This window comes from Hyperolius riggenbachi, chromosome 2, assembly GCF_040937935.1.
Source record: "Hyperolius riggenbachi isolate aHypRig1 chromosome 2, aHypRig1.pri, whole genome shotgun sequence".
Lineage (NCBI taxonomy): Eukaryota > Metazoa > Chordata > Amphibia > Anura > Hyperoliidae > Hyperolius > Hyperolius riggenbachi.
Genome location: NC_090647.1, coordinates 80,178,954 through 80,323,132, shown reverse-complemented (window position 1 = coordinate 80,323,132; position 144,179 = coordinate 80,178,954). Strand labels below are relative to the sequence as shown.

Sequence of the window (144,179 nt, the reverse complement as noted above, 5' to 3'; positions counted from 1 at the left end):
AACGGGGGCGCGCCCGCAATCGCGGGCGGGAGCGCGCCCAAGGACGGGAGCGCTGCAGAGCTGCCGTCCGGACGTGAGCTTCACGTCTGGGCGGCGGAAATGGTTAATGACAGTATGTTTGTTTAGGCTGAAGTTCCCCTTTAAAAGGCTTTATATGACAAGTTGTGAAAATATCACCCAGGAGACTCTGAAGTGAATTGCATATGAGCCCTGGTGCCTGTATGCTGCAGTTCTATCTGACTGAGATAAAATCATGGAAGTTCTCTTGAATTCCAGTAATGTTCATATCACAGGAACGTTGCTGCTGACCATGATTCTGTGCATTTTGTGCTATTCCTGAACACATGCAGATCCCGCATTACATTTCATGACTTGTTCAATCACTGTAACCTTCAGCTGTGAAAGAGATAAAGTGTCTGTTTAACATTCATAGCATTCTTCCTGACCTCGCCACGTTCTGTACATAACCACTTTATAACAATGTTAACTGCACCAAAATGGGATTTTCACACACTGGTTTTGGGTGGCAGGTGAATCATTGTCGTACATTGGCAGGTGACAAAAGTGTTGATTAACCACTTGCCGACCGCCCACAGCCGATGGGGACCGCAAAGTGGACGCCGAAAGGACCGCAATACGCCATCCGGCGGCAGCTCCTTTGGGCGTGTCAGGGCAGCGATCGCGTCACTGGTGACGCGCGCTGCCCCTGGCAACAGGCTCCGACCACCCGCGACATCATCCCGCCGGCCGTTCGTAAGCGCCGGCGGGATGTTAACCGCTCGATCGCTACATACAAAGTGTATAATACACTTTGTAATGTATACAAAGTGTATTATACAGGCTGCCTCCTGCCCTGGTGGTCCCAGTGATCGAGGGACCACCAGGGCAGGCTGCAGCCCTCAATGTCTGCACCCAAACACACTGATCTGCCCCCCCCCTGCCCCCTGATCGCCCACAGCACTCCTCAGACACCCCCCAGACCCCTGTTTGCATCCAATCACCCCCTAATCACCCATCAATCACTCCCTGTCACTATCTGTCAACGCTATTTTTTTAATTAGGTCCTAATCTGCCCCCTGTGGGGCTCCTGATCACCCCCCCCCACACACACACTCTCAGATCCTCCCCAGCCCCCACCCCCCACCCGTGTACTGTACACATCTATCCTCCCCTGTAATCACCTATCAATCACCTGTCAATCACCCGTCAATCACCACCTGTCACTGCCACCTATCAGATCAAACCCTAAACGGCCCCCTGCGGGCACCCAAACACCCGCCCACACCTTCAGATCGCCTGCAGACCCACTGTCATATCACCACCAAAGTGCATTGTTTACATCTGTTCTTCCCTCTAATCACCTACTAATTACCCATCAATCACTCCCTGTCAATATCTGGCAGCGCTATTTTATAGATTAGGTCCCTACCTGCCCTCTGGGGGCTCCTGATCACCCCCCCCCTACCCTCAGATCCACCCCAGACCCCCCCCCCCCCATGTACTGTATACATCTATTCTCCCCTGTCAATCACCTGTCAATCACCCATCAATCATCCCATCACCACCTTTCACTGCTACCCATCTGACCCTAACCTGCCTCTTGCGGGCATCTGATCACCCCCACACCATCAGATCGCTCACAGACCCACCGTCATATCACCACCAAAGTGCATTGTTTACATCTGTTCTTCCCTCTAATCACCCCCTAATTACCCATCAATCACTCCCTGTCAATATCTGTCAGCGCTATTTTATAGATTAGGTCCCTAACTGCCCTCTGGGGGCTCCTGATCACCCCCCTACCCTCAGATCCACTCCAGACCCCCCCCCCCGTGTACTGTATACATCTATTCCCCCCTGTCAATCACCTGTCAATCACCCATCAATTATCCCGTCACCACTTTTCACTGCCACCCATCAGATCAGACCCTAACCTGCCTCTTGTGGGCATCTGATCACCCCCACACCATCAGATCGCCCGCAGACCCACCGTCATATCACCACCAAAGTGCATTGTTTACATCTGTTCTCCCCTCTAATCACCCACTTATCACCCATCAATCACCCCCTGTCACCACCTGTCACTGCTGACCGTCAGATCAGACCCCAATCTGCCCCTTGCGGGCACCCAATCACCCGCCCACACCCTCAGATAGCCCCCCAGACCCCCTCTGATCAACTCGCCAGTGCATTGCTTGCATATATTCCCCCCTCTAATCACACCTTGAGACACCCATCAATCACCTCCTGTCACCCCCTAGGACTCCTATCCATCAGATCAGGCCCTAATCTACCCCATTTTAAATAGACGACACCCCAAGGTATTCTGTTAGGTGTATGATGAGTTCATAGAAGATTTTATTTTTTGTCACAAGTTAGTGTAAAATTACACTTTGTAAAAAAAAAATAATAATAATAAAAATCAATTTCCGCTAACTTGTGACAAAAAGAAATATCTTCTATGAACTCATCATACTTCTAACAGAATACCTTGGGGTGTCTTCTCTCTAAAATGGGGTCACTTGTGGTGTTCCTATACTGCCCTAGCATTTTAGGGGCCCTAAACCGTTAGTAGTCTAGAAACCAAATGCCTCAAAATGACTTGTGAATAGGACGTTGGGCCCCTTAGCGCACCTAAGCTGCAAAAAAGTGTCACACAGGTGGTATCGCCGTACTCAGGAGAAGTAGTAAAATGTGTTTTGGAGTGTATTTTTACACATACCCATGCTGGGTGGGAGAAATATCTCTGTAAATGACAATTTTTTTATTTTTTTACACACAATTGTCGATTTACAGAGATATTTCTCCCACCCAGCATGGGTATGTGTAAAAATACACCCCAAAACACATTATACTACTTCTCCTGAGTATGGCGATACCACATGTGTAACACTTTTTTGCAGCTTAGGTGCGCTAAGGGGCCCAACGTCCTATTCACAGGTCATTTTGAGGCATTTGGTTTCTAGACTACTCCTCACGCTTTAGGGCCCCTAAAATGCCAGGGCAGTATAGGAACCCCACAAGTGACCCCATTTTAGAAAGAAGACACCCCAAGGTATTCCGTTAGTTGTATGATGGGTTTATAGAAGATTTTATTTTTTGTCACAAGTTAGTGGAAAATGACACTTTGTGAAAAAAAACAATAAAAATCAATTTCTGCTAACTTGTGACAAAAAATAAAATCTTCTATGAACTCACCATACTCCTAATGGAATACCTTGGGGTATCTTCTTTCTAAAATGCGGTCACTTGTGGGGTTCCTAAACTGCCCTAGCATTTTAGGGGCCCTAAAGCGTGAGAAGTAGTCTAGAAACCAAATGCTTCAAAATGATCTGTTAAATCCTAAAGGTACTCATTGGACTTTGGGCCCCTTAGCGCACCTAGGCTGCAAAAAAGTGTCACACATGTGGTATCGCCATACTCAGGAGAAGTAGTATAATGTGTTTTGGGGTGTATTTTTACACATACCCATGCTGGGTGGGAGAAATATCTCTGTAAATGGACAATTGTGTGTAAAAAAAAAAATCAAAAAATTGTAATTTACAGAGATATTTCTCCCACCCAGCATGGGTATATGTAAAAATACACCACAAAACACATTATTCTACTTCTCCGGAGTATGGCGATACCACATGTGTGACACTTTTTTGCAGCCTAGGTGCGCTAAGGGGCCCAAAGTCCAATGAGTACCTTTAGGATTTCACAGGTCATTTTGAAGCATTTAGTTTCTAGACTACTCCTCACGTTTTAGGGCCCCTAAAATGCCAGGGCAGTATAGGAACCCCACAAATGACCCCATTTTAGAAAGAAGACACCCCAAGGTATTCCGTTAGGAGTATGGTGAGTTCATAGAAGATTTTATTTTTTGTCAGCGGAAAATGACTTGTCACAAAAAATAAAATCTTTTATGAACTCACCATACTCCTAACAGAATATCTTGGGGTGTCTTCTTTCTAAAATGGGGTCATTTGAGGGGTTCCTATACTGCCCTGTCATTTTAGGGGCCCTAGGGCGTGAGGAGTAGTCTAGAAAACAAATGCTTCAAAATGCCCTGTAAAATCCTGAAGGTACTCATAGGACGTTGGGCCCCTTAGCGCACCTAGGCTACAAAAAAGTGTTACACATGTGGTATCGCCGTACTCAGGAGAAGTAGTATAATGTGTTTTGAGGTGTATTGTTACACATGCCCATGCTGGGTGGGAGAAATCTCTCTGTAAATGGACAATTGTGTCTAAAAAAAATAAAAAAAATCTCATTTACAGAGATATTTCTCCCACCCAGCATGGGTATGTGTAAAAATACACCCCAAAACACATTATACGTCTTCTCCTGAGTACGGCAATACCACATGTGTAATCCCTTTTTGCAGCCTAGGTGCGCTAAGGGGCCCAAAGTCCTATGAGCACCTTTAGGCTTTACAGGGGTGCTTACAATTTAGCACCCCCCAAAATGACAGGACAGTAAACACACCCCACAAATGACCCCATATTGGAAAGTAGACGCCCCAAGGTATTCAGAGATTTTTTTGTCACAAGTTAGCAGAAATGGAACCTTTTCTTTTTGTTTTCTTTTTGTTTCGGCCCGGGTCGGGCTCTCTCGCCTCTCCTAAGATGGCCGCTTGCTCTGGCCGCGGCTGCGCAGTCCGCATAGCCGCGAGTGCGGCTGCGCAGCTCTAGGGCCAACCCCCCGATCCACGCTACGTGGGGGCTAATGAGCGGGGGGACCCGGCGGATCGGCACGGAGGGCGCAGGCGGCGTCCTCCGTGCCTTAAAAGATGAGGCAAGTGATTAACTTTTTTTGCGCATTTCGCCTCGTAAGTCCTTTAAGGGGTAGAAACACTGTGGTCCTCAAGTGGTTAAAAGCATCCGTTGAAAAGGGCGCAGGAAATAGCCGATAGTAAAACATCAGTAGGGCCTCGTTCACATTGTGTACCGATCGCAGTTGCGTTGGGCTCCCCCCCCCCCCTTCCCCTTCTTGCCGATTTCTGTGAGTTGGGCGGTTTTGGTAAGTGTTTTTGTAAATGCTTTTACAGAGCGATTCCGTTTTTTCAGTGAACTCTTTGATCCGGAAAATAATAAATGCAATGTATTTATACTTAAAAACGCTCATGCAATCGCTGCACAAAGCGATTTTGTAAGCGTTTTTTCTATGCATTCAAAAAGGTCTCTCCTTCAAAAAGGCAAATTGCGTCAAAAATGGTCCATGCACCGCTTCTCTGAGCGGATCAGAAGCAAACCGCTCAGATGTGATTTCTCTCATAGGGAATCATTGCACAAGTGCTTTCAGGCGATTTGGAAAAATCGCTAGCGCTTAAAAAACGTCAAAAGCACCTCCAGTGTGAACGAGCCCTAAAATTATAGATATTCTACTACTTAAAGTGGCACTGAAGCAAAAAAAAACCTTATGATATAAGGAATTGTATGTGTAGTACGGCTAACAAATAGAGCATTAGTAGCAGAAAAAAAAGTCTCATATTTTTATTTTAAGTTATATAGATTTTTTTTAGAATATTGCATCATTCATAATTCTGTCATATTTGCAGTATACAAACCACACTCTGAACTTCCCTGCAGTAAAACCTTATCTAAAGCTGTCTTTCACTGTTTCCTCAATGCGTAAGTGCTTCAGAAAACAGCACAGCACCCAGTTGGGTCAGAGAGCTCAGAGAAGCTCTTTTGTATAGATAACAAGTGAAGTTTCTTAACCTCCTTGCCGGTTATCCCGAGCTCAGCTCAGGGTAACCTGCGCAGGAGGATTTCTCAGGCCCCGCTGGGCCGATTTGCATAAATTTTTTTTCCTACTCGCAGCTAGCACTTTGCTAGCTGCGTGTGGTACGCGATCGCCGCTGCTACCCGGCGATTCGCCGCTACCCGCCGCGCCGAGGCCCCCCCCCCCCCCCCCCCAGACCCCTGCGCAGCCTGGCCAATCAGTGCCAGGCAGCGCTGAGGGGTGGATCGGGATTCCCTCTGACGTCCCAACGTCCATGACGTCGGTGACGTCATCCCGCCTCGTCGGCATGGCGACCGGGGAAGCCCTGCAGGAAATCCCGTTCTGAATGGGATTTCCTGCTTACTCTGATCGCCGGAGGCGATCAGAGTGGGTGGGGGGATGCCGTCGCTCAGTGGCTATCATGTAGCGAGCCCTGGGCTCACTACACGAATTGAAAAAAAAAAATTGCTGCGCTGAATCCTTGCCGGCCGGAATTGGACTGGCAAGGAAGTTAACTCTTCCTGTCCTGGAAACAATATGAGACTCTTTTCTTTAATACTAATGTTCTATTTCTTAGCTGTACTATGCATACAATTCTTTACCCCATAAGGTTGTTTTCACTTTAGATTCCCTTTAATCACTTCACCTCCAAGGGTTTTACCCCTTAAAAAAAAAAGAAAGACGAAATCATTATTTCTCAGTTTTCGGCCATTATAGTTTTAAAATCATACATGCTACTGGAATTAAAACCCACACATTTTATTTGTCCTGGTTATGCAACGGTTAAAATATTTCCCTAGTACAATGTATGGCGCCAATATTTTATGTGGAAATAAAGGTGCATTTTTCCAGTTTTGCGTCCGTCACTATTTACAAGCCCATAGTTTCAAAATTAACAGTAATATACCCTCTTGACATACATATTAAAAAAAAGTTCAGTCCCTAAGGTAACTATTTATGCAATTTTTTTTATGTAATTTTTTTTTTTGAAATACAAAAAAAAAATTGGGTAATTATTTGATAGTGTGGGAGGTAATGTGTTAATTTTAAATGTATTTGTGGGTCGTTTTTAAAATTATATGTGTGTAGGTGTAATTTTACTATTTGGCCACAAGATGTCCTTGCGCATTACTACCTATTGCGTCTCTTTAGTACGCTAAATAGGAAGTAATGCGTACATGGGTTCCTTCGTAAGTAAACAAATGAACGTGGCATCTCTTTGATGTTCATTCATACGGGGACAGGGATTAATGAATGGGAGATGCATCCTTATTTATTCATCACCCGTCTAATGATCGGCAGCAATAATGAGCATGGGAGTGCACGGTAGGGTCGAGCGGGAGTGTGTGGCAGAAAGGGACGTAGTAGCCACATCCCTGCAAGGAGAAGAGGGGATTTGTAGGGATGTAGTTACTCATCCTGGGGGAGGGGAAGTGGTTAAAGTGGATCCGAGGTGAACTTTTACTAATTGCATAATTGTGTTCCTTTCCTATTGTTTATAGGGCTTTCCTCAAGCCAAATACTTTTTTGTTTTTGTTTTAATACTCTAATTCCCTATAAACTAAATAAACCACGCCCACAGGTTTTCAGAGAGCCTTGGCAGTAGCAAGGGCTCATGGGAGCTCAGTCTGGGCAGGAGGAGGAGAAGGTGTTACTAGCCATTGATTTCAGAGGCAGAGGGGAAGAGGGAGGAGGGGGGATTATGTTTTTTTGCTCAAGATACAGATAAGCCTGCCTCTGTGTAATGTTTACAAACAACATGGCTGCTGTCATTGTATCACAGGAATAAATAATCATTTTCTATTAAAGCTGTTTGCAGCTAGATTTGCTGTGTAAACTATCCAAAGTTTAGATAAGATATATAGACAAGTTACTTGTTATAGTTAGTTTTTCATCTCGGATCTGTTTTAATTCATATAGTAAAATATAATTACTATTTATAGATATTTTACTATTACCCAACCTAACCCTACTCTCACACAGAACCCTCCCTCTACCGATGAATCCTAAGACCCCCTGGTAGTGCCTAACACTAAGACCCCCCTAGTGGTATCTAGCCTTAACCCCCCATGGTGGAGTTGAGCATTAATTTAAGCACCTATCCTCCTTCAATAAACAGTAAGGCAGCATCTGAGCAGCCTTGCTGACATTTGCCCCGACATCTCCCCACTTCCTGCAGAACAGCATTGGCCTTCTGAGCCAGAGGAATAAAAGGGAGGAGCCATGCAGGAAAACCACTTTTATTAGGTAAGTATGAGTTTCTTTGCCCCTAAGGCCTCTTTCACATGGGAAGCTGAACTGCGAGTATGTCAGGCCGTTCAGACTGCTGGCCATGAGTGCAAATCGGGTGCAATCAAAATACAGCCAAATGTCAGCGTTTGTAACACCACAAGTGTCGTCACTTGATATGCAGTGGTGCTATCCAGAGGCAGAAAATGGCAACTTGTTGCATCTGAGCACTATCGCGGCCATGCCCAGATATTACTCCATGGGGGAGTGCTGCCTCCTCGCCACCAGTACCGAGTGCTGGCAACCATTGGGCTGGTTCATTGGAGCTACTGACAGGCAGTGAATTTACCGCCATCAGCCTCACGTCTGAAAGATGTCTGTCATGTCCGATATTATTTTCAATCGTTTTTCTGGTCGATTTCTCATAGAAGTGAATGGAAATAGATAAGAAAAGATAAGAGAATCGAGAGGGAAATCGACCGGGAAATCGAATCAAAAATCGATTGGACTTAAAATAGGCTGAAAAAACGCATTGTGTGTACCTAGCATAAGTGTTATGTGTTTTATCTATAATTACTTTGCTTACATGCCAACAAAAGCAAGAAGCAAGATAACAGTAAAATGTACTTTCCTGGTCCAGCTCCATGGCAGCATACTAATTGGTTTAGCTCTGCCCCCTAACCCTATAGGACATATTAACTATATTGTTGCTCAGTGCAGACTTGGAAGAAAAAGGTTTTCTCATCTTTTTAGAAAGGGGTCATCCACAGTGAAAGTGGTTAAAAATCTGGAATATCTTACCTTAGGAAATAGTTATTGAAAACTCTCTAATCTCCATTTAAAGAGACTCCGTAACAAAAATTTCATCCGGTTTTCTTCCATCCTACAAGTTCCAAAATCTATTCTAATGTGCCCTGGCTTACTGGAGCACGTTCTACTATCACCATCTCTGTAATAAATCAACTTATCTCTCTCCTGTCAGACTTGTCAGCCTGTGTCTGGAAGGCTGCCAAGTTCCTCAGTGTTGTGGTTCTGTGATGCATCTCCCCCCTCCAGGCCCCTCTCTGCACACTGCATGTGTGTTATTTAGATTAGTGCAGCTTCTCTCTGCTCTATTATCTTTTACAAGCTAAATAAATCCTCCTCTGAGCTGGCTGGGCTCTCACATACTGAGGAATTACATACAGTCAGAGCTGTCTGCACTCTGCAGGAAGAAACAGCCTTACACTTCAGTGGAAGATAGCTGCAGGGGGAAAGAAACACACAAATGATCTCTTGAGATTAAAAAGGAGGGGTGTATACAGCCTGCTTGTGTATGGATGTATTTTCTATGTGTGGACATACTGTACATCAACCTACTTCCTGTTTTGGTGGCCATTTTGTTTGTTTATAAACAAACTTTTTAAAACTGTTTTTAACCACTTTTAATGCGGCGGGGAGCAGCGAAATTGTGACAGAGGGTAATAGGAGATGTCCCCTAACGCACTGGTATGTTTACTTTTGTGCAATTTTAACAATACAGATTCTCTTTAAAGAGGACTTGGATGCTTTCCTTGCATTGAAGGGCATCCACTACTATAATTACTAGGTAATTCCCGGAAGAGTTGATCCAGGGATTTATCTGACTGCAATCTGGAGTCAGGAAGGAATTTTCCCTTTTAAGGCTAATAGGCCCAGGTATTGAAAGGTTTTTGCCTTCCTCTGGATCAACTGGGATATGTACGGGTTCAGGATGTTTTTTTGTTTGTTTGTTTTGTTTGGTTTTCTGGTTGAACTTGATGGACAGATGTCTTTTTTTTCAATCAAGCTGACTGTGTAACTATAAGTATGTAAGACAAGGCCTTAATCTCTTGTGGAGGCCCTGAGGCCAAGGCTGTACCAATGCATCTGTCCCTATGGAGTTCTTGCATGGGACTTTAAAGGGAAGGTTCAGGGTGGCTCTTAAAAAAATAAAAATGCCCATCCACTTACCTGGGGCTTCCTCCAGCTCCGCAGGCTCCCGGTCCCCTTCGGTGGCCGACCCGACCTGGCCAGGCCGGCTGCCAGGTCGGGCTCTTCTGCGTTTCAAAATGCGCCTCACGGGGGCGTGCTGACGTCATCGGACGTCCTCCGGGCTGTACTGCGCAGAACTACTGCGCCTGTGCAGTACAGCCCGGAGGACGTCCGATGACGTCAGCGCGCCACCGTGAGGCGCATTTTGAAACGCAGAAGAGCCCGACCTGGCAGCCGGCCTGGCCAGGTCGGGTCGGCCACCGGAGGGGAGCGGGAGCCTGCGGAGCGGCGCCGAGGGCACGTCCTGGCTGCCCACGGCTGGAGGAAGCCCCAGGTAAGTGGATGGGCATTTTTATTTTTTTTAAGAGCCACCCTGAACCTTCCCTTTAAGAGAAGAATCTGGGTAACTTGTTGTTCTTGTCTGAAGCAAAGAGGTCTAGATGAGGAGATAGCCACCTATTTGTCAATTGCTGAAAGACACTCTGATTTAGTGACCATTCCTTGTTCTCCAGATCATTTCTGGACAATAAATCTGCCTTCTGATTCCGGACTGCTGGAATGTAAGATGCCTGTAAGTTGAGTAGGTTCTTCTCTGCTCACTTCATCAGGGGTGACAATTCATTCAGAGCCATGCTGTGCGTTCCCCCCTGCTTCTAGATATATGCACCACAGTCTTGTTGTCTGAGCAAACCCACACTGCCTTCTTCTGTAAGATGTGAGCAAAAGCCAGAAGGTCTAACTTGATAGCTCAAAGTTCTAATATGTTTGAAGCTGATATTCATTGTCAGGGAGACCAGGCTGCTTGAACTGTCATACTCCCTAAATGACCTCCCCAACCTACATTGCTGGCATCTGTATTTATTACTGTCCACTGCTGGGGAAGGAGAGAATGGTATCGCAACAAATTCTTCTCATCTGCCCACCAAAGGAGAGAGCGTTTCACTGAGAAAGGAATGTGTAATGGAACGCGGAAAAGCCGCCGCGTGTATTGACAGCAAGGCGGCTGATTCTGCGTCCAGCACGGCGCTTTGCACGCAGCAGCGTGCGTCTGGTGTGGCTGGGTCTGTTAGTTCACACAGATTGAGAGATACGCGCGTGCGTGCTGAGAGGCAGAACCTTTATGACAGCCGAGGAGGGATCAGCTGACCAGGTTGGTCAGCTGACCTCAGAGCAAGTGACTATTGGTCTATCACTGATGGGTGGTGCCGGAGAGCGCTGCTCTATATATAGTCACTGCTGGTCAGTCTCAGGTTGTCTGCCGTTGCGAACACTTACGTGGAAGCACTCAGACCTTAGTCAGATCCTACAGTGTGTTAGAACCAGGAGGACCTGGGAATTCACACTGAGCCAGATCACTTCTGTTTATCATTCTGTTATACTTCAGACTAGTTCCAGGGTGTCGAGACCACGGACCTCATACCCAAGATTAGGGACTTTGTGTTATCATTCTGTTATACTTCAGACTAGTTCCAGGGTGTTGAGACCACGGACCTCACACCCAAGACTAGACATTATTTGATATCTGTTATGACCTATTGCTTTTCTGACTATCCCTCTGCTTTCTGATTCGGTACCTACGCATCTCTGATTATCTGTTGCCAACCCTGCCTGCCTTTGGATACCGAATCAGACTTCTGTCTCTGTACCTTGTCTGTCCGTGTGTTGCCGACCAGGCTTGCCCGACCTTGAGAGCTATCTCTCTCCTTAAGAGATAGTCTCCAGACCTGCTAGTGACATCCACCTTCAGGTGTCACTCACTCACAGGTCCTTCCTACTTTCAGCCTGGGACTCCATCCCTTTGGAGGTCTCAGGCTGCTGGAAGTTTTTGGCACTTATCAGAAGGCAGTATCGCCCATACTGCTAAAGACCACCTGCTCCTCGGGTGGTCTTACTCAAAGTCATTACTGTTGCACCAAACACTCACACTATAGAGGTGTCCAGAGGTTAGTTATACTTGGATTATCAGTGATTCTGCAGATCATCAATAATCAGGTATATATCTGTATTCTTGGTGATACTGCAGATCACCAATAATCAGATTCTCTCTGTGTGCTGACACTGATCGTTACAGAATGTAAATCCATTGATGGTAAGTATTCTTGTTCTATTGTTTTAGAACATTTAGATGAAACAGTCTTAAATGCCATTGCCAATGACTCCACTTTACCATGGGGATGGTTGAAGACAGTAAGCCTATGACCCTCAGGCAACCCCTGACTGAGACATAATTTGCCTTCTGATTTACTAAGATTTTGGATTTTACTTTCTGGACTTTCTCCTGGGTTAATGATACTGTATTCCTGATGGTGTTGAACTGTGCCCCCAGGTAAACCATAGAGTTTGAGGGTATTAACTGACTTTTCTTCCATTTTTTTAACCACACCATTTTCTACAGCAACTGTAAGGCAAGATCCCTGTGTTGGATTAAACAATTTTGAGATTGAGCCAGAATCAGGATATTGTCCAGGTAATGGTTAATTCTTACTTCTTTTTGCCAGAGAATGAAGACCGACACTTGTAGAATTTTTGAGAATGTCCAGCATGAAGTGGATAGGCCGAATGGAAGAGCTGTAAAATCTTTCAGTTGAATGAACAATATTATGGACTGTAACAACTCCATGTTGAATTTTTCCAAGTAAATATGCTGGTTTAAATACATCAAATCTATAACCAGTTTCCATTCTCTGGTTTTCTTCCAAACCAGAAAAATAGGTAAGTATTGTGATAAACAGCGGAAAAGCCGCCACATGTTCTGGCAGCAAGGCGGCTGATTCCGCGTCTGATTCAGCGGTTTGTCCACGTCGGCATGCGTCTGGTTTGTCTGGAGCTGATGGTGCCCATGGGCAGAGTGGCGTGGGGGCCGCCGCATGTTCTGACGGCAAAGCGGCGGATTCCGCGTCCAGTGCGGCGGGTTCCCCGCAACAACATGCGTCTGGGTTAGCTGGACCTAGTAGTGCACACAGATGGAGAGCTACGCCCGCGCGCTGCTAGACAGGCTCTTTATACCAATAGGAGGAAGATCAGCTGATCGGGACGGTCAGCTGATTCCTGCTCGGCTATTGATTGGTTGATGGGAGCTGGGCGGCGCTGTGGGGTGCTTTACTATATATATCGCTTGCTGTTCAGTTGCTGGTTGTCTGGCGTTGCGAATGCCTATGTGTTAGCACTCAGAACTTAGTCAGATCCTTTAGTGTGGTGAAACCAGGTGGACCTGGGAATCCACACTTAGCCAGTGACTGTATATCATCTGTGTTATTCTCTAGCATAGTTCCTGGGTGTTGAGATCACGGCCCTCACACCCCAGACTAGGGATACTGTATATCATCTGTGTTATTCTCTAGCGTAGTTCCTGGGTGTTGAGATCACGGCCCTCACACCCCAGACTAGGGATACTGTATATCATCTGTGTTATTCTCTAGCATAGTTCCTGGGTGTTGAGATCACGGCCCTGAGGGCCCTCACACCCCAGACTAGGAATACTGTATATCATCTGCGTTATTCTCTAGCATAGTTCCAGGGTGTTGAGATCACGGCCCTCACACCTCAGACTAGACCTTATTCTGATATCTGTTATGACCTAATGCCTTCCTGACTACTCTTTTGATCTCTGATTTGGTACGTTGCATATCTGATACTCTGTTACCGACCTGGCCTGTCTGACCTTCTGTCTGTCACCCTCCATAGGGGTTCCAGCCTTCTTGCAGGGTCCCCCTGCTCCGCAGAGGGGACACTGCTCCTTAGCAGTCGGGGATTCTCTCTCCGGGTGTCCTTGACTGCAGTAGAGTCTTCTCTACTCATTGGACCACCTGCTACCCCGGTGGTCCAAAGATACTGTTGCACCAAAACATTTACACACTTAGGTGTCTAGAGGTTAGACATATCTGATTATTGGCGATTCTGCAGATCCTCAATAATCAGGTATATCTGTATTCTTGGGGATACTGCAGATCGCCAAGAATCAGATTCTCTCTCTGGTTGCTGACACCGATCATTACAGAACGCCAGACCAAAACAATATGGACGCACTTAGCACTCGTCTGGACACACTCACCACCTCGGTGGAAAATCTCATCAGAGTGATGGACGGTCAACAGGCCCAGATCTCTGCCTTATCTGGGTCACTACAAGTCCTTCAGACGACTGTAAATTCAGTGCGATCCCCTCCAGTCACAGACTTGAGAATTTGACATTTGAGCCAAAAGTTAGGAGAAGAGTTGTTTCAACCATTTCCTAAAAAACCCGTGATTTATTTTTTGCCAAAGGTGCATAAATCCCTGGTAGATCCCCCTGGCCGACCCATTGTCTCAGGGAGGGGCTCGGTGACCGAGCCCAGAGCCGGATTAAGGCTAAATGGGGCCCTAAGCAAAGTAACTGATTTGGGCCCCCCCATCGTGTCGTAATAGAATCAGAAGATGCAGCTGCACAGCAATATGCCGCACACACCGGGCAGCCGAGCTACTGGTTGCTATGGGCAACAGCACGCTTTCTTCTGTGGGTGCACAATGCAGGGAATAGCAGCGGCAAAATGCAGAGTGAGAGATGAATGGCTGGGACATTTGCACTCAGAGGCTGGGGCACCCCTGTGAAGAGGGCGCCAGATATCACAGCAGCAGCACTTCCCCCCTGCATCTCCAGCCTGGCAATAGCAGAAAGCTCTGGACACCGCCAAACCGGAAGCCGTTCCCCAGACAGAATTACATAACCACTCCCACCACCGAACAACCAATTTCCTCCCAAACTAGACAGCCACCATGCAGCCTCCATTCCAGTGAATACGATAGTCCAGTAGAGAAGGCAGCCGCAGTGGGGGAGAATGACAGCACCAGATGAATCACATTCACCTACTGCGATCCAAGCAATAGAGGTCCCGTCATCCGGAGCCCATCTGTCTCCTCTAGAGTGCTGCCGCTCTGTTACTACTACTATTACTACTTCCTACTTCCTGTCTGATCTGAGAATCAGGAGGTTCAGAGCGAGCGGCTGCACTGTAGAAGAGACAGATGGGTTTCAGATGACGGGATCTCTATCACTTGGATCATGGATAGGTGAGTGAGCGTTTGCCATCTGCTGCTATCATTCTTGCTGCAGCTGTGGTTCTCTGTGGGAAGGGAGGGTGGAGTGGGCAGCGGCAGAGCACACAGTAACAGGAGGGGGACCTAGGAGGAGAGCCTGGCTCTGAAGACAATCAGCAGCGCATGGCATCAAGACAAGACAAATAACATTTATATCGCGCTTTTCTCCTGGTGGACTCAAAGCGCCAGAGCTGCAGCCACTAGGACGCGCCCTATAGGCAGTAGAAGTGTTAGAGAGACTTGCCTACGGTCTCCTACTGAATAGGTGCTGGCTTACTGAACAGGCAGAGCCGAGATTCGAACCCTGGTCTCCTGTGTCAGCGGCAGAGCCCTTAAAGGGACTCCAAGCAGTGCCTGTGGATATGCCTTTAAGCATACCCACAACTAATTCATTACATCCTCACACCTACCAGCATGATGTTTGTAATTATATCCCCCTGGGTTCCTTATATTTCATTGCATTGTGCTGAATCGAGCTGCCAACTTTGGAGAAAAGTCGTCCTGTGGCCGTGATTTCGATCGCGAAAATATCGAAAACTAAAAGGCATAGAGCAGCCGTTTATATATCATTGGAAAGAAGAGAAAGAGAGCTTTAAAATGATATACATCTTTCCATAGTTACTGCACTGCTCAGAGTCCCTTTAACCATTATACCATCCAGCCACCGCTGACTTTGGAGAAAAGTCGTCCTGTGGCCGCGATTTCGATCACGAAAATATCGAAAACTAAAAGGCATAGAGCAGCCGTTTATATATCATTGGAAAGAGGAGAAAGAGAGCTTTAAAATGATATGCATCTTTCCATAGTTACTGCACTGCTCAGAGTCCCTTTAACCATTATACCATCCAGCCACCGCTGACAGGATGGCAAGGGCTGGTTTATGTGCTGATGGGGCCCCTTTGACTCTGAATGGGGCCCCAAGCACCTGCTTTTGTTGCCTGGTCGGTAATCCGGCCCTGACCGAGCCACTCTCAAAATACCTTGACCATGCCCTCAGACCATTGTTGGAATTTATTCCATCATACTTGAAGGACACAACACATGTCCTTCACATTGTGGAACAAACAGAATGGCGTGCGGGGTGTAGCCTGGCAACCATTGATGTGGTGAACCTGTACAACAGGATCCCACAGAAAATGGGGGTCGAGGCGACACTGAATATGCTCCATTCAACCAAGCTGGTTGACGATTTAAGCGCCGAGTTTTTATGGCAATGCCTGGATTTTGTACTCTCCCATAACGCATTCCGTTTTGGCAACGTTTGGTACAAACAAATCGCAGGAACGGCGATGGGGACATCCGCCGCACCAACTTTCGCTAATGTGTTTTTGGCCCAATGGGAGACTAAGTACATCTATGGGGAAGAAAATCCCTATAGGTGCTATCTGGGGGCATGGCACAGGTATGTGGACGATGTGTTGGTCATATGGGGATCCACCAGGGAACATTTCAACCAATTCCTCGAATATTTAAAGAGAGACTGAAGCGAGAATAAATCTCGCTTCAGACCTCAGAGTTAGCAGGGGCATGTGTGCCCCTGCTAAAACGCCGCTATAGCGCGGCTTAACGGGGGTCCCTTCACCCCCAAATCCCCCTTCGTAATGCGGGGGAGCGCTTCCTGGTTGGGGCAGGGCTAACCGCCGCAGCCCTGCCCCACGCGCGTCTGTCAGCGCGTATCTCCGCCTCTCCCCCGCCCCTCTCAGTCTCCCTTCACTGAGAGGGGCGGGGGAGAGGCGGCGATGCGCCGCTGACAGACGCGACTGGAGGCAGAGCGGCAGCCGTTAGCCCTGCCTCCAGGAGCGACCAAATGAAAAACCAAGTCGTGCTGGGGTGGGTTTGGGGGTGAAGGGACCCCCTTTGTGCGGCGCGATGCGGCGGTTTAGCAGGGGCACACGTGCCCCTGCTAACTTTGAGCTCTGAAGCGAGATTTATTCTCGCTTCAGAGTCTCTTTAAATAGGAACAAAATGAATATGTCATTCACAGGAGAATGGGGGGGGGCACACAGGTCCCCTTCCTTGATCTGTCGATCGAGGTGGTGGATGGAGTGTTGGTCACCAGGGGCTACAGGAAGAGCACGGCCACAAACTCGGTCATACATGCAGGCAGCTACCATCCACCACATGTAAAATCTGCGATTCCATATAGCCAATTTCTTAGGTTGCAAAAAAACAACTGCAGGAACGAAGATTTTGAGACACAGTCAATGGAGATATACAACCGCTTTCAGGTCAGGGGGTATGAGAAGAGCAATTTAGATCAGGCCCTAGAGAAAGTGAAAAACGTTGACCGAATCGAACTATTGAAACCGACAGAAAAACAAGCAAAAAATAACTTTGTGATGGTTTTTGATTATACCCCGATGTCCGATGAATTACGAAGTATTATCAAACGTAACTGGCAGATCTTGGAGCAGGATAAAAGTCTTGACCCTAGAGTAACACAAGCCCCCACAGTAGCATTTAGAAGAGACCAAACATTGGGCTCTATGCTAACTGAAAGTGAATACTTACCTTCTGTTGGTACAGGTTGGTTAGGTGGAAAGAAAGTATCAGGTACCTTCCCTTGTGGACATTGTCCCACATGTCCACATATAATTAAAACTAGAGAAGTTAGATTAGGTTCCGTCCAATTCCGAATTAGGGATTTTATTACTTGTAGAACCGAGTTTGTGGTGTATGCTCTCCTGTGCCCTTGTTCCTTCTTTTACATTGGAAAGACAACTCGTCCAATGAGAGAGAGACTTGTGGAACATGTAAGATTCATTCGTAAAGGAAGAGGGGGTGTACCCAGACTAGTACAGCATTTTGCTGAGAAACATGATGAAAGTGATCCTTCACACCTAAAAATGGTAGGATTACTGGCTGTCGTAACCCCAAGGAGAGGGGGAGACCACGATCGACTTCTGTCCCAGAAGGAGTCCTATTGGATCTCCAAGACAGAGGCAATGGGGCCCCTTGGCTTTAATGACAAAAATGAATTGAATGTTTTTCTAGAGAGGTAAACATAATAATGATCTGGTTAGATAATTATCATTAGGTCCTTTGTTAATAAGCCCAATGTGAGTGGCTACTATCATAATTTTCCTATCTGGGTCGAGTTGTTACTATATGTACAGTATATTATTATTATATGCAATGTGTTATGTAAGTCACAATGGCCTCAATTCACTAAGATCATGCTGGAGATAATAAGGCAAGAAAAAACTTACCTCCACACAGTGATAGAGTTATCTTATCTCTTCATTACTTAAGTTACCTCCTCTGTAGTTAATTTACCTCCTCTGTATTTAATTTACCTCCTCTGTAGTTAATTTCACACGCAATTTCACACGCAGAGTCTTTAACTCTGGAGTTATTTTAAGGATTGGAGAGTTAACTTAAAGACAGAAGAGTTAACTTTAGGTTTGCCTGAGGTAAAATGTTTCCTGAATACTACATGCCTTATCACCATGGTAACAACTCTAGAAATGTTATTAAAGACAGGAGATAAGCTTAGTGAATTGAGGCCAATGGCCTCAATTCACTAAGATCATGCTGGAGATAATAAGGCAAGAGAAAACTTACCTCCACTAGTAAGAGAGTTATCTTATCTCTTCATTCTTTACGTTACCTCTTCTGTAGTTAATTTACCTCTTCTGCAGTTAAGTTACCTCCTCTGTAGTTAAGTTACCTCCTCTGTAGTTATTTTCACACGCAGTTAATGAACAGCCTGTCTTTAACTCTGGAGTTATTTTAAGGATTAAAGAGTTAACTTAAAGACAGAAGAGTTAACTTTAGGTTTGCCTGAGGTAAAATGTTTCCTGAATACTACATGCCTTATCACCATGGTAACACCTCTACAAGCGTTATTAAAGACAGGAGATAAGCTTAGTGAATTGAGGCCAATGTCTCTTAGGTGATCACTTTTTCTGGAACAGTAATGGGATTTTAGAATCTTTTTGTATTTTCTTGTCTTCTTTTGATACTTGGTGATAATATTTGTACTTTGTATATGGAGGGATGTATTTCCAAAGGTGAGCTTAAATTATGAGCTGCAGTTCCAGGCGCCTGATTGCCTGGCCGATGTGAGTAAGTGCTTCAATTTGTTCGCACTGCGGCTGGCTGGTGACTGTCGTTCCTCTGTTTTGGGGGGTGACGTCATCAGCCAGACCATCGGGTATGTTACCCGTATCCATGGAAACGCTGACGTCTGCAGAGTGCGACGTCCTAGGCGGCCGGGATGTGCGTGACAGAAAGGGCGGAAGCGGAAGTGCGCACATATGTGACGCACCCGCGACCAACCTTAGGAGCCGGCAGATCATTGGCCAGACATACGGAGGGGCGTGTGGTACAACTGCTATTTGTTTCCGCCCTCCGCTGCGGCGCTGTATTTGACTCCTTGCAGCGCCATAGCGACAGGCTTCCCGTGATCAAGCACCGGTCCGGTGCGAAACAATTGTTGAGGACCAGGTTCTGTGTGTGTGGTGACATCCGGAGGGTGACGTACAATGGTTTTTCTACCTTGTGACATTGCTGCTTGTTTTTACACTCATTTGCAATAAATGCTGCTTGGAATATATTGGTGCCCACGCTATCTTCTATTAAGGACTGCAACAAGCTTTAAATCTGTGGAGGCACAATATTTGTAAGGCGTTTTGCACTGTACATGCACCAGTCTTTTCGTTGGAGTGCGAGGAAGTTTCTCTTCTCTTGTTCTTTCGAGCTAAATTAACAGACTTGAGAATGTCTGTACCTGAAAAGTTTTCTGGCCATAGATCTGACTTTCAGAATTTTAAGAATCGTGTAATGTCATATTTTGAATTGAGGCCTAATTTGTCAGGGACAGAGGCACAGAGAATTACTTTTATTAAGACTTTACTCTCAGGGGATGCTCAAACCTGGGCGTATAATTTACCAATAGGGCATGAAGCACTTAGGTCAGTTGAAGAGTTCTTCAAGTCCATGGCCATAATTTATGATGACCCAGACATTGCTTCTACCTCTGAGCGGAAACTAAAAACCTTGCATCAAGGCAAGGATCCAGTGGAGGTTTATGCGGCTGAGTTCAGGAAGTGGTCAGTGTCGGCTAGGTGGGGGGCTTTTGCACTACTGGGTTGTTTCTTATCGGGGTTATCAGACGCAGTTTCTGGACTGATGTTGGGATACCCTGAACCTAAAACACTTGAGGAAGCAATCTCTCTAGCAGTACGTGTTGATCGGCGGTTACGATACCAAAAGCAAACCCGTGGTAGGGACAGAGTTAGATATGTCTCTTATGCCACTTCTCCACCTGCCTTACCGCCACCTGAGCCAATGCAGATTGGTCACTCCAAATTAACTCGTTCAGAGAGGAATCGTAGGAAAACTGAGCAGCTTTGTCTATACTGTGCAGAGGAGGGTCATATAGTGCGGAATTGTCCCAAGAAGTCGGGAAACGCTGCCGCCTAGGTGTAGTTAGAGGTAATACCCTGGGCGCGCAGTCTTTACCTCTAAATAACGATCGTCTGTTACTCCCTTGTTCGGTTACATGGGAGGGTCAGACTGCTTCCACGGAAGCCTTTATTGATTCTGGTTCAGCAGCTAATTTTATCGATTACGAGTTTGCAAAGAAATTGGGTATACCCATGCTTCCCTTGAATCAACCTATCTTGGTCACTGGGGTAGATGACTCTCCTCTGCAGAGTAAACGCCCCTTGTCCCGCACTCCTAATGTGCATCTCAAGATTGGGGTATTACATGGGGAGAGTCTGCAATTTCTGGTCTTGCATATGGCAACCTCTACCGTCATTCTTGGCATGCCCTGGTTACAAATTCACTCACCTCAGATAGACTGGGTTTCAGGCCAGCTAACGAGCTGGTCGTCCCATTGTGATCATCATTGTTTAGCGAAAGTAACCATGGGTAATACCAACATTCAGGTTGAAGGTGTACCGAGACAATACGCAGAATTTGCAGATGTCTTTTGCCCAAAGTCTGCAGACAAACTTCCCCCTCATCGTGCCTTTGATTGTCCTTTCGATCTGAGATCTGGTTGTATGCCGCTCAGGGGTCATCTTTATAACCTATCTGGGCCGGAGAAACTAGCTATGCAGGAATACATCAGGGAGAACTTGGTGAAAGGGTTTATACGTCCCTTTCGGTCACCAGCAGGGGCAGGGTTTTTTTTTGTCAAGAAGAAGGACGGAGGTCTCCGCCCTTGTATTGATTACAGAGGGCTGAATAAGATCACTGTAAAAAACAGCTACCCTTTACCATTGATTGACGATTTGTTCACACAGGTGACCAACGCCAAGATTTTTTCCAAGCTAGATCTCATGGGTGCATACAATCTGGTTCGCATCAGAGATGGTGACGAATGGAAGACGGCCTCTAACACACCCGATGGGCATTACGAATACTTGGTGATGCCCTTCGGGTTGTGTAATGCGCCGGCCGTCTACCAGGAGTTAATTAATGAGGTGTTCAGGGAAGTGTTGGGGAAGTTTGTTCTGGTATACTTGGACGATATACTGATCTTTTCGTCCAATCTTGCTGAACATCGCAAGCATGTCAGATGGGTATTAGAGAGGTTACAACAGAATCAGCTGTATGCCAAACTAGAGAAATGCCTCTTTGAGGTAGAGTCAGTAGTCTTCCTGGGTTACATCATCTCCACTTCTGGTCCGACCCAGGGAAGGTTTCTGCTGTCCTGGAGTGGCCTCAGCCCGTGGGGCTGAAGGCACTCCAGAGGTTCCTAGGGTTTGCCAATTACTACAGAAGGTTTATTAAGGGCTACTCTACCATCATCTCTCCTTTCACCAGTCTCACCAAAAAAGGGGCTGATACTTATCATTGGTCACCTGAGGCTCATACGGCCTTCACGACTTTAAAGAAACTGTTTTGTTCTGCCCCAATACTTAGACATGTTGATGTCACCTTTCCTTTCATCGTGGAGGTTGATGCCTCGGAGGTGGGGGTAGGAGCAGTGTTGTCACAGAGGTCAGGATTGCAGGGCAAGCTGCACCCATGTGCTTACTTTTCTCACAGATTTTCACCTGCCGAGAAAAATTATGTCATCGGCAACCGGGAGCTCCTGGCCATCAAGTTAGCTTTTGAGGAATGGCGACACTGGCTGGAGGGTGCAGAACATGTTATCACGGTTTACACAGACCACAAGAATTTGGAGTATATCGAGGGGGCTAAGAGACTCAGCCCTCACCAGGCCCGGTGGTTCCTGTTTTTTGCAAGATTTAGATTTATAATCACATATACTCCCGGAAGCAAGAATGTCAAGGCCGATGCGCTCTCTAGGTGTTTTGAACCCGAGTCAGTGCAGTCCGCTGCTCCTGAGACTATCCTGCCTCCAAAGGTAGTCCTAGCAGCCACTGAGACTTGGAGAGATTGGTCAACCACTTTGAGTCCTTACCAACAGCATGTTCCAGAGGGGAAACCAGAGGGGGTAATGTTTGTGCCACTGTCCTTTCGCTTACAAATTCTTCCGTTTTTTCATTCTCACAAGAATGCCAGTCATCCTGGAGCCACCAGAACTCAGGATCTACTGGCTAGATGTGCCTGGTGGCCTAGTTTAGCTTCTGATTGTAAGGAATCTGTAAGGGAGTGCTCGATCTGTGCGAGGAGTAAGCCCTCTCGCCAGGCGCCCGTGGGCACGTTACAGTCCTTACCAGTCCCCAATGAACCCTGGACTCATATTTCCATGGATTTTGTGGGTGAACTCCCTCGGTCTGAAGGCAAGTCGGTAATTTGGGTGGTAGTTGATCGTTTCAGTAAGATGGCACACTTTGTCCCTCTGAAAGGACTCCCCTCAGCCCAGGAATTGGCTGATCTCTTCATCCAGCACATCTTCCGGCTGCATGGCATTTTGGAAAATGTAGTGTCAGATCAGGGAGTCCAATTTGTTTCAAAATTTTGGAGGGCCTTTTGCCATCAATTAGACATGGAACTCGCATTTTCATCAGGCTACCACCCTCAGACCAGCGGCCAGACCGAGAGAGTTAACCAATCTCTGGAACAATTTCTCAGGTGCTATGTTGCTGATGCACAGACTGATTGGGTGAAGTTTTTGCCATTCGCAGAGTTTGTGTACAATAATCTGAAGAGCTCTTCTTCTGGGTATTCCCCTTTCCAAGTGGTGTCTGGTAGATCACCTAAATTTGCTCCCCTGCCAGTCGCATCTACTCCTTTTCCAGCTCTGGAGGACTGGCAGAGGGCCCTGAAAGAGATTTGGGGAATGGTTAAGAGGAACCTAGGGAAAGCCTTCCAAACCCAAAAGAAGCAGGCAGATAAACATCAGTCTGTAGAGTGGAGATTCTCCCCAGGAGATCTGGTGTGGGTACCTACTCGTCATCTGGCCTTGAAACAATTGTCACCCAAGCTAGGTCCTAAGTTTATAGGACCATTTCCAGTGGCCAAGAAGATTAAAAGTGTCACATATGCTGTTGATCTCCCAGCCAGTATGAAAGGTGTGAGATCATTCCATGTGTCCCTGTTGAAACCAGCTGTACAGGTGGACTCCTCTCCCCCCCCCCCCCCCCCCCCGTGTTGGTGGATGACCAACCAGAGTATGAGATTGAAAGGATTCCAACATTGCATATCTGATACTCTGTTACCGACCCGGCCTGTCCGACCTCCTGTCTGTCACCCTCCATAGGAGTTCCAGCCTTCTTGCAGGGTCCCCCTGCTCCGCAGAGGGGACACTGCTCCTTAGCAGTCGGGGACTCTCTCTCCGGGTGTCCTTGACTGCAGTAGAGTCTTCTTTACTTATTGGACCACCTGCTACCCCGGTGGTCCAAAGATACTGTTGCACCAAAACATTTACACACTTAGGTGTCTAGAGGTTAGACATATCTGATTATTGGCGATTCTGCAGATCCTCAATAATCAGGTATATCTGTATTCTTGGGGATACTGCAGATCGCCAAGAATCAGATTCTCTCTCTGGTTGCTGACACCAATCGTTACAAGTATACTTCTACATTTTTCAGAGGAAAATACCAACGTTACCGCAGATTGCTTGATTAAAGTTTGAATGTGTAAAAGAAAATAATTCTTCTGATCTGATTTCGGCATTGTTGGAATAAACACTGCTAATCTATGCTAATCTTGCTCCCACCAGGCCGATATGAGTGTGCAATATACCAAAAGGACTTTCCCTGTTCTTGAGTTGTAGTAGAGACTGCCTTCACAGATTTTGCCAAAGCCAACCGTGAACTCTTCCAACCTCTTCTGAACTGACGACCTGGCGTATACAGTAGCAATAAAAAGTATGTGAACCCTTTGGAATTATATGGATTTCTGCACATTATTTCTTTCACCTCATTGAGCCTTCTGCGCTGTGCTCTTGCAGTCATCTTTACAGGGTGGCCACTCTTAGGGAGAGTAGCAGCAGTGCTGAACTTTCTCCATTCATAGACAATTTGTCTTACCGTGGACTGATAAACAGCAAGGCTTTTGGAGATACTTTAATAATCCTTTCCAACTTTATGCAAGTCAATAATTCTTTATCGTAGGTCTTCTGAGAGCTCTTTTGTGCAAGACATCATTCACATCAGGCAATGCTTCTTGGGAAAAGCAAACCCAAAAGTGGTATGTGTTTTTTATAGGACAGGGCAGCTGTAACCAACACCTCCAGTGTCATCAACTCCAGCTGGCTAACACCTTACTCCAATTAGCCCTTGGGGATGTCAGTAGTCTAGGTGTTCACATACCTTTTTCACCTGCACTGTGAATGTTTACATGGTGTGTTCAATAAAAACACGGAAACATTTAATTATATGTGTGGTATTAGTTTAAGCAGACTGTGTTTGTCTATTTTGACTTATATGAAGATCAGATAACATTTTATGACCAGTTTGTGCAGAAATCCATATAATTCCAAATGGTTCACATACTTTTTATTGCTACTGTATGTTCTTTCTTCTTACAAAGTAACCAAGCAGCTCGGGGTGACCCAAACCACTAGGAAAGGATAGGGGGTTAATAGAGACCGGAAAGCCCTCCTACTAAAAAGCAATGCTTGGTGTGATTTGCCTTCTTAAAAGAGAAGGAAACTTGCAATAATTCAGATTAAAGTGAACATACTGAATATGCAAATGATCTCTTTATGCCCCTGTAAGCCAGGCTAGCATCCAGAACCGCTGGTGCATAGCAAGCCTATAGCTTTAAATTTTAAACAGCCACAACAACCCCACATGTAGACAGCCTGTTTCGGACTTTTGGTCCTCAGCAGTGCATGGCAGGGATGGCAGGGATTGATATGGCTGTATGGGATGTTGCAAATTGAGTAACATATTTGCTTCCTTACTTTCCTATCTAGTGGTATCATTCTAGACTTTCCTCCAGTGTTCTTATGTATCGCTCAATCCATTTTTGAACAAAACAACAAGGTACGATCATAAGGTATCATGACCCACATCTGTTTAGAGTCTATGTCCGCTGATTAATGTCTGAGCTACAAAGCCCACCTAGCTGTTACCGCTGTTAACATAGATCTTGCAGCAACTCTGACAGAATCAATAGCAGACACTGATAAAGACAGCTGTCAGTCTAAGATCTTCAAGAGCTGAAATAATCTAGTCAGGATCCAAGTCAGCTTTCACTGCGTCTTCTATATTAGATTCCAAGTGGGAATGGCCTTTGCTACTGAAGGGCTATGGCTGGTTTACAACCTCCACCAGTCAACAAGTAAATCTTTAAATCTGCATCCCTTTTGCAATCCAGAACATCCTTAAAGGATACTTCTGTTGGTGACGTCATATGCTTTATTATTTCAGATAAAGACACAACCACTGCACTGTATTAAGAGATTTTGAATCTTCCTCCAACAAAGACTACAGTTTTGACAACTTATTGTTGAAGGCTGGCTTTTTATCAGTCATCTCCCATTCTTCTAAAATTGATTCCTTAATCTCAGGCATCAAAGGAAACGAGGAATAGTATTTTGCTGGTTTCTTAGGATTGGAGTCCTCCACCTCCCAATCCATTGCTTCCTTAAGAGCATTGATATAAGGGGCAACAAGTGAGAAATCAAAATTTATACTTGAAGCTTTTGCCTCCAGACCTTCTATTGAAGTTGAATTTGAAGGTTGTTGAGCTACAGTAGCTCTAACCAATTCTTCTCTTACTACCGTACATACAGTGGGTTGCAAAAGTATTCGGCCCCCTTGAAGTTTTCCACATTTTGTCACATTACTGCCACAAACATTAATCAATTTTATTGGAATTCCACATGAAAGAACAACACAAAGTGGTGTACACGTGAGAAGTGGAACGAAAATCATACATGATTCCAAACATTTTTTTTACAAATCAATAACTGCAAAGTGGTGTGTGCATAATTATTCGGCCCCTTTGATCTGAGTGCAGTCAGTTGCCCATAGACATTGCCTGATGAGTGCTAATGACTAAATAGAGTGCACCTGTGTGTAATCTAATGTCAGTACAAATACAGCTGCTCTGTGAGGGCCTCAGAGGTTGTCTAAGAGAATATTGGGAGCAACAACACCGTGAAGTCCAAAGAACACACAAGACAGGTCGGGGATCAAGTTATTGAGAAATTTAAAACAGGCTTAGGCTACAAAAAGATTTCCAACGCCTTGAACATCCCCCAGAGCACTGTTCAAGCGATCATTCAGAAATGGAAGGAGTATGGCACAACTGTAAACCTACCAAGACAAGGCCATCCACCTAAACTCAAATGCTGAACAAGGAGAGCGCTGATCAGAAATGCAGTCAAGAGGCTCATGGTGACTTTGAACAAGCTGCAGAGATCAACAGCTCAGGTGGGAGACTCTGTCCATAGGACAACTATTAGTCATGCACTGTACAAAGTTGGCCTTTATGGAAGAGTGGCAAGAAGAAAGGCATTGTTAACAGACAGCATAAGAAGTCCCGTTTGCAGTTTGCCACAAGCCATGTGGGGGACACAGCAAACATGTGGAAGAAGGTGCTCTGGTCAGATGAGACCAAAATGGAACTTTTTGGCCAAAATGCAAAACACGATGTGCTTGATTCACAAAGCGGTGCTAACTGTTAGCACGCCTGTGAAAACCCCCTTAGCACGTCTAAACGAGCTTTTCGCGCGTAAAACTTTATGCGCGTAAAACTTTATGCCCATTAAAGCCCATGGGACTTAGCACGCGCATAGGACTTTGCGCGTGCAAAACTTTGCGCACAAAACTTTGTGCGCGATCTGATTGAGAAATCTGGTGCTAACCTACTTAGCACCCTGGTTAGCACGTCTAAAGACTTTAGACGTGCTAAGTAGTTTAGCACCGCTTTGTGAATCAAGCCCTATGTGTGGCAGAAAACTAACACTGCACATCACTCTGAACACACCATCCCCACTGTCAAATATGGTGGTGGCAGCATCATGCTCGGGGGGTGCATCTCTTCAGCAGGGACAGGGAAGCTGGTCAGAGTTGATGGGAAGATGGATGGAGGCAAATACAGGGCAGACTTGGAAGAAAACCTCTTGGAGACTGCAAAAGACTTGAGACTGGGGCGGAGGTTCACCTTCCAGCAGGACAATGACCCTAAACATAAAGCCAGGGCAACAATGGAATGGTTTAAAACAAAACATATCTATGTGTTAGAATGGCCCAGTCAAAGTCCAGATCTAAATCCAATTGAGAATCTGTGGCAAGATCTGAAAACTGCTGTTCACAAACGCTGTCCATCTAATCTGACTGAGCTGGAGCTGTTTTGCAAAGAAAAATGGGCAAGAATGTCAGTCTCTAGATGTACAAAGCTGGTAGAGACATACCCTAAAAGACTGGCAGCTGTAATTGCAGCAAAAGGTGGTTCTACAAAGTATTGACTCAGGGGGGCCGAATAATTACGCACACCACACTTTGCAGTTATTGATTTGTAAAAAATTTTTGGAATAATGTATGATTTTCGTCCACTTCTCACGTGTACACCACTTTGTATTGGTCTTTCACGTGCAATTCCAATAAAATTGATGCATGTTTGTGGCAATAATGTGACAAAATGTGGAAAACTTCAAGGGGGCCGAATACTTTTGCAACCCACTGTATAAGATCCAAGGCTTCCAAAGACTCTTCTTCCCTCCTATCAGCCACATTCATCAACCAAGCACTGCATACATTTTTGCCCAAAAGGGCAGGGCAAACATATGTCCAGCAAACTGGAGCTTTACATCTAAGAGATCTACACCTTCCTTTGGTTCTACACCTGGATCTTCGACCGTGATGTCTATTCTCTTGACAGGGAAACTCATCACACCTGTGTGAAGACCTACTGGATATTCTGTTCCGTGAAGTACTGCAAAACGAGATGATAAATGTCTTAAAGAATCTTTATGATGATGTGTATTAGACACCTCTTCTTCATAATTCTTAATTCTTTATAATAATATTGTCAGAAACACCTGATCTACCTCATGCTTGTTCAGGGTCTATGGCTAAAAGTATTGGAGGCAGAGGATCAGCACGATGGTCAGGCAATTGGTATTGCATAAAAGGGAATAAATATGGCAGCATCCATATACCTTTCACTTCAGTTGTCCTATAAATAGCCAGACAGAGCACGTCTACCCAACGTGCCGAAGTCACAGCGTGCCCAAAACAATAATGGCCGCTGCCAAAAAGAAGGAAGTGACAGCATTGACCCAGAAGTAAATAAAAAAAACCTTGCACGCGGGCGCATGTGACACACCACGCTAATGCCACCTGCCCCTTCATCTCTAAAATCCTCAGACAGTTGCTTAGTTCTAGTTACGGCTCAGGAGTGCATGCTCTGCCCATTCTGAATGCCCTGTTTGTGCTTGCCCCCCACACAGGTGTATATAGCAGCCACTGCCAGGTGCACGTATTCCCAGGACGCTACAGCTGCGGCTGCTATGTATCTGCTTAGGAGCGCAATACACAAAGGTGCGCAGACTGCACAGCGCATTCATCGAGTTCTGACTGAAACCATTTGAATCCACGAATGGGGACTGCAGCAGCACAGAGGGGAGGCCAGGTACAATAATGGGGCAGCTTGAGGACCTTAGAGATTAACAAGGTATTCATAACTATTTCATTTTCCCTCACTTCGGATACACTTTAAAGAGGCACAAACAAGTGTATTTGTAAAGGACCACTAAAGAAAAAAAAAAGTAAGCAGTTAAAATCTGACAGAACCGACAGGTTTTTGACTAGTCCATCAGTCTATCCCCTAATGGTTCTCTTTGTTTACAAAAGTATGTCCTGAATAGCAGTTGCTAAGTCTAAGGGCTTGTTCATACTAGGTATGGCAAAACGCTAGCGAACCTGGCAGTGAGAACACTGCTATAGACTAGGATTTTTTTTCTAACCGCTAGTGGTTTGCGGTTAGCAGGAATTGTGATTCCCGCTTAGGTGTGAACGGGGCCTAACTGCCAAAATAGTAAGATGCCAGCCTCCCTAACTTCACATAAGGATATGGACTAGTCAAAAACTTGTCGGTTCTGTCAGTTTTTAACTGCTTACTTTTTCACTGTAGTGGTCCTTTAAGGGGCAATTCTGTTTTCAGAGGAGTATGTTATGACTATAAAAAAAGAAAGGAATCCTAAGGGGGCTAATACTATTTATCTCCTTTTAGGAGACTGCAAAAACGTTTTTTTTTTCTTCATACATACTGTACATACATGAGCCTTCATCACTGGTGCATGCAACACCTAAATATACCACTAGATGGAGATACAGAGCTACAAAACAAAAACAAAAAAAATAAAATCATCTAAAAACATCTAAAATCGAAATTGCGTACGCCAGCGATTTTTGCGTGATTTTTTTCCCCATCCCACATTACCTGCGCGCTTCGATTTTGTTTAAATCGCTCCTCTAAGCGCTTTTGCAGAGCGTTCTGTTTCTTTCACCCGGAAATGAATAAATACAATGTATTTATTAATGAAAGCGCTGGGGAAATCGCTATACAAAGCGCTTTTTCAAGCACTTTGCGATTTCCCTATACCTTCCATTGAGGCAAATCGCCCCAAAAATGGTACAGGCAGCGCTTTGGTGAGCAGATCGGATTCGAACTGCTCAGATGTGAACACTCTCATAGGAAATCATTGCACAAGCGATTTTAGGGCGATTTTGAAAATCGCCGGGGTGATCAAGCCCTTATACAGTGGAAAAGTGGAAATTGTAGAAAGAACCCTCAAGTTTTTAAGCAGGGACAAAAGTATTGTAAAGCAATGAACTAGATGTCACTGGCTTTCATAATCGGGCACTGCAGTTCAGTCTAGCTTTTATTTTATTTATTAATTTATTTATTTTAAAAGATTACAAATATTAGTGCTATTGTTGTAGATTTATATAGCGCCATCACCTTCCTAAAAAAACAAACCAACATGGGTGCATAGTACAAACCACTTACAATCTAAAAGGATAGTGGAGAAAACTCGAGAGGAAAGAGCATATTTTATATTTAGTAAGAATATTAAGAGTTTGTTTTCAGTCAACTATGTTTTTTAGTGTAATTTTAATGAAAATAATATAATAAATAATGATTTGATGTACTAAACTGGTGATACTATATTTTAATTCTATAGGCCTTCTGCTTTTATTATTATTATTTAGTATTTAAAGAGCACCAACATCTTCCACAGCGCTGTACATTGTATATTGTCTTGTCACTAACTGTCCCTCTGAGGGGCTCACAATCTAATCCCTACCATAGTCAAATGTCTATGTATGTATCATGTCATGTATGTATTGTAGTCTGGGGCCAATTTAGGGGGAAACCAATTAACTTATCTGTATGTTTTTGGGATGTGGGAGGAAACCAGAGTGGCTGGAGGAATCCTACACAGACACGGGGAGAACATACAAACTCCGTGCAGATAGTGCCCTGGCTGGGATTCGACCTAGGGACAAGGCAAGAGTGCTAATCATATAGTTTTGGAGGATTGTTAACTTTTAGGCCCCCTGCACACTGCATGCAATTCCAATTCCAATTTTTAATTGTTTTTTTACATGCGATTCCGATTTGTAATCGTTACTGCATGCTGCATTTTTTCTGCGTTTTTCTGTTAATAACATTCAGGAAAAATCGGAATTGCAAATCGGATGTGCAGTGTGCAGGGAGCTTTAAGGTGGCCACACACCATACAATAAAAAGATCCAATTTTACACCAATTCGATAAATACGATCGGTTGTCCCGACAAAATCGCAAGCTTTTTTTGTTTTCGATCGAGAAATCCGATCAAATCAATCTGTAAAATGCTGTTTAAGATGTCATAATAGCAATGTCTACCAAAAAACAGACCGGCCCCTCTCCAGTCCCTTCTCAACTCTGCTGCCCACCTTATCCACCTCTCCTCTGAGGCAGTCCCTCTCTGCCAATCTCTCCATTGGCTACCTATTACCCAAAGATCCAGTTTGTGCGCAGGTGTATGTTGTTACACTGATGGGCCTGCGTGTTCTTGAAACGCTTGTGTGGCTGTTATACAGCATCTATAATGTTTTCGGGAGTAAACGACATTGATCTTTAAAGATTGTGCGGATCCGCTCCCTTACTTTGTGCCCAAATGTTCTGCCTCATAATTGCAAACCCTTTTCTCTTGTTTGGATGCGGGAAGGGGGGGGGGGGGGGGGGTGAAATTACCTTGAGACAATTCACTGCCTGTTTACTTATGATATTATTACTAAGGCTAGTTTCGCGAAATGCAAAACTGTCCCGGCATGTACAGGTGCCTGGGCCGTGGCAGAGTGGGTTATTCCAGGTGTTGCTACAACTCGCCATTGCGCTGCATGCTGCTCTCGATCTTCCCAATACTTCCTCTGATTTCACAGGCAAACTTCTACTTTTGGAGGCAAAAGTGTCAGGAAGATGAAGAGCAGCATGCAGCACATCGGCAATACAGGTGAGTTACCCATCTCTGCCGCAGCAGTGCCCCCGTACACACCAGAATATTTTCACTAAACTGGTCCTACTCACCCCTATTCATTACACCATGCAGCAGATCTATGCACAGTGCATACATCTGGTTGTTGAGAGGCATGTATTGATGAACACTGCTCCCATGGACTTTGTTATAAACTGTTCTTATATCACCTTGCTTCGACACCAGTAACTTCTTACAGTTACGTCTCACAGACTGTGAGATCACTTGACTCTCCACACCGCAAACAGGATATAGACTTTCTCAGGCTTCTCCAATGTTTCCGTTATTTATTCAAGTCACAGAAAGACAGATAGATACAGTCATCATATCCTAGCTATGCAAATCTTCATGTTGCATTACAAGCTCTTGATTAGACTCCCTACCGAAGTCTATCAGGTACCTTCTTCCTACCTACGTTACACTAAGCTACCTATGTACATAGCATACATTATATCAGCTTACATAAAGGAATAACATGCTTAGAGGTCCAAGTCGGCCTTGCGAGCTAGTGCAGAAGGAAGAAGCAGAAGTGAGTTCCCCATCGCTCGCTCCAGATTTAATACCGACTAGGAAAGAGTTAAATATGACATCATCTTCGCCACCCCCTATATCAGTCTATTGGTGGACCCACTCGTGGTGTCATCATACCCGTCTACTCGATTAATAATCAATGAGGCACTTGACCCAGATGCAGGACCGTGGATGTTTAGTAAACATGGCCAATGTTTTCTGTTCCTGTTGAGGTCAGAGTGGCCGATGGCCTTCTGTTAGGAACATGTTCTCAGTATCTGCGTGTATCTTCTGCTACACGCAGACCCTGAGATGCCTCTGCCTGCATCACCAACCCTCTATCTATTTTAAAGGCATACACTGCGGACAAGCCTTTTACATAAAACTCAGGCCAAGTAACTGAGGCCTACTTAAATTATAACAATCCCCCCTAAAACGGCTTGACCCGCAGATCCCAGCGTCTGAACCTCCCAGTACCTGGTTTCTTTCTTGTATGTTTCACTTTTCGATGTTCGTGCTCACACAACTTCTCTGCTCTAGGCGATTACCCCTGGAAGAGAGAGAGCAAGACCTCTTGGTCTTCCTGTAACCAGGCTCTCTGGGGAGGCCCTACTTCTAAGTCCCTCAATACCACATGCTCAGCATTTGCGTCACTTGCGTATCACTCACAAACTTGCATGACCACAGAAAAGTGAAACTCGTTTGGTTGTTACAAAACGGAGCAGTGCCAGGTGCCTTCTAAAAGAGCGCCTTTATACAATCAGCTCCTAGGTACTACTAAACCTATACCCGTAACCCTGTATATCCCTTAATTTAAACTATTGGTTCCGGAGATTGTTTATGAGGCACCAATCTCTGGACCAGGTTAATTTATTTTACGTAATTTTAACCCGCAACCTCACCTGGATAATGATGCCTAAAGTTGTCATGCCCATCCAGACGACCAGTGGGTGTAGAAAGAACTTTGGAACTGCAGATGCCCCGTCCGAGTGTCCCTGGAACATCACCGGAACCTTTGTCCACCAGGGCAGACTGGAACTCACCTGCTCATTTTTGTGTTCTACCTCGTTAAGATCACCTGTATCATGGTGAAATCTTACCTCTAACTTAGTGTACTGTTTGTTTAACCTTTGTAACAAAATGTGGTCATCTTGGATCAAACCCTGTTCCCCTTTGTCCCATGTCGGGTTCTCTTTCAGGACGGGAACTTCCCGTGAAACTTTGACCTTCAGAGTTCTCTTAACAATTTGAGAAACAACGTCATCAAACCTGGATGACCGGATCCATATGGGATCTCCACTCACACAATATGTTCCCCTTGGAAACTCCCCCTTATCGGAACAATTATGAGAATATACCTTGAATGTATCATTAGACCTTATGTTAAAAAAACAAACCTTTCCTTCAGCCACCGGAACTATCGGTTGGGCTTCAGCGTGGATCTTTTGAATGGTAGCCTCGCATTCTGCGTTATTGAGCCTGCAGGCTTCTTCCCTAAATTTGACTTGCCCCGGCCAACGCAGGTACTTCTGCAAGAATTGCCCGCATGAGGACAACTCTACTTGTTTCACCTCCCTGTCTAGCACCAAAAAAGGTTGACCTCTCAGGTCCTGGTGTAAGACATGGGTTGAGGTGGGAACTAAGGAAGTAGCGGTGCCTAAAGGAATGTTGCACCGTTTCCATTTGTTCACCCAAACATCTCGAAACTGCCATGCAAAAGATCCTTCTCCAGAAAAATTAATATACCTCCCCTTGTCCAATCTCTCGCTGACAAAATATGTCCCCAGCTGTCCTGATTGGACCTCTTCCCCCCTTACGTCCTGAGGCACAATATGTACCTGAGGTCGGGAAGACTGTACTCTCTGCAATCTTTCGATTAAGAGTACCTCTTCACTTACCCAACTATCATGAGGATAAGCTGCTGCATATGGACTGTGTAATATCGTCCCCTGTTGTGACCCGTGTGGTGTGAATGGGGTTCCCTGTGTGGGCTTTCCCTCCCCCGGGACCGCTCTCCCCACCCTCTTTGTCACCTGGAAATGTGGCTTGATCTCGATTGTTACTTCTTGTTTCGAGAACCACCCACCCTTGGCTTTCCAGCCTTTACGTGTGTATAGTTGTTTCAGAGGCACTCTCTGTTGGTAGCTCCAGAGTGTGATGTTGTCCCCTGCGTCTCTCTGGTAAGAGAATTGACGCCTCCTGCTCGTTCCTCTCCAATCTGGACCCATCTCACTCTGCATAACCAAGACAAGGTACCCCTGAATCACACACTCCACCTTTTGCATGTACCCATTGTACTGCAATGTACCTTTTAACAAACCTTTGGATCGGTGCATCGATTCTGGGAGTGTGGCATTCAATAGCAGATTTACACTGCCCTTAAATTCCCACTGCCCGCACACTTGACCCTTCAGACCTTTCACCCACCTTGTGCCATGAAATTTGCTTTCTCCTGGCACAAGTGCTCTTTTCCTCCGTCCCTGCATGGTCCATCTGTGCCAAGCGGAGGGAGGTGTGAAAGGATCAGTACCTTTGTCACCCAACATTAACATGCTTGGGCCTTGCATTCTCATTAACCCCTTATTATACATGAGAATGTCCTCTCTTCGTTCTCCTAGGACGAAATGGCAACCTAGGATCACCATCAGCACGGTACTCCTCATTATAAAAGCACCACCTTGGGAAAGAAAAACATTAGCAATTTGCACTATGCTTTGCTCAGACAGTTCTTTTAGACGTTTTCCGATCTCAGGAACCTCGGTTTTTAGTCTCTTTCCCATTTCAGGAATCTCGTGTTTTAGTCTCTTTCCAATCTCAGGAATCTCGTGTTTTAGTCTCTTTCCAATCTCAGGAATCTCGCTGTTCTCCAAGCTTAGATTGGCATCTGGAACCTTTCGCTTATCCGACTGACATCTCCATCTTTGCTGCCAGCACTGCAGCTGTCTCAATTCCATATTGCCAAACACCTGAAATCGAAATACAAACAAATCAATTCTTATTAATGATTTGGGATTCGCCCTGCGGCTTGTACTCTTTACACTTTAAATTGATCAATATATATCGTAATTGATCTCGTTGCTTTATGGTTCTCATGAACTCTGTTTACTCTTATTGGTAGATTGGAGTTAAACTTCACCCCCCTACCTCAGTACTATCCTCAGTACTTACCTGTTTAAAATATGCTCCCGCGGACTTCACCTATGGAAGCTCGCTTCACCTTTGGAAGCTCTCACCCCATTGCAGCTCACTCCACATCCCCCCCTTATCTGTCCATGCGCAGCCGTCGCATGCACAGATTACGGATGCCACACCTGATGCTGCTTTGCAGTTGAGCCTGCAATGCTCTTACTCATTATCGCATTTACTTGTCTAGAACTTCATCGCGATACCAGCTCTGCTAGAAGTTCAGTGTGTTGTACCCTCTGATCAATGTTTGCCGTGCCACCAACCCCAGACTTCACAAAAAAAACGGCTGCCTCCCTGTAGGAAGGAGCACTTTACACTTAAACTACACAGGGTGCAGGGCTAAGCATACCAGCGTCACATGCCTGTATGCAGATCCCTGAATGCCCACTTGGTAGGTAGTCACATGGCAAACACCGTACTGATACACTGTCACTCTGTAAACGGCAATTCTATCATCTGTATAATTGCCCCATGAACTGCTGTCAGTCCTAGTTCTTTGTGCTACAATTGATAGGAGCTGGAAAAAACATATTTGACCAATCAGTGGACGAAAAAAAAACGCACAAAAAAAACAGCCCCAGCCCAGCATAGACCTCTCAGTCCAGCTCTGGCCCTGTTCACGACAAAACCGGAAAAAACGTTACCGCTCTGCAGAAGCGGCGACGGAAACCCAAATTGGTCAACTCCCTTTTTTCCAACTCCGGCACCCCCTTTGATGCGCTGTCCCCCTTTCCTTCTATTGGGAACTCATGCTGCACCACCCATTAAGGTGCCTCACTTACAGGAATAATCCCATAAGCAACACAGTACAGACCCATTTCCGATCTGTACTGCTCCGTGTGTCCCTGCACCTAGCTGGGAAACACGTCCTATTCTGGCATTCCTGTCCATGGACCCAGGGAAAAGCTCTGGGGAAATACTTTGAGAACCGAGACACACAGGAGAATGTCTCTGTATTTCTACCCCCCTTCCTTTCAGCTGCTCTGCCCGGAGCCGCCAGCACAGCCTGACGTGACGTGGATCCCCCAGCCCCTCCTCCCCCCTGCCATGACGTGTGGGGGCCATGACTCACGGGGGCGGGCTCTCTCCACTGCCGCCATTTTGAGTCCTGGACTGCCAGCCAAGATGGCTGCTCCCATAGCAGCCTCTCGTTCCTATAGACCTAGGAGAGAGAACAAAACTCACACAGAACATACATTTGTTATGCATAGTTACACACAGCATCTATCCACAATGCACAAAAATCAGCCTCAGCATTCCTTCACGTCTCAGCTGTAATCCGAACTGCAATCAGACATACGGATCCCCAGAGACGTAGGAATCTTTCTCACTCTATCACAGACATAACTAAGAACCGCCCGAGCGAGCTATACGACTCCAAACCACTGTAACTGTTTTAACTGTTAACAACCCAGCTAGAACTTCAACACAATACAGACATTGAAAAAACATGTTCGCAGCAGCACCGACTGGAAATGCGAGAAACGTGCAGAACATCTCACAAACAGAAAGACACTCGCTTTCCTCTTCTCTCCCTCTATCCACCACTAACACTGATGGTTTCCCTCTGCCGCGGGGGACCCCCCCCCCCCCCCCTTATCTATCATCCTGCCCAGTCTCTGGACAGGGAGAGAAAAACAAAACAAAACCCAGAAAGAGAGAAAACAAAACCTCTGCCACACAAGAACATCGAATCCTAAGAAACAATCAAAGCGCATAAACTCTGAAAACACGTTCTGTATTTACATCGGAGCTGCACCCCTCCTCACCCCTCCCTTCACGCACAGGAGAGATGAGAAGCCCGCAGCCTCCACTCTGCAATTAACACAGAATATACACATTAACACATTATCCTCCTCTCATACAATAAAGATAATGCAACACAACAACGTAAAACATACTTGCCTGATCAGAGGACTGTGTAAGCCTGCGAATTCGACCAGCTTTTGGCAACTTTCCACGACACTGAGTGGATCCCTGGAACTACTGAGCGTCAGCTCTGTGTACCCACACTGGCTCAGCGGATCAATCTCCAGCGGCAGCTGCCAGCCGGCCTCGGAGCCTTCCAGTCACCTGTGATCCGGTTTAGGCTGTGACTGATGTGCACTGTCAGTCAAAGTTTAACATCCACGAGTGTCGCCGCTGGTTCTCTCGAATTGCAGCCCGTGCCCGTGTGTGCTCGGCTCCCACACACTACTCACACCAGCTTATCAGTCTCAGCTTGATAAGCTTTACAGTCCGTGTCCGTCTATTCCGCTTGCTTTGCTGTGGAATATCTTGAAACCACTTTCTTCGGCCCCGGCCCCGTCTGCCTGTATAGCTAGGCAGGGAAGGATTTCAGGCACCACTGTTATAAACTGTTCTTATATCACCTTGCTTCGACACCAGTAACTTCTTACAGTTACGTCTCACAGACTGTGAGATCACTTGACTCTCCACACCGCAAACAGGATATAGACTTTCTCAGGCTTCTCCAATGTTTCCGTTATTTATTAAAGTCACAGAAAGACAGATAGATACAGTCATCATATCCTAGCTATGCAAATCTTCATGTTGCATTACAAGCTCTTGATTAGACTCCCTACCGAAGTCTATCAGGTACCTTCTTCCTACCTACGTTACACTAAGCTACCTATGTACATAGCATACATTATATCAGCTTACATAAAGGAATAACATGCTTAGAGGTCCAAGTCGGCCTTGCGAGCTAGTGCAGAAGGAAGAAGCAGAAGTGAGTTCCCCATCGCTCGCTCCAGATTTAATACCGACTAGGAAAGAGTTAAATATGACATCATCTTCGCCACCCCCTATATCAGTCTATTGGTGGACCCACTCGTGGTGTCATCATACCCGCCTACTCGATTAATAATCAATGAGGCACTTGACCCAGATGCAGGACCGTGGATGTTTAGTAAACATGGCCAATGTTTTCTGTTCCTGTTGAGGTCAGAGTGGCCGATGGCCTTCTGTTAGGAACATGTTCTCAGTATCTGCGTGTATCTTCTGCTACACGCAGACCCTGAGATGCCTCTGCCTGCATCACCAACCCTCTATCTATTTTAAAGGCATACACTGCGGACAAGCCTTTTACATAAAACTCAGGCCAAGTAACTGAGGCCTACTTAAATTATAACAGACCTCCCAGAAGTGCCATTTGTGTACAGTAGTGAAAGGCCCTGGTGCAGTACAGAGCAGAACACATAACATTTATATTGCGTTTTTCTCCTGGCGGACTCAAAGCGCCAGAGTTGCAGCCACTAGAGCGCACACTATAGGCAGTAGCAGTGTTAGGGAGCCTTGCCCAAGGTCTCCTTATTGAACAGGTGCTGGCTTACTGAACAGGAAGAGCTGAGATTCGAACCCAGGTCTCCTGTGTGAGAGACAGAGCCCTTATAGAGGAACTCCAGTAAAAATAATGTAATAAAGTGCTTCATTTTTACAATTATTATATATAAATGATTTAGTCAGTGCTTGCCCATTGTAAAATCTTTCCTCTAGCTGATTTACATTCTGACATTTATCACCTGGTGACATTTTTACTGCTGGCAGGTAATGTCACTGGAAGGATATGCTGCTTGCTTTTTTGGCAGTTGTAAACAGCTGTTATTTCCCACAATGCAACAAGGCTCCCACAGTGTGATGTCAGTACCATGGTCCTGACATCACACTGTGGGAGGGGTTTCACCACAATATCAGCCATACAGAGCCCCCTAATGATCAGTTTGTGAAAAAGAAAAGCTTTCTCATGGGAAAGGGGGTATCACGGGGATTACGGTTTCTCTTTAACCGATGCACTATCCAGTCATGCACGGCACAGGCAAGCAGCAGGATAGCTATAATGTACTTCCAATAAAAGTTTCTGGTGGCCTGGTGCTTAGCAATATTTCCACTAAAGGGGTAGTCTAACTTAAAATTAAGTAAAATGCAAATTAATTACATCTTTTAAGACTACATCTCTAGCTTAAATCAAGAAATATGTTAAAATAAGATTCTGTCACTCAACTCTTATGAGATATTAAGGGGGTTAAATTTTGAGGGCCATACAGAAATGAGAGCAGCTATCAGCAGCAATAGGGAATTGCATGTGCTGTGCAAACCAAAACAAAAACCAGCCGTAGCGGTACTTATTTTTCAGGAAACCGCACATTGCTCCCACTGGCTGCACTGCAATTGTGCATTGGGAAGCATTATGTGCAGTTTTATTTATTTTAGTATTTATATAGCGCCAACATATTACGCAGCACTGTACAGAGTATATTGTCTTGTCACTGTCCCTCAGAGGGGCTCACAATCTAGTCCCTACCATAGTCTTATGTCTATATAGTGTAGTGTATGTATCGTAGTGCAGGGCCAATTTAGGGGGAAGCCAATTACCTTATCTGTATGTTTTTGGGATGCAGGAGGAAACCCACACATACACGGGGAGAACATACAAACTCCTTGCAGATGTTGACCTGGCTGGCATACGAACCGGGGACCCAGCGCTGCAAGGCGAGAGCGCTAACCACTATGCCACCGTGCTGCTTCTTTTTGGCAAGCGTGACCCCTGCCTTAGTGTAGACTCAACTGAATTACATGGCATTAATACATGGAGCAGCCAGATAACACATCAGCCCATTCCCCCTATTTTCCCAAAGTTGATGCATCCATCCGGAAACATCTGTATTGCCTGCTGAAACCTATTGATGTGCTGAACTCTCACTCCCTGGCCGCTGTAGGGCATCATTACCTGGAAATTAATCATCAAAGCTGATACATGTGTCGTCAGAAGTCTCCACAGACATTGAGAGTTTGGCAGTGTCTGGGAGGTTTCCAGCAGACCAATGCCTTTTGTTTTCTACCATCCCATCCATCCTCAAAGCCAAACAGTTGAAGGTAGTTGCATGTGGCAGGGCACCATTGCCACATACAGCCACTAAACACCTTAAAGGTGCCTGTAGCTGCTAAGAGCTTGTAATCATTTACTCCTGTTAATTGCCTGAAGAAGCCTGTGAAATGCCTGAATATACAATTGCCTGAATCAGAGTATTCAATGTACAGGTAAGTCCACAACTACCTATTTTTAAACTGTGTTTTTTAATCTTGCTGGTGCTTCTGTTTTGTCCGCCGCCTTCCGTTAGCCCCGAGATCAATGAATAGGAACATAGTTCCTAGGAACATAGTTCCCATTCATTGATCGAAGTCCCGGGCAGAAAAACAGACGGCTTCTTATCAGAGGCCGCGGTCTTTCTGAGCAAAAAAAAAGTTTCCCATCCTCCTTACGCTTCCTGGAAGCGAGAGCGTTTGTTTCCAGGACTAAATTTTTTTTTTTGACTGTGGCCATCTTGTGGCCAAATAGTAAAACTACATCCACATACATTTTTTTATTAAATAAACACATTATTACATTTAAAATTAACGGTTTACCTCCCACACCAAAAATTATCCAAATAAAATTTTTAATAAAAAAAAATTACAATTAAAAAAAACAAAACAAATAGTTCCCTAAGGGTCTGAACTTTTTTTTTTAAATGCATGTCAAGAGAGTATATTACTATATTTCTTTTAAATTATACGCTTGTAAATAGTGATGGACATAAATTGAAAAAATGCACCTTTATTTCCAAATAAAATATTGGCGCCATACATTGTGATAGGGACATAATTTAAACAGTGTTATTAACCGGGACAAATGGCCAAATAGACTACATGTGTTTTAATTACGGTAACATGTATTCATTTCAAACTATAATGGCCAAACACTGAGAAATAATGATTTTTTTTCCATTTCTATCTTAATCTTCCTGTTAAAATGGATTTAGAATAAAATAATTCTTAGCAAAATGTACCACCCAAAGAAAGCCTAAATGGTGGCGGAAAAAACAAGATATAGATAATTTCAGTGTGATAAGTAGTGATAACGTTATTGGCGAATGAATGGGAGGTGAAAGTTGCACGGATGCATAAGGTGAAACACTGTAGGCTGAAGTGGTTAAGAGTGGGTCCACACTAGACCCGGTTGCAGGACGGACACTGCAGTCCGGATCAGGGGAAGTACCCACCCTACTGCAAACTGATGAAAGTGCATCAGTTTTGCATCAGTTTCCGTTCAGGTTTTTCCCTGACAGAAAACGTCTCCATCATTAGGAAGGAGTGGGAGGATTTTTTTGGGCCAATCATAAAGCTCAGGCTATCCGTTTTAACATCCGTTTTTTGCCTGTGGAGCTGGAGATGCGTTTTCTCATTGCTTTCACTACCCCTGCGTGTATCCGTGGTCCTGATCCGTTGCGTGAAAATGCAGCAGATCCGGACCTTCCGTTCAGGTTTTGAAAATGGATCCCCGCAAACGCAGACGGATCCGTTTTTTACTTGGGTGAGGCTGGCTGCTATTTTCAACATTAGGTCCCGGGACTCCGTTTTTCATCAGGTTTGAAAAACGCAGCCACGGATACGTTTCCGGACCCAGTGTGGACTGGCTCTAATGGGCAACTGAAGTGAGAAGAATATGGAGGCTGCCTTATTTATTTCCTTTTAAACAATACCAGTTGCCTGGCATACCTGTTGATTTATTTAGATGTAGCAGTGTTTGAATTACACCAGAAATCAGCATGCAGCTAATTTGATTTTATGGCTGCCAATCCCGTGTTAAGAATGAATACTGTGTAATCGCTGCTTCTCATTAATGCACACAAAGACTGCACAGAAAATGTTTTATTTTTTTTTATTTCATAATAAATTGTGCCAGTAAAAGCTTTTTAAAGGCGATGATATATCAATAAATAACACATAAACTGAGTTCCTGAGAAAGAAACTAGCAAAATACAGGTTTTCAGATAGGTGTAAATGACAGATCAGAACTTGGCATTATCATAACAAAGCAGTAATACTGAATCATACAAAGTCACAGCACAAGCTCAACATATGACAAAGCACAACTCTCATCCAGCTGTAAACAAATACACAAAATATATATACGTGTTCTTGCTTAAAAATCTATGTGAGTAGTATATATGGAAAAGTACTAAAGGCAACGTATATGAAAAGAAACCAATAAAGGTAAGAACACAAAAAACAACACATCTTAAAAAGCTGAGACTGTTCATTATGCAGTAATAGAAGGAAGTGGACTGTCAGGCTTGTGTCTTCTATGACAGATTCCAATGGGTATCGGACATAACCAAATAGCACTTTGATACAAAGATACTCATTTCCTCTGCGTAGGTTTACTACTTTTACCTGTGTAAAAAAGGCCTCACTGCAAAGAAAACAAGGAAGAGCTGTGCTGTTCTCCATTTTCAAGGAATCAGCGCCAATATGGGCGAAAGAAGGGAACGGAATTGTTGTGGTTGGTAAAAGGAATCTCACTGCATTGTGGCAAATGCAGGAATTCTTTCCTATACAAAATACTGCCATATGCAGTACACAGGAGCGAATGCACCCTTGCGGTACATGGAAGAGTCACCAAGCTTTCGAGGTTCGGGGCCTCTTCTTCAGGGTTATGCCCGATCGCAAGACCACAAGTCGGGGCAGCTGGCGGGGCTTTCCACAGCAGCTGGGCTTTAAAGCATATGGACAGTTTTAGGGGATTCCGCTCTTTTGCACCCCCACCACACACACTAGTTAGACAACCCACATTTGCAGAAATGGCCAACATATCTTTCTTGGACATCCCAAAACACTGGTCATGTGGTCAGTGCGCCTGTTTCAAACACACTCAGATCAGTGTGTGTGTGTGTGTGTGTGTGTGTGTGTGTGTGTGTGTGTGTGTGTGTGTGTGTGTGTGTGTGTGTGTGTGTGTGTGTGTGTGGGGAAGGGGTGCTCACTGCAGTCCTATGTTCTATAAAGAAGAGTTCCCCAACCCTGTCCTCAAGGCCCACCAACAGTACATGTTTTGCAGGAAACCACACACAATCACAGGTGGTGTAATTAGTGTTGCAGCAGAGCTGAGTAACTACCTGCACAGAATATGCACTGTTGGTGGGCCTTGAGGACAGGGTTGGGGAACACTGCTAAAGTACATCTCCCTTAACAATGCACAACCATGCAGCAAGTTCCTAATTTTACCAAGGGTGATTTGGGCATTTAAGAGCCATTTCTATCTTCATTGTTTCTACCTCATATCAGTCTTACAACAATATCCCCCCTCCTGACAACAAAAAAATGCCCCCCTCCCTAATATTAACCTCTTTCTGACACCAAACTCGAACCTCCCCCCTTAATATAAACCCCTTCCTGGCGCTCATCAGTTATCTCCCCTCAATCTGACGAAACCCCCTTTCTGATACTTAATCCTAGCTGTTAAAACTAACCTCCCCCAAACTCTAAAAACTGACACACTTAACCAACACCCAACCCTAACCAATACTCACCTGGACAACGAATTCAAGCAGTGAGATCAAGATTTTCACATTTAGCACCTCAGCTGTATTGGTTGCTGAATGCTAGCGCTCGAATCCCCCCCAAACAAAGTACACTTAGCCATACACTGGCCCGATTTACCACCGTTTCGACAGCAGATTCGATCACTGGGATCGAATCTGCTGCCAATCGTTCGCGCTACACGCCGAATTTCGATTCATTTCGTCCGATCCCGTCGTGCGGAAAATTACCATCGATCGCCCGCGGGTAAAGAGCGCATCGCTAGCGGCGTTCGAGTGCCCGACGACCGACGCAATAGAGCCCGCATACATTACCTGCTCCGCCGGCGCGACTGCCCCCGCTCGTCTCCGCTCTGGTCTCCGGCATGCCTTCACTTATTCCTGCCCGGCAGGAAGTCGCTCGTCTCCGCTCTGGTCTCCGGCATGCCTTCACTTATTCCTGCCCGGCAGGAAGTTTAAACAGTAGAGGGCGCTCTACTGTTTAAACTTCCTGCCGGGCAGGAAGAAGTGAAGCATGCCGGGGCCGGAGACCAGAGCGGAGAAGAGCGGAGAGAGACCCGGGAGTCGCGCTGGCGGAGCAGGTAATGTATGAGGCGGGGGGGGAGCGGCGGCGGCAGCAGCACCACCACCACAACAGATTGTGATCGGTTTCAGGCTGAAATCGGTTCACAATCTGTTTGCAGTAAAGGCAGCCATACAATCCCTCTCTGATCAGATTCGATCAGAGAGGGATCTATCTCTTGGTCGAATCTGATGGCAAATCGACCAGTGTATGGCCACCTAATTGTTTCAGCAGCTGAGTATATGCCGAACACCCTTTGCCAAAATCACCCCTGGTGGAGGAGAAAAGTGTTCATTTGTGTAGCAGTTGAATGTGGTCTCCTTTGCTGAGGCACTCTAGAAGGGCTGCACTGTAGGTGATAAGAGGACCCTGTTCATTCCATCTACAGCACTGACCCAGATTGGTCTGAACGGAGCAGCAGTGCAGTAGGTAAACAAACTGTGTGCTCAGTACTGCATCCCTAGTATGTGTGACACAGTCAGGTGGCAGTTAATACAAAGAATCTTCAAGGGATGTTAGGGAGCTAAGAGATAAACAGAATAAGTGTACCTATCCTTTAAAGGATACACGAGGTGACGTGACATGATAAGAAAGACACGTGTGTACAGTGCCAAGAATATAAATAACTATGCTGTGCTCCTTTTTTTCTTTCTCTGCCTGAAAGAGTTAAACATCAGGTATGCAATTGACAGTTTCTGTCTGGGTTGGAACTGGGTCAGACTATAGCACAACCCTCACTGATAAGAAATTACAAAATACTTTCCTAGCAAAAAAATGGCTTCTGAGAGCAGGAAAGAGATAAAAAAAATGTCAATAGTTCATAGATTTTAGCTCTGGCATACTTCAATGAATGTGTCATTGAGCAGAGACAATGAAACAGAAAAAAACTTAACAAGTAGATTTAATTATAACAAACTTTGGGATATCTAAAAAAAATGTTTAGGAGGAGGAGGATATAATTGTTTATCTCATCGTTTCATTTTCACCTCCTGTTTCCTTTAAGCATTTAGTCGATGATTTTCATAAAAATGTTCCTATTCTACTGAGCTGTGCACTTTGTAAGGAAACATGGCTCTAATAATGCACAATTTGAGAGCACATTCTATTTAAAAATCTAAAATGTCCAACTGAGAGGAGCAGGATGACAGCATATGTTGTCTAATGTACAGGGTGGTGCACGAAAGACCATCACGGCAATCAATCAAAGTTGTCTCACATTCACAATTGGATCGTCCGCTGTCATTAGATGTAGGAGTGCTGCAGCTACAAGGAGGTTGATGCCTCCTATTGTATACAGTCAAAAGAGAAAGCTGGCACTTCCAATAAAACAAAAACAAAATGCAGAACGGGTAAAATCATCTCTATGCACTGACTGAGAGTGATGTGCTGAGTGCGGGGGACTGCAGTGTCAAGCCACTACACATCCCTCTCAGTGCCTTGAAAAGGTCCTGAAACTTTGGCTTGATTAACGGTTTTTATGAAGCAATAAAGATTGTTACAGGAAGTGCCAGCTTTCTCTTTTGACAGACACGTCTCGGCTGCCTGTCACGACCCGAAGTTTACAGGCAAATGTCGGCTGGCCTGTTCCCGTGTGCCTCTTACGTGTGTCCTCTCTGGCTTTGTTGCCTGCATTAGCTGTCGCATGAGAGCATTACCCAGAGCCGGGACAAGGTCCTTCAGCACCCAAGGCTGAGACACCAAAGTGCGCCCCTCCATCCCTCCCACCCCGGCCATCACACACTGATTGCTATTAGACTAAGAGGGCCACAGGACCCACAACCTCCCCAACACCTTAATATCTAGTTATCTGGCTTGCAGTCACTGCCATGTATCCCCTTTTCTTATTTCTTTCTGCTTCATACACAATTAGGAATGACAGCTGAATGAATTGTGCGCCCCCTCCTACACTGCGCCCTGAGGCTGGAGCCTCTCCAGCCTATGCCTCGGTCCGGCCCTGGCATTACCCACACAAGGACGCATAGCTGGGATCGAGGCACATGGGGACGGACTCTGGAATCTAACAGTAAACTCGCACTTGTGACAGGCAGCCAGGCCGGTCTTTCGTGCACCACCCTGTATAAATACATAATTTGAATGCAGACAACTCTTCCTTGTTCTAAACACCTGAGCAGGAAAGCAGGAACTCCTGAGCAGGGATTGGGGACCTGTTGAGGAATATTTCTAATAAAAAAAAAAAAGCAGTTAACAGGAAACTTGCACATTGCATGGCTGTTGAGGTTATTGATTTGTTAAGTCAGCCCCAGAGCTTGCAAGGTATAAAAATTAACAAAAAAAAAAAATCACCTCTCATACTTGTATGAGAGGACTTTTGTTAGTGCCAATCTCTAGAGAACAGGACACGCCCCTCTAGGAAAAAAATTACCCTATGGGCGCAGTGGTAGTAGGAGGTGAACTGCAACAAAGCTTTGCACAAAGAGTAGAAGCTCAGTGGGCGTTCCACAGACCAACCAAATTACTGGCTGTGCCGGGAGGTCCATGAGGTCCACCAATTGAGGAGTCTGAGCAACGTCTGAGCCAGATGTCAAAGTGCTATCAAGAGAAAAGTAAGGACCGCAGTCCTAAGGCTTTCCAATGGAAGGAGTTTTATACAGATAGGCTTTCAGTTTTCTCATGACTTATGATTTTATTTCAGATTCAATTGTGAGGAGGTGACAGAAACCATAAATTTTTTTTTCTTTACAGGGCAGATTTTAGCACATCCTAGGCCTGAAATGGTTAATAAAACAGCCACACTGCGATAAATAGTGTGAAATATCCAAAAACAAGCAACATGACAAAATGAACAAACAGCTAATAGCTATGTAAATAATTTCTATGCAACGATGTAGGGAGAGTAATGGTTCAAAAGTCTAACAAAGCATTTATGGAAGGCAATGTACCCACTTCCAGCCCAAAGTTTGGCACTAGTCTACTATAGGGGACCCAGCAGGAAACCTCATAGGGAACAGTTCTCCAATCACAGCTCCCTCAAAAGTAAAAAGTGTTGCGATTGGCCAATTAGTGTGGGCGTAGTTTGCAACAACCTATTGGAAACCTAGCAGCTGGAGAGGGTGCTGTCCCACCCAATCACATTAGCGTTATTTCCCTATGAGGCTTCCTGCTGGGTCACCTAAAGTAGACTAACGTCCAAAGTTTTAGAAGCCATTCCAAGTTCATGGTTCCAAGCTTAGCTTCTCCCTCTGAGAGTGGGTGACAGGTAAATACGCTGCAAAGATATACAGTATATATACAAAGTATTACAGACAATGACAGAAAGTATTATACAAGTCTTTACATCAAAATTCTCCACTAAAGCCCAACAGAACAGCCACCTTGCTCTGTTCTGACAAACAGTCTCTGGATCGGCAATCACACCACTACTAAGCTAACCGCTACGTTGTCTATCTTGCTTCCTATTACAAAGTGCCTCACAGGACCAGCCTGTGGATTTGGGGGACAGCCATACGTAGCGCTCACAGACCAGACACTTCCTCATACATTCTACTGAAACCCACCAGGCACGGCAGTCAACCCAAGAGGAGTCATCCAAAGGCGGAAGACAGAAAGCCTGAATACGTGGCACAAACAACCTTAGAATTATTTTCTGATAACAGTAAAAATAATACATGTAATAATATTGCACAGAAGTGATGTCACATATCTTGGGGTTAAAAGGCCTTTCCTACGTTACAAGGGAGTCATTTTTAGGTGCAATTAGTCAATATACATATATAACTATCTTATATTACAATTTTACATTTTTTTTATTTGTATTTTTTCTCCAACTAACTCGACTTAGAAAAGTTTAGCAGTATCTGCAGAAGTAATGATCATGTCTAGGAGAACTTATGGAGAAGCATGTGATTTATTCCATCAGCTGGCAGATTTGCAAAGCTCAGAGACTTACTGTACATATCTATCACCTGACCAAGCTGATCACATGCTTCTCCGTGAGTTCTCCTAGGCATGGCCATCACTATACCTCATATTTAAAGCTGAGCTCACTCAGAAACAGAAATGGCGGTAGGTAAATCGACGGCGCTGACCAATGGCCAATTAGCTGGAATCTGATATAATTTAAGGTAACGGTGGGTAGTGCCCTTTATTTCCTGGCTAACACCATGTGGGCAGAAATCTGAAGATTAGGAAACATTTCCTCTTATGGCAAGTGTGCAGGAACGCTTGAAGAGGGTCTGTGTACTGTGTGCCCCAAGCTGAGTGGACACTCTTACTGTTGCTCAGCATGCACCGCGGATCTTAAGAAGCCATATTATGGGATCCACTATTTCCAAATACAATGAAATCTTGATGAATAGCACACACTGTACTTCACTACATTTAGAAAAGCTAGCGTACAGCACAATGGAGTTGCTTATAAGCATTCAATTAACCTTATTCAAGTAGAACTGTGGTCACGATGCATTTTTTGGCTGAAATGAGTGCATTATACTCACTGTAATACAAAATACAGTGTTGCAAAAGTAATTTGCGTTTTAAAATTTACTCTGGGTTGTGGTTACTTGATTCTGCCTGCTAGATGCAAGCTAAACAGCAATTCACTGTTAATGTTGTAGTCCCCCAGCATGCATCAGAGTAGGCAACTTCCTGTAGGCATAATCAGGTGAATGCAAGTCAAAAAAATACTCTTGCAATGCCATATTTTTTACCAATGGCTCCTCCAGCAGCATAAGCCCGTCTGAGTCCCACACCGTCCTCCTGTGGTCTGCTGTTCAGCAGCGATCAGCCCCATTAATAGGCTCAGTTGCATCCAGTCTGGGTCCCGGACTGTTGCGACTGAGCCTATTACCGGAGCTGATCACGGCTGAACGGCAGACCACGGGAGGACGGCGTGGGACTCAGATGGGCTTATGCTGCTGGAGCAAGCAGCGGGTAAGTATCGAATTTCATTCAGTTCTGATTTACATTAAGGCTTTTTAGAACAAGATTTAATACAGAAACTTTTTTAGGATGGCGCTGGTCCATGGACTACGTTAATATCTTTACGTATTAGGAGATCCCAGACATAAGTATAACCGCTACACTGATCATTCCTGACTATATAGAGTACTACCTTAAATGGATATAATTATCTCCTAATCCACACAATGGGCACTCATTTCAGACACCGTATAGCATGTGGTGGCTGCAGTTCTGCTTTAAGTTGATGATCACAGCACAGGGCAATTGATGAAGGAGGAGTTCTGTTCAAGTGTCATTTCAAGGGAACCCAAAGCAAGAAATGTATGGAGGCTGCCATATTTATTTCCTTTTAAACAATACGGTTGCCTGGCAGCTCTGCTGATCTATTCAGCTGCGGTAGTGTCTGAACACCACCAGGAACAAGCATGAAGCCAATCTTGTCAGATTTGACAAAAAAAGTCATAAACACCTGATCTGCTGCATGCTTGTTCAGGGTCTATGCCTAAAAGTATTTGAGGCAGAGGATCAGCAGGTTGGCCAAGCAACTGGTACTGCTTAAAAGGAAAGGAATAGGACAGCCTCCATATCCCTCTCACTTCAAGTGTCCTTTAACACGTGGATCCTGACTGGTTAATACTTAATTTGCGCCTGTCTTGCTGTGTCAGCCTCCATTTGCACCGAGGACTCATAATACAGTCTTCAGTGGATACTGGTGGATGAATTTATATACTAGCTTTGTACAGCTCTGAAGAACTCCACTAGGAAGATTTCCCAGCTGGCTGTGGTCCTCCCATAAGGCCACAGAGAAAGTGTCACTGCTTTGCAGCTAGATTCTCCACTAATCAGTAGATTCTGCATTATGCTGAACACATTAGAAGATCATGACACCCATCATTTGGCTTTGCTGGCTCTGCTGAAGAAATCTCGCTAAAGAATTCTCTGTGAGATATGAGAAACCAACATAGGATTCATCTTTCCAGCCACCCACAACCACTGAGGGCCAGTTTACTGAGAATGTGCTGTGCCAGAGCATGCCTTGCAGGGCAGATTCCGTGCATTTCTCAATTTAAAGGAATACTGTAGGGGGGTTGGGGGAGAATGAGTTGAACTTACCCGGGGCTTCTAATGGTCTTCCGATGCTCCGTCTCCGGTTCACGTCTGGAATTTCAGACCTTAAAGTCTGAAAACCACTGCGCCTGCGTTTCCGTATCCTTGCTCCCGCTGATGTCACCAGGAGCGTACTGCGCAGACTCAGCATGATCTGTGCCTGCGCAGTACGCTCCTGGTGACATCAGGGGAAGCGAGGACACGGCAACGCAGCCGCAGTGGTTTTCAGAATTAAAAGTCTAAAATTCCAGAAGTGAACTGGAGGCGGGGCCAGAGCATCGGTTAGTGGCTGCGCGGGCACAGGATGGCTGCGGGGGACCATTAGAAGCCCCGGGTAAGTTCAACTCATTTTACCCCGACCCCCCTACAGTATTCCTTTAATGGCAATGCTTCTGCTGTGCGCGTAAAATGCATGCAGACAGGGCTGTTTCTGGCACCCCATGCAAGACCAGGGCAAGCGGCTCTACAAAAAGAACATTTTGTAAACAAGCTGCAAATCCTCAGGTGTGGACCTAACATTTCTCCTTTCTTTACCTAAATCCACCCAAAGTACTCAGGTTTTTTATGTAGTTGCTGGCAAGATCAATACTTGCCTTCTCTAACCGCCACCCCGCCCCCTCAGCATTCCCTCGTCTCAGCAAACCTGTACGGTGTCTCCTACCTAGAAGTAGTACAAGATAGCTAATCTGAAAATTACAGAAGAAACAGCAGCTTGTTACATCATGTTAAAAATCTACAAATCTATAAATGTATGTATTAGAAAATAAGTGCTCTTTCTAAAAAACATATATATATGTATAGGTTATTGCTGAGGTTGTCAACTATAGCAGTTTTACATGTACAATTAAATATATGGCAAGTACATAGCGTAAAACCGTAGGCTCCTTCAATGGCCAGAAAAGAGCATGGACAAGACTTTTGGATCCGAGTAGATTTCACTTTCTCTGGCCTACTGCCAGAGTAGCTACTGTGTGTCACAGCACAGGATGGAGAATGAAATACTGAGGAGTAGGAGGTTTCTTGAAACTATCGGACCCTTTTTTTTTTTTTTTAACACATTTCATAGACTAATATGCAGCAGAGGGATCAGATAACAGTTTTAGGTTCATACACAGAGTCTCCAAGCCTAGCTGGGTACGGACATCTTGCATTGCAGAATGTACCCAACAAAGCAAGATTAGGTTTTGGCCAGTTGACTCTTCCAACTTCCCACAAAGACGTTGTGTTGTGCGGCAGTAGTGAACAAAGCAATCGGCCTTTCCTTATAGCTGTGGCCTTCAACAGGCTTTATCATCTTTGGTTATTTGCTGAAAAGGCTGTAGCTACACAACCCATACTAAAAAATGGCTCTCTGAGCCAAACGTTTAGGTGCTGTGAAGTTCCACATACTTCAAAGTTCAACAAAGATTTCCGTTGATATATATTTCTCTATAAAATCTCCTTCAGCATTCTACATTTTAAGGACACTTAGCCACATTTGATTAATTCCCAGTAATGTAGCAAGTTACAAAGTGGAAAAAAGGATCATGGTGGACGAGTCATGTTGGCAAGAAGAGCGGTGAGGCTTATCCAGTTGGGTTCACACATAGACCGGCTGGCATCCCTCTGCCTCATTAGACGTCATGTTGTGTTCCTCTGGTAGCTTCTCGCACTGTGAGGTTTCCACGCGGGAAGGTTTAGGGCAGCGGAATGGGTAGCCATTGTCATCGAAAAATCTGCGGAACGTGAACTCGTAAAAGGCGTGCTCTGGGTGCTTATTATTAGGACACATCAGAGTGTCCCAGGCCATAGTGCTGTCTCCGCTATCGTTCCACGGGCTTTCCTCATCCACGGGATCAAAGTTCGAGGTATCCATCGGGTGACTGATTTTTGGGACGTAAGGTGCTGGCTGTCGCCGAATGTCAGTAGAGAAGTCAATAGAGCTAAAGAAGGGGTGAGCCTTAATTTCATCTGCCCCATTTCTGCCGAGCCTGTTCTCCGCAGCGCAACACAGCTTTGTGATAAGATCTGTTGCTTCCGGACTAAGGCTGACCTGGGGGGGAATGTGAAGTGTGTTCTCCCAATTTATTACCTAAAAGACAATAAATACATAATAATGATGAATTCAACATATTTCTAAAAGTCCTAGAACAGCTATTAATGTTTTATAAATACATGGACAACACAGAGAGGGAACACTTGCAGGGCCGTTTTCACCTGCATCTCCAGGGTTACTGTCGGCATTTGTTCCATTTTTTTTTAGAGTTTCCGGCGTCATATATCGCATGCATCATGGGGGGAAAAAAAGCATAAAGCTGTGCGATTTAAAAACGCATGGAAAATCATGAAGCAAAACGTGAACGGTCGCGACGAGCCTTTACCACGTTAGGCTACTGACTTCAATAGCCAGGGCCGGCGCTACCATAAAGGCAAAGGAGGCAATTACCCAGGGCCCCAGAGCCTGTAGGGGCCCCCAGTGGCTAAAAGAGGAAAAACAATTTTTCAAAAAGACCTTATAGTTCTTGAGAAGATCGATTTTAAAGTTTCAAAGGAAAAAAAAATGCACATTTAAAAACCCGCCGATTTTAACTGTTAATAGCAAATCCACCTTAAATGATAGAAACCCTAAAGTTGCAGGATATGTTAAGGAGATCATTGGAAATAAGAGGAAAAAACAATTTTTCAAAAAGACATTATAGTTTTTGAGAAAATCGATTTTAAAGTTTTGAAGAAAAAAAGTATACTTTTAAATGCGGTAAATGTCACTTTTAGTAGCAAACCTAACGGTAGTGTAATTTTACATGCATCAAAAGAAAGAGCAATACATTTCCTGACGGGTGTTCCAGGAGGTTCTACGCAGCCGCAGCGCTTTGGCCAGGGATCGCTATACAGCCGCAATATGGCTGTATGAAGATCCCTGGCATGTTTTCCTATTTTCCCAATTTTTTTTTTTTTAATAGATTTAGAGTGTGGGAATAAAAAAAATTATGTGGGGTCCCCCCTCCTGAAACTTTTTAACCCCTTGTCCCCTGCGCAGGCTGGGATAGCAAGAATGTGGAGCACCGACCTATTGGGGCTTCACACCCTGACTTTACCAGCTGCAAAAAAAGGTCCCTTAATGCCGATTTTTGTTCCGGGGTATCTGTTGGGGGGGCCCCCCAGGTTTATTTTGCCCTGGGGCCCCATTGTTGCTAAAACTGGCCCTTTCAATAGCCTGTGGAATCGTGCGTGTTTTGCTGTCTGTGGCAAAACACGTACATTCATATCTAGTGTGTTGCCTGCCTGAAGGTATGACACTTTGTTATAATGTTAAGTAGTTAGTGTACAGCTTGTATAACTGAGTAAATTCTCCCCACTTTGGGCAGATTTTTGACATTCTTCATTTCGGGGCGTTCTTACTTTTTTCTGCCCGAGGATTAGACAGTAATGGTTGTGTATTGTGTTATTTTGATGAGACAGCAAATTTACACTGGGTAGTTTGGGTAGGTAAAATTCAGGGTAGTTTGAGCCTTTGCAATTCTCTCTTCTACATACCTCACACTACCCAGCAGTAAAAACTACGGCCTCTTTTCCATGGATGACTCAGCTTGTTTGTTGAGCAGTTCAGCCACCCTGGCTGACGGCAACAAGCGCCGTTTGGCCTCCCTATAGTGTCACTCCCACTTCCTGCTGGGCACCAAAGGTAGGGAAAACCCTGGATCGTAATACTGAACTGAGGTGTTCTGGAAACAGGAGAGGGGGAGGAGGGGCTTCTCTTTTTAGAGGACCCCCGAATGTTGCTACAGGCCTCATGGACTGGTATTGCTCAAAGGGTGCAGCCCTTACGTTCCAAATTCCCTGGGGGATACCAGTCTGCATGGAAGGCAAAGGGTTAATTAGGCTTGGCAAAGGGTGACAAAAAATAAAAAAAAATTTTTTTTACTTCAAGTCCCACTTCCTGTAAAATGTGCATGGCCATCACACATTCAGTTAATAATGGTGCAAATTGAACAAACTACAGGAAAGGTGGGCTCCAGAAGAAGGCTGGGCTCCAGGTCGCAACCAGATTGTGAGATGCCGCTTACCTTGAGCTGTGTTTCTGTGGGATTGGATGCTAGGAAAGGAGGCTGACCAACCAGCATCTCGAAGAGAATGACGCCCACACTCCACCAATCACAAAGTTGAGTGTATCCTGCACAACAGAACAGAAAGGTAAGACACAGAGGAAACTGCTACCAAGGTGCTTCCTGCCACTGGAGCAAATACTTTCATGTATTTCATACAACACACATGCTGGTACTCATAATAATACTGTTCACTTTTTTCATACAGTACTTTGTAGCCCTGCTCTCTTTACACCATTCATCCTCATGGGATAAGCAGGTGTTGTATCTCTCTGCCAGTATTCTATTTTACCTTAAAGAGAACCCGAGGTGGGATTTAATTCTGTTAGTGGGGCACAGAGGCTAGTTGTGCACACTAACACCAGCCTCTGTTGCCCCATGGTGTGCCTCCAAGACCCCCCTGCGCGCCGCTATACCCCCCGCAGTGCTGGCGACACGCAGCGTGTCGCCAGCACAATGTTTACCTCTGCCTGTCTGTTAGCGCCGCTCCCCTGCCTCCTCCGTATCGGCGCTACACGCCCGCGTCCCTTCCCTCCCGCTGATGGGGCAACAGAGGCTGGTGTTAGTGTGCACAACCAGCCTCTGTGCCCCACTAACATAATTAACTTCCACCTCGGGTTCTCTTTAAAATGGACTACACACCTATTTTCATAATGGCTCTGACCAGTTTTAAAAAGAGAACCTGTACTGAGTAAAATTATTCAAAAAAAATATACGAGGTAACTTCAAATGAACATTACCCGACGCCCGACGCAGCGCATCACACCGTCAAAAACAGGCCTTCAGGGAACACCTCGCTATAGCGCGGTGTTCCCTGTCTGGCCACCGGCTAAGCAGGAAGTGACGCGCGCTTGCCGTCACTTCCTGCTTCGGGTATGTGGAAGTGTACTGTTTAAATGCGCTTCCGCTCATGCGCCGCCGCAACACCTCATTGGTTTGCGTCAAACAGTGCAACGCTGCGGTTTGATTGAATTCAAATTAGATTCCCTGCCAGAATCTATTGGAAATTGATGTGCTGTGTGTGATAGGTACCGATTCCTTTGGAATCGATTATTTTCAGAAAGTGAATATTTTCACACCTTATCAGTGAAATGCCTTTTATCTCACCAGCAAGCAAGGAAATAGAATGATTTTGACAGACGTTTTTCATCTACTCTGTGGTACTTTTTTTCAAATGCAGAGTGCTGAAAAGTTATTTTAACCACTTCGCGTCCCTGGGGTTTTCCCCCTAAAAAACCAGAGCAATTTTCTACATCTCACACTCCTCTCATTCATTTGCCAATATCTTTATCACTACTTATCATACATAAATGGTCTATACCTTGTTTTTTCCGCCACCAATTAGGCTTTCTTTGGGTGGTACTTTTTGCTAAGAATTAAATTATTTTCTATGCATTTTAAAGGGAACAAGGGGTAAAAAATGAAAAAAAGTCATTATTTCCCAGTTTTCAGCCATTATAGTTTGAAAATAAAAGTTACTGCTGTAAGTTAAACCCACACATTTTATTTTTCCATTCGATGTGGTTATTTCACCATTTAAAATTCAATCCTAGTACAATGTATGATGACAATAAATTATTTGGAAATAAAATGAATTTTTTCATTTTGTGTCTGATTTTTATTTAGTTATTTTTTTCCTACTTTATAGTTCGATCCTCCCCCCAGTTAGCCAGATGTGCACCTACATACGCCTCCCTCCCCCACAGTTGGTCAGATGTGCCTCTGGATACCCCCCCCCCCAGCCAGGCCTTAGTACCCCTCCCCCCCCCCAGCTAGCCAGATGTGGATATTTATCTATCCCCCCCCCCCCAAGCTGTCTGGTTGTGTCTATTCACCCCCCCCCCCTCCATAGCCAGGTGTGTGTGCGCCCCTTTAACCCCCCTTGTTGATCCTGTGTTGCTCCCCGTGCCCCCCCTAACCCCCCCAGCAGCGGTGTTTTATTTACTGATTCCCCCCCCCCCCCCGAGCAGCTGTGTTTTTTTTTACTGATCCCTCCCCCAACCAGGCCTTAGTACCCCTCCCCTCCCCCCCCCCAAGCTGTCTGGTTGTGTCTATTCACCCCCCCCCCTCCATAGCCAGGTGCGTGTGTGCCCCTTTACCCCCTCCCTCTCCTTGTTGACCCTGTGTTGCTCCCTGTGCACTGCCTCAACCCCCGCCCGCTTGACGTCATCAAGCCGGGACCCGATCCATTCTGCACATAGAGGCTGTTAGCGGTACTGAATGGAGGGGAGCCGATCGCCGCTGCAGCATCAAGATTAGGTGAAAGTTTTCTTAGCAATTCCCCATGCTGCCTGATCGCAGCATGGAGGAGGAGGGGGGGGGGGGGGTTGTAATTACAGGGGATCGGGAGTGGGGTGGGGGGATCGGACACCTGGGAGGGGATCCCTTATTAGTGAAGTTAGAGGGAGGGGGGTTGATGAGCCCAGGTGCGTGCTAGCACGCACGCTGTGCTCATATAAAGGGGAAAACGTATAATCACGTCATGTGGCTTTCACAAGCCACTTGCAATGACGTGATTATACTGTAGTTGGGACAGGAACTGGTTAAAGAGAGGTTGATTCTCCTAGGAGAAAACCTTACGAGAGAAAAGTGAACTGAATAAGGGCCATGGTGTGAGCCAAGCCTTACTGACAGATAACAGCCTTACTAACTAACAAATACTGGCCTACGACTAAAGACTTTATTGCCTCTTCTATCCATGAAGTGAAGAGTCACTGCCCGGCACAGCTTTGTCAGGCAGCTCCTGCTGTGCTGTCCTCTGTGGTTTACAGCGCACTCACCTTTGCGCAGTAGGACTTCTGGAGCGATGTAGTTCGGAGTCCCCACTAGTGAATGCGCCAGGCATCGGTGGTGTTGTCTCTTGGCTCGTTGCTCCAGCGTCTTCAGTCTGTCGCCGCACCTGCAGTTAGACACATCATCCCACAGCTCACTGGGCTCCATACTGTCCTGCCGGATGTGGTTCCCTTAATGGCGTGTAAGAGAAGTGGCGTTATTTCATGTTATTCTAAAAACCTGCATTGATTGCTAATGAAATACATTGCACGCATGACACACAGAAAGGTGTGAGCCTCTGTCAGGCTGGTAGGCTGGGTTCACACATAAATCTGTACATTTCCGGTCCAGTCCGAATCTGTCAAAGGTACCTAACAAAATTGGAACTGTACACCTTTTATGTGTGAACACACCCATAGAAAACTGATACAAAACTGACAGGACTGGACAGAAATGTAGATTTACAGTATGTGTAAACAAAGCCATAGAAAACTCATACAAAACTGATCCTAACTGTCAAAAATAGTTATAACAGGATAGGACTGGACACATTTTATGTGTGAACTGCCTTACTGCTGTTTGTGCCCCTTTTGTGGAGAAGTCTTAACTTCATGTTTTAGACACCATCAAGGTTTGAGCTTGAAACCTGAGAGTGGCCACAAAAAAAAAAGCAATGGAAAGTAGGTGTTCTCTGTTGCTTCTACTATCTTCTAATGCTATTTCTGGCCTGCTGATGATATATAACCAACTTCAAGGTGAGGGAAACTCCCTTTAAATGGAAACATATAGAAACAAAAACCAGAAAGAAAGCGGCTCCAACTTTAAAGGACAACTGTAATGAAAGGAATATGAAGGCTCCCATATTTATTTCCTTTTAAACAATACCAGTTGCCTGGCAGCTCTGCTGATCTATTTGGCTGCAGAAGTGTCTGAATCACACCAGAAACAAGCATGCAGCTAATCTTGTCACATTTGACAATGTCAGAAACACCTGATCTGCTGCATGCTTGTTCAGGGTCCTTGGCTAAATGCATTAGAGGCAGAGGATCAGCAGGATTGCCAGGCAACTGGTATTGCTTAATAGGAAATAAATATGGCAGCCTCCATATCCGTTTCGCTTCAGTTGTCCTTTAAACCTAACCCAAGACGTAAATAGGAAAACATTATTTCGCCTGTTTAGCATTTTCATTAAAGGATACAGTTCTGCGCCTGCGCAGTAGAGACCGGATGACGTTGGCTATACCACGTGACCCGCGCCGTGGAGCGCACATGAAGCCGACCTGGCGAGGTCGGCTTCTTCAGCGGAGGACACCGGCAGTAAGCGGAGCTGCGGCGAGGGCACAGGAGGACTGCAAAGGGCTGGAGGAAGACCCAGGTAAGTGGATTTTGATTTCACCTTGGACCTCTCCTTTAAGAAAATTCTCATGAAAAGACAACTTCATTCATTGTCATTCGATTTGGGCACTGAGTAAAAACAACATTTATTAGACGATTACTTCTTTTCCCCCTTGCCCTTAAAAAGTTTTCAGATTTTTCCTAAAGATGGCCTTTAGCCAGATGGCCAGCTTGTGCTTCTTAAATGTGAGAGAGAACCACTTTTTGTAAACCGGGCTCTAGATTTGTCACTGCCGCATGTCAGCGCGCATGCGCCCGCCTGGCTGTACTCGTCCTGTCCTAACGGCTGTCAGTGCAGCACATGCGCAGTAGCGCAAAAGCACTGACACAAGGACATGGGACGCAGACACACAGGCAAATTATTATATAGGATTACAGAATGTCTGGGTTCTGTCTGGGAGAAGCTGCCTATTATCATTAACACAGCAGACAGTATAGTAACACCTAAAGCTTCATACACACAGCAAGACTAGATAGCTGGAAACAGCTGATGAATTCCATGATCAAATACAAAAGATGTTAAGCGATGTGATGTAAACGACAGCAGAACACTACAAGAAGAATGGCAAACAATTGTCAACCGATAGGATCGTTAAACGATGAAGGATGTGGGGATACTGGAGTAGACTTCGCAGACACATCATTTAATGATTATAGCACTGCGGACAATGAACGATTATCTGCCGAGCTTATCCGTATTCCGTCATGTCAACAATTCATAAGTGGGGCAAATTGGCATTCACAAATGAATTTCAACAAGAGTTCTCCCTTGAATTTATTTCCAGCCGAGTGGCATGAAAAAAACAGCCAGGTGGGGTAGTGCTGGAAAATGTTCCCCATACAGCGTTCCTTGCTAGTCTAGTGGTTCCCCCCTCCCTTATACAGTGATCTCTGCCAATCTAGTGGTCCCCCCTCCCCTAAACAGCCTTCTCTGGTGGCCAAGAGGCCCTCCTCCCCCATATGGTTTCCTGGTGTTTAGGGATTCCCCCCTCCTCCCCATATAGCTTCCCTTCCGCTCGTCCTGTGCTCCCCAACCCAGTATATGCAGAGTATTCCTCGTCCTGTGTTCCCTGTTCTCCTGGTCCTATTCTCCCTGTCGTCCAGTGTGTGTGTCCCCCACCCCAATCCAGTTTTTCCTGTCATTCACAGTTCCCTCCATATTGTTCAGTGTTCCCCCTGTTGTCCAGCGTCCTGTCCCTCCTGTCCTTCAGTGTCCCCCACTGTCATCCATTGTCCCCCTTCCACATGATCCAGTGCCAATACCCCCCCATGCTGTTTTCCCAGGTTGAGTGTTTCCCCTGGTCCAGTGTTCTCCCAGTGATGAACACCTCTCCCTTACAGTACTGATTTCAGTTTGCACTATGAACACTGTCTGTACAATTACATCCTATGCATAAGGAAGAAACTAGAGCATCAGAGTAAAGAAAACAAAACAAACGGCAACATATAATATGGATTGTTTTCTTTCTTCTGATGTATTAGTTTCCTCCCCGTCATGTAACATGTTTATGCTAGTACTGGCATCTAAACTTTGTAACCTGTAAAGTAAATGGAATTTTAACATATGCATGCTTTGTTAATTTTGTTTACAGTAGAATACTAATCAGCTATGCAAATGCCGCATTTAAAAATGTAAAAGGTGAGCGTGCTTAAAGGACACCTGATATGGAGGCTGCCATGTTTCTTTCCTTTTGAACAATGCACGTTGCCTGGCTGCCCTGCTGATCATCTGCCTCTAATACTTTTAGTCATAGACCCTGAACAAGCATGCAGCAGATCAGGTGTTTCTGACCGAAGTCTGACTGGATTAGCTGCATGCTTCTTTCAGGTGAACGATTCAGACCAGAAATATCAGCAGAACTGCCAGGCAAATAGTATTGTTTAAAAGGAAATAAATATGGCAGCCTCCGTAGGTCTATCATCTTGGGTTTATTTTTAACAATAAAACCACCCCTTCCCAAACCAAACGGCATATGAAATATTGTAAATAATAAATGTCTATGCACAGTGGGAGATATGGCAGCGCTTTCAAACAGACCTCATACCTGAATGGTTTAACTGCAATGGTGAGCAGAGCTCCAGAAACTGGACTATATTGCACACCCAGCATACACTGCAGGCAAAGAGAGGGAGGGGGAATTAGTGATTAAGCTGCATCAGTGGGCAGAGCTCCAGAACCTGGACTATATTACACACCCTGCATCACTATAGACCAAGGGGGGGTGTTAGCTTCAGTGATAATTAGTGCACAATTAGTGGGGAAGTCTATTAGGTCATAATGGGCTCTATTCATAAAACCTTACCGCAAGTTTTCCGCTCAAAACAGCGGATTTTCCCGTCCATTTAGCAAAGTGGGCATTCATAAAAGCTGTTCCCGCATGAAAATCTACAATCCCCCAGCAGAGCGAGAAATTTCCGCCTTCTCCAGTGTTTTTCTAGATTTATCTAGAAAAAAGTAACAAAATGGCCATTCATAAAGATTAGAGGAAGCGGTATGTGGACGGGAAATACCGCTTCCTCTGATTTTGCGGATTACATACAAGTGAATGGGACAGACCTCCCAGAGAGAGCAGTGCACGGAGGGACTCTGCCGGCTGAAGTGTTTCCGCATGCCTTCCGACAGCTTACCGCCAGCTTTCAGCGGGAGATCTCCGCTCTTGCATCGCAGCTTTCAAGATTTCTTTGAATGACCACCCAGAAGTGTAACATACCGCTGCGGTATTTTACCTCCAGGATTTTTTCCGGCTCAGAAGTTTTATGAATAGAGCCCAATTTGTGCACTAATTATCACTGAAGCTAACACCCCCCCCCCCCCCCCCCCCCTGGTCTATAGTGATGCAGGGTGTGTAATATAGTCCAGGTTCTGGAGCTCTGCCCACTGATGCAGCTTAATCACTAATTCCCCCTCCCTCTCTTTGCCTGCAGTGTATGCTGGGTGTGCAATATAGTCCAGTTTCTGGAGCTCTGCTCACCATTGCAGTTAAACCATTCAGGTATGAGGTTGTTTGAAAGCGCTGCCATGTCTCCCACTGTGCAAAATGAAATGTAAGTATACTAGTGGCTAGCTGCCTTCATTGTTTTAAATTCACTCTCAAATTTTTAGATTAGAGTTTAGCACATAATTTTGCATCTGTTTTGCATTAGAGGCATGTATTCAGCCCTAGGGGGCTCTGCATTGCCAGCTGATGGCTTACAATTCAGGTGCATCCTTGAGCGCTTATCATTTGTCTGTTTTGCTAATAAATGTCTATGGAGGGTGCCATATTTATTTATTTCCTTTTAAACAATTACAATTGCCTGGCTGTCCTGTTGATCCTGCCTCTAATGATATTAGACTGAAGACTGCATTTGCTGCATGCTTGTTTAAGGTGCGTGATTCAGACACTACTGATGCTTGAAAGATCACCAGAACTGCCAGGCAACTGGTATTGCTCAAAAGAAAATAAATATAGCAGCCACCCTATGTCTCTCCTTCACGAGTCGTTAAAAGTCTGGGTTATTAATTAGCATCAGAAATGTCCAGTAGCTTTCTGATCTCTATATCCTGGTCTACAAGACTCCAAGAGCTTCTATAGCCGTGATGACAAAAATCTCTTCAGTTCCTCCTCGCCACTACTAGCCATTGTTGATGGATGGAATACAGAATCTCTGTTGCTTTGTACATACTAGATTTTCCCTTTCCAAAACAATCTTTCATTATCCTTTGTGTAATAATCTAGTACAGGTGCTGATGTAATCTGTATAGCCATTGTAAGTAAACCCGAAGCAATTACAAAACATTATTTCAGGTGACGTTTACCCCATTGTACACATCGTTTTTTGTTTTTTTTTTACCAAATACCGTAAGTAATTTCTTGTATACCATCCTCTGTATACCTCTAGTGGTGAGATGGAACCAGAGAAGATGCCTATAATCAAAGGCTGCCCCAGGCATCAATTATTTCCAACATGTCCGATCTAAATTTCTATCAATTTTTCAATCTATTTTTGTTCAGTTCTATGAAAAATCGATAAAAATAAATAAATAAAATAAAGTTAAAAAAATCAATCGAAATTCAGATTGGACATGTTGAAAATATTGATCTGGAAGGTAAATCTGCCAGAAAATTGTATGGTATATACCTAGCATCAGACCCCGGTTATTTCCGGAAAGATAAACAACTTGTTTGAATTTTCTGGTGCCACTCTTCCATTTCAGCCATGGCACCCATGCTGCTGCGATGCCACAGCCCAAATCGCTTACCTCTGCCATGCACGGCTATAGGGATGTGGGTGTATCCTGTGGGAAACTGCATCATGCTGTCCAGAATCGCGCCTCAGTGCAATCTGGATGGTAAGACAGGAATAGGCAGCATTTTCCCGCCCAAATATCCACTATGCTACTAATAATCACATGCCATCGCCAGCAAGGATTACAAGGATAACATAGCGGGTATTTGGACACCAATACTTTTATGTGCCCTGCACTAATATCAAGACAATAACCTACATGTGGATGCAATATTGAGACCTAAACCGCTATATTTTTTTCAGCCATTGTATTATGTATACTGTATTTAATTTTTTAAAGGAAACCAGAGACGAGATTACCTAAAAGTTTTATACATATCTGGGGCTTCCTCCAGCCTCATGCGCATGGATCGCAGCCGCCGGAGAGATACGAAGAGGGCACACTTCTCTTGCGCAGACTACCCGCAACTGGCTGATGTTACGGGACCCGGTACCGAAGGTGTTGGAGCGATCCGTGTGCATGGGGCTGGAGGAAGCCCCAGGTATGTATAAAACCTTTAGGTAGTCTCGTCTCAGGTACACTTTAAGCTTTTTAAATTTTAGAGGACCCCTCCTATGTAATGCATGAGGAGTGAATGTGACGTAATATTGGGAAATAATAAGGTTGAAACCAAAACTGAAAAATTGTATCTGAAAACGTGCTACAGTTGAGTTTCAATAAATGACATACTGTATATACTCGAATATAAGCCGACCCGCGTATAAGCCAAGGTACCCACTTTTCCCTCAGAAACCAGGAAAAAGTGATTGACTCACATATAAGCCTCATCCCCAGTATAGCCCACTCCACAGTAGCCAGATGTGCCCCAGTACAAGTCAGCCCTCCTCCCCATAGCCAGATGTGCCCCAAGGATGATACAGCTGTGTCTCAAGACGCCACTAGATGGTGTCATAGATATAAGACAAAACTATTGCCACACAGGAAGAATTCCTGATCATTTCACCGCTGACACGATGCTTGCACACTCCGCTCTACAAGCCAGGGGACACGGGTAGTCTTGAGCAGCGCACTCTGCACACCATGTTGCAGGGGATGGGGGGCACGGACACAGCAGGGAACCAGCTGGCAAGAGCAGGATCACTAGTGCACAATCCTTACCCTCCTCTGCCAGTAACAAAACCTGCTCCGCCATCTGTGCTGCTCCACTGACTCACATATAAGCCAAGGGGGTAACTTTTCAGCACATTTTTTGTGCTGAAAAATTAGGATTATACGCGAATATATATATAAGGTATCTATATGATATGATTGTAAATGCAAACTTATGCAGTAAGTTGAATTTATTTTACGATAGTGAAAAACTGAAAGGTTTTATCTGCAAACATTTTACAGTTGAGTTTTAACATATGCTATATCTGTTTGATTTTGGAATGCAAACCAATGCAATAAATTGAACCGAACCTAATGCCTGGTACACAACATGCAATTTCCCGTCAGACAGACGGGTCGAATCAATTATTTACGCCAGGTCCGATCTGATTTTCGATCATTTTTCTGATCGATTTGGTATAAAAGTGATCAGAAAAACAACCAGAAATCATATAGGACTTGACGGAAATAATCATTTTGATCTGTCTATCTGATGGGAAATTGCATGGTGTGTACCAGGCATTATGCTGGGAATACACGGTTCGTTTCTGCTCTCGATCGTTTTTGCCTCTCGATTTCAGCTCTCGATTCTTATCTTCCTCTCGTTTTTTTCTTATCTTTTTCCATTCACTTTTATCAGAAATCGAGCGGCAAAAGAATCGAAAGGGTGATCGGACATGTCGGAAATTATCTATCGAACCATCTATTCAGCTACAAAACGTACCGTGTATTCCCAGCATATAGACATTGAAAGAAATGTGTTTTCTTAGCACATGGTGGATCACAAACATATCAAACAGTTAAGTCTGAGGTCTCTGAGATAACATTGTTTCCATAAGAAGGTGACAGTAGCAAAATGGGGAGAGCAGTGAATCAACTGAGAGGAAATCAACAAGTCAGGAAGTAATGATATCTAACTAATAAGATTACTAAGAGACAAAGAAATAGTCTGTGTATATTATCCTTCTTCAGAGAGAATACAAATTCAGATACACATGAGGAGTTCAGGAACATTTAATCACTATAAAAACTCACCTTTCTGGTAGTACTTTGAGTTATGTGTCCACCTGAAGCCAGTACAAAGGCCAAAGTCTGTAAGCTTTATATGGCCATCTAAGTCTATGAGAATGTTATCTGGTTTGATATCCCTGTGGATAAATCCCATCTTGTGGACACTTTCGATGGCCAGAGTCAGCTCTGCAATGTAGAACTTAGCAAGGTGCTCAGGAAACACCTCCATCCTTATAAGGAGGCTCATCATGTCTCCTCCCGGGATGTAGTCCATGACAAAGTACAAGTAGTCTTTGTCCTGGAAGGAGTAGTAAAGCTTTACTACCCACTCATTGTCAGCCTCTGCCAGGATGTCTCTCTCAGCCTTGACATGGGCCACCTGATTCCTGTTCAGAACATCCTTTTTTCTGAGGGTCTTCATGGCATACAATGCCTTGGTGTCCACTTTACTGGCGAGGCAAACTTCTCCAAAAGCTCCAATGCCGAGGGTCTTAATCTTCACAAACAAGGACTTGTCCATCTTGGCTCTTTTTAGTCGGTTGTAGTTGGTTTCTTTTTGGTACAGAATCTTCCTCATTTGCTCCTGAATAACTTCACCAAGACCAGCCTGCAAGTTACAAAAGACATTGCATTAAATACGGAGAAAACTTTTCTTCTCTGGTGCTAAAACCATGGGCTTGATTCACGAAATGGTGCTAACTGTTAGCATGGCTTTTCAAGCGTTTCGGCGCATTTTCGCGTGAAAAAATGTTTTCGCACGCAAAAATTCGCATTTGCGCATTAACGCGAATTTGTCGCGCAAACACGACCTTTTCACACGCGAAAAATTCACATTAACGTGCATTTTTGCACACGATAGTATTTTCAGGCGAAAATGCGCTAATCCGCTAAGCACTTTTCACCGCGTGCTAACAGCACCGTTTTGTGAATCAAGCAAACCTGTATAAAACATCCTACCCCAGCACCGAGTGTATAATAATCACATGTCACAAACCACCTGTGTCATGTGATTCCAGTTACTATGGGGCAGATTCATTAAAGGAGAACTGAAGTGAGAGTGATATGGTGGCCAGGGATGCTCAAATGCGAATTCGGGTGAAACCCGGATAGTTGCTATCCGGATTTCACCCAGTAAACCTGTGCGGGCTGGGCAGGGGGTCAAGCTTACCTGTCTGAAGTCTTCTTAGGTCCGTCCCTCGGTGCCTCCCATGATGCGTTCCACGTGGCGGTCACGTGAGTACAAACACTTCCTCCTTCCGGATTGAAGGAGGAAGTATTTGTAATCACGTGACGCGAATGGAATGCATCGTGGGAGGCGCCGAGGGACGGACCGAAGAAGACGTCAGACAGGTAAGCTTGACCCCCCGCCCAGCCCGCACAGGTATCTGGGTGAAATCCAGATAGCAACTATCCGGGTTTCACCCAAATTCGGATTTGAGCATCCCTGATGGTGGCTGCCATATTTATCTCCTTTTAAAGAATACCAGTTGCCCGGCTGTCCTGCTGATCTATTTGGCTACAATAGTATCTGAATCACACCAGAAACAATCTTGTCAGATCTGACAATAATGTCAGAAACACCTGGTCTGCTGTATGCTTGTTCAGGGGCTATGGCTAAAAGTATTAGTGGCAGAGGATCATAAGGATAGCCAGACAACTGGTATTGCTTAAAAGTAAATAAATATGGCAGCCTCCACCTCTTTATCACTTAAGTTGCCCTTTAAGGTTAATGCCCTGAAACAGTGCAAGCAAAATTTTCTTACGCACGCTAGTGAAGTAGCGCGATTTAATGATCCCGTGGACACGCTACACGCGGTACTGGCATCGTAGGGTGAGCTCCTTAGCAACGCAATATGTCACTAGCTCGGCTGCTACAGCAGTAATGTAGTATACTACGTTAAAGTAGTAATTGCCACGCTAGTGAAGGTTCGCGGAAGTGATACATCACTATCGCCCGGCGTTAGAGTATCACTGTTGCTAAGGAGCGTACACTACGCTGCCAGTAGCGCGCATGGCGTGCCCGCGGGATAATTCCCTAGTGCACATAAGCAGATTTAAACTGTTTCAGCGCGTTAACCATTATGCCCCTATGTGAAAGAGGTGCAACCAGGGGAAACGGAATGGTTTGTTAATGTTTACTACTATTCCTGGTACATATAGGGGTGATCATTGCCACTACAGCAACAATAAAGAGTTAATGCAGCATCTGGAGGAGGGCCCCCTGTGGTCCAGGGGTCTCCTGCAGGCACAACCTCTGCACTCCCTACTGCTATACTGCTGGATATAAAACATAAAGCTATCAGAAGCCTTGATTTGCTTTATAGAACTTTAGGAGCATATACAAATCTCAGGATACATATAAAAGCAGATCCCTACACAGAAGAGAACAAACTTCTCATATTTCTAATCAGCAAAGCAACCTATTCTGGGATGTTTCTCACCACACAAAACGTCCCACATTTCCAGAAATATGCAGCCAGAACAAAGCAACGACTGATCGCCTACCAGCAACTGTGCTGATGACTTGTGCCGAGCCTTCACACGCGGCAGGCAAGCCGCATTCACTACCAGCTTGAATTGGGGTAAAAATAGCGGCATCTGCAGAGTTACAAAAATAACAGTGCAGCTGAAAGTATCGTGCTTGCTAACAATACTCGTATGGAGACCAGGAAAACCATGATCTCCATTCACTGCGTCTCCATGACCATAATGCCTGCTGGCTGTTGGCAAGAATGGCTATTTTTGACCCAACTTGCTGATAATCGTCACATGCTTGGACTGCTCTTGGCTTTTCATACTCAGACATTGTGAAAAGTCTCATCACATGGTAATCGAATCAGATCATGTACAGTGTTATAGCGCATGGCGTTTTTTTTTACCCTCTAAAGAAACTATGGGTAAGGCAGGTATCTAGGAAGCAGGTCATCTTGGCGCTGGCTGCATAGCGCCTGAGTTGGGTGCCGCTATAGCAGTTCCGGCTCCAAACTACTTCTCCCTTCGAGCTGCTAAGACTTGGAGGGAGAATAGTATTTGACTCTGCCTGGACCTAAATTGCTGGCAGCACTAATTTGTGTGCCTGTGCAGATTTGGTTCATATACCTTTATGGAGGAATTTATTACAGTGGTTCTTAACCCTTTGCGGACCGACGTAGTTCAGACAGGACATAGATTTCACGCTACGTGGTCCGCCGCTCCCAACACGGTAGCACGCATACAGGACTGGACATTTGGTTGTCAATTGACTCTTAATCTCCTGGCATTAATCAGGAGCCGTGCTAAATGGCTAATCACATGATCACTGTGATCGCCGGTGATCGTAGTGATCACATTGTAAACAAGTAAACAAGCTTCACTCACCTTCCGCGTTCCACCGACGATCACAGCTCCTGACAGCCAGCTGGCATCCAGCCCCGAACTGACTAAAGTACGGGTCCCGGCTTGATTAGGTCATCAAGCCAGGACCCCATACTTGTGTCAGTACAGGGCTGGCTGCTGCGTTTGCCAGTCACAGTCAGGGATGCTCAAATCCCAATTCGGGTGAAACCCGGATAGTTGCTATCCGGATTTCACCCAGATACCTGTGCGGGCTGGGCGGGGGGTCAAGCTTACCTGTCTGACGTCTTCTTCGGTCCGTCCCTCGGCGCCTCCCACGTGGCGCTCACGTGAGTACAAACACTTCCTCCTTCCGGGTTGAAGGAGGAAGTGTTTGTAATCACGTGACGCACCTGTAACACATCGTGGGAGGCGCAGAGGGACGGACCGAAGAAGACGTCAGACAGGTAAGCTTGACCCCCCGCCCAGCCCGTATAGGTGTCTGGGTGAAATCCGGATAACTAACCGGCTTTCACCCGAATTCGGACTTGAGCATCCCTGGTCACAGTTGCCCGCCACTGGAGAGAGGAGGAAGGTGAGTAATTCTTACTGCTGCCGATCTCTGCAGGGGGGGGGGGGGGGGAGGGTGTTGAGATGAAGGCCACTAGACCACCAGGGGGATGTTTAGGGAATAGGGTACCACTAGATCACCAGGGATTATACAGTGAAGGGCAAGGTGGAGGCCACTAGAGACTGCTCTGGTCCTTAAGGGGGGCAGCAGAGTGGTCAGTCCTGAAGGAGTTAAAGAAGAAATACACACCTAGAGTCCAATAAAGTGTAGTACTGAAGTAAGATGGATAGTGTAAGTAAAATAATACTTACAAACCAGGGTTACCCGATATGCAACCACTGTAAAGGCAGGTGGGGAGATTTAGATGTGTCCCCACTCAGGATTAAGAAGTCGCTCTCTGTATGTTGGAAGAGGGTACAGCACCCGTCCACCAGGGGTGGACACAGGTATCGTATGCAGTGAACAGAGGCGCCAACAGAATATAATACACTAAAATCGTTAAAATTGCTAAGGAGGCAGTGGTGGATTTACCTCCCCCAGGCAGACTTGAAACTGTCAATTTTCAAAAATACATACATTTATTAAAATACTCCAAAACAATGTTGCAACGCATTTCACAGGTATAGTCCTGCTTCATCAGGCAATTAAAAAAACGGAGTATTTAACAGTCATATGTCAATATAACACCCAGTACCATTGTCATATTACATATTCCGCAATCACAACCCCACCTTACAAATGCAGCAATCACTAATATTCAGGGTGGGGTGGTATTACATTTTCCTTGATTACAATTTACACCACACACACTCTCCAGTTTCAATATTTTCATGTAGCATGGCTTATCTTGTAACCATTACACAGCATGTGCAAATCCGATAGCTGCTTCAGCAATGCACTGTCAGCATGTCCATAGAAAACACACAACGAAATTGGGTAGAAGGACCTTTGCCAGTGACTAGTATGCCATCATTAGGTGATTTTTGAAAAAGTAGTTGGAAGATTACAGGAACAGTGGTGTTTTCCTTCACATTGTGACCACAATGTCTGGGCTTCCGGATTTAATGGTTGTAAGACTTAAATAAATATTTGATCCTGGTGTATTATAACACAATCTAAAATAATGGAGTTTATTTACAAAAGTGACTCATTTAAGCACTCAGTAATGTAATACTAGGGCTGTAGAAACCCTCCAGTCAGTTTTACGCGGACGCTTTGTTGATTATTAAGAAGACTGACAATACGTAGCCCTCCTATTCTTAGTCTGAGTGGCTGGAATTAGCAGCCCAGATATATAGCATAAGTCATTCTTAAGGTACTATTTTTATTAACGTTTGAATGAAGCACTTCACACATTTCATGTCCACAAACACAACTGGAGACAGAGGGATCTCCAGGAATTCTGAGTGGATTCTTCTCTTTACAGCTGTCCAGATTACATTCAGAAATAGATGTTCTGTAAATACGCTGAGCAGCAAAATGCCTCTAAGAATAGTAAATAAACGACAGCTTCATCTAATTTAACCCAGGCTGTATTCCTGCGTGGTGCCTGTGATCTGCCTGTAGGTCTACCAGACGAAATACGCCACTTGCTTCTGTTACCACATATGCAGATGTAAAATAAGTACTGGGAGTTGCTCACTATACAGAGTGACGAGGTTCTGGACCAGTTTTACAGTTCAAGTATAAACCAAGAGATCTGCACAGTCCACTGTAGACAGGTTTGTTTATTCATATATAGTGCCAGATGTCCATACAGTAACCAAGTAACTTTTCGGGGCCACGGCAGGTCCCCTTTGTCAAAGACATACACAGAATGGTAACCAATGGTACCATTCTGTGTATGCCATGAGAGAGGACCTGCAGTGGCCCTAAAACATCCATATGCAGATATATCCTGTCAGTCGCCACAGACTGAGGAATCCTATTGGTGACATGATAGTTCCAAAGAGGCCTAAAAATAGCAGTTATTAAGAGTGGCTTCATCACTTAAGATTAAGGAAATTCTCTGAGGCACTCCTGGCAAATGTGAGTTGGCGGTTGGTCAGCCAGTGATGTAACAAATGTGTGGACAGTTTCCAAAATTATGTAAAATTATAATGGTAAAACAAAGTGCTCCAAGAGCCACCACAAGCAGTTTCATGAATCCAGAAAAAGTCCTTCAAACAGCCTGGTTTGTCCAGGTTTTTTAAGGCTTCCCATGTCCTCCTTGCCCTCACCGCTGCTAGTTTGGACCCTCTCACTCTTTGAGGCTGCGCTCCCCTCCTTGTATGAATTTGGCTGTACTGTACAAGAGCAACTATGGGTCGAGCCTGCCTAGCAGCACAGAGCCTCTCATGCACAAAGCACTAGTGCGGTACGGCAACACTTGTAAACAGAAGGGAGCGAGCGTAACCAGGAGATCATATCCAGTAAGCTCTTGTCAGATATGTTCAGAGGGAACCTGAAACTGCACTGTATTGGATGGGCTTGCAGATGGATCAGCAGGGCCTTTGGACTATTATTATTTAGTATTTATGCAGAGGTTTCTCAAAACCGAGGAAAGTATCTAAGTTTTTCTTTATTTTATTTTTTTTCCATTTCAGGTCATCATCAAAGGTGAAGTGTGGTAAAATTTTAATCTATCAAACCAAAAGGTGTTATGTTTGATGGAAGTAGAACTTACCGCCTTTCTACTTTAAAGTGGTCTGAAACTCGGACATAACATGCTTTTGTGCATAAGTAATATTGTCTGTTTACAAATTACAAGTTTTCAAAGTGTAGTTTATCTTGCCTGAAACCTGCCATTGCATTTTATTCAAACTGCTTTTTATTATATAGTAACATCTTCTAATTAGCTGTTCTGAGCCGTTTGTGTGCTTGTAGCACAGAGAGCTCCTTTTCACTTGTTACACTGTGTTTACACACATGTATCAACCTTGGAATGCAAACATAGATTGATACTGTTATCTCCAGTTTGGATGCGGATTTGAAGCTGAATAGCAGGACAAAGTGCTTTGTTTAGGGCCCATTTCCACTTGTGCGGTGTAAATTCGACACGGAAAACGAATTCAAATGCAAATTGTAACGCAAATTTTAACGCAAATTCGTGTACGTTTTCGCACATGTTAGTAAGTATGCGAATTTAACCATGTCAGTGCCCGTGTGCTTTTACATTGATTTTATGCAAAAACATATGCAAATACGCATGGAAAATTCGCATAGCGAAAACGCATGCGAATTTCCTATTAAATAGATTGGCCTCGATTCATAAACAGCAGAATTTACTGAGCACTTAGCAAAGTGTCAATTCATAAAGGCTGTTACCGCATGAGAAGCTGACATTACTGACCAGGGAGATAAATTACCGACTTGGCTGTAGTTACCTACAACACATGTCAGTAAATTGTCAGCAAATGCCAATTCATAAAGCCTTCAACAAGCGGTAAGCCTGGCGGTAGTTACCGACACCTCTAGTGAGGCGTTAACAAGTTGCCGACAGCTCTGATGAATGCAAAGTGCAGAGAGCCAAAGTCTGTATTGAGTCATCTGTGAAGAGAGCCGTCTGTGCGAGTCAGGGAAAGTCTGTGCAAGTCATCTGAGTGAGTAATTTTTGCAGAGAGCTATCTGTGCGAGTCAGGGAAAGTCTGTGCAAGTCATCTGAGTGAGTTATTTTTGCAGAGAGCCGTCTATGCGAGTCATTTCTGCAGGGCAAAAGAGAGAATCGCCACACTGCTCTACTCTACCGCTCAAGGGGCTGCGGTAATTTACCGACCTCCAACAGCAGCTGGGAAAATCTTTATGAATTAGCACACAGACCGGGAAAATACCGAGTGCGGTATTTTCCCGACAAGATTTTTCATATCGCACTGCTGCTTATGAATCGAGGCCATTGTATGCGAATTGCACACCTCCTTGAGGTGTGCAAATTCTTTTTTTTTTTTTTAACAGTCATGTGCGAAATCTGATGGCTCTGCCATACAGATTTTTCCTGCACACAAAACCGCACAGGATTTCTGACAAGTGGAAACACACCCATCCACTTGTATTGGTTATGCAGTAATTATTGGTTATGCAGAAAACGCATGCAGATTCGCGATGGTTGAAATGGGCCCTTAACCATTTCTGCTAAAAAAAAAAATTCTGGGATAGTAGCTTTCAAGCTGTGAGGAATCTTTTAGAGCAAAGTAGAAATGCTGACTTTCAGATCACTTTAAAGTGGAGAACTCTGGCTGTTCTGGGCTTACAAAATGATTTAACTCAGCTGATCCTGGCACTGACCGGTCCAAGCAGATTGCCACCCTCATAGGCTGTAATCCCTAAGGTTCACTATGAATTTACCTTATTTTAGCTAAAAAAAACAAAAAAAAACTATCAAGTTTTTGTGATTAAAAAAAATTAGATAAAAAATGAGTAAAGCGAAAATACAAACACAATTAGACAATATAAAATAAAAAGCAATTACCTCTGCCATCTCTTGCTCCAACTGCATCCTTCTATTGATCTTCTGCTGGTACGTTTTCAATACGTTCTCCACATGTTGTTCCATGTAGAACTTGAAGGCAAATGGTGAGTAGCTTTTAATTCTGGATTCCCTCTTCTCCTCGTCTTTGCTGTTTTTACGCACTGGGACAGGAGATGTCTGAATCTGCTTTTTGTCCTTCCCGGATTTGGTGGCTTTGGAATTCTTGCTGTTTTTTTCGTGTTTTACATCGCCATTCACTTCCTCCCCTTGGTTGCAGGTTACATTGTCAACAACACGCAGGTTCTGCTCTACTCCCTTACATAAAGAGGTCATATCATGCTGTTCTGAACTGTTCTGGATCAAAAGATGCTTTGGGTAGGGTGGTGGTGGAAATCTAATATCTTGGTTGCCAAAATCCATGTCAATCCCATAAGGACCTGGCCCTGCAGCAGATATTGGAAGCGACTCAATAATCTCTACACTTTCAGCAGCCTGTGCTTGTGAAGCCAGCCATGCAGGATGGGTAGGCCCAACTGCAGTCTGAGGCTCTGGCCTCATTACCCTCATACTCTTCACTGGCTGAAGAATATGGGCAGATGTTACAGTGGTGATGGTATTAGGTGATGCCATTGCTGCATCAGCTTTGGTTTGAGGAGTTTGCCGCAGCTGCACTTGTTTGGGTTGCTGGTGATTATTGAAAGAGTTGGTACGGCTCGGTACTTGCGTTTCTGTTCTAAAAGAAACGTGCTGCCGTGGAGCCGCATCTATTACAGGACCCTGAAGAGAATCACGACGAGATTGGTTATTTGGCCACTGGCACACACTACCCATATCATACATATCCATGTTTAGGCTATTCTGGGATGGAGGTAAAAGAGCCTGTGGTGAGTCTTGGTACTCATTTGCATATGGAGATCCCCTTGACATGACTAACATCTGGTGGGAGGTTGGACTTGACTGCTTGTGGTGAGGGTGTGGCATGTAAAGACCTGCTGGTGCTTGCTGATAAGTATGTCCTGGACTAGTCTGGGAAACTGGAACTTTCCCTTGAATACTGACATAACCACCTTCTTGCTGCATTTTGTTTTGAAAAGACGGCGTTCTCTGCACACTATATCCCATTGGGTCCCCCTGGACCATCAGATGTTGTCGCCCATAATGTGGACTGTTTGAAGCATGAGGAGGTTGCATGGAAAGGCCCTGGTTGGCGTGGTTAGCCATTCCATAATTAATTGCAGCAGTTTCAACACTGCTGGCATAAGCCTTCTGCTGGTGACTTCCTGGAGGGTTATGTGCTTGAGGTCTCTGTGAAGGTGCATTCATAGAGCCAGGCTGGGGAGCAGAAAGCAAGTAGTCCATGTACTGACGTGGTACATCATTAAGCACACTAGAACTGTCAACCGGAAACCCAGGCGCCTCATATGGTGGATTATTGATGGGATGATAGGGTGGAAATGGTTCACTTGGTCCTTCAAAAGTCGATCGATGAAGAACATTATTAGGGCCCGTGCCTTTACCTTTAACAAATGCAAATAAAAAGAAATTAAAACTGTTTGAGCAGGGTACTTCACTAATCATTTATACTGAAGGTATTATTCTCATTACGGAATCATACTCTTGGTAGTAGAAAGAGTAAAGAATTTTCACAACCATCTTCACTAAAATAGAGACAGTTATGCTGGGAATACACGGTTCGTTTTCGAGCCATTTAGATGGCTCGATAGATCATTTCTGACATGTCCGATCTCCCGCTCGATCGTTTCGCCACTTGATTTGTGAGAGCAGTGAATGGAAAAAAATAAGAAAAATGAGCAGATGATAAGGGAATCGACTGCAGAATCGAGCGGTGAAATGATTGAACGGGAGAATCGAGGGGCAAAAATGAGCCGTGTATGCCCAGCATTAGATTTACTTATGTTCTGCCTAATTAGGACATGCAGAGCGGCGCAGGGAGTGTTTTTATAGTTGCCTGTTCCGGACATTGGACTGGTTTCCTCTCTTCTTCCACCCACGGCTCTGCACTCCCGACATCCGCCTACTGACTTCCAATCACGTTATTACATGCGATCAAGGCTCACAATATAGTGTCAGTGGTCCATCACCACCCAGGGATGGAAGAGTCTTTTCCATTACCCCTTCTCCACCACCAGGTGGCACTGCACTGTTGACACTATCTTCTGAGCCCTGATCACATGTTATTCCAGTCAGAAGAGGATGCTCGGAGTGCATTTCCACAGATGGATGAAAAGAGATAGCCAGCGTCCGGACCAGTTAACTATAAAAGTTCCGTGCATCGCTCTGCATAGCACGTATAGCCTGCCAGGCTGGGGAAAGCACACTTCCCTAGCAGCAGAAAAAGTTCAGCCCTATAGCCACAAGTTAGAAGAATAAGGAGGCTGGATTCAAGATTATGCATTGACTTAAAGTGAACCTCCACACTAAAAATCTACTCTGAAATGGCTCGGCCTTTCTTTAACAGTTTCACAGCATCAGAACTTTGTTTTTCTTACCCAAGCCTCATTTTTAGCTACACAGAAGCTAAGCTCCGCCCCATCAAAGAAATCTGCCTGGGCATTTTTCCCCTGATGCAGTGCAAAGCATGATGGGAATTCTAATGTTGATGTTCTCTTTGCCTAGCAGCTGGGAGGGGTGATCAGGACACAGGACAGATGGAACTGTGTCTCATGCTCCCTGTCACCTCCTTTCAACCAAAAAGATGGCTGCCCCCGTGAAATCACAAACATTTGCCTGTTCTTTTAAAACAGGGTGGGTAAGAGATTATATTAACTCACTAGTTTAATTAACATACCTAATGTAACTTAATGACAGTAAGTTTGTTTAGACTGAAGTTCCTCTTTAATGCCGAATCATTACAACATGATGGGCTGCTTTATGTTTGACAAGCGGTCCTTGTTAATTAGGAACTGTAATGAAAATAGGGTAATGAATAAAATTGCTTTTTTTTTTTTTTTTTTACACTATCCATTTAGGCCTGGTGCACACCAAAAACCGCTAGCAGATCTGCAAAATGCTAGCAGATTTTGAAACGCTTTTTCTTCTTTTTCTGTAGCGTTTCAGCTAGCATTTTGCGGTTTTGTGAAGCGTTTTTGGTGTAGTAGATTTCATGTATTGTTACAGTAAAGCTGTTACTGAACAGCTATTGTAACAAAAACCGCCTGGCAAACCGCTCTGAAGTGCCGTTTTTCAGAGCGGTTTGCGTTTTTCCTATACTTAACATTGAGGCAGAAACGCATCCGCAATCCAAAATCTGCAGCAGCCCGGGAGTATGCGTTTCTGCAAAACACCTCCCGCTCTGGTGTGCACCAGCCCATTGAAATACATTACTCTAGCGGATCCGCACCTGCAAGCGGATCGCAAACCGCAGCAGAACCGCTCTGGTGTGCACTAGGCCTTATATATGATTTAGTCATTGTTTGCCCATTTTAGTAAAATCTTTCCTCTCCCTGAATCACATTCTGAAATGTATCACAGGGGGCGACATCTTGAGTCCTGTGAGGTGATCTCTACGGAATGTTTGTTTACTGAGAGTTCTGAAACCAGTACCAAATATACCTTGTCTCCCAGAATGCTCTGAGGGTGCATAGCTTATCAGCCTAGGCTGAGCATTACTGGAAGGCAGGCCTACATTCAATCTACAGCATATATAGATATAGGAAATATTTCTGATGCCGAAACCAGGACAATTACCGTAACAGAAGGTATCCTGAATAATTTACTGCATGCCACTATGTGTCGTTACAGGACTTGTTTAAAGCGGACCTGAATTTAGAATTTCCTCTCTGCTCTAAAAGATATGCAACAGCATAATAACATTTAAAGAAAAACATTTCTTTGTGGCAGCTGATACAAATCCTGCAATAAATCTGCAGTGTGTCTACTTCCTGCTTTCACAAAAGCAGACATATTGTTAACATCCTGTGTTTATAAAGTAACTGCCCTACCGTGGCAGAGGAGATTCCTCAGCTGACACAGTTGAGAGAGCAAATTACACTTGTAATATGTCACAGATGAGGGAGAAATAGACAGCCTAAACTCTCTAAATACATACAGGGTGCATTTCTCTAGGTTTTCCTTCTGTCCACTTTAAAATAGAAACACTAGCTAAGAAACTGTTCTCTACAAAATCAGCGTTGACACATTTGTGTGTTTGTCTCTATACTGGACAGTTACTTTGAAATGCTAACGTGAAGAGATGGACTCTTCTCTCTGCAGCCCATTACCTGGGGATGTCTGCTTGATGACTTGGACAATCTGTTCATTCCGGGGATCCAAATAACTCATCTTACTGATAAATTCCAGGGCTGCTTCAATGCTTCGGCTTCCTGTCTGCTTCAATGCTCTTTTCGCCATCTCCTAATCAAGAAAGAAATTAGAGTTAGCGGGTTTTTAGGTACAAATTGACAATACATTCCACAATAAAGGGGACCAGTCACAAACTTGGATTAGTAATAATCTGAATGCCCGCCAAGTAACATCTAGGAAAGGAATGTCGCTTCCTCCACATCTGTGTGTAAAATGTAAGGGTCTCCTGGAGGCACAATCTGCATCCAAGATGATCACATAAATTAACCTGAAAGTGATCTACAAAAAAGATTGGATTGTTAGTGGCCACCTTTAGTCTAATACCTAGCAGGGCTATGGACTTGGTACAAAAATCACAATGACTCCGATTCCAGGTACCCAAAATATTGCTCTTATTCCTCGACTACAACTCCACAGCCTTGGCTCGAAAGCCTGGCTCAAGCCATTATATAAAACAGGAGTCTCAGGGCAAGGCTCCTAATGAACCTGGGTGACCATGAAGCGCACCCTTAGTGGCTGCAGCCCTTAGGCTTGCAGTAATGAAAAAGTTAAATTCTCACTAAAATAAGCTGGGATTAGAAGAAAAGTTTATGTGCTGAATTAATGCTGAATCAGAATGGAATAGAATGATTTTGCTATGACCACAGAACGGGCAGCTGCTAAAATAAGAGCGGTTATGACTGGCTGGCGCCTTGGTGATGTCATAACAGGAACCGTTTTTTCAGTAACCTTCAATTACATAACTAGAAAATTCCCCACCTACAAAATCCCAGCTTCCATTCCTGACTCCCCGGTTTTTAAATGTCACTGAGAGGCTAAAAATATAGGAGTGACCAATCCATTGTTTTGTTAAGAGTATAGTTATTAGAAGACTTAAAGGGGAACTGTAGTGAAAATAACAATGAATAACTTTGTTTATTTTATACCATACTCATTTATAAACGATTTAGTCAGTGTTTGTCCATTGTAAAATCTTTCCTCAACCGATTTACATTCTGAAATGTACCACGGGTGGTGACATCCTTAGTCCGTTCTGTCAGGTGATCTGAAAGTTTGAGTTCTATACACAGGGAGATACTGCTTGATTGGCAGTTGGTAACAGCTGTTATTTCCCATAATGCAAGGAGGTTCACAGTCAGCAAACTGTCAGGACCATGACTCTGACATAACACTGTAGCCACATGGATGTCCCTGATGATCTATTTGAGAAAAGGTCTAGATTACCTGTGGGAAAGGGTGTATCAGCTACTGATTGGGAAGATGTTCAATGTTGGGTTAAAGCTCCTCTTTAAAGAGGAACTGTCGCAAAAATCTTACAATTTAAAACACATACAAATAAGAAGTATGTTTCTTCCTAAGTAAAATGAGCCAGAAATTACTTCTCTCCTATGTTGCTGTCATTACAGTACGTAGTATAAATCTGACATTCCCGACAGGTTTTGGGCTAATCCATCTTTTCATAGGGGATTCTCAGCATGGCCTTTATTATGTATGAAAACACTCCCTGAAAAAGATTTATACAAAGATGTTGGCCAGTCTCCCTGCTCACCGCACACTTTTTGGGCAGTTGGACGGAGCAACTATCTTTTACTAAGTGCATTTTGAAAATAAAGAAATCCCTGTGAACCCCCCATGAGGAGATGGGCTAGTCCAAAACCTGTCGGTAATGTCAGATTTCTACTACTTACTGTAAGTGACAGCAACATAGGAGAAAAGTAATTTATGGTTCATATTACTCTGGAAGAAACATACTACTTAATTGTATACGTTTTACATATACTTTACATTTTTAAGATTTTTGCAAGAGGTCCTTTAAAGAGGACTTGACACAAATTGACTTTCCCTTCAAGTGGTTAAACCATGGACTGAGCCTGTATGGCCACACAACACAAAGCACATTCCATTAAGTCTAACGGCATAGTTAAAATAAGAGAATTTTCCATGGGATGCAGGAGAGAAGGGGCCACACTAAATACCAGCAGCACTCAACATACTTCAATAAATTAATGCGGCTGGAGGAATCCACCTATATAACGGGATATCTCACGCAACGGATTACTGGAAGTCACTGGCTGGAAGAAAAGCTGAGCTAATCTGACTTCCAGGAATTCAGAAAAGTATTTTAGGCCTCCCTCTCTAGCCGAGCATCATGGGAAATGATGTCCCGCACCAGTTAGCACTGTGAAAAAATGCCATTGGCGGATCCACGTGACCAGAAGTCTTGGGCCCATCCATACCATAGGAGTTATTGTGCAGAGCATCGCAGAGCTTATATTAGTCTGCCTTGTCGAAACTGGAACTTGCTGGACTCCTGCACACCAACACCTTCCATACCATTAGTCAAGGTACTCTGCTGCTCACCCGTCATTGTTAGGGGTGTCAAACTGGTAAAGGGTCAAAATCTACAACATAGTCTAAGTCGTGTGCCATATGGTTTATTAAGATTTAACATTTTCTGAACAGTCACGAATTAAAGAGAAACTCCGACCAAGAGCTTTATCCCAATCAGTAGCTGATACCACCTTTTACATGAGAAATCTATTCCTTTTCACAAACAGACCATCAGGGGGCGCTGTATGACTGATATTGTGGTGAAACCCCTCCCACAAGAAACTGAGGACCGTGGTACTCCCGGCAGTTTCTTGTCTGTGAACCTTGTTGCATTGTGGGAAAAAGCTGTTTACAGCTGTTTCCAACAGCCAAAAAAGCATGCAGCAGCTACATCACCTGCCAACAGTAAAAATGTCACCATGTAATAAATGTCAGAATGTAAATCAGAGATCTAAAAGATTTTACAATGAGCAAACACTGACTAAATCATTTATACATAATTATTGTAAAAATGAAGCACTTTTTTTAATTACATTATTTATATATATAGAGTTCCTCTTTAAGTGATGTAGTTATATTGACTGTGAGGGGCCTGCTCCTCCCCTTCCGCAGAGCAGTGCAGTGGAGCAGTTTAATATTTACCTGTTTCAGCTCTGCTTCGAGTCTCCTCTGATCTTACGAATAGCCACATGCTTTATGCAGCATATCTCTGGCTACTGAGGCATGTCACATGATCGGGAGAAGGAAGTATGGAAGCACAGAACACTTGACTGCCAGGAAGAACAAAAAGAATAACGTACAGCTGGAGCAGGCAAACATTAACACTGCTCCACTGCGCTACTCTGCTATGTGGGGAGGGGGTGTGGGTATGTGTGATTGAAGGAGGGGGGCCCATGCAAATTTTGCTGGGACAATCCCGTGGATTATTGCTGCATCCTGGCTCAAACTGGTAATATTTCAGTCAGAAGCACTGTAATCGGTGTGCTCCTTTGGACTAGAACAGTGATCTGCAAACTTATCTCTCCAGCTGTTAGGGAACTTCAAGTCCCACAATGCATTGCAGGAGTCTGTCAGCCATAGTCATGATTCATAAAGGCAAATGCATTGTGGGACTTGTAGTTTCTGAACAGCTGGAGAGACAAGTTTGCTGATCACTGGACTAGAACTGTGATCTACAAACTTGTCTCTCCAGCTTTTAAGGAACTACGAGTCCCACAATGCATTTGCCTTTATGAATCATGACTATGGCTGACAGACTCCCACAATTCATTATGGGACTTGTAGTTCCTTAACAGCTGGAGAGCCGAGTTTGCAGATCACTGGCCTACTGTCATGCGTTTTCTGCTTACATTGATGGACATTGGAAGCTCTCAAGGGCCACATAAAATGGCAAGGAGGGCGGCAATCGGCCCGCGGGCCTTGTGTTTGTCACCTGTTGTTTAAAAGATAAAAGTAAAAGATGCCCATTAACGGCACAATTCCACGGCTAATCGATCATTTCCAAATGTCGCAGTAATCAGTGGGATAGGACCGGTCGTGCACATCAACGCCTGAACAGCCAGGGTTATATTAACTTCCTATCCTCTCTAAAGGTGCACAATAGAGCGTTTATAGATGTGCATTTTGCAGGAAGTGGTTAAAGTGAACCCAAGGTAAAAATAAATTGATGAAATAAACAATTGTATCTATCCTCCTACTCCTAGAAACGAAAACTTTTTCCGCATACTTTTTTTCCCCATAAAAATGTGTGCTCGTGTGCAAATTGTTGCATGCCTATTTTCAGACCAGCTAAAGAAAGTGGATTGAAATGCACATGCAAAGTGTAAATTTATTTTTGTGGGTTTTTTCACACAATTGCAAAAAATGAGAAAACACAACCTTAATTGGGTGTGTGGCAAACGCATTTTTCACACATTCGCCAAAAGCATGCACATTTTAATAAGTGTGAACACTGTCTTAGAGTTCTCTCAGCTATTTTTGTCATTTATGTGCATATGTCCTTATTGCTGTAACCTGCAACCCTGCTGTAATCTACAGGGGAGGCTGATTAACCTACCGGCAAGTATGTTTTTGGGATGTGAAAGCAAGCCACAAACTCAACACTGATTGAGCCCAGGCCTCTAGTGCTGTGTATTTACCATAAGGCACTGTAGGCATTTGCCTACAGGCGCCTAATGATGGCAAGGTCGGCTTTCTCCCCTCCCCAAGTGCCTCCCTCCTACCTTACCTAGGCAGAGTCCCGAGTGGGGTGTAAATGAGAGGTTACTCACCGAGGCATCTGCATTCCACTGACCAGATCTGCCTTCAGTTGGGGGCACTTCTAGCTACCTAATACTTAGGGACACCTCTAGCAACTTAGTATTATGTAGCCAGAGCTATGTGTAGTTACCTATGTTGGGAACTAAAAGGCAAGTGACAGCCAGCCAGCACACTTGCAGTGCAGTTTGGTGGGGGTTAGTAGGTTCATGGAGGGTGAAGTCTAGGGTGCCAGGACATCTGCGCCTACAGGCTACTGTGATGTAAATCCGGGCCTGGCTGTGAGACGAGTGATGTAACCAGGTGAGTGCTCAGGTGCATTTATTATGGAGGATGGAGAGGCACAAAGGGTAGAAGCGTGGTGTAGGAAGAGCTGCAGCTTGGCTGTCATGTATAATACATAAGATGGCCTGGCGGTTTCATGTCTCCAGGAGAAGATTTAGCAGATTTCTGGCTGCTGCGAGGAGGCCGTAGAAGATGAAGAACACATGTGATGGGCAGGCGAAGGGCTGTAACTCATATGTGTGGAACGTGCTTGCAGGAACTCGTCATTCCTGCCATTTTTGCCATTCTCCTGTGAGAATGTAAACATTTCATACCTGCTTATTAAAGACAGATTTCTTAGAAATGCTACGGGTGAAATGCTTCAGCGATTGCTCTACAGCCTGAAAACATCAAACTCACACTTTCTGCCCTCCCAGATCAGTTTCCTATGCTTAAGAAGCAAACTCCATGATGGATTATGTAAAAAAGCCCCCAAGTAATATCAGCTATTAAAGTGAACTCTAAAGTCAACCCTGAAGAGACCTCTAAAAAAAGAAGAGAGAAGCTCTGGATACCATAAAGCCTCTCCCGGTCCTCTCTCTGTTCCCTCATTCCAGCTCTGCCCCCCCATTCAAATTACATGCCTCTGGGTGTCCTTAGAAAGTTCCCCAAGTACTTCCGAAGACGGGTCCATCCACACTGCGCATGCGTTAGCATGGATCTGCACATGGCGCAGTTTTGAAGGCTACTGTAACGATCGGTGTCAGCACACAGAGAGGATCGGATTATTGGTGATCTGCAGTAACACCAAAAATACAGATTATACCTGATTATTAATAATCTGCAAAATCATCGATAATCCAAGTATAACTAACCTCTGGACACCTATATAGTGTGAGTGTTTGGTGCAACAGTAATGACTTTGAGTACGACCACCCGAGGAGCAGGTGGTCTTTGGCAGTATGGGCAATACTGCCCTTTGGGAAGTATAAAGACCTTCCAGCAGCCTGAGACCTCCAGAGAGGTGGAGTCCCAGTCTGAAGGTAGGAAGGACCTAAGAGTGAGTGACACCTGGAGGTGGATGTCACTAGCAGGTCTGGAGACTATCTCTAAAGGAGAGAGAGATAGCTCTCAAGGTCGGGCAAGCCAGGTCGGCAACACACTGACAGACAAGGTACAGAGACAGAAGGCTAATTCGGTATCCAAAGGCAGGCAGGGTTGGCAACAGATAGTCAGATATGCGTAGGTACCGAATCATAAAGCAGAGGGATAGTCAGGAATGCAATAGGTCATAACAGATATCAAAACAATGCCTAGTCTTGGGTGTGAGGTCCGTGGTCTCGACACCCTGGAACTAGTCTGAAGTATAACATAATGATAACACAGAGTCCCTAATCTTGGGTGTGAGGTCCGTGGTCTCGACACCCTGGAACTAGTCTGAAGTATAACAGAATGATACACAGAAGTAATCTGGCTCAGTGTGAATTCCCAGGTCCTCCTGGTTCTAACACACTGTAGGATCTGACTAAGGTCTGAGTGCTTCCACGTAAGTGTTCGCAACGGCAGACAACCTGAGACTGACCAGCAGTAACTATATATAGAGCGGCACTCTCCGGCGCCACCCATTAGTGATCAACCAATAGTCACTTGCTCTTGAGGTCAGCTGACCAACCTGGTCAGCTGATCCCTCCTTGGTTGTCACAAAGGTTCTGCCTCTCAGCGCGCATGCGCGTATTTCTCAATCTGTGTGAACTAACAGACCCAGCCACACCAGACGCACGCTGCCGCGTACAAACCGCCGCACTGGACGCGGAATCAACCGCCTTGCTGTCAGTACACGCGGCGGCTTTTCCGTGTTCTATTACAGTTACCCACAAAGGGCCGAAGACTGGGAGGACATCACTGGAGTGGGAACATGGAGTGAGGACAGTGTTCTCCCTAGGCTCTTTTAGGCGGGTTCTCCACTCTGGTAATTTTTGTGACCACCCGTCTGTCATCAACTCACCTCCTCATCTGCCTCATATGCTGTACACAGAATTGCGCAGAGACGCGCCGGCGCTGCATTCCCCCAGCTGTGCCCCACTCGGCTACTTCTTCATGCCACCCGGATGGAAACAAATTCTGGGGAGAACACTAGAGGGCTTGAAGATTAGGGGGAATTAGACAGGCTCTTCTCTCTAAAAACTCACAGGGTACATTTCTCTCCATTTTACTTGTGTCCTGCGCAAGAGTTTAGGTCCACTTTAAAATAAAAAAAAATTCAAGCTTTGCTCTTTGAACAAACAAAAGCAATTACCTACTGTTTTATGAAGGCATGACTGTATTTAGCTGTATTATCTAATTGTTGTTACTCTATCCAGTGACACAGGAATAGGGATTAATCACGTGCAGCAGCCCCTGGTATAAGTAATGTGGCCCCCCGCAGAGCTAGCCTGCACACTATGGCATGCGCTTTCATGTGAGCCGGACACGCCTGCTTTACAGAAATACAGAAGCTCGCTTGTGTGTCACAATCAACAAAGAGCGCTGTTCACAGAAATAGATGAAATATTGGAGAGATTTCCTGGAAAAGAACGCCAGAATTCTACAACGTGCATCCCAGCGATTCCATTCCATTTAGCCCCAGCCGTTGTGTAATCCACCTGTTTACAGTCCTGCTAAAAACACCATCTATTATGGCAGGAATGTCTATTCTGCAGCTGGCCTGCACAAATTTGTCCAGTTTGGTTCTCCAGCAATGTAGGGTATGTGTCGAAGCAGCAATGTGCGCGGCTAATTCTGCAAAAGCATCCAGGACCAAAAATAATGTGTCTAGCCTAACGGAGCGGCCCAAGATGGACATACAGCTTAGCTCGGCCGTGTCATGCAAAGCCCTGAATACAGGGCGACATGACCTGCACAGCTAGTAAAAGATGCACACATAATGTACACAGCTAAGGCCCATACCCATGAAGTGATTCTTGCAGAGGTTTTTTGCCATCGCCGGCGACTTTTTCCCCGATAAACGATCCGTTTTTTTGTGATTTTTTGCAACATCTTTTAACTAAAGTCAGTGAAAGTGGACCTGAACTCTTACACAGGACAGAAGGAAAACATAGAGGAATGCGCCCTGTATGTATTTAGAGAGTTTAACCTAATTCCCCCTCATCTGACTGCCCCGGCTGATAGCTAATTTGTAAACACAGGATGTTAACAGTAGGTCTGCTTCCATGAAAGGAGGAAGTAGAAACAGTGCAGATTTATTGCAGGATGTGTATCAGCTGTAACAAAGAAATGTTTTTTCTTTAAAGGTTATTATGCTGTTGCTTATCTTTTAGAGCAGAGAGGACGTTCTGAGTACAGGTCTGTTTTAAATGATGTCTAGCGGTGTGTGGCAATCGTGACCCATCACAGACTATTGTTAGATCCCCATGACTTCCGCGCTAAGTACTGCGATCGTTTGAAGTCTCATTCACGTCCGTCTGCGATTGTGAAAGTTCATTCTCTAATAAACAATGCCAGTTGTCTGTGCTGATGCTCCACTGCTAATTCTATAAGTCACTGCCCTAGAATGAGCATGCAGATCAGATGCTTTGACTCTAATCTGACTCCACTGGCTGCATGCTTATTACAGGTGTATGACTCAAATAACCAAAGGCTAAGCTCAGCATGACAGCCAGGCAACTGGCATTCTTTATATAGGAATGAAGAGTACAGCCTCCATATTCCTCTCATTTCAGGTCCCCTTTAACAGCAGACACATGTTAAAAATTGTCTAAAAACAAAAACTTTATAGATTGTTTTGGATATCAGTTTTCAGTAGGGCTGTGGCATAGGTACAACAATCATCGGTACTCCAACTCCTCAGTTTATGCAACCACCAACTCTGACCCAGAAATTGCTCAGACTCCGACTCCACAGCCCTGGTTTTCAGACATGATGTTGGCTCCCTGCCAGGTAGTGTATACTCAATTAGATTTTTGCAATCAAATTTTACAGAAAACCAAGAAGTATGTAGAGAAAATCGATATGAAGAGTCTATGAAACTATTGTTTTGGCCAAGGAAAATTGACAGTCTGCACATAGTTCAACTCTAGGATGTAGATGCAGGGTCAGTCATACTATGCCAGGGGGAAAAAACACATATGCAAGTAGATAACTACTTATTAACAGATGTATTATACTGTCCACGTTTTGATTTCAGTGAATTTTATTTAGTAAATAAAGAGAGAATTCTGTTCCAGGCACTTGCCATCTTGATTCCCTCTGACTGAAGCCAATCCTGATGTCATTTCCTCCCTGAGGGCTGGAACCCACTACAAAACACTATCGCTAATCGCGTTTTTTTTGTATGAGCGGTTTGTAAGCGATTTCATGGGCGTTTTCGTGAGCGATTTTAAAAAGTGTAATTAATTTGCCAGCGGTTGTGTAGCGATTAGCGTTTTTAATTCTGATTGGTCCTTTCAATTAATTTTCATTTTGTTACAGTGTGCAGTACTGTAAAAAACAGTTGCAAAATCGCTCTGTGTAGGTTTTGACGAGCGATTATGCCAGCGTTTATATACTTTACATTGCAGAAATGCTAATCGCTAACGCTCAAAAATGCTGCATATCCTGAGTTTTGCGATTTAGTAATCGCAATCGCTCCAGTGGAATTTGGCCCATCCATTAACATTAGCTGAGCGTTTAGGGAAAATCGCTAGCGGTTTGAATCGCTCCCTAAACCCTCAGAAAATCGCTCTAGTGAGTTCCAGCCCTGACTCTTTATTTTCTCCTAGAATCTGCACTGTCATAGCTAGCTTGCTTTGTAAACACATGAGAGCACAGGCATAGATCGTATTTCAGCAGCACTAAACTGCCCTCAACCAATCAGTGAGGAGCAGGAATGTGGGAGAGGGAAATGAAAAGCTTCCTTCTCATTGGCAATGTACCAAATAGAGCCAGGCTAACTGAAATAAGATTTATTTGAGCAAAAACATTTATGATTGTATTGTAATATTTGCCAAGCAGGGTCAGGATGTAGACTACATAATAAACCCAGAACAGTGGGTAAATGGAATATGATTTTGTGGCTGACGTTTTACAATTCTGCTTAACTAAAAAAATAACTATCTCTGCGGTTTGATAGAAAAAAAAGGAAAGAAACATGAAATGGTATTTCAAGATACAAAGCTTAGCAGAACATTATGTCTGATGGAAGCCAGAAAAAAAAATCTATATAGACAGGAATGTGTAAGGTATACATACTGCTCATATTTGCACTGGAGATAACTGCATGCCAAGTATTTCACATGCTTCTGGCTGCCAACACTGCAACATTAATTCATTGCAGAAATGTGTCCTTAGTAAACTCTATAGCTGGCTACAGACATAACATGGTAGCTGGGCAGGCATATAATCTTTCACTCTAACCGTCTCCGTACAGACGTGCACAGTGGAGCGTGCATGTTCTTTTATAGGCAGAGTGGAAGGGAAAAGGTGCAGCTGACTAACCACAGCAGCCTGATCACAGAGGAATGTACAATGTAGCAATCAGCTAGGAAAGCCCAACTTTATCAAATAAAATAATATTGATCTGAGAGGGGTAGTAAGAATCAGATTTACTCACCTGGGGCTTCTCACAGCTTCCTGCAGTCTATCATGTCCCTCTCTGTAGTCCTGATACTCTCTAAGGTTCTGCTGTCCGCTCTAAGACCTGGCTACTGCACTTCTTCAAACGCACTCCCATGGCCAGGAGAGTTCTGCGCATGCGCAGCGTATAGGATACATGAGCATTATATATATTTTTAAAAGCCACCTACTGTGTGTGTGTGTGGGGAGTTGTGCAGATGCTTACCGCACCCCCGTGCCCCGGCGTTACCCTCCGTTCTCTGGCAATTTGCCCCGTTCTGTATTGCTGGTCAGTGCCCTCCAACCCGGTCATACTATGCTGCGCATACCAGTGTGTCTGGTAGGGCGCATAAGCCCGACCAGCGATAAAGAATGAGGCAAATTGCTGAAGAACGGAAGGCGACGCCAGGGCAAGGGAGATGCGGTAAGCCTCTGCACCACTCCCCACACACACTGTAGGCCTCCTTTTTGAAATATTTTCAACGCTAAGGTATCCTTTAAGCATTTGTAAGCTGCACAAGCGTAGAATGCTCCCTGGAGCGCGATCAAGGAAGCACGTGGACACGCCCGCGCATGTGCAGTAGCCTCAGACACTCAGATCTCCTAAGTTATGTAAATTCTTCTAATTGCTTTTCAAGCACTTTTTCTTTTTTCTTATAATGTGTTTTGAAAGATCACTTAAAGGGTAACTGAAGATTAGCTTATAACAAACAGTTTCACTTACCTGGGGCGTCCCCAAGCCCCCATTAGCCATCCTGTCCCGCGTCGGTCCTCCACGATCCTCCTCTCTCCCGCCTCTAGCTAGTTTCATTACCGTCGTCTTGTAAGTCGACTGCAACTGTGCCTGCAGCCCCCAGGCCACGCGTATCTTTCTTGGTGTTACCGTCCACTGCAGGGCGATAATGCGAAATATCCCAGCTAAGCTACCCACTCCACTTGTGTTTGCCCAAGGGATGATAATCCTCATGTGTTTGCAGCAACAGACAAGAAGGAGGCAAGTAGTTTGTGCTCAAGAAAACATGGATGCCCACTACCCTCCCCCCTCCCTCCAAGAATGAGGAGAAATCTAAACACAGAGGCAGAATGCACACAGACACTTGTCTTGCTGTTCTGGAAGAAATCCAGCAGGAAGTTAATGCTGCAGGAATGTGTAACAAGTCTGGGTTGTTCCCATAAATCCCTGCTAATACAGGGCAGACACAAGTTCCCATCCTGTGCTGTTTATGTGGAGATGGCAATGCGCACCGCCAGGTTTAGTATTAATCTTTGTACTAATATTCTCTATCTTCTCTCTCCAGTTACTGAGGAGCGATTACAGGTCGACTCTCAGAAGGTTCTGCTTTCTAATAATCAAACACTCTGGCACAATGTTTAGAAAAACACACATGGCATCATAAATCCTTATATTAGTCACAACTGTAATCGGTCTGCCTGCTTGTGTAACATGCAGAGTCCGCACAATGCAGGACGTAACAAGTGGCACATGGACACAACAGCAGCCACCACAAGCAAGCATGTCTATATGGCTAAATCACACGGGGTCAGATTTGCCAAGCCGAAGGACAGCAAATTGCCAGCCTGCAGCAAAGTACACCACTGCAGCCACAAATAGTGGACAGTATGTGACTTTAAAGAGGAACTGTAGTGAAAATAGCATAATGAATAAAATTGCTTATAGTTTACAATATTTATTTACAGGTTATTTAGTAAGTGTTTGCCCATTGTAAATCAGAGAGAGGAAAGCTTTTACATTCTGAAATGTATCACTGGTGGTCAAGTTCTGACAGGTGATCTGTATGGAATGTCCGTTACTGAGAGTTCTATGCACTGAGGGAGATACTGCTTGCTTGTTATTTCCCACAATGCAACAAGGTTCACAGACAGCAAACTGTCAGGACCATGGTCATGACATCACACTGTAAGAGGGGTTTCACCACAAAATCATCCATACAGAATTCCTGATGACCTATTCAAGAAAAGGTACAGATTTCTCGTGGAAAGGGGGCATCTACTACTGATTGGAATGAAGTTCAATCCTTGGTTAATAAGGACCTGAACTAAGGACTCTAAAAGATAAGCAACAGCATAACAACATTTAAATAAAAAACATTTCTTTGTTACCGCCTACACAACTCCTGCAATAAATCTGCTGCGTGTCTACTCCCTGCTTTCACAGAAGCAGACATAGGGTTAACATCCTGTGTTTACAAATTAGCTGCTTTGCCAAGGCAGCCAGGTGACACAGCTGAGAGATCAAATTACAGTGGTGATTAGTCACAAATGAGAGGGAAATAGACAGGCTAAACGCTCTAAATACATACAGGGTGCATTTCTCTAGGTTTTCCTTCTGTCCTGTTCAAGAATTCAATTCCACTTTAAAGTTCCTCTTTAAGGGCTGTTTCACACTTTTCAGCGATTTTTTGAACGTCGGCTATTTAAAAAGAGCATTGACTATGTAATCCTATGATAGTTTTCACACTAGAGATACAGAAAAGTGCAGCATAGAGCATTTTTACAGTATTTTGTGATACAAGTATTTTAATTACTGGAATATGGCTACTATTACCACCCCTACGTAACCCAGAGCACATAAACAGTGACTTCAATCATGCTTTGTTCCTCATTCTTCATCAGATGGCAAACATTGTTCTCACTGAGGGAAAAGGTGAGGAGGCAGATGTTACAGAGTCCAGAATGCTCAACACTGACTGACAAAGGTCTATGTGGGGATTTGTGTACGGAAAGATCTAGAATACTGCCGCCCCCTATAGATTCAGTACGGCTGATTGGCAATGACTAATTTCTGAGTATTAGGGTCCGTGTCCACTAGGACCGAATGCGGCCCAAATCTGCGCTGAATTCCCTGCAGGCGAGTGGGGCAGGAAAACTCTGCCTATACTTTCCATTGTTTGCCGCCCGAATCACACTGTGGTGCGAAACTAAACAGCATGCTGCAGATTTCTGTAGCAGGCACCGGAATCCCTAGCTGTGCATGGCAGGGCTAAGCCATCTGAATGCGTGTTTGCATCACTTCAAGTGTCGTTGTGTGTCCTACTAGTACAAAAACTGCAGAGTTGAGCACATTTCCGCTGTGCTATAGTGGAAAAGAAGCTATAGCACACTATATTGTGGTGAAACCCCTCCCACAGTGTGATATCACGACCAAGGTCCTGACAGTTTGCTGTCTGTGAACCTTGTTGCATTGTGGGAAAAAACGGCTTTTTCCAACTGCCAAGCAAGCAGTAGCTCCCTCTGTGTATAGATCTCTCAGTAACAAACATTCCATACAGATCATCTGGCAGGAATAAAGTTGTCACCACCAGTGATAAAGTTCAGAATGTAAATCAGGCAGAGGAAAGATTTGGGGCAAACACTGACTAAATAATCTATAAATGAATATTGTACAAAAATAAGCAATTTTATTAATTATATTATTTTCACTACAGTTCCTTTTTAAGTTCTGCTACTTCTGGGAGAAAAGTGCCCCCACCTGGGAGTGTGCCGAACAGGATGTGTATACAAGTTTCTATCAGAAGTGCCAAATGCAGGCCTGGCATCCTGGCTCTGTGAATAACTGGTATTTTTGTGTCGGCATTTGACTTGCTTCCAAGTGGAGTGACTGTCCTGGGGGAGCAATAAATCTGAATTAAGACTGTACTGTAGAGTGTAATTAGCCAATCTAGACTTAGAACACTGCCTTCCTCAAACAGAAGGTATTGACATCACCAATTCCATTACGACACAGGTAACAGAGGATTTACACCTCAGGAAGGACAGTGGGTGGGACAATTCATTATTTTATGTCCTAGTGGTGAACTGTGTAGTTTTAACAACACAGATATAAATTAAATCAGGGCTGTGGAGTCGGTACAAAAATCTTCCGACTCCAACTCTGACTCCTCGGTTTATGAAATCACGACGCTGACTCCGGGTACCCAAAACGGCTCCGACTCCCTAGTCTAATACTTAACAGGGCTGTGGATTTTGTACAAAAATCATCAGACTCCGACTCCTCAGTTTACGAAACCACGACTCCAACTCCGACTCCAGATGCCCAAAATTGCCTCGACTCCGACTCCACAGCCCTGAATTAAATCACACTACTAATGAATGGAGACAGGAGTGCAGTAACACAAAGATTAGGCCAGGCCTGGTGAATTAATCTAAAGGAATCAAACAACCTAATGTAAAACTTCAAGGGATACTTAAAGTGTACCAGAGCTGAAAATTAATAAAAGATTTATACATACCTGGGGCTTCCTCCAGCCCCATCCGCAAGGATCGCTCCCTCCATTCCTTTCCGTGGCGCAAGAGGAAGTGAGCCATCTGCGTATCTCTCCAGCGGCCGCTGAAAAGATACCTAGATGGCGCACTTCCTCTTGCGCAGACTGGCAGCAATTGGCCGAAGTAACAAAACCCGGTACCGAAGCTGCAGGCAGTGGAGGACAGCGGCGAGGGAGCGATCTGAGCGGATGGGGCTGGAGGAAGCCCCAGGTATGTATAAATCTTTTATTAATCTTAATCTCTGGTTTCCTTTAAGGCAAAAAAAAGAGGAGGTTAACTTACCTGGGGCTTCTTACAGCTCCCGCAGTCATCCTGTACCGCCACCATCCTTCCAAGACCCTCCAGCAACCAGCGGCAACCCCCTCAAAAGTGGCCGGTCCCGGTCAATTGGAAGCTACTGCGCATGTGCGACCCCAACCCATGGGAGCATTCTGCCATGCACAGGGACGCGGCGAGGAGTTGCTTGGCCGGCCAGCTTTGAGGGGGTCACCGCTGCTGGCTGGAGGGTCTCGGAGGGTGGCGCAGGCACAGGATGACTCCAGGGGGCTGCAAGAAGCCCCAGGTAAGTTAAACTGCTTTTCTGTTATTCTCTTCAGATTTAAAATCAGCAAAAGTAATTCGCTGCACAGGTTATGTCTTCTTAGTTACTTAGCGCACATCCCCAAAAATATACATATATGCTAATACCAATGCACCAAGTTTTCAGAACTAGAACCCACCTACCTCCACCCTACTATGACAGCACTGTTTACATCTAGCTGTGTTTTCTTGCGGCCAGCTCATATTTTTGCATCTCAACCCATCAGTTGAGTTCTATTCCATCAGCTAAATCTGAAATCTGGTTGGGTCAACTTGAAGGAGGTGCCAAATTTTCCCATGGAAATCAACACACTGCTAGTATGGCATTATTGTGTGTCTAGATTCAAACTGAAAGCTGCACATTCTTCTTTGGTTGTTCTCTGAGGAAGAACATTTGACTCCTGGCACATAATATTTATTACTGCTTGGCAACATAGGGAGCTGGTTTTTCTTATAGACTCTCTACAGGATAATAATGAAATGCAGTCTTTCTTAGCTCTAAAACAAATTCCCTCCCGGCAATCCGTGGATTTTTTTCCTTATTCCTTTAAATTTCACACTCTGCCCAAAACCTTCTGGGGCCAGCTTCACTCCACTTGCCAACAGTTTTGTTGAAATCCTCTGTAGGAAGCCAAAGGTTGAGAAGAACCTCATTTTCAAAGTTTATTCCCTTCTTTCCCAGGATTGCAGTGGGATTAAAGCGGACCTGAACTTAGAAATTCCTCTCTGCTCTAAAAGATAAGCAATAGCAAAATAACCATTAAAGAAAAAAAAACATTTATTTGTTACAGCTGAGACAAATCCTGCAATAAATCTGCTGTGTGTCTACTTCCTGCTTTCATGGAAGCAGGCATAGGGTTAATATCCTGTGTTTACAAATAAGCTGCTCTGCCAAGGCAGCCAGCTGACACAGCTGAGAGATCAAATTACAGTTGTGATTAGGCAAGGATGAGGGGGGATTAGACAGGCTAAACTCTCTAATTACATACAGGGGGGCACTTCTCTAGGTTTTCATTCTGTCCTGTGCAAGAGTTCAGGTCCACTTTAAATATGTATGTCTGAGAAAGAGAAGTTGAGATCTCTTTGCAAGATGGGAAATTATTTAGAAAGGGACCTCCAAACGTGCGCAATGGATACCTTTAAATGGAGTTACATGGATGGTACATAACTACATTGCACTTTTCCTGGATCGGACACCATCGTACAGAATGTAAAGCAGTGGGAGCTACTGTGCATTACTGCTGGGAACACCTCAAAGCTCAAGTCCACTAAAGCATGGTCCAGACACTTAGCCTGCAGATTGCTGTCACACAAGCGGGCCTGAACCTTGCACAGGAGACAAGGAAAACACAGAGGAAGCCACCCTGTGTGTCTTTAAATAGAACAGCCTGTCTAATTCTCTCTTCTCAGTGTAATGATCCAGTGCAATTTGAGCTGTCAGTTGTCTGAAAACACTGTTGAATTCTGCGTTAATGTGTAAGTACAGGAGGTTAACACTTTCTGTGCTCCCAGGAGAGCAGGAAGAATCCACTCTGCAAAATCTCAGTAGGTACTCTATGAGCTGTAACAAGGAAATGTTTTTCTTTAAAGGTTATTATGCTCTTGCTTAACTTTTAGAGCAGAGAGGAAGTTCTGAGTTCAGGTTCACTTTAGAAGGGAAGCTGAAGCAAGAGGAATACGGAGGCCACCATTTTCATTCACTAATAAAAAATGCCAGGTGCCTGTGCTGATGCTCTGCCTCTAATACTTTAAAGCAAACCTTAACATTAAACAGACAGTTCCATGTTAGCCTTAGTAGATGGAAGCCTCTGGTTCCTTCATGGCTTCCCATGTCCTTCTGGAGACCACCGATCCTGTGCTGGGACCCTGCGGCCACGTTCCTGTCCATGAACAAGTGTGGCTGTACTGCACCGGAGGCACATCAATACAAGACACAGAACCGTTATATAATGACTCCAAGCACCAGAGCTGCAGCCACAAGAGTGTGCTCTATAGGCAGTAGCAGTATTAGGTCTGGTGCACACAAGGCAGAAACGCTTGTGGAGCGGGAAACGCTGCGTTTTATGCAGCACTGTTAGTCTATGGAACGCAGAAGGACCAGCGCTGCATTTGCGATTTACAGTAAGAGTTCTGCAGACGCTGGTAGTGTTGCATAATATGCAGGCTGGCTGCCAAAACGCACATAATGAAAGTCTATGGTAACGCACGTATTCATTCAATGCGTTTTTTAGTGCATTTTACAAAGTAAAGATCTCTGATGTGTTTCTGCTTCCTGTTGTCTTCCTAATGATTTGCCTAAATAAAAAAAAAATGCATACAAAACGCATATGTGTTTTACATTACCTAACCACAAACGCATTAACACGCATGCAAAATACATCTGTGGAAAAAAAAAAAAAAAAAACACGCAAAACGCACCAAAAACACAGTATAAACGCATTACCCTAACGCAGACGCACCTGCGGAAAACAACAGATTTTCACGCCTTAGGGAGTCTTGCCCAAGGTCTCCTACCTACTGAATAGGTTACTGGCTTATTGAAAAGGAAGAGCCGAGATTCGAACCCTGGTCTCCTGTGTTAAAGGCAGAGCCCTTAACCATTACAGTACGCAGCCACAGCAGCCAAGCAGTGTACAATAATAATACAAATAATAAGCGGATATCACTACATATATGCACATAGATGTCACTGTTCATGTTTAAAGGTCCATAACTGTTTGTTTTCTTTTGTTCTTTTTCTAATATTGTTACAGCCCTTCACTACTTCATTACTAATATTCATCACCAGTATTACTAATATTGAAATAAAAAGCCTATCTATTTGGTCAAGGGAGTGACAGGTTTTCTTTAGCACAGCTCCCCGAGGATTGCTGTAGTTTTACTCTATGGCAGTGTATACATGTACACAACATGTTTCCATGAACCACCTTTGCCAGAGCTGTAAACTCTACAATGTAATAGATGGAACATTCCCAGCCGCATGCAGAATCCAGCCGGATACAGGATCTGGCAATCAACACTCCCTGCAGGTGGAGGAAAACACAGCCTGGACGCAAAGCAGAATCCTGTGCAGGGCAGGACTGGCTGCTTCTTATATATGTATTGATATACAGGCTACAATAAGGAACGCTGAAAGGCCTCCCTTGTTTCAGGTGCCCATTAAAAGAAAAGACGTAAAATAAGATACCTCTGTTGGCTTAACCTGCGTAGAGCGAGTGGTATGCTGTTCAATAAAAACTAGAGCACAGTGCTGGTTATGTCTGCAACATAAATCGTTAGGGGTTATAGCAAAACTTTCCACTGCAGCTGTACCAAGGCTCTTACAAAAAAGCACTTTTTCATACTTTACTGGCGAAAAAAGGTCTACCCTTTTCACACCAGAGAGAACCGATTACAGCTGTTGCAGCACACGAAGTATGCCTATAAAATTCTTTATGTAACCTTACATACTCCTCTTACAGTCATTATACCAAAACATGGACTCTCAATACCATTTTACCCACATGGGGGATGCAGCTTTGGCAGATGGGATTGAACTTAAAATTAAAGTGGCCCAGAGCTCTGGCAGCAAGAGAGTCAGACTCCCTGACCACAGTAGCAGAAGCCTCAGATCTCTGCCACAGCAGCGGAGGAGTCAGACTCCTTGGCCACAATAGCCTAAGCATCAGTCGCCTGGGCTACAACAGAGCCTCCATGGCCACAGTAGCAGAGGCAAAAGACCTCTGGGCCACAGCAGCGAAAGAGTCAGACTCTTTGGCCACAATAGCAAAGGCATCAAAACTCTGGGCCACAGCAGGATCGGGGTCAGACTTCTAGACCACAGCAGCAGAAGCCTCAGAACTCTGGGCTGCAGCAGCAAGAGAGTCAGACTTCTACAGTAGCACAAGCGCCAGGCGTCTGGGCCATAGCAGAGGCAGACTCCATGGCCACCGTAGCAGAGGCATCAGACCTCTGGGCCACAGTAGCAGAGGCATCAGACCTCTGGGCCACAGTCAGACCAATGGGCTAAAGTAGTAAGAAGGTGAGACACCTCTACCATAGTAAGGGGGTGGAACTCTTGGGAATGAGAAAGGTAGGTTATAGTGCTGATTTAACCCACATTTATTTCTCATCTGTTAAATTGGAAATTCATCAATAACTTATATATTGTTACAACTTATATAAGGTTTCTATTCTTGCCTCTGCTCGTGTTGGGTAGATTTCACCCCTCCCCCCACCCACCTTCTTCACTTTATAGCTGAAACTGAGAAACAAAGTGGAATGAATTATTAAATGTTACAGCCCGTCACCAGGAGCTGCTATCGGGTTCCAGATTCTACCAGTTGTACGGATGCTGATTTTTCGAAGGTGTGATTTCCCCTCTTTATGGACAGGGTCTCTCTAATTTCCCATATCTGTACAGGAAGTACAACACTCTCCTCAGTGGGGAAAATGACAGCAGTGATAACTTGACACAGTTTTAAAGTGACACTGAAGCAAAAAAAAAAAACACCTTATGATAGAATTAATTTTATGTGTAGTATGGATAATTAATAGAACATTAGTAGCAAAGAAATGAGTCTCATATTTTTTTTTTAGTTATATAGTTTTGTTTTTTAATTAATTACATTGCTTCGGTCTCTCTAATATTTGCAGTTTACAAACTACACTCTGCATTTTAAACTATGAAACAGAGCAGAGCTAATAATGACCCTTTGAACCCCTGCAGTAAAATCTTATCTGAAGTTGTCTTTTACTGCTTCTTTGATGTATAAGTGCTTCAGAAAATAGCACTGTAGCCGACTAAATTAGTCAGAGCTCAGAGAAGATCTTTTGCATAGATTACAAGTGAAGTTTCTTAAAGAGGACCCCCAGAGTAAATCCTAAAATCCGGCAGCCTGCAAGTAAAACAAAGTTATATTTACCCGAGAAGCCTTGTCCCACGATGCTGTCCCGAAGTCCCTGCATCACCCAACTTCCAGCACCTGGCCCCGCCTTCTCTATCCGCACAGAAAAACGCCAAGCTATTAGACTACAGTAAATAGCTTGGCGGTTTTCTCTGGGGAGAGAGGAGGCAGGACCAGGCGCCAGAAATCGGGTGATGCAGGGACTTCAGAACGGCATCATGGGACAAGGCTTCTCGAGTAAATATAACTTTGTTTTACTTGCAGGCTGCCAGATTTCAGAATTTACTCTGGGGGTCCTCTTTAACTCTTCCTGTACTGGAAACAATATGAGCCTCATATCTTTGCTACTAATGTTCTGTTTCTTTGCTGTTCTACACATACAATTCATTTTATCATAAGTTTATTTTCACTTCAGATTCCCTTTAACCCTTCTCCATTTTATATAAAGCAAGAATAACAATTTAGGTGGAGTTCCACTTAAACAGAATACACACAAAAATGTGTGAATAAAGGCCCTAAATGGAGGTTTTACTATCACCTCCTTGCTATAGCTTATTTCTGGCTCTCCCTGGTGAAAAGTACACCCCAATCTGATGTCAGGGGAGACCAGGGGAGACAAGTATGATATTTTTTTTTTATTGTGCTTTCACCAGAACTACACATAGAACCAAACATTCCCAAAAATTCCCTTTCTGTTTTAATTATGATTGTAGACAGTTATAATTTGCTCTGCATGCTTTGTTCTGGCGAGCCAATTCAAAGTGAAGGAAGAGACAACGCCCCCCTTGGAAAAAGCCTGGTATGCTGGTAATTAGCCTGACACATTTCCTCTCACAGCTAAAGGCTGAAGAAGCTGCTGAGGAAATTCAGGCTGAAACCCCCCCAACCCAGGACCACACTTCACCAGAGCCTCTGCAGTGGAATGTGGCATCTCCTTAATTCCTTCACTCCCATCTCGCTCCATAAGAAGAGCACAGAAAAGGCGCAGCAACATCGTTCACTTTCTTAGCCTTATTAAAGAGAACCTGAACTGAACATAAAAAGTCAAAATAACCATACACAGGTCATACTTACCTCCTGTGTAGTCTACTCCTCAATCTCTTTCTCCTCTCCTGTGTCCTGTTTTTCCACTGTGATCAATGGAATTCTCCGTCCTCCATTTTAAAAATGGCCATTACCCCATAACAGCTTCCTGGTCAGCACACTGTTAAACTGTAATATCACCCACTTGAGCCTTAGGGAAACATGGACATTGCCTTGCACATTCAGTTGTAACTGACAGCTGCTGATATATAACTGACAGCAACTGGTATTTTTCAGTTCTGACAAAATCTTGTCAGAACTGGAAGGGATCACTGTAAGAAGAAAATGTGAGCCTCTGAGAGGAACTGATGGTGAGGTTAGTATGTAATATTTATTTGCAGCTACATCACGTGTTTATTTTAAATAATTTGACTCGCTTCAGGTTCCCTTTAAAGCAGGAGGTATTTGAGATTATTCAGGTTGAAGTGAGCTTTGAGGTGTCCCATAATGCATCACTGCTGAATATGCCAATCATCTCTTTGTGATTTGCATATTCAGCAGTGATGCATTGTGGGGTACCTCAGAGCTCACTCCAACTTGAACAATCGCTAATACCGTCTGTTTTAAGAAGACAAACTTCTGTTTTGCAAAGCATTTTAGTAAGGAGACTTTTTGGTCTATTTTAGCCCCTTACACACTCTTAGGAGTTCTGGTTCACCGTGAGCCTGATGGGCAATATGTCACTTCAAATCTAAATCCACAATGCGATCAGGCAGCGCTCAGGCATCAGGGATCGCTAGACAGGATCTTTAGCAGACATCTAGGGGCTGCTGTACACACACCGGAGTCACTCATGATCGAAGTGGTCATTATCTTTCACCACAGCGGACTTCATTCCGGCTTGTGTACACAGCATACTGCTGGGATGAAAAGTCTGGCCTCTATTGCTCCTTCTACTTTGGTAGTCATATGCTCACTCTTGAGTCACCTCAACTAAATCTACAAAGGGAAAGGAGGCTAGAGAAACCACAAGCACACTTGACTCATAAAAAAAAGGTATTTCCTCCATCACTTGGATATTATATTATGGCCTTCATCACATCTATGGCCTTCATCACATCACAGCTGTACTACTGCAATGCCCTCTATGCAGGTACCCCCAAACAAGGCCCTGTACCAACTGCAATTACTACAGAATGCTGTTGTCAGATTGCTAACAAACCAGCCTCGCCACTGTCACATTACACCGATTCTTCGCTCACTGCACTGGCTACCTGTAAAATAGACAAAAGGCTTCAAGATTGGACTTTTGACATTCAAATCCCTATACAACTTGGGCCCAAGATACATGAAGGACTTGCTGAAACTGCACCACACCTCTCACAACCTCAGATCAGCAGGTTCCATAAACTTGCTCACTCCCAGAGAGCACCTCAAAACCTTTGGAGCCAGAGCTTTCTGTCATGCTGCCCCTACCCTTTAGAATTCCTGATCACTCCCAGTAAAGACAGCCTCATCCCTGGAGTTATTTAAATCCAGAGATGCAGACTTATAGAATTCAACCAATTACTGGTCTATGCCATGCTTATGCATTTTGAATCCTACAGCAGAAAGCGCTTTACAAATGTAATTTATTGTTGTTGTATATACACTACTAATCAACCTGACTGCTATCAGAATTTGCGGTGTTCAATTGTTGGATCTGGTTGGCATATACCTTTAAGGGCAACTGGATGAAATTCCACTAAAAACTTCCTGCTGTCTTGTTGTTTTAACTCACTGACTCCTAAATTCCCTCTGCTGATGTGTCTGTGTTTCTATCTGCATTAGCAGCACTGTCTGTCTGACCAGTTATTGCACACTGTATACAGCAGACAATATTCTAGTCGAAAGAATGCAGACCGACACGATCCGCAGTTTGGAATGTTCAGTGAATGGCAAGAGGCTCCTGAAATGAAGGGGTTTTTACACAGAGAGAATCTTGCAGAGGAACTGGTCCACCCTCATACTATTGTGATTGGGCTTCCTGTGACGCTGCATGCATTGCTGAAACTTTTGTCATAAGCTCTTTTCCACACTTATTCATAGAACACTCCAAATTCCACAAGCAATTCAGTTCTAATTTCCGATGGGTGGTGCGATTCTAAATGCACACTGAAAAGTAAAATTAAAAGTTTAAGCACAAGAATACAAGAAAAAGTGTTTTTACGTATATACTTGAGGCCGCTTTTACACTGCAAGAGTGCGGTGTGCGCATTGCACCGCACCAATAAGGCTTCATATAACTTGGCACATTGGTGCGGCAACAGGGTCATATGCATAGGCCCGCCCCCAGGTAGTGACATGCTCCCTGCTGGGCAGGAAGTAAGTGACTGGGATTCCTGTCAATCCGCGCATGCACGCCGCAATGCCCTCCCATCATGTATACTGCCTGCATCCCTCATCGACTTCCATTGCTGCATAATCATGTAGTAACGCACTGCAGACGAGATTGTGGCAATTTGGGTATTTCCGTCATGCCGAGTCACATCGCACTGTGCAAGTCTGCATAGAGACATTAGTTATGACCCTTTGAACTTTTACATACCTGTAACTAGGCCATGAAGCTATGGTCACATGACCCCTGAAGTCCTCTTTCATGTACCCTTTTCCAGCACTAAAGGTAAGTAGTGTGTTTCAACCACAAAAACAGCAAACTATAGCTTCCACAGTGGTTTATGTCAGAGGGTGTGACCCAGACTACCACACTTCTGGACATGAATACAATTCAAGTCCACTCTGATACTACTATCTTGTCTAAAAGTGTGTACACAATCACCTTTACTGTAGCCCACATGGATTGGGACTCGACTCCTTGGGCGGGCAATTCGGAGCTCTGTATGGACAGGTCGCTAGCCCAGAGGCTAGTAGTGCATTCTGCTGCTTTGGGGGGTGGGGGGTGGGGGGGGGGGGGGGAATGAAAGCATGGCACACAATGTGTGGCTTCAAGCAGGATGGAAAAAATGGAGAACAATTTCAAAATTATCAGACTCTCAGACTTCAGGTTACCAAATGTTGTGGCTCAGGTGGCCTAATCCTTTAATACGCAGTCAACAAAAACTACCTGATGGAGCCATTAGAGGACTAGACAGAACCTGTAGCGGTCAGCTACTGTTGATGAAGTCCCTCTCAACACATCTGCTATGGAGTGGTTGGACACTGGTTAAGGGCGCCACCTTTTACACAGAAGACCAGGCTTTGAATCTTGGCTGAAGCCAGGATCTAACCAGAATTGGGTTCTTGGGCAAGACTTGCTTATGCTCCAGGGTGGCCTACTGAGCACCAAGTAGCTGCAGCTTTCAAGCCCAACAGGGGAAGAGTGCTAAATAAATGTTAGCATCATCTGTTCCTTATGAAAATAAGGCGTTACTTTGTAGCATTTCATTCAAACACATAGCATCATTATTAAAACGTAGTACTTAGTGTGGTCTACCACTGCTTACTCTATTTATTTTGGGCTCACAAACTATCAAAGTTTGGAGCTCTGTGACTTAGCGTTACACCCTCCCTGCTGCCATCTAGTCTTGCCACAGATCTTGTGAGCGCGGCCCTCGCCCGACTGCTACGCGACCGTTCAAAGTTTGGGCTACACAAAAGTGCAGACGTTCCACTTATCCCAGACAGCCTTGGAGTTTACTAATTAACTATGAGATGCACTTGGAGACTCTGACCATGTGAAAAACCTCGAAAAATGCAACCCATGACACCAGGATCAAAGGCATCGTGGAATGCAATCAATAAAAATAAAGATAAGCCAATACTTGAATTCCTAGACCACCATGTAATGCACGCGAGGAGATCTGCTAGGTGCAGAGCAGCTTAGCGAGAGAGCGGCCCATCCACTCTGGGTCCAGCTTCAAGACAAGTGTCAATACCTCAGGCTTGAAATACACTGCTGTCAGGAATGCAGAGGATTAGCCTGGCTACAAGAGAGGCTGATTTATCTTTGGCAGGGAATCTGTGCAATCCAGTGACTATATATTTATACACTCTCTGGAAGCTGACAGTAGAGAAATTTAGAATTCAGTCAGCAAGAGTTTTATTGGAAACCATTACCCTGTGACATGGGCCCATTCTGAGCTCCTGCTTCTAGATACGTAGATAGGTCACGGTATCAACAAGGACCCACTGTGATTTATTCTATTCTATCATAACAGCTTAACAGTAGATTAGCATCTTTTTAACTGTTGGAGAGCATTAACTCAAAGCCTATGTGCCATTATCTAGGCTGAGTTTGTAACCGATACCCAGAGGACCATTTACCCAGAGGACCATTTTGATACTTGATATGTGACTATTATTGCTACTTATCTCAACTACAGCCCCATTAAGAAGGCATAAGGAATATATATATATATATATATATATATATATATATATATATATATATATATACACACACATACATACATACATACACATACTTTACCACACATGTATTAAGCCCCACTCCACTGTGCTTAACTACTTAAAGACCACGCCACGCCAATGGGCATGACCGCGGGGGCAGCCCCAGGACCGCCTAACGCCAATTGGCATCAGGTCCTGGAGCTGCTTTGTGCAGGAGATCGCGCGCGTTGCTGCGCGTGCATCTCCGCTTGGTATGCGGAGCTCCGCCTTCAGTCTCTCAGCCATCTAATTAGCATGTACAGCTCTGCAATGTACAGCAGTGCTGAACTCGGGACAGCCGTGTGACACGCCTGTCCCCCTGGGACACGGGAGAGCAATCGGTTCTCATGGGCTGAAGCCTATGACAGCCGATCGCCGTGATTGGCTGGCTGGGCAGAAGGAGGTATTTTAGAAAAAAAAATAAAAAAAATAATATATATTATATATATATATATATATATATATATATATATATATATATATATATATCAAAATTTATTAGTAAAAAAAATAATGTAAATATTAGTAAAAAAAATAAGATAAACACTGTGGGGAAGCTCTGTTGGTGGGGAGGAAAGGGGGGGATCACTTGTGTGCTGAGCTGTGTGACCCTGAAGCGAGGCTTTATAGCTGCAGTGGTCAATGAAGTAAAAAAATGGCCTGGTCTTTAGGGGGGTTTAACACTGCGGTCCTCAAGTGGTTAACTGATAAAATCCTAAAATTCTCAACTTGCTCTTGTCTTCGAGAGGTTAATCAAAGTTAGTAATGAAAAGTTATTGTCATCATTACCATTATTATAGATCTGTGAGGTAAGACACATGAAGATCAGCAAACTGAAAGTGCCAAGAGATAAACATCTTTATATGGACAGCAGTATGAAACTTAACACAAGGTCATTATCATAGCTGGTTAGGCTGCATGTCTAGTCAGATACAAATGATTGGTGACATTATCATTAGCAGATACAGAGTGAGGAGTATTTAGACATAATATGTCTGCTACTCACTATGCAATTTTCCATCAGACGGGTCGAAACGATTATTTCCGACAGGTCTGATTTCATTTCAGATCAATTATTTATAGAAGCGATCAGAAAATGGATAAAAAAAAAAAAAAAAAATCAGAAATAAAATTGGGCCTGTCAGAAATAATCGATTCGACCCATCTATCTGATGGGAAATTGCATAGTGTGTACCAGGCATAAGACGCAAGATAGTAGTGCTTTCCTCATTTAAAGAGACACTGAAGTGAAAAAGAAAATAGGATAGAATGATTTGTATGTGTAGTACAGCTAAGAAATAAAACATTAGGAGCAGAGGCATGAGTATAATATGGTTTCCAGTACAGGAAGAGTTAATAAAACTCCAGTTATCTATGCAAAAGAGCCACTGAGCTCCACGACTTTCAAAGTCGCAAAAAGCTCTGTCTTCAGAAGCTTGTTATCTCTACTGTCTGTGACTATTTTCTTTTTCTCTGCAGAGGACAGTTCACTTGCCTGCTCTGTAAAATCATTTAGAATGCTGAGTTGTGTGTAAACTGCAAATATTAGAGAACGATGCAATGTTATAAAAAAAAAACACTATATAACTGAAAATAAAAATTAGAGAATATTTTCTTTGCTACTAATGTTCTAGTAATTATCCGTACTACACAACCAATTCATTATATCATCATTTTTTTCGCTTCAGTGTCTTTTTAAGGCATGATTTGGCAAGCAGGAAATTGATCTGTTGATTAATGGGCGATTAAATGAATTTGCTGCTGTATTTGATTGGTCCAATTCCAAGTTGCATGAAAAAAAGATGGAATTTTCTTCATCTCCTTGACCATCTCTAATAGAAAACCCTAAGACTCAGTGATTAAAAGATCAGGGGCAACGGCCTATTTCCCCCTGTTGGGCGCTGCCATAAGAGTGGTCTCTACACACGTCCATCCCATACCAGAACTGACATCACACCAGCAAGTTTCAATGAGGTAACAACTGAAGCCCTTCCCATCAGTTAGTATGGGAAGGATGGTGAACAGTGCTTTTGTCTAGTTCAGGAGGGACAACTGGCAATTGTTGCCAATTTTTGTAATAGCTGCAAACTGAGTACCAGCTATTTTTATTTCTTAACTTAAAAAACTTTATTGAAAACATCTGAAGAAATACAAACGATGATACAAATATTGAACATGCACGTGACATAAGTTTCTGAGAGCTCAGAAGTATCCATTCACTTCACTTCACTCAAAGTGTTCATATAAAAAAAAATATTGTGTTGGATGGTAAGGTGTGTTATTTTATGTAAATTACATTAAATACGAAATCACAGGAAAAGTGTGAACTTCATTCAAGTTACCAGCAAAATCCAAAAGAAGAGATAAAAATCTCTCAAAAGGGAGCCAGAGCCAGAGCTCCATGGGAGGCAGACGGAACCAACTCCAAATTCTTGACCATGTTAGCAATGTTCAACTCCAGACAAAGTTTTATTTTTAACACCAAACAGAACGTGGAAAGTTATGCCTGGTACACACAATACAATTTTATGACAGATTTACTGTCAGATCGATTATTTCCAACAGGTCTGATCTGATTTCTGATCGATTTTCCATTCGCTTCTATGGAAAATCAATCGGAAATCAGATCGGACCTGTTGGAAATAGTCGATCTGACAGTTAATCTGTCAGAAAATTGTATTGTGTGCACCTAGCATTAGTTGTTAGCAGTGATGACCTTCGAACTGGTTTAGAGTAGCTACCTACTCGAAATCCCTCGAAATTGAATCGTTAATTAGAGCACCTGAGGGGGTGGGTGAAGGAGGATTAGCTTGCCCATGTTGTCATCAGCTTTAATGCGCGTCCTACATCGCGTCCCATGTCACTTTCGCGTCACTACCACTCTTCCTTCTTTCGAGTTCAAGGAAGAAGCGTGGCAGTGATGTGACTTAGAACGCGACGTGGAACGCATTGAAGCTGATGGCAGCATGGGTAAGTTAACCCTCCCTCACCCGCTCTAATTAAGGTTTCAAATTTCGAGTAGGTAGCTGCTTGAAATCAATTTGGTTGTTGCATTAATTCATTTGTTAGAGGCTTTCCTCTCCTTAGGTAAATAATTTCTTTTCTATGTTTGACGCCCTGGGTTCTCTTTAAGTACACCTAAAGCAAGAGGGATATGGAGGCTGCCATATTTATCTCCTTTTAAACACCAGTTGCCTTGCAGTCCTGCTGATCTGTTTGCCTACAGTCATATCAGGATCACACACCTGAAACAAGCATGCAACTTTTATCCAGTGAGAAACATCTAATCTGCATGCTTATTCAGGGTCTATGGCTTAAAGTATTAGAGGCCGAGGATCAGCAGGACAGCCAGGCAACTAGCATTGTTTAAAAGAAAAATAAATACGGCAGCCTCCAAATTCCTCCCACACCAGATGTACTTTAAAGAGAACCTGCAGCATCAGAAAGTTAAAAAAGTAAATACCAAAGGAAAAGGGAAGCCTCTGGATTCTAAAGGGCTTCCCATGCTGTCCTCCTTGCCCGTGCCTTTCGCCGCGATGCTCAACACTGGTGCCGCATTCATCTTCTAGCACATGCCTGGCTGCACCTACATAGTAGCACAGAGTCGCTCGTGCACAAGCGTCTCCAGCTTACGAGAACGGCAGCACTCATACTTGTAGAGGAAAGCAGCCTCAATGTGATTACCAACAAACCTTTGTTGGTAATCTTCAGGGGGTCCGTGCTCTGCAACAGAGGACGGCGTGAGAAGCCTCTGTAGGATCCAGAGGCTTCTCTCTTCTTAGGTGAATAGTTACATTTATAAGCAAACCAGGATAAGAGGATGAACATCTCCATATTTGTATTGCAACTTACCTGATCACAGCCCACCTTCACCAGGTCCTGCAGCATTTGGCGGTTCACCTCTACAGGAGCCATGTTTCCAGACTCATTGGCGAAGGGCAGCAAGGAGTATCGGATCTCCCGTAAGGCCTTCTGGTAAGGTGCGAACTTGGCTGGTTGCCGCATCTGTTGTTGCTGCTGCTGCTGCTGTCTTGTGGCGTCTTTGCCATGCATTGCCTTTGAGTCCAGGGCGGAGTCATTGCTGGGTCCAACCGATACGCCTGGTGCAGGTGGCTTGGACGGCTGCTTCAAGCCTTCCCGAATCTCTTGCAGTCTCTGCCTGCTGTTTCCGGAATAGGTGGTGGCAGGGAAAGTTTTTGGCCTCATGGTTAATCCAGTTTAATATGCTCAGCATACAAGCTGTTCTATCCAGCCACGAGACCAGAGGATGTTCAGTTAGGTTTATCCATCGCAAAGAGTCCTGGGAACGGGATCAGGACTGATGAAATGATAGCTCCTATACCATCCAAAGGAGGAGGAGAGCCACATTCTCAACCTGCAAGACACACATACATCTGAATAATAATGAGCTGCGTGCAGAGACTTTACATATAGTGAATATATACAACATGACTCAAAGGTAACTTGTGACTAAGCTTACAGCAATTAATCCTGCATAAATATTCATCTATTTTCACACTTACACTCCTTCCAGTGGCTCTCCCAGCACATCAATTACCAGACTTTCCTTGTACGTCAGAACTATGAACTACAAACAAACCCGAATTGGCAGTACAGGTAATAATATTCATAAGATTTTGTCCATCAGGACCTGAACTAGTGTACTGAAAATGAAGCAATGTATTGCTCCGTGGGTTACCCAAGTCAGCAGTGTTTAACGACTTATGGGTTACCTCAATGGCAAAAAAGCCTCAGTGCAAATGGGAGGTCCTTGCTTACCCCCCCCCCCCCCCCAACACACACACACACACAGCAGCAACAGATTTATTAAAGATAAAAACTGTGCGGGGTGTAGCTAATTCTACTGCAGGAGAGAGGTCAGTCGTGTGTTGAGGGATAGTCCCACTCAAAACCAGCAAATACAAATGGGTGCACTAAATTTCAATAACGCATAGGTCACAATAGTTTGCCTACTGCTATGCACCTCAATGCAGCTGAACCAATAACATAACCTTCATAGAAGGGAAAAATTGCTGAGGTAGTAAGAGTGATCATAAAGTCTGTATACAGTGCTAGTGTCAGATGCTAACACTGTATATATGTATAGGCACAGTCTTTATGCTGCACCCCACAGTTTGTATCTTTATTAAATTTGCACGTGTGTGTGTGTGTGTGTGTGTGTGTGTGTATGTGTGTGTGTCGGGCAAGGACCTCCCACTGGCACTGAGGCTTTATTGCCATTGAGGTAACCCATAAGTCATTAAACACTGCTGACTTGGGCAACCCACGGAGCAATACATTGCTTCATTTTCAGTACACTAGGTCAGGTCCTGACAGACAAAATCCTATGACGTCAGTACTATGCACAGACTGGGAATAAACCAGGGCTGTGGAGTCGGGAGTTACGGAGTTGAAGCTATTTTGGGTACCTGGAGTCGGAGTCAGTGGTTTCAATAAACTGAGGAGTCAGAGTGGGATGATTTTTGTACCAACTCCCCAGCCCTGGTACAAATTAGACAAAGGAGTAGAGGAGTCAGTTAAGGGCACCGCCTGTGACATGGGTGACCAGGGTTCAAATCCTGGCTAGGGTCAGTACCTATTCCGTAAGGAGTTCAAGGTAGACTCCCTAAAGGTGGCCAAACATGGTACAATTTTTAATTTTTTTTCGATTAGATAAGTTAGTTTGATTATTCCGTTGGATCGAATATAAAGATTTTTCCAGCATGTCCGATCAGATTTTTCTCGGGAAAACGGGATAATCGTTCAAATTTCTTGACTGAAAAAAAAATAAATAATTTTCAACTTTCATTCGATTATTTACATCGAATAAACGGGAAAATCGTGTGTTTTTATTGTATCGTGTATGGGCACCATAACGCTGCAGGGCGGCCTCTTGAGTGCGTCTTTAGTGGCTGCAGCTCTTGAGCGCTTTGAGTCCGACAGTAGAAAAGCACTATACAAATGTTCGGATTATTGTTCTAATTTTGGGTACCTGGAGTCGGTGATTTCCTAAACTGAGAAGTCGGAGTTGGATGATTTTTGTACTGACTCAACATCCCTGGAATAAATGCTTCCTGAACCAATCTCTTGTGCCAGGGCCGGTTCACATTGTAGCAGACGAAAGAACTGATCCTGTAAAAACTGATCCATTTTCTGTTTAAACGGATCACTTTATTACAATGGCATACGTTTTTCCTCCAGTTCCATTCCGCCACCACCTGATCAGTACCTAAAGCCATCCATCTGGGTCTTCCACCACCGATGTCACCATCGAGCGGCTCCTGTCTGCTATAAACACCTGTATAGAGCCGTCAGAACCCAATCAAAAACATCCACGTTCCCACTGGTTTGCAAAAGACCAATGGAAATCCTCTCTGAGCACCAAGGATTTTCTTTAGTCCACTACTCAGTGAACCAATGAGAATGGTCCCTGGGGAAGGATGATTCCCATTGGTCTATTGCAAATCAATTGGAGCCTGATGAGGCTCGGATCTGTATACAGCTGTTTCTTCCGTGCAGGGACGCAAGTAGATGGTGGTGGCAGCAACAGAGGCCCCGAATTAACAGTGGCAGGTGAGTATTTTTCAAACTGGGCATGGCGGGCGACCAGCCTGGGTAGCAGTGATTCCATGGGCTTCCACTTTATCCACCCAATCCACAATTATGATGCCGGACCCAAATTTGCATTTCATTTTTTGAAACAGACCAAACTGATCCTTTACAAATGGACTGATGTTAAAAGATCATCTTGCTTTGCATGGGACATTTTTAGTGCTAGTGTGAATGCAGCCTTATGCAGGCAAGCACTGCTAAACCACAGACTCTATCATATGACAAGGTAGTGCAAAAAAGTACTACTTATATACTGTATTACCCTACAAATAAGCACTTTCAAAACATTTTTTTTACTATATGAAAAAGCTTCAGAATTATTCAGAAGCATAAAAAACAAGTTATACACAGTCCATTATAACAGGTTGAACATCCAGATGGGTAAATAAATGTATTGCTTTCAGAATTTAACAACTTCTATTTTGAGTATACAGTAGTTGGGCTTTAAAATGGGGCAATTTCTCTATATGATGAGCTTCTCTGGGGAAATAAACATAAATACTTGGGGAAATCCCCAGAGAGATTTATGCCAGTTAAACAAAAAAACAAACAAGTGACATTCTAACATCCCACAAGCTGTGGCACGGAGACAAACCAGTGTTTCCTGTACAAAGATAACACTATAGCAATATAAATGTAACAGACCCAGCATCCTTTTCAATAAAAAAGTGCCTGCATTTTACACCCCAACAATGCTATAATTACTCTAAAGTCAAGGAAGTGTAAGACATATAAAAAAAGATACATACTAAAAGTCACACACCATGCAGAATTGTCAGGTGCTGGACCAGTAAAGCAGTCAAATCATAATCCAAGAGGTCTGCACACTCCTCAGTACACAAAGTTGTTAATTCACATAAAGCGCCAGATGTCTATTCAGCAAACCAACAAACATTTTGGGGCCACGTCGGGCCCCTTAGTCAAGGCATAAACAGAATGGCAAAGGCGTACGTGAGGAATCGCCGCCGGGAGACTTGGGCGCAGGATACAGCCGGTATGGCTTATCCTGCTCCTGCACAAGTTCCCGGCGACGTTAAATACTATTCCCCCTCCAGGTCGCCATGGATGGTGGGGAATGAAATAATTCGGCTTCCAGCTATTGCTGGAGGCCGAATTATAGTGTTTTATAAGTAACTTCAGCTCCGTCTTCTGACGACGCCAAAGTTACTCCCAATGCGCCGCTATAGTCGTAATTCCTATTACGATCTATGGTGGCACCTGCTGCGCACAAGTCTCCTGCGCTGGATTGGAAGTGTTTGCTGCACACTCCTCAGTAGACAAAGTTGTTAAATTTACATAAAGCGCCAGATGTCTATTCAGCAACCCAACAAACATTTTGGGGCCACGCCGGGTCCCCCTAGTCAAGGCATAAACAGAACGGCAAAGGGCAAAATGCCTCAACAAATGTCACCTGCCACTTTGTCTATTGAGGAGTGTACAGACCTGTTGGATTTTGGCAAGAACACACGTAAATGCCAACTGGTACACTTGCCTTAGGGTAACAGTGAATATTTGTGGGTGCATAAGATGCAGGCAGATGTCAGGCATTTAAAGTGAACCGAAAGCAAACCTCGGGTACGAAAACAGATACTTACGTAAGAAGAGAGAAGCCTCTGGATCCAATAGAGGCTTCCCACGCTGTCCTGTGGTCCACTGTTGCCAAGCGTGAACCCCCAGAAGATTACTGATAAGGGCTTGTCGGTACCAGGGTCATGCTGCTCCTCAGGCAAGACTGTGACTATACTGCGCCTGTGGGAGTGGCTCCGCGCTACTGTGCAGGTGTGACTGTGCTTGCAGTGGTGCAGCTCATGCCAGGAGAGGAGCGCAGCCCTAATGTCAAAGAGAGTCCCAGGTAGCCACTCACTCTATGGTGTGTACGTAACACCTGATCACATGACATGCATTGAGAGCGGGAGGAGGGCAGCATAGTGCGAAGATCTCCTCTTCCTCCTGGTAGCCACTCACTCTATGGTGCATACTTGACTCCTGATCACATGACAAGCATTGAGAGCTGGAGGATGGCAGCATAGAGAGAGTAAAGAGACCGTTGCGGCGCTGAAGCAGTTAAATATTATATTGCTCCCTACTCTGCAAGGTGGGAGGGAGGAGGAGCTGGCCGGCCATTGTTTCGACTGTGGTCTCCAGTCTGGGAGAAGTTTAGAAAATCAGGCCTCTTTTTCATGCTTATTACCTTCTAACTGTGGAGACTCCTCAGTTTATGAAACCACAGACTCTCACCCCAGGTACCCAAAAGGGTTCCGTCTCCGACGTCTAATACTTACCAGGGCTGTGGGGTTGGTACAAAAACCATCTGACTCCAAAGCTTATGAAACCGCCAACTGTGACTCCAGATATCCAAAATTGCTCTGATTCCTCGACTCTGACTTCACAGCCCTGTATAAAGCACAAGTCTTTCTGTGTCCCTGAAGTATTTTTCTTGTTTATGGTAAACAGTAAAGAAGTTCCAAAACCCATACTGGAGCAGAGGCCTCCCCTGCCAGGAAGCATCTTAATTGATGTTTGGATATGAAGTATGAAGAACGTATGCTGCTGAAAGCCCAGCGCCTCAGAACAAGGCAGATAAGCCTCAGGCACATCTTCTTCCAATTACCTCCATACAAGGCATTTCACAGGCATTTTAAAGGGTCATTGAAACAGGTTAAAATGCACATCTGGCCAGGAATATGATGTAAACTGGATAACACCCCCCACACAGATAGTGCAGCATACAGAAAAAAAAATGATGGTCAGTGAGAAGCTTAATAACTTCGCCCTGATGTCACTTTTGTGTTAATTTTATGCAAATTCATGCAGCTTGGTATTGGATCAATCAAAACGGAGCAGCTGATGATTTTGACTGGTTGTAGCTCAAATTGCATACTTTTGCATAAATTTAACATAAAATCTGCATGAACGCAAAATGATTAGCATCTCACTGACCATCTCTAGAGAGAAAACATATGTAAAAAGAGAACCGAGAGCCCAATATAGTGTAGTAGGTCGAGACAATTAGAGTAAAGAAAAAGAGTAAAATGTATACTCACACACCAGGGTTACCACCAGGCAACCACTGTATAGACAGGTGAGGAGATTAAAGGGACTCCGAGCAGTGCAGAAACTATGGAAAGATGCATATCATTTTAAAGCTCTCTTTCTCCTCTTTCCAATGATATATAAACCGCCGCCCTACGCCTTTTAGTTTTCGCTATTTTCGCGATTGAAATTGTCGCGGCCGCGATTTTGATCGCGAAAATAGATAAAACTAAAAGGCGTAGGGCGACGATTTAGGTGTCGCCAGAAAGAGGAGAAAGAGAGCTTTAAAATGATATCCATCTTTCCATAGTTACATTGTATTACACAGGGCGACTTTTTCAGCAGAATGGAGCTGCTGACTTTGAGAAAAAGCTGGCGTACACGTGGGAGCGTGTGACATCACTCACGTACCCATGTTACCCTGGCAACCACGTGGGGTGTGTGTATGGACAGAGGACGAGTTAGCGGCGGACACAAACAGGTAAAGTATAGTGCACCGGGCACATTTGACTTGAAATCAATCAGGAATTGGACTGGGGTGTATGGGCAGCCAACAGATCTCTCTCTAATCAGATTCAATCTGAGAGAGATTTGTCTCTTGGTTGCTTCTGCCCATCATCGCTAGATGTATGGCTACATAAACAGTTTGTATTCTGTAGTGCTAAACATCCAGCGCAATCCAGGCATTAGGCTATTCTTAATCCGCTCCGCGGGCTCCAGAGGGTCAGGCGCAGTCTGCATAGCTGTGGTTGTCCTGGGATCGCCACGCTCCTAATAGATATGTGATTAAAGTCTTATTGCTGTGAGTCATGCAGCATGTTCATTTTTTCAACGAAAATTCTGCTGCATGTGTGGAATAAAACATTTTTTTGTATTAAAAGCCTTTAATTTGCAAATTACCATGTGATTTGCTAAATCCTTTCATAGAACTAAAGGAAAAAAAATGGCTGCATGCCCTTCCTGCTAACCTTGCGGCCGCTAGCAGTTTTACCAGTCAGAGTTATGAATTATTTCTGACAGCGCCAAACTGCAAAATAAATAGGGACAGCAAAACTTCATAAAAAGTTTAGGAACTCCTTGGCTGAAATGATTGATGCTTCAACCGAAAATCTAGGTTCACACCAGGCCCAGTAACGAAGCATTTACCGCAATGGACACCAACGGAAAAGGCGACAGATCTTATCTCATCTACAAGCGAAACGCGGAAAAATTTGAATATTGTGCAAAAGAGATATTTCAAGCGTTTATTTGTGATCATTTTGAGGATTATGGCTTGAAAACCCCCAAATCAAAATCTCAGCCCATTAGAATATTGTGAAAATGTTCAATATTGTAGGCTCAAAAGGTAGCCATACACTGGTCGATTTGCCATCAGATTCGACCTACAGATAGATCCCTCTCTGATCGAATCTGATTAGAGAGGGATCGTATGGCTACCTTTACTGCAAACAGATTGTGAACCGATTTCAGCCTGAAACTGTTCACAATCTGTTGTGGTGGTGGTGCTGCCGCCGCTCCCCCCGCCCACATACATTACCTGCTCCGCCGGCGCGACTCCAGTCCCCAGGTCTCCGCTGTCTTCTCCGCTCTGGTCTCCAGGTCCAGCATGCTTTACTTCTTCCTGCGCGGCAGGAAGTTTAAACAGTAGAGCGCCCTCTACTGTTTAAACTTCCTGCCGGGCAGGAGGAACTGAAGCATGCCGGAGACCAGCGCGGACACGGAGCAGCGGTGACCGGGGGTAGTCGTGCCGGCGGAGCAGGTAATGTATGCGGCTCTATTGCGTCGGTCGTCGGGTACTCGAACGCCGCTAGCGACGCGCTCCCTACCCGCGGGAGATCGACGGTAATTTTCCGCACGGAGCGATCGGACGAAATGGATCGATCCCAGTGATCGAATCTGCTGTCGAAACGGCGGCAAATCGGGCCAGTGTATGGCCAGCTAAAGGGTTTGACTCTAATCAGCTAATTAATCCAAAACACCTGCAAAGGATACCTATTTCATATATTAGTTTCACCTTTTAAGTTGAGTTACGGAAATAAATGGACTTTAGCACGATATTCTTATTTTTCTTATTTTTCGAGTCTCACCTGTATATGGTCCATCAGACAGTACACAACACAAGTTTTCCTTTAACCACTTTACCCCCGCGCGTACGTATTTCTCCGCCCCTTTTTCCATCCTTTAAAAACCAGGGACGGAGAAACATGTACTTTCCGCGTTCCCGACGCTGTCCGCGCTCCCGCTCGTAAACACGCCGCCCGCCGCTAGTAAAACCGCCGCCGCCCGCTCGCCCGGAGATCAATGAACGGGAAAATCCATTCCCGTTCGTTGATCTAAGCCCCACAATGACCCGCTGCTCTCCTATGGGCAGCGCGATCATTGTGAGAAGAAACTCACGTGTCCAGCCTCCTTATTCTTCCTCCAAGCTTCCGGAAGGAGGCTTGGAGGTCGCAATAAAGCAAAAAGTTACTGTGGCCATCTTGTGGCCAAATAGTAAACTACACCCTACACATTTTTCACATACAAATAAATGACTTTTACACACAAAATTAACTCATTACCTCCCACACTCCCCATTTTTTTTTTTTTTGTAATTAAAAAAAAATTCAAAAATTTACAATTAAAAAAAATACATAATTAGTTACCTTAGGGACTGAACTTTTTAAATATTTAAGTCAAGAGGGTATAACACTGTTACTTTATAAACTATGGGCTTGTAATTAGGGATGGACGCAAAACTGAAAAAAATGCACCTTTATTTCCAAATGAAATATTGGCGCCAAACATTGTGATAGGGACATAATTTAAACGGTTTTATAACCGGGACAAAAGGGCACATAAATTTCATGGGTTTTAATTACAGTAGCATGCATTATTTAAAAACTATAATGGCCGAAAACTGAAAAATAATTTTTTTTTCCCCACATTTTTCCTATTTTCCCATTAAAACACATTTAGAAAAAAATAATTCTTGGCATAATGTCCCACCTAAAGAAAGCCTAATTGGTGGCGGAAAAAACAAGATATAGTTCATTTCATTGCGATAAGTAATGATAAAGTTATAGACGAATGAATGGAAGGAGCGCTGAAAGGTGAAAATTGCTCTGGTGGTCAGGGGGTAAAACCCCTCAGTGGTGAAGTGGTTAATAGGCACCACTGTCATTGTTTTGAATACTTGAAATCACCCAAGCTCCACTAGGTATTAATGTATATCAATATTGTCATTGGGCAAAACTCCCTGAGGCCTGGAACCCACTACAAATTGCAAATCGCTATAGTTTTTAATGAGCATTTTATAAGCAATTTCTTGAGCGTTTTCTGGCGATTTTGGTAGCGATTTTAAAAAGTGTAATCTTTTTGCCAGCGATTGTGTAGCAATTTGTGATTAGCGATTTAAATTCTGATTGATCCTTTCAATGTATTATCATTTATTTTACAGTTTGCAGTGTGTGTAGTGATTGATGAGCAATTAAGCCAGCGTTTATATACTTTACATTGCAAAAACCCTAACGCCACTAAAATGCTGTCCTGCGATAGTGATTTTGCTAATAGCAAATGTTCCAGTGGAATTTGGCCCATCCATTAACATTAGCTGAGTGTTTAGGGAAATCGCTAGCGTTTTGAACTGATCCCTAAACGCTCAAAAAAAAAAAAATTGCTTTAGTGGGTTCCAGCCCTAACACTGCTTCTGCCTACTGAGCGCGTCCTAATGGTTACAGCTGTGGCGCTTTGAGTCCGCCAGGAGAAAAGCACAATATAAATGTTATTTGTCTTGTTTTTGTCTAGATTTGCATACTACAAGTCTTTCAACACGACAAAAATTGCTGGTAGTACCGACATCTTCCTTTGCACTTTTCATAGTCAGGTCACTAACCTCAGAGGACCTTACAATCTATCGCTCCTACCAAAGTCATAATCTGTTATCCCCGGTACAGTCTAGGGACGATTTTTGGGGAGAGTCAATGAACTTTCAGAATGTTTTTGAGTGATAGAGAGGAAACCCAATGCCAACATAAGAACACACAAACTCCATGCAAGATAGCGTCCTGGCCACAGCCCGAACCCGGCTGCAGAGTGATGAGTATTAATTTTATTCACAGTAAAAATGTGTAAACTTAAAATCCCAGCCAGGGCACTATCTGCATGGAGTTTGTATGTTCACCCTGTGTATGTGTGGGTTTCCTCTGGGCACTCTAGTTTCCTTACACACCCCAAAAGCATACAGATACGATACATACAGTACACAATACGATACATACATAGACATATGATTCTGGTAGGGATTAGATTGTGAGCCCCTCTGAGTCTGAGGGACAGTTAGTGAGAAGACGATATACTCTGTGCAGCGCTGCAAAAGATGTTGGCGCTATATAAATACTAAATAATAATAATTAGTCTAGGGCTGATTTTTTGTGAAGAGCTGATGAACTTTCAGTATTTTTTTTTTTTTGGTATGTGGGAGGAAACCCATGCAAACATAAGAACAGACAAACTCCATGCAGGTAGTGTCCTAGCCAGAGACCGAACCTGGCTGCAGACAGAGTGTTGAGTATTATTTTTATTCCCAGTAAAAATGTGTAAACTTACTACTGACTTTAAAACAATGAGCTAAATATTTACATAAGCAATACTAAGAAAGGCATGTAATAATATACCACTGACACAATGTACTGTTTTGTCCCCTTGCCACTGATATGTGTTTTTGGGGAAAGGTTAATCTCCACTTATCGCTCTGCACAGCAATGTTACGTGAGGCTTAAACAACCTGGACATGTTTACCATCCTTCCAATAAAAGCGGCCTTATGACACCCCTCTGTGAAATACGTCTGATGAGCCCACAGGACGTGTTCACAAAGTGGTTTCAAACACAAGCTCAAACAATCGCAGACACAAGTCCAAACAGTCATCAGGAAGAGAGAGTAAACTGTCTTTTACATTACCTTGGCTAGTGTCCCAGCCCTGGCAGTGCCACTTTTCACTTAATCGCATGGTACGTTCCTTCAGAGGAGCACGGGGGTTTAAAGACTTCACTGTTGCACAGGGAAAAAAAATCCAAGGAATAGGACGTCTCCTTTCTCTTTGGGAAGTTGCAGAAAGTTCCTCCTTCACCTCCTCCTCTTTCCTCTTGGCGTCAACTCCTCAGTCACAGAGGCACATTCCAAGCTGGGGAGAATTTACAGTCCGATCAGAGTAGAGAAAGAGAGAGAGAGAGAGAGAGAAGAAAAAATCCCCATGTGCCTCTCATGCAGCAGGAATGCTCTAGGTTAGGCCGATCAAGCACCGCAGCTGGGTATTATAGTTTTTAGCAAGCCATGCATAAAACGCCACAGAATGCAGAGGTAAACATAAATACTGGGCCACACCTTTGGGCAGCACAACATAATCTGCTGTCAGAAGGCATGTTTTCAGCTGAAGGGTACGGGTCACAAGTTAACTCTCATTGATTAGCTAGAGTATACGGTTACAGTAGTACTAATATTTAGCAGAGGAAATATAAGCACAGCATATTCTGGCGTATAAGACTACTTTTTAACCCTTGAAAATCATCTGAAAAGTCAGGGGTCGTCTTATACGCCGGGTGTCATTGATGCCGGGTGATACGCCCTATCAGGTTACCGCCTCTCAGATCTCGCTGCTGAGGACTGTAGTGAAGCGGCGCAGGCGCACCTGCGCGAGATCTGAAAGGCAGAGAAGGAGGTAAATAGGATACAAGGGCGGGCCAGAAGGGTGAAAGAGGCGTGTTTTATGGGATCAGCACAATCTATTCTTCCATACCGCTCTGATGAACAGGTAGACAAGGAGAGCTGACCAATCCACGTAGGGAGAGGGAGAGTTGACCAATTGAACCAGTCAATCGCTTAAATACTGTTATATACTGGGTACCACATACAGTACAGCACCAGTACAATTTCATACATAGCACCAGTATATGATTACCCCTCCCCCCACTATGAAAAAACTTGTACACACACTTATAAGATATACTGTACATTTCATCCAGAGTAAAAAGCACTATTAGTGACTTTTCTCTTATGTTGCTGCTGCTTTATTATTTAGTATTTATATAGTGCCTACATCTTCCACAGCACTGTACAGAATATATATATATATATATATATATATATATATATATATATATATATATATATATATATATATATATATATATATATATATATAGTAATTTACTGTCCCTCAGATGAGCTCACAATCTAATCCCTACCATAGTAATATGCCAAACATAGTCTAGGGCCAATTTAGGGGGAAGACAATTAACTTTTCTTTATGTTTTTGGGGTGTGGAAGGAAACCCATGCAGACATGCTTACAGTAAATGGTTAAAATCTGACAAATCTGTCAGGTCTTCCACTATTTAATCTCCTCTTGGGGGATTCTCAGTATCTCCTTTATTCCTTCCAAAAGCAATCCCTGCAGAGGATCTACACAAAGATGCCAGCCAGCTCGCCCACTCATTTGCACTCTATTTTGGCAGGTGGCCTGAGCAACCTCTGTTCAGTAAATGCATTTGAAAATAAAGAAGACCCTGAGAATCCCTCATGAGGAGACAGGCTTGTCCAAAATCTGTCAGAGTTTAACTGCTTACTGTACACGACAGGAGCTTAAAGGTAAATTCATAGTGCATTTTAGTCTAGGAGAAATGCTCTTCTTGTGCACATGTATTTTACATTTTACATTTTTTCACGATATTGGTCCTTTACTTTCGGTTGTAGATAGAGTTTAGGAGGGATAAAACCACCTTAGGGCTTTTCCAACTGTTTTGTCTCCCCCAGAAAGATTTCGACTTACTTCCTGTTATTAACGCTTTAATGGGGACTGGAGTTGATGGACGACTTCCCAATAAGGGCACAGACAGCAATGAAAAAAAGTCACGAATTCTAAAGCCTGGTACCCACATCAGTTTTTATTAGCCAATCACTGGACAATTTTACCGCCCCTTGTAGTATGTAAGCTTACCTACTCAATCTGTTCATAGTATTGTATTAAAAAAATCTACTGGCCCGCATCCTACATGGAGGTGGTAAGATTTGCCAATCAAATAGGATGTGTCTATGTACCCTAAAGCCTGGTACACACTTTCAGTTATGACTGGCCAATCACTGACCAAGCTTATCATCTCCATGTAGTAGGAGGGTTTACCTTACCTACACAATCTGCTCATAGCACTCAATATCTGTGGACCCTTGTAATACCAGGGTTGTGTAGTCGAGAAGTCGGAGTTGGAACAATTTTGGTTACCCGAAGTCAGAGTGAATGGTTTCATAAACTGAGGAGTCGGATGATTTTTGCACAAAATCCACATCTCTGGTAAGTATAATGGCCCATACTCACGAGGGACTTTTGTCGCCTCAACACGCGGCGCGCGCGTGTTGCGGCGACAGGTCGCCCGTGAGTATGGGCCGTCGCACGCGCGCGCGCCCCCGAACTGTCGCCCGTCGCTATGTCGCCATGCGATTGAAACTTTCAATCGCATGGCGACAGTCGCCGCTGCCCCCCCGCCGCAACTGTCGCTAGTCCGCGTGAGTACGCGGACTAGCGACAGCAACCTCCATTGAGGTTCACAGACCTTCCGGTGAGCTTCCGGCGGGGGGAGGAGGAACGTCAGCGACAGCTTCCGCCTTGCCGCTGGTCCCTCTTCCGCATGTGTACGCGGAGGGACCTGGCGAGAAGCTGTCGCCGGCCTGTCGCCCACACGCTCACGTGTGCTGGCGACAGGCGAGTTTTGCAGCCCGTGAGTACGGGCCATTAGACAAAGGAGTCGAGGAGTCGGAGTCAAGGCCATTTTGGGTACCTGGAGTCGGATGATTTTTGTACTGACTCCACAGCCCTGCATAATACACAGAGGTGTTTAGATCGGTCAGTGAATGGCCAATCATAATTGAAAGTGTGTACCAGGCTACACGAAACCCAAGGTGAAAAGACATGTGGAGGCTGCCATAGTCATTTCCTTTTAAGCAGTTCACATTGCCTGGCTGCCCTGCTGATCCTCTGCCTCTAATACTCTTATGCTACGTACACACATGCGACAACGATCGTTCGTTAAGAACGACGAACGAACTTTTAATTGATGAAAGAACGACCTAAGTAAAGGTAGTTTTAAAATGTGTGTAACGATCTGATCGTTAGAACGAACGTTACATCACAGAAAGCAACTATTGCGCCTGCGCATAAAAATGAGAAGTTTCACGGAGAAATAGTGAAATGCGCATGTCAAGCCTAGTACGAACGATCGTTTCCAACGATGTACTACTTTTGCAAACGATCGTCGTTGGTTAAAATCCGCCGAGACAGAACTTTCTTTTGTAGCGATTTGGCTCGTTCGTCGTTTGCCTTAATAGTCGGTGGTTAGTTTTTTGTAACGATCGTCGTTGGTAAAGATCGGGGAACGATCGTTACAAACGACTATAGTCGCATGTGTGTACGCACCTTTAGCCATAGACCCTGAACAAGCACATGCAGATCAGGTGCTCTCACTGAAGTCTTACTGGCTTAGCCACATGCTTATTTTAGGTGTGTGATTCAGAGGCTGCTGATCAGAAAGATCAGTAGGACTGCCAGGAAACAGGTATTGTTTAAAAGGAAATAAATATGGCAGCTCAGGTTCCTTTTAAGGATGCTGTCAATGTTTCAATTGAAATTCATTTAAAATAAAGAAATGAAAATGTTGAACCAAAATGTCTTTTTTTTCTTTGAAAATGTTACAGAACAATTGAAAAAATGAGTACGGAGGAAATTCTATAGAACCATTGAGAGTCTTTTTTACCCATCTCCAAAACTGCGAAGCCCTTCCACATTGGACACACCCTCACATACCACCTCTGCCCCAGTCATTCCACCTATGCAGTGCTGCAGGTCTGAGGTACTCATGTCAGAATTCCAGCACAGAATGTCACCTGTATCGTGTTCCTGAGTCACGGCACTTCTGAGCTGCTGTGACCCTCTGAGCTTCTCTTGTCACATTCCTGAGGTTTATGAGTCTCCCCCCAGCTGCAAGCCAACTTTATAGTGCATTTCTTTACCAAATGCCAGCTTTATAGTAAACTCGTGCCTTCTATTACAGAGATATATTTTGCTCAATCAATCACTAAATGCAGCCTCAGCAGTAAATGTAGTTGTTCTATAGAGCTACAGCTGACAGTGCATTCTGGTGATCGTTAACGATACCAATTCAGAACTAAATATCACTTGGCAAGTACTGGCTGGTGGTTGAACCTCTCCAAGGCAGTAGACCACTCTGTTCTGACACAGCAAACTTGACTTACACAGAATCGGTGGGTATATTCTGTATTCCTAAAGTAATGGTATTCGGCACTGATTACATTATAGCTACCATTACAATGTGACATGAATACGCCTCAAAGTTATGCCTGGTACACACTATGCAATTTCCTGTCAGACAGATGGGACAAATCAATTATTTCTGACAGATTCAATCTGATTTTACATTCCTTTTTCTGATCAATTTTCCGATCGCTTCTGTACAAAATCAATCAGAAAAACGATCGGAAATCAGATCGGACCTGTTGGAAATAATGGATTCGACCTGTCTATCTTCCAGGAAATTGCATGGTGCGTACCAGGCATAACATACTATCTCTATAATGCCCACTTGCATTGCAAACCTCTGTCGTTTCTAAGCTCTAGACAACATTTCTAAAACTGCATCCCTTTTCTGATTATTTCTGACAACCCCTCAATATAGGCATATCTGCACCAATCACTGAATATTCAATTACAGATACTGCTTCTAGAACTAAAAGGTACATACAAGTTCAATATCTGTTGCCTTAAAGGACAACTGTAGTGAGAGCCATATGGAGGCTGCCATATTTATATCCTTTTAAGCAATCCTAGTTGCCTGGCTCTCCTGCTGATCCTCAGCCTCTAATATTTGTAGCCATAGCCCCTGAACAAGCATGCAGCAGATCAGGTGTTTCTGACATTTTTAGATCTGATAATATTAGCAGCATGCCAGTTTCTGGTGTTATTCACATACTACTGCAGCCAAATAGAGCAGCAGGACTACTATGCAACTGGATGAAATAAATATGGCAGCCTACATATAACTCTCAGTACAGTTGTCCTTTAAATAATTGTTAAGGAGAGGGATTTTTGAAAGAGCACTGCACACACGCAGCGCTTGGCAACGGCAGAGAAGCGCTTTCTATTCGATGGAGTGGGGATGACAAGCAAAAAGGGACACGATAATAATGATTTATGTCTGAGACAATCATGATTGATTACTGATGAAAAATCTAGCGTAGCGTCGTTAGCCCCAACCTACTCATTTGTGTCATCTCTTCTGAATGACACCCCCATAAAGCACAGTAATACAATTTGCACTTTCAGGACCCCATGCCCTGTCTACACTGATGTGTTTCTACTTTTTAGAACAACGATTCTTGAAATGTTTCATGTCACATTTTGTGAACTTCAGACCATCACTACAGTGCCCAAATTGTCTTCCAGCAATGCACTCCAAAGATCAATGCCATTATTGTGGTGCTCGTATCATCTGTCTAGAGCCACATGACTGTCATGCAGTGCCACGTTTTACCTTAACAGTGCCTTGACTGTATTGAATGTAACAGCCTACCTTTACAGTGTTTGGAAGTACAAAATATCACTTTGACAGAGTTCTGTGCTTTGTCTCTCAAACTCCATGCCTTCCCCTAAGGCAGGCATGGGCAAACTTGGCCGTCCAGCTGTTAAGGAACTACAAATTCCACAATGCATTTGCCTTTATGAGTCATGACTGTGGATGTCAGACTCCTGCAATGCATTGTGGGACTTGTAGTTCCTCAACAGCTGGAGGGCCAAGTTTGCCCATGCCTGCTCTAAGGCAACATATCACTACTCCAGAGTAGAATGCCACTTCTTGCTACCACTCCCATGCAGGTACAGCAAACAACTAAGACTAAGCTCCATGCCCTCTATCTAATACAGTATGCCACCCTAAGCTCCATGCCACCACTCTAGTACAGAATGCCACAAACCCAATACAGAATGCCAACCGCACGCTCTATACTATAACTCCAGTACAGAATGCCACCCAAAGCACCATGCCACCACTCCAGTACAGAATGCCACAACTCAGGTACAGAATGCCACCCCAAACTCTATGCTATAAATCAGTACAGAATGCCACCCCAAGCTCTATGCTATAAATCCAGTACAGAATGCCACCCCCAGCTCTATGCTATAACTCCTGTACAGAATGCCACCCCCAGCTCTATGCTATAACTCCTGTACAGAATGCCACCTTAAACTCTACGCTATAACTCCTGCACAGAATGCCACCCCAAGCTCTATGCTATAACTCCTGTACAGAATGCCACCCCAAGCTCTATGCTATAACTCCTGTACAGAATGCCACCCCAAGCTCTATGCTATAACTCCTGTACAGAATGCCACCCCAAGCTCTATGCTATAACTCCTGTACAGAATGCCACCCCAAGCTCTATGCTATAACTCCTGTACAAAATCCTAATCTCTATTCTATAACTACTGTACAGAATGCCACCCTAAACTCCATGCCACCACTCCAGTACAGAATGTCTTCCTAAACTCCATGCCACCACTCCAGTATAGAATGCCACTCTAATCTCTATGTTATAACTCCTGTACAGAATGCCCCCCCCTATCTCTATGCTATATAACTCCAGTACAGGATGTTATCCTAAACTCCATGCCACCACTCCAGTACAGAATGCCACCCTAATCTCTATGTTATAACTCCTGTACAGAATGCCACCCTAATCTCTATGCTATATAACTCCAGTACAGGATGCCTCCCTAAACTCAATGCCACCACTCCAGTACAGAATGCCACCCTAATCTCTATGCTATAACTCCTGTACATAATGCCACTATAATCTATATGCTATAACTCCAGTACATAATGCCACTATAATCTTTGATATTAACTCCAGTACAGATTGCTACCCTAATCTCTATGCTATATAACTCCAGTACAGGATGCCACCCTAAACTCCATGCCACCACTCCAGTACAGAATGCCACCCTAATCTCTATGCTATAACTCCTGTACATAATGCCACTATAATCTCTATGCTATAACTCCAGTTCCCTAATGCCACTATAATCTCTGATATTAACTCCAGTACAGATTGCTACCCTAATCTCTATGCTATATAACTCCAGTACAGGGTGCCACCCCAAACTATGCTATAACTCTTGTACAGAATGCCACCCTAAACTCTATGCTACATAACTCCAGTACAAAATGCCACTCTAAACTATGCTATAACTCTTGTACAGAATGCCACTCTAATCTCTATGCTATAACTCCAGTACAGAATGCCACCCTAAACTCTATGCTACATAACTCCAGTACAGAATGCCACCCTAAACTCTATGATATAACTCCTGTACATAATGCCACTATAATCTCTGATATTAACTCCAGTACAGAATGCCACCCTAATCTCTATGCTATATAACTCCAGTACAGGATGCCACCCTAAACTCCATGCCACCACTCCAGTACAGAGTCAGAATGCCATTTTAAACTATGCTATAACTCCTGTACAGAATGCCACCCTAATCTCTATGCTATATAACTCCAGTACAGAATGCCACCCTAAACGCCATGCCACCACTCCAGTACAGAGTCAGACTGCCACTTTAAACTATGTTATAACTCCTTTACAGAATGCCACTCTAAACTATGCTATAACTCCAGTACAGGATGCCACCCTAATCTCTATGCTATAACTCCAGTACAGAATGCCACCCTAAGCTCCATGCTATATAACTAAGTACATAATGCCACCCTAAACTATGCTATAACGCCAGTACAGGATGCCACCCTAAGCTCCATGCTATATAACTAAGTACATAATGCCACCCTAAACTATGCTATAACTCTTGTACAGATTGCCACCCTAATCTCTATGCTATATAACTCCAGTACAGAATGCCACCCTAAGCTCCATGCCAGCACTCCAGTACAGAATGCCTCCTCTCTCTGAACCCCTAGCTCTATATATCCGCTGACAGGACCCAGGGAACCCTTTCTCCGGTGCCCACACTACTTCCCAGCCCCGCATTCCAGTATCCGGAACTCTCCAGCCCTCACTCTTCAGTGAAATGCCCCGCAGTCCGGCTGAGCAGCAGCAGTAGCGGGGTGCCTGACGTGTGCCGGTGACTATGACCAGGCCTGTCCCGTTACCTGCGCTCGGGTTTCTCCGTACAGTCTCCGCTTCCCGAGGTCCACGCTCTCCCCCCACCAGCGATACATACGGCACGACGGACTTGGACGTTCACCGCATTGTTTGCATTCCATTGCGGTCACGTGTTCCAGGCAGCCTGCGTCATTTCACCGCCAGCCTGGAATTGGAGGAGGATGCCCGGAGGCGTGGCCCCAAGAGAACCCAGTCTGTGTCCACCCTGGTGATGATGATGACTGACTAGTCGGTGAGCTGCCAGTGTGTGAATGCCTGGCTGTGCAGGTATCTGCTGCTGTACGGGAACCATGTGACTGACTGGTGCAGCTCTCTGCTCGTCCTCAGGTTGTTGTAGTGTGGCCCTGGTAACCAGGAGCAGTCCATGGCCTTCACTGTATTCATGGGAATAGAAACCAGAGTTTTGAATAGTAAATAGGACAACACAACTTTGATTACAGAGCATGAAATTAGTTTTCATTTATAGGAAACGAGATGAAATAAAGGGCAGCATATATTTCGTCTGGAGCGCTTTTGCTGGCGATTTCGGCAAAACGCTCCAACGCTAGTGCTTTTCAAAGCGCTAGTGTAATAAAACCCTATGCGCCCGTTTTACTTGAGCGATTTGCGCTAATCACCGCAAATCGGCCAAGATCGTGAAACGCAAACGCTTTGCCTGCACCATTTTCAGGCGATTTCCCAACTATCGCATTTCAGTGCTATAGAAGCGCTAAACACGATTGCGGAAAAATCGCTGCAGTGTTCAGTGATTTTACCGCTGAAAAATCACTCATGCATATTGTGCTTTTAAGTGTGAATGGCCCTGGGGCTTCCTCTAGACCAGTGATCTGCAAACTTGACTCTCTAGCTGTTAAAGAACTACAAGTCCCACAATGCATTTGCCTTTATGAATCATGACTGTGGCTGTCAGACTCCTGCAATGCAGTGTGGGACTTGTAGTTCTTTAACCTTTCTGGCGGTAAGCTGCGCAGGAGGTTTTCTCAGGCCCTGCTGGGCCGATTTACTTAATTATTTTTTTTGCTGGACGCAGCTAGCACTTTGCTAGCTGCGCCAGCACACCGATCGCCGCCGCCCCGCGCTCGATCGCTGCTGCGCGCTCGATCGCCGCTATCCGTTGCGGCGCGCGGTCCCCCCCCCCCCCCCAGACCCCGTGCGCTGCCTGACCAATCAGTGCCAGGCAGCGCCGAGGGGTGGATCGGGACTCCCAATGACGTCGGTGATGTCATCCCGCCCCGTCGCCATTGAACGGGATTTCCTGATCGAAGCGGGCGGGGGGATGCCGCTGAGCAGCGGCTATCATGTAGCGAGCCCTGGGCTCGCTACATGATTTAAAAAAAAAAAAAAAAAAACTGCTGCGCTGCCTCCTGGTGGAATTTTTTATACCGCCAGGAGGGTTAAAAGCTGGAAAGCCATGTTTGCAGATCACTGCGAGACCCCTGTGGACCGTAGGCTCGGGCAATTGCAGCTGCTATGGGGCCCTGGAGCAGAGGGGGCCCAGGTGGTACTTGATGGGTGGTGTTCATGCCCTCTTCTGCTGTGGTGGCCACACTGGCTGCTCTGTAACCCTTTCAGCAACAGAAGGACCCTCACTTTCCTCCCCCGCAGCTGCAAACATCTTCCAAGTTGTAGATTAGTCTTGGTTACCACCATCACTCCACTTCTTGTCTTTAAGGTGGGCAGTAACATCCCCTGACATGTTAAGAAAAACCAGGAAGACAGCCACAGGCTAAAATACCATCTTACATTTATTGTGCAATCTGATGTGTGCAGAGGAGGCCCCCAGTTGGGAGACGCCCCTCCCCACCTGCTTCACTGCTCTAGGTCTGGCATGTTACTGAATGACAAGCAGACAAACTACCTCTGCCAAGTTTCTAACCAGAAAACATCAGAGTAGAGAAAAGTCATGGGGAAGCACATGATTGATTCATCAACATGGCCAGATTTCAGGCAAGGCCACTAAGGCCCTGGCCTAGTGCACCAGGAAAGTAAGGGGCGGCTGTGGGCAGCAGGGTAGCAGTAGCAGTTAGCCTGACGATCATTAGTCCTGCTATACTGAGTTTGCACATAGCGGTGGGTGGCTACCAACAGTTGGAACTGGGGATGAAGGAGCAGCAAACGGGCACTTACAGTGATGTCTGAGCTACTTATCACTCACTGAATGTGCCGTTTGCCAAGGAGCTTACAATCTAATCCCTGCTATCATGTCACTAAATGTCCTCAGAAGAGTTTATGCAATCACTTCACTAACTGTCCTCAGAGGAGCCTACAATCTAATCCCTGTCACATTGGAGGGGGAGTTTAGGATGCTGTTGGTCTGGGGGCAGCTGGTGATAGTGGGCATTGGGCGGTAAAAAGTACAAATCCGGCTCTGTACAGGTGAATTATTTGAAGTTCTCTTAATGGCTAGTTATGATAACGTTATTATGTTGCACATTTACTACCTGTGTAGGTCAATTTCATCCAGCCAACCTGTGGTAAAAAGTTGGTTAAGTCAGTCTATCAAATCCCTTTGCAGTATAAATTAATCAACACTGCCATTTCTGGGCACAGGCAATCCAAGCAAAGGCTTGGAATGTTCTCTAGTGTACAGGACACAATGCTGTGCCTTCTGCATTTGTATATTCCAGAGTCCTCTGTAGTATACTGAAGTACTTCAGTGTCTCCTGCAGTGTAATGCTTGGCTGATGTCATTGTAGGTACATCCCACTTATCCCATCCCCAAGCCTCTCCATACAGTAGAGATGCGAAGTTCGGATCTTTTCAATGATCCGGATGATTCAAATCGGATCATTGAAAAGATCCGGATCTTTGATCCGAATCTCGGATCACTTTACTACGGAAGCATTCGGGGGTGAAATGACTAGCAGGACAGGAGAAGGGGAGGAGGTGGACACACAGAGAAGGGGAGAAGATGGACAGAGTGCAGGGAGTGGACAGAGAAGGGACGAGCAGCGAGCAGAAATGTTTGTTTGCACACAATACCCACATGCTGCAATCATGCTTTACATATATTTCACCTATATGTGCATCTGTATACTCTGAATGCAAAAGTTGCACAGTGAAAGAAAGCATTCCCCAAAGATAAGTGCAGCTGGTTAGAGCAGTGCAGGAGGATCATATTGCGCTGCAATCACAGTGCCTGCAAAGTTACTGAGCTGTGCTGAGCTGAGACAAAAGCTTCCAATTTGTTTACTGTGCACAACTACGGAGCAGACAGCCTATAATGAGCAGCACATTTCAGCCAGTATGTGTGCTCTACACATATCTGGCAGTGGCTCCCATGTCCCCTCTCTCTCATCTACCTGTCCCTGTGCAAGGCTGCCTCCCCTCCAACAGAGCGATGCATCTCTGCTCTGCTTCCAGGACCCCGCTGCCCGCTGAGAGGGGGGCGTGTCACTCCTGGCCCTGCCCCTTTTGCGATCCGAATCACTCATTTTGATGATTCGGATGATTCGACTCACAAAAGAGATTTGGATCAAAGATCCGAATCGTTCATGATCCAGTCAACACGACCATACAGTAGGTGTGTGTTTGCCTGAAGGGGAATGGCAGGTTGTCTTGCTTGGGTCACCAAATGGGTCAGAAGAATCCCTGATCTTCAAGAAGAGCTGATCATTTCTATGACAGAGAGTTTTTGAAGTGTTTCCAGCAGTGGTTGAATAGTGTACTGATTAAGGGCTCTGCCTCTGACATGGGAGACCAGGGTTCAGCAGGAATCTCAGCTCTTGTTGTTCAGTAAACCAGCACCTATTTCAGTGAGGAGATCTTGGGAAAGACTCCTTAACACCGCTACTGCCTATAGAGCTCACTCTAGTGGTTGCATCTCTGGTGCTTTGAGTCTGTCAGGAGAAAAGCATAATATAAATGTTCTGTGTCTAGGAAATTCTGCTACTCATTACATCAGTTATTATTACAACTAAAGGCATTTTTTGGTGGCAAAACACTTTTCAGAGCATCTGAAAATCACAATTTTTCCTCAATCTGCTCAATGTCCTCACATTGGCAAAAGTACACTTGTAATTCTTGGCTTGTTTCATCAAAACTCACTAGGAACTTCATATTAAAAGTCCATGCAAAAGTATTACCACACACTAAACCTGTAAATGTAGGTGAATACATGCTTCAGGAACTCTGGATCTTTAGGGGCAACCAATCCAAGCACCTAAAGGACTCCAACCGGATTTCAATGCAGCAATGCTGCTTTACTGCATTACATACCAGAGCTTGCAATACAGCATAACTTTTTGGTCAGGGGACCTTTATCAAATGCTCATTTTATGAAGGCCCATTGACCGGAATGTCATACTGTATTGCAAGCTTGGGTATGTAAGGCCTCCTTTCCATGAACTGTTGAGCTGTGTGCTCAGCAAGCAGTTACCAGGCAGAAGTAAACAGTTATCATGCAGCAACAAGCAGTTACCAGGCAGCAGTGAGCAGTTGATAGAGTTTGAGAGGCATTTCACTGCCTATCAGCGGTCTGTGGAAAGGAGGCCTTAGGCAGTAAGGCATCTTTTCCATGGGCAGTTGATAGGCAGTGAAATGCCTCTCAAACTCTCATAACTGCTTGCTGCTGCCTGGTAATTGCTCACTGCCTGATAACTGCTCACTGCAGCCTGGTAACTGCTTGCTTCTGCTTGGTAACTGCTCACTGCTGCCTGGCAACTGCTTGCTGAACACGCAGTTCAACTGTCAGTGGAAAAGAGGCCTAAAGCTGCATTGAAATCTAGGTGGACTCTACTTTATGTGCTACAAAATAAAACCAAAAAAGGCAAACAAGGATGTACACATGGGAAAATTAAAATAATGCTAATTGATTGTAATATGCTAAATAACTTGGGTCTTGTGTATAAAAATTATAAGAACTATAATAAGCAAAGATTCACACACACACATTACATAAAATGAAAGTAATATGGCAGTTGTTGTACCTCCTTGACATTCTGAACTTTTATTGCAAATTTGTTCATTAATGCTGTATTTTGCTTATGCACTTATGCATTTACTAGCATTGTTGTTGAGTTTAATTACGCCACACAGCTCTGTATCACTTTGCATGTTATGGCAAGCCGCAGGTTAGGCTCTTCTACTTTTGGATCCATCACGTCATTTGACTCACAACTAATGCTATATCGATATTATTGTACATATTGCACCATGTATATAGTATTTTGCCTTGTCTGACTGATCTGTCAGTTCCTTTGTTACACAGTAAACACAAAAAAATGTTTAAGGGCCCGTATTTCTGCGAGACGCACGGCAGCACTTCCGGGTCTGCGAGTACGCTATCAAATCCGCACGGCTATGGGATTCGCAGCCTCCCGCATCAATTTGGTTGCAAATGCCGGCCGCTGGTGCAAGCAATTCGGCCGGCGGCGCTATTCATCCCTATGGCAGAGTTTTACCGCGCGATTTGCCTGCGGGGAAACTGCGGATTTGGCACTGTTTCCACGCTAGTGAAAACGGACCCTGACTGACTGCATATATTTTTCTTAACCCCTTAGCAGTCGAATAAAGTAAAACTTTATTTGACTGCAGCCTGCAGAGCCAAATTTTCCTGCTACTGGGGAAGTGTGTCTTCCCCAGCCTGGCAGGCTCAACGTGGTATGTGGAGGCGAGGTAAGGGTGACGGCAGGGTAGGGGTGGCGGCAGCGAGCGCTCATACATACTTATCCGGACAGCTTCTTCTTCCTCCACATGGCGGCAGCGACGTACTCCTGGCAGGTCTCCTCAGTTCCGATCACGATATGACATGTGATAGGAATCCAGGTCAGCATTACCACACCACCCAGTGGTGGAAGAGGGCTGATAGAGGAGTCTTTTAAAAGTATCTAAAAAGTTTAAAACATGAGGAGGCAGCGGTGGACTTACTTCCTCCAAGCAGACACAAAACTTGCCAATGTGTTTGTCAAATACAACAACTTTATTTACATACTTCCGGGGACAATGCAACGCGTTTTGCAGGTTTGATCCCGCTTCATCAGGCAATAGCAACGGAGCAATAGCATATGTGGTCAGTAGAAGAGCCGGGCACCTCTGTGAACAAGTTATCCCGTTAGAGGTTTATATTGCACAAGCAGCTTCAAAAGAGTCATCTGAGTCATCTCGTTTGAAGCTGCTAAATGGTTAAACAACAAAAATCACTTTCAACAGAAGTGACATGATGGGCAGGAAAAGGTCTTCTATGAAAATATGTCCCAAAGGCAAACTGTTGCAACCTGTGTGCCTGTGTGCCTTATTTCTTAATGATTGCACAGGCTCAGTGCTAAGATACTCAGCCCAGCTTCTAGCATTGCAACAACAAGCCTTATGCGTCAGCAAGCAGATGTTTCAAATTCCATCACATACAATAAAGGGGATACTTAAATACTTAAAGTGGAACTAAACTTTCCAAATGAATTTGCTCTCCAGGTAGTCAGTCTTTTGTGACAGCGGACTGTAGAAAAATCTGTATATTTTGTGTGGGGGAAATCTCATTACTGGACTCCAAATTAATTTTCAACAGCTATAAATTCAACAGGGGGAAGGTTAGTTTAAACAATAACTGCTGAAATGCTGCGAGTGTCCAGATAAGAAAAAACAGAGACTGCGTTATCTACATGGCTGCATCAGCATACACGGGATTATATAGTTCTATATTCCTGTTTATTCTGATGTAACCATAAAGATAACCCCGTATCTGAATTGCCCTGGGTATATGCAGAGTTTTATCTTAGCTTGCTGGACTGTCTGGATGATGTTTGTTTTTCTGATACATCAGTGAGTTCTTAACACTTAGGCGGGTGTGCGATTTGTGAAGTTGTGAAAACCAGGCCTGGATTTACATCACTGGAGCCTATAGGCACAGATGTCCTGGCACCCCTAGACTTTGCCCTCCATGGATCTACAACCCCCTGCCAAACTGTACCGCAAGTGTGCTGCCTGGTCCAGCTGTCGCTTCTCCCTTACTTCCCTTGCCCATCATAAGTAGCTACAGGTGCCCCCAAGTATTAGATAGTTAGAGGGCCCTCAGTATTAGGTAGCTAGAGGTGCCCCTGACTGTAGGCAGATCTCGTTAGTGGAATGCAGAGACTCGGGTGAGTAATCTCTCATTTACACTCTCATCAGGACTCTATATAGGGAAGGAGGAAGGCACTGTGAGAGGATAGGGATCCACCTTTCCATCATCAGGCGCCTATAGGCACGTGCCTACAGGCCTTATGGTAAATGCGACCCTGTTGAAAACGCCTTTACTGCAATGTAATGTGTCTCAATGGCATCACATTGTATTTCAAAGTTGTGTTGGCAAACCTTCTGTGCTTCACATTTAGATGTCAGGTGTGTTTTTTTAATGTGAGATTTGAGTTTCAATTAGTTGAAAATAGACAGAGCAGAGGGGCACATCCACTCTTAAAAGCAATGCTTTTTATTCCAGACTTTAGGGGCAACCAATCCAAGCATGTGAAGTAGACCCTGGACTCCACCTGGATTTCTTGGTGTAATGCCGGGGGAGGGGTATACTTTCTGACAACCCAGAGCAACACGGCTAAGTAGCTGGATAATGGAAGAGGCTACACAGGTTGCCCAGAGCAACTGCAGCTCTGGGCTTCCGATATCGCTACAAATAAGAAACAATGGTAGCGCAGTGTGATGCTGAACTGCCTATGGTCTGAGTAACAAGACAAAGAACGAACAGCCAGGCAGACTGACTGACTGTTGCCCAGGGCGGCTGCTGTCCGAGCCTCTGGCTAAGTAACAATACAGATAACAGAAAGACAGACAGAATGCTTGCAAGACTAAACGCTGCCCTAGCGATAGCAAGCATTCATACAGATACAAGACGGGACTACAGATTGGAGCGTAACTAATAGCAACCGCAGCTTATAGTTACGTCCTCAGAAGCAGAGCAAGCAGGTTAACTACTAGTCACCAGCAAGCATCCACACAGGCAAGTACAACACTACAGGAAGGAACGTAACTAATAGCAACCACAGCCTATAGTTAAGTTCCCAGAAACTAGAGTAGCAGGAATACTACCAGTCACTAACGTGGTGATGGCAGAATCCAAGCTATCAGGATAGTGAACTTCACTGACCCACCGCGGATGCAGCAAACGTCCATCAGGCATAGAAATACAGAACAAGACAATATACAATTTACAATAATAACTACATAGTATGGACCCGGCGTCAACTAAGGTAGCTGAACTCTATGTCGGGTGGAGTCTGAAATGGGAGGCAGACTTTTATGTGGACATCAGCCAATGGATGCAGGTATGCAAATTCCCACACAGCTGAACTGAGCTAGTCTGATCTGCTAGCTGACTGTGAACAAATACATGCAGTATTATGCAACAACATGCATGTAGGAAATCCAGGGCTATCTGGCTGCAGTTCAGCTGCAGCAAGCAACGGGAGAAGTCATGACAGCATCCTAAGATGCTCTGAACTGCAGAGTGATTGTAAATGACAATGGGGCTTATTGCGAATTCGCAACCGAATGCAAGCAGGCAAGTCAGAACTGCCAGTCTGCAGCTCCACTGCAACCGACAAAACATGTTACAGGAGAGATCCTGACACTTGGTCATTCATTGCAGCTGTAGCAGGAAGAATATGGAGGCTGTCATATGTATTTCCTTTTAAACAATACCAGTTGTCTGGCAGTCCTGCTGGGCTGTTTGGCTGCAGTAGCGGCTGAATAACACCAGAAACAAGGATGCAGCTAATCCTGTCAGATGTGACAACAATGTCAGAAACACCTGATCTGCATATGCTAGTTCAGAGTCTATGGCTAAATGTATTAAGGTGCGTACACACGCAATACGGAAGCCAACGATAGGTCCGTCAGACCCTCCCGCTGGGCAGACTTTCAGCCGACAGTAGTGCATGTGTACGCACTGTCGGCAGACCGATAAGGCTGTTCCTGAACGATCCGCTGAGTACGCACCTTTAGAGGCAGAGGATTAGCAGGGTGGATAGGCAACTGGTATTGCTTAAAAGGAAATAATTATGGCAGCCTCCATATTCCTCTCGCTTCAGTTGTCCTTTAACCTCCCTGGCTGTATGATTATTTCTGTTTTTAGGGTCTTTTTAAAAGGTTTCGGACCCTAAAATCAGGAAAAAAAATCATGCCGCCAGAACGCCAGCAACAGCCCCTTCTCTCACTCACCTCCCTGGGCTTCAGCGCTGCAATTTTAGCTCCGTCCTCAGGGTGGCGATGTAACTCATTGGTGAGATCAATGACGGCAATCTCATCAGAGTGATTCAGAGCCTCCAAGGACAGGAAGGAGAACGGCTACCGATGTCTGGATCCCCCGGGAGGTGAGCAAGACCTCCCGCTGCATGCAATACTCTGCATAGAGCTCCCAGCGGCTAGCTTAAGCATAACTCGGGATTACTATCAAGGAGGTTAAAGGAAGTCTGAGAGTTGTCTCAAACAATGAATATATCATCGATATACCGGATCCAGAGTTTAACCCTTTCCAGGAACCTATTCCTGTGGAAAAAAGCCTACCTTTGCCTCCCAGTGTCCCAGGAAAAGGCCTGCATAGGTGGGGGCCACAGTGGTCCCTATTGCCATGCTGAATTCTTGTTGGTACCACTGACAGTCAAAAAGAAACGAGTTCCAGATAAGGGTAAACGACAAACTGGCTAGAACAGAGTTGTCCATAGTCGGCCCGCCAAGCCTTTTCTAGTGGTCCTGAAGGCTTGTTTTATAAAACAACATTTTTATTTTGAACCCAGCATATGTTCTGACAGGAAATGATACATTACAGCTGTAAAATAAATGTCCGTTACAAGATTGTGTATCACGTATAGGCATCTCACATAATAAACGTATGTACATTCTTTAATTACAGCATTGTTCTTAGCTCTATTTCCTGTCGCCCCTCCCTACCCTTCCCTTACCTTAGAAACCCCCTTAACCCCCCCCCCCTTCTGTCACCTCTGAGAGCAGATCATTTGCCATTTTGGCCTTTATGTAATATCAAGGCGGCCTAGAGATCCCTTCAGATGCTCCGTGAGGTACCATTTGGTATATTTAAAATGTTCCATTAAAGATCCTATCTCGTCTTTTGTAAGTGTTGCCAGGATAAATCCTTTCCATTTCTTGAAGAAACTTGCTGTTTTCTTATCCTTATGGATGATTGACTCAAGCCTGTCTTGGTTGAAAAGATGCTGGAGTTCTTCTTGTGTGTCCCACACAGTAGGGACGCTTGGATAGATCCATCTGTTGAAGATCACTTTTCGAGAAGCGATAATGATCAGATGTGCTAACTTATTAAAGTTCTGGCTATTTTTTGCATTAGGATCTGTCTTGTCGGATTCCACATAGTTGAACAGAAGCATAAGCGGGCATGGAGTCAAATTTAGGTTACATACCCGTTTGATATATACCAAGATCTCATCCCAAAATTTTACTATTGACGGACAGGAATACAAACAATGGAACAAATCCGCATTTTGCAGGGAGCATTTGGGACACCTCGGTGAGTAATGCGCAGGAGGGGTTTGATACTTTATGTTAAAGGCAAATTTGGCCCTGTGGATCAATTTAAGCTGTGATTCCCTCCATGTTTCCCCCGGTACTATGTTGTGGATCACTCTATATCCTACCAATATTTTTTTTTCTAGGTTTTCACATGTTATGTCTTTTTTCCATTTAATGAAATTATTCTGAGCTTTGGTCTCCAAGTTAATTTCTTGTAGTCTAGCGTGAATTTCTGATAAAGATAATTGAGGGCGGTGAGGGGAAATAAACTTATCAAAGGAGTCCAGGCAGGCTACCACTGACAAATCTTTTACTTTGCTTCTTATGTATGATTGTAGTTGTCCGAGGTATAAAAAGTGGCCTCTAGGTATCCCAAATTTTGCTCTAATCTCGGGAAATGTCAACAGCCTCCCCCTGCGCATATCACAGAGATGTCCCAGACATTCAATTCCTTTCTCTTTCCAGGTTAGAAAACCCCCGTGAGCCAAACTGGCTGAGAAGCTTGGGAGACCCCATAATGGCATGTACTTAGATATTTGCTGGGGTACATAGAAAACCTTCCTAAGGGCTCTCCAGGCCATCACTGTGTCTCTAATTACTCTACTGGTTTTGAGTTTTGGGGGCATATATTTTTGTGTGGTATGGAGAAGACCAGGCAGCGACCATGGGTCAGAGAAAGATGCTTCTAAGTAATAATTTGAATGATTGCTGGTCTTGTTCAGCCAGTCTCTGATATGTCTACTCAGACATGCTAGGTTATATCGCCGAATGTCTGGGATTGCTAGGCCCCCCCATAGTCTAGGAAGTGTCAATTTCGAGAGTGCTATCCTCGGCTTTTTATTTTTCCATAGGAATCTAGTCAGGGCTCTATTTATGTCTTGTATATCTGTATGTTTTAACAGCAGAGGAATTGTCTGTAGTGGATATAGCAACCTACCAAAAGTGATCGATTTGATTAAAGCAGCTCTTCCGGGGAGATTGATAGGCAAATTCTCCCAGCTGATTAGTTGCCTTTTTAAGCTTGCAATTAGTGGGGCATAGTTCAGGGAATATAGCAAATTCGGGTCCTTATGTATCTTGATGCCTAGATACGTAATCACTGAGCTAAGTTTGACAGGAAGATGTGACAAAGTGTGTTTGGGTGCACAGGGAGAAAGGTATAACAGTTCACATTTAGTAATATTAACTTTGAATCCGCTAAATGATCCCACTTCTTGAATGATGTCAAAAGCCTTTTCAAGCTGGGACTCCGGGTTCCTCAAAAATAGTAGGATATCGTCAGCGAACATGGCCTGAGAGATCACTGCGTCCCCTATTTCCATCCCATCTATATTTTGGTTAAGCATCTGGGTTAGAGGTTCCAGTGCTAAGTTAAACAGGAGGGGAGACAAAGGGCAGCCTTGTCTAGTTCCCTTTTCAAGCGCAACTTCGTCTGATAGGAATCCCGGGGTATATATCCGCGCCTTCGGGTTGATATGCATTGCTTTAAGTAGTCGTCTAATGCCCCCCTGGAAATTCATTTTGTCTAGAATTTTCTCCAGCCAGTCCCAGTTAACATTATCAAAGGCCTTTTCCGCGTCGATCAGCAGTAGCGCATAGGTGCTACACGATTTAGGATAGGCTCTCACGTGATCTTGGGCTATCAGAACTTTACGAATATTAGCTATAGCAGATCGTTGTCGTACAAACCCCACCTGGTTAGGGCTCACCAGTTTGGGGAGCAGGTCTGCCAACCTGTCAGCCATTATTTTTGATAAAATTTTGAGGTCTTGATTTATTAGAGAGATGGGTCGGTAGGAGCCAGGGTCTAGCAAATCTTTACCTGGTTTTGGGATCAGTTTGATATAGGCCATGTTCGCTGACGAAGGATATTGCCCCAGTTCTAAGATCTTGTTGAATAGGGAGGCAAGATATGGTGCCAATTCCTGCTTCAGTATTTTATAAAACTCCGGGGTAAACCCGTCTGGGCCCGGAGCTTTTTTATTAGATAAAGCTTTGATTGTGCCTTTAACTTCGTCTGGGGTGATGGTTGCATTTAAGAAGGAAAGATCTTCCTCCGAAAGAGTTGGTATAGATAATTTATCAAACCAGGGAGGGATGGGATTCTCTGAGTTATGGCTTTGGGTTTGCTTATACAAGCTTTTATAGAAGTTGCTAAAGGCGGTATTTATGGATTTGGGGTCGTTTAGAATTTGGCCTGAAGGGGATTTAAGGCTGGTAATAACTGTGGTCAGTTGAGGTGGTCTCGCTATTCTCGAGAGGAGATTCCCCATCTTATTACCGAATTTATAGTAGTATAGGTCCCTGTAGGATTTTAGATACCTTTCTCTGATCTTAAAATCTGTGTCAGATTTCTTTTTGGCTGTGAACCATTGTAACCGTGATTCCGGGGTGGGATTGCTAAGGAATTTTTTGTGAGCAGAACGCAGTTCCGCCATAGATGATATATACGATTCGTGGGATTTCTTCTTTTTGCCTGCCACATAACTAATTATTCTCCCTCTGAGCGTGGGTTTGGCTGCTTCCCAAAATAAGAAGATATCTTTAGCGTGTAAAGCATTATCATCCTTATATTCCAACCACCACTGTAAAAGCAGTTGAGTGAAACCCTCGTCCTCATAAAGATAAGATGGAAAACGCCAGATGATGTCAGTGCCCCTGGGGATTGTGGGAGAGTATGTTAATTGTATGGGGGCATGGTCAGAAATCACTAGATCTAGGATCTCTGTTCGTGTTATCTGTGATAGAGCTGAGGGTGTAACAAAGAGGTAGTCCAAGCGAGACCAGGTATCATGGGGGTTAGAGTGGAAAGTGAACTCTTCACTATCTGGGTGTAATACTCTCCAGCTATCGCAAAGGGACGTGGAGTCTATATAATCGTTCAGGATCAATGATTTGGAGGTAGTGAGTTTACTCGCTGGAACTCTCTTGGATCTATCTTCATAAGTGTTCATGATGGCATTAAAGTCTCCCCCTTGTATTATTTTGGCTTCCCCCAGTATCAACACCTCTCTTTTAACTTCATTATAGAATGATTTATCTTCCTCATTTGGGGCATATACATTAAAGAGAACCAATTCCTCCCCAGCCAAACGCAGCCTGATCCATATCCACCTTCCCCCATCGTCTGACTTGTGATTCAGAATTTGTCCCTGCAGGGATTTATGAAGTAGAATTAGCGCTCCAGCTTTACGTCCCTGGGCTGGGGAACCAAAGACTTGTCCCACCCATGATTTGGCCATGTATTTAAACTGGTCCTGTGCTAGGTGACATTCTTGAAGCATTGCTATGTCCGTTTTTATCTTTTTAAGGTGGCGAAGCACTATAGAGCGCTTCCCTGGAGAGCGTAAGCCCTTGACATTCCAGGATGTAACATTCAGCGTCATGGGGGAGTTGTACCATGGATCAGGCCGGATGACAGTATACATATACGAATTAATTTGAAAATGCTCTCATTTCCGAGGTGACAGAACCCTCCCAAAGTTTCCCTCCCTTCATCCCTAACCCCTTCCCCTCTCAGCAGAGATTGACATGCAGGAGTTAAACTACTCCATGGCTTCACTGTCAGGGGTGATGTCAATGCCTTTCGAGGAAAAAAAGAAAACAATAAAAAAAACACACAAAAAAAAAAGCAACAAAGAACATAGCTACGTGACTTCACTTCTACCCTGGACGTCATCCTTTCTTCTTTGCTCCATGCCGATATTCCGGCCAACGTCCTATCCTTATCTGTAGATAATATTATAGAGCTCGAACCTCCAATCGATCTAGAAAGTTTTTAGCGAGAGAAAACAGACTCTGAGCTATGTGAAAAGAGAAAAAAAAAAGTCAACATGACTTCTGAAATTTTGAAGGGTGAGCAAACTACAGTGTGGCAGCGCCCCCTGCCTGTTAAATTTGAACATTGTAGTGAACAGAAAAAGAGCTCACAGGATCAGTCCGGATCAGCATTGCCTTTGCGTAGAAAAGTAAGGGCCTCAGTGACTGAATGAAATACATGAGTTTCCTCAGTGTCATCTGTAACTCTCAATATAGCTGGATATTGTAAAGCAAACTTCCATTTTTTTTTCAATGCATAATGCACATGCTGGGTTAAAAGCCTGGCGTTTCTTCGAGACTTCAACCGAATAGTCGTTGAATATTCGGATCTGGGTATTTTGATGCTCCAAGGGGTGATCTAGCTCCCTGTATGATCTCAGTAGCTCGTTTTTTTCTGCAAAGTCTAGGTATCGAGCAAGAACTAGGCGTGGAGGGCGTTTATCTGAGGGGGATCGTGGGGGTCCCACTCTGTGTGCACGTTCCACTTTGCATCCTCTTTTAAAGCCAAGCATTTTGGGGAGTGTGGAAGCACAAAAATCTCGCAGAGCTTGGGCTGTCATGGACTCAGGGAGGCCCACTACTCTGAGATTGTTGCGTCGTGAGCGGTTTTCCAGATCCTGCAGCTTTTCCTGCATTTGCTTATGTTCTGCTTGCATCTTTTTATTTCCTTTCTCCTCGTTGGCTCTTTCCTCCTCTAACTTTTGTATGCGAGTTTCAGCTTGATCCAACCGCTGGTCATGGGACTGCAGTCTGTGCTTTATTTCCCCCAGTGAATGATCTATGGCTGCCTGTATAACTGAGTGCAGCTCTGGCGCCAGCCTCTCCACCACCGCCGCGGCCAGTTGCTGATAGTCAATGCCCCCCTGTCCTCTCTCACCTTGGTTTGGCATCTGAGAGTCCTCTGGATGTTCGGAGGCTTGTGGGTGCTGGGACTCATGGTCCATCACGGGAGACTGCGGTTGTTCATGCTGCCGGGGAGGAGGGGCGGCGGCCATGTTGGGAGCGGCTTCTTCCACGGCTGGGGCCTGTTTTGTTGTGGACCGCGTAAGATAGCGGTCCATGAGACGGGCGGTTGGCGGCTGGCGAGTCTGGGTGGCTTCCAGAGAAGTTTGCCAAGGAGCGGGGGCGCTGTGTAGGCTCTGCGGATCACTGGCTGCGGACTCGGCTAGCGGAGCTCCTGAGTCAGCGTCCTTCCATCCAGGCGCCGGAACCGGAAGTTGAAGGCTTGTTTTTAGTTATAATTGTTTGTGGGCTGCAAACAAGCCATTGCTGTGCCCTCAGCAGTGTTAGTGATGCGGCCATAAAGCCACATTACTTGGTTTTGAGGAAGTCGTTGCTCTCCCTCACCTGAAGTCACCAGTTCGCCTCCACTCTCTGTAGTCCCATGCTTGATATAGGACTATGAAAAATGGCCGCCAGAGTCTGCGGAAAATATTTTTACAATGTATACAAAGGTGGTCATTTTTTGTTGTCCTATAACATCATGTTCACAGAGATTTCATCACCATCAGTAAGCTGAGGGAAATAAAGGCGCTCATATTAAAAATCATTTATACGTGCAGGAATTATTTGCATGGCTCCGCCCACTGTTCTGAAGTGAGGCATTTTAGTGGTTTCAGTTAGAACACAGAGAAACAATCACATGTATTGTGCTGTACTTTGCAGCGATTTCAAGCTCCTTTTGGGCCACCGTAGCTTATTTGGGTAATCGATACAGAAAATGGTTAATAGTTCTACACCCCAAAATAATAAACTAAATTTCTGGTCGGTAACTAGAGGTGCTTCCCAGAATACTTCCATCAGAGAGTGGGTGGACTCTACACTGTACCGTTGTTCTCCCCTTCTGTTGTAGTGTGGGAAGCTCTTGCCTGTCTATTGCAAAACAGTTATGTTGTAACTTTCTTGGAACCATCGATAATATCAACTCAAGTGTAATTACTCTGTAATTGGCCATCCATTCCTGTGAAAAACAAATATTGAAAATTGCAATTTATATAAAAATATATAAACGGTGCAACAGTGACCAGCTGGCTCTGATGTAAAAAGTGGTGAATCTGGCTTCTGTTTATTACAGAGAAAGGGAGGCACAAACTGGGCATAGTAAAAAACACATTAATTAAGTGTAGCATATTACTTAAGGTTGGAAAAGACAAAATGCAAGCATAGTAAAAAGCTCAATATTCTTCATAATATATACAACGCCTTGCCTCCCGACTTAAGCCTCCTCTTAGTGGTATACCTCTGGAGCCTCCACAGCAGGGTCATTTTAGGCATAGGCAACCCAGGCAGATCCCTAGGGTGACACTTGCAGGATGTGACATCACAGAGTGGTTCTTAGCACAAGCTGTACACTGACTACTTTACATTGCATCAAAGTGTCTTATTTGCAGTGTTATTCCATGAAAAGATATAAAATATTTACAGAAATTTGTGAGGTGTCAAAAGACAGCCTCCAAATTACGAAAAATTTGGCTGCCAGCTATAGCTGGGAGATAAATTACGTCTTTCCCCAGTGTCAATGGTAATAATAATAAATAGTAATAATGCCACCGGGACTTTTGCAGGAGCAGGGTGAGCCATTTTTTGGCTTTACCCAGTGCCCAAATTTCCCGATACCTTAAAGAGACTCTGTAACAACAAAAACCTCCCCTGGGGGGTACTCACCTCGGGTGGGGGAAGCCTCCGGATCCTAATGAGGCTTCCCACGCCGTCCTCTGTCCCACGGGGGTCTCGCCGCAGCCCTCCGAACAGCCGGCGACTGTGCCGACTGTCAGTTCAATATTTATCTTTGCTGGCTCCAGCGGGGGCGCTGTGGCGACTTTCGGCACGGAAATAGACGGAAATACCCGATCTCCGTCTGGTCCGCTCTACTGCGCAGGCGCCGGAAACTTGCGCCTGCGCAGTAGAGCAGACCCGACGGCGATCGGGTATTTCCGCCTACTTCGGCGCCGAGAGGCATCAGAGCGCCTGCGCAGGAGCCAGGAAGGTAAATAATGACGTCACCGCTGCCCGGACTGCACGGAGGGCTACAGCGAGACCCCCGAGGGACGCAGGACGGCGTGGGAAGCCTCATTAGGATCCTGAGGCTTCCCCCACCCGAGGTGAGTACCCCCCAGGGGCCGTTTTGGCGTTACAGTTCCTCTTTAAAGAGAACCCGAGGTGGGTTCTAGGAATGCTAACAGCACACAGAGGCTGGGTCTGCATATACTTCCCAGCCTCTGTTGCTATCACGATCCCCCCTAAGCCCCCCCTGCGCTCTGCTATGCCCTCATAAATCACCCAGCCGTGCTGTCCACACACAGCGTGTCGCAGCCGGCTGTTTACTTCTGCCTCCTCTATAGCTCCGGTCCCTGCCTGCGTCCCTTCCCTCCAATCAGCGGGAAGGGAAGGGACGCAGGCGGGGACCGGAGCTATGGAGGAGGCGGGGGAGCGGTGAGACTGACACTTACAGAGGTGAACAGCCAGGCTGCGACACGCTGTGTGTGGACAGCACGGCTGGGTGATTTATGGGGGCATAGCAGAGCGCAGGGGGGGCTTAGGTGGGATCGGGATAGCAACAGAGGCTGGGCAGTATTTGCAGACCCAGCCTCTGTGTGCT

The 144,179-nt window shown here is 44.6% G+C and overlaps 1 protein-coding gene across 2 annotated transcripts; it reads right to left on the bottom strand.

The window, feature by feature from the left end:
- Positions 1-50,687: 50,687 nt before the first annotated feature.
- On the bottom strand, positions 50,688-126,413 carry LATS2 (large tumor suppressor kinase 2). Of its 2 annotated transcripts, XM_068266956.1 has the most exons (9): positions 126,283-126,413; positions 118,011-118,233; positions 107,277-107,799; positions 77,703-77,835; positions 73,462-74,978; positions 65,159-65,741; positions 57,357-57,539; positions 54,538-54,644; positions 50,688-52,565 (listed from the first exon to the last, which is right to left on the bottom strand). In XM_068266956.1, exons 3-9 carry the CDS (start codon positions 107,628-107,630, stop codon positions 52,074-52,076), a joined length of 3,369 nt encoding a protein of 1,122 aa, XP_068123057.1. In that variant the 5' UTR covers positions 107,631-107,799; positions 118,011-118,233; positions 126,283-126,413; the 3' UTR covers positions 50,688-52,073. The 2 variants fall into 2 exon arrangements, with proteins under 2 accessions (XP_068123057.1, XP_068123058.1); XM_068266957.1 differs by lacking the exon at positions 118,011-118,233.
- Between the last annotated feature and the right edge of the window lie 17,766 nt (positions 126,414-144,179).

Coding starts and splice junctions, on each gene's coding strand:
- LATS2 (XM_068266956.1), bottom strand. CDS start 107,630: ATGAGGCCAAAAACTTTCCCTGCCACCACCTATTCCGGAAACAGCAGG. Junction 77,836..107,276: donor TGAAGGTGGGCTGTGATCAG/GTAAGTTGCAAT, acceptor TTTCTTGATTAG/GAGATGGCGAAAAGAGCATT. Junction 52,566..54,537: donor CCACAGAAACACAGCTCAAG/GTAAGCGGCATC, acceptor ATTGTCTTTTAG/GTAATAAATTGGGAGAACAC.